At 53.7% G+C, this 113,636-nt stretch overlaps 3 protein-coding genes across 3 annotated transcripts; 1 reads left to right on the top strand and 2 right to left on the bottom strand.

Annotated features, from left to right (window-relative positions):
• Nucleotides 1-8,338: 8,338 nt before the first annotated feature.
• Nucleotides 8,339-9,684, bottom strand: ISCA2 (iron-sulfur cluster assembly 2). The gene is made up of 4 exons (XM_075712896.1): nucleotides 9,626-9,684; nucleotides 9,273-9,432; nucleotides 9,035-9,150; nucleotides 8,339-8,844 (listed from the first exon to the last, which is right to left on the bottom strand). Exons 1-4 carry the CDS (start codon nucleotides 9,682-9,684, stop codon nucleotides 8,670-8,672), a joined length of 510 nt encoding a protein of 169 aa, XP_075569011.1. The 3' UTR covers nucleotides 8,339-8,669.
• Nucleotides 9,685-14,342: 4,658 nt separating this feature from the next.
• On the top strand, nucleotides 14,343-16,284 carry NPC2 (NPC intracellular cholesterol transporter 2). The gene is made up of 4 exons (XM_075712695.1): nucleotides 14,343-14,427; nucleotides 14,518-14,625; nucleotides 14,875-15,047; nucleotides 15,684-16,284. Exons 1-4 carry the CDS (start codon nucleotides 14,343-14,345, stop codon nucleotides 15,768-15,770), a joined length of 453 nt encoding a protein of 150 aa, XP_075568810.1. The 3' UTR covers nucleotides 15,771-16,284.
• Nucleotides 16,285-17,847: 1,563 nt separating this feature from the next.
• Nucleotides 17,848-90,164, bottom strand: LTBP2 (latent transforming growth factor beta binding protein 2). Its single transcript, XM_075712855.1, has 35 exons — nucleotides 89,704-90,164; nucleotides 81,270-81,340; nucleotides 75,195-75,438; nucleotides 56,274-56,455; nucleotides 54,809-54,979; nucleotides 53,012-53,212; nucleotides 52,370-52,638; nucleotides 50,673-50,775; nucleotides 42,645-42,719; nucleotides 38,495-38,617; nucleotides 37,860-38,024; nucleotides 36,795-37,025; nucleotides 36,211-36,233; nucleotides 34,732-34,771; nucleotides 34,222-34,317; nucleotides 33,030-33,155; nucleotides 32,722-32,850; nucleotides 32,191-32,310; nucleotides 31,122-31,241; nucleotides 30,790-30,912; nucleotides 30,466-30,591; nucleotides 28,006-28,128; nucleotides 27,567-27,692; nucleotides 27,347-27,469; nucleotides 26,986-27,117; nucleotides 25,658-25,783; nucleotides 24,733-24,876; nucleotides 24,267-24,458; nucleotides 24,064-24,144; nucleotides 23,324-23,452; nucleotides 22,962-23,102; nucleotides 22,552-22,719; nucleotides 21,743-22,018; nucleotides 21,364-21,513; nucleotides 17,848-18,014 (listed from the first exon to the last, which is right to left on the bottom strand). Exons 1-35 carry the CDS (start codon nucleotides 90,162-90,164, stop codon nucleotides 17,848-17,850), a joined length of 5,277 nt encoding a protein of 1,758 aa, XP_075568970.1.
• Between the last annotated feature and the right edge of the window lie 23,472 nt (nucleotides 90,165-113,636).

A 113,636-nucleotide genomic window follows, 5' to 3' on the forward strand; every position in this document is an offset into this window, starting at 1 on the left:
TTGCCAGAGCCGGGGTTTAGTTAGACTCCTATAATTAACGACTGCGGCTCTCCTAAGAAAGATCCCAGCTGCTTTGCTCTGCAGCCTGCACTATCAATTTTTCTCTCACGCAACCGACACGCACCAAAACTCATTCCTGTGAGGAAGGGAACGAGTATGTATAAATCAAATGCATCTGGAAAAGATGAGCAGGAGGGGAGGGGAAAAGGGAACACAGACTCCAAAGCAAGCAACACAAATCAGCATCCCTGGTACGATGCGATCAGGTTCCCCTGAGCCACAAGAATCTTGTACAGTCAAACGTAGCAAGCCCTTCACACCAGAGCATTAGGTGAGGAGCTCAGGCAGTGAGTGAGACCTCTCTGTGCCCAGCGTAGCATGTGCTGTGCAAGGTGTGCCCTCATTTTGTTTTGAGATAAACAACTCTCTCAATAAGCTGTCCTTCTGCTGAACTACTTTGTGTTTGGACCAGCCCTAGGGGGGCTAGGACCCCCTTTTTCCCCTCCAAGCCCCAGTCTTTAGGAAGACCTCCCAACCTGATGCTTCTAGTGGTCTCATCTGCCCTGTAAAATTATCACACTCAGCATGGATCAAGAGGACACCAACCCACAATGCTCAGCATATTGTAGAAGAGGGCATCCTCAAGCAGCAGAATTCTGTTCCTCAACTCCTTACAACGGGAGCCTTTACTCATTTGGAGAACTAGCCCACACTCCTAAGCATGTAACACATTGACTGAGGCTTTCTGTGCACCCTTGCTTTTCAGATCTGCTGCCTTTTCTCCCAGCCAGCAGGGCCCAGTCCTTGAAAAACAGGTAATTTTCCAGTCCTTTGGCAGATCTGTTTTTCACCTCTGAAACTTTGGCACTTTCCATTTGTTGAGAGTCCTTCCCCGCAGGCTGTCGCCATCCAAAGGTCAGCCACGCAGAGCAGAGTGGGTCAGTGGCTTCATGGATCTGGCACCCCCATGGCTGTATCTCGGGGGGACGGCCACCCAGGGGGCATGGCCACGGGCACGTACTCTGCTCAGCCCCTGCATCCCTTTGGTCTGGCTGCCCACTCCCTGTTCCTCCGTCCTGTTTGCTTTTCTCTACATGACCTACACCCTATCTCTTCACCGATTTTTGTCTTCTCAGCGGCTCCCAGGTCTCACCAGGTTCTTTTGCCACTTACTATACCTGGACAGCTGTAAGCGCCCTCCCGCCTTCTGGCAGCCACATCCATCCACAAACCTGTGCTTCTGCAGCTGTGCTGGGGGAGGCTCAGCGCATACCTCCTGTTGCCTTCCGTCCCTGAGCATCTCTCTGGGCTATTCCCCTTTCTCCCACACCAGCCCATTTTGTCTTCACTCTCTCACAGTGCTAGAGCACCATTTGATTTGCAAACACAATTTTCTCCCATATAATTCAGCTCTGCCCTGTGAATTGGCTCTTCACTGATATGTTTTTGCTTAGCCCGAAGAGGATTAAGTAACTTCTTTCACCACAGCAGTCCTATTTCTGGCCTGCGCCTGTTATCTGGGAACATAGGACAGCGGCAGCAGGGGGAAGTGTTTTATTAAGAGGCAGAGGGATCTGCCATACAGTCCCACTGCTTCCCTGCTCCCCACTAAGCTCTTGCAGGCACTGGTAGATAAAGTTCTGCTAACAATAGCATCGCCCCGTTATTTCTGCCTTTGTCACCAAAGGCAGCTACTGAATTCTCTTTTCCAAACGCTATTAGCTCTCCTCTGAAAAGTTTCTGTATTTAACACGAATCTTCCAGGTCTGAAGTTTGTGGCAAGTATGAGTGGGTAGACAGGGAGGCGAGGGGAAGCCTGCCACGCAGCCTGCTGGACACACTGGCCAGAGCACGGCCACCCTTGCCTAGACGCAGCTCAAGATGCCGGCAAGGAGAATTGACCCCCTGTACCTAGGAGAGGTTGAACGAGGGGTTGTGTCGCTCCCTTGGCCAATGCCTGCTCAGCCGCTACGGACATGAGGGGAAGAGCCTAAAGCCACCCCGGCTGTGCAGCTCTGCGAGCCATGGCAGCAGGGCTATGACTGAGCCTGCAGGCAACCCCTCCTTATGGTTCTAGCCTATGGCACAAGCCTGCCAGCCCGCAGCGGTCCTCAGCAGAAGGATCCCAGGCTGTCCCTGCTCTCAGGCTGTATGCGGGGCACTCTGCTCCCCACAGCAGCTGAAGGGCAGCCACCACTTCACAGATGGAGCACATACAGCAAACCTTCCTCTGTACCATCCACCATGGCACCTCACAGAGCCAAGCTGGTGCCGTCTAGCACCAGGAGCACATCCTCTGGCAAACTTCTGCCCATGCAAACCATGCAGAGTTTGTCCCAGTGCTCAGCACCTCAGCAGCGAGGACCCCACATCTCAGGGACCGTTCTCAGTGTCTTCCAAGTGATAGCTCCCAACAAAACCCTGGCAGTGTGTCCAGGCGGTAATTCTTCCAGGGCAAAATCTTGCAAGTTCAGCAATGTACGGCACTCTGGTCTTTGTTCTCCCCTTGATGAGACAACACAAACCCGGGCTGACTGTGACAGCTCTTTGTCATGTGCAATCAGTGCTGTGGTAGACTGCAGCAAGTAAAAGAGTTGTGCTTGAGCAGCACCTGCCTCACCTGTTCTGAAGACCACATCTGCCTCCATGCTAACTCCTGAGCAGACAGACCTTTATTGTCCTCTGCTTCACCACCTGTGAAATGCTAGTGGGGCAGATGTGGAAGGAGAGCTCTACCACATCCTGTCCATGGGTGATTCTATTGCATCAGGCTAGAACAGTACAAGACGCAAGCTTTTTCCCTCAGTAACCAAGATTAGACCGTGAATAAGAGGAATTAGCTAAAGGTCAAGCCAGCTAGAACAAGAATAATGAACACGGGCTTAAGGAACAGCTGTGTGCAATTGCTCGAAGTACAGCAGATTCTGTCCTTTTTTTGACTCAGTGGCTGGGGGAAGCAGAGATGTTAGCAGTGGCCAAGAGCACTTCTGGCCAGGGGGCTGCAAGACCCATCATACAGCAAACACCTGGTTTCTCTGCCCTGCATCCCCCGAGTCACACATTAAATAGATAAGCATCGCCTTTGATCCCTAACTCTCTGATGGGCACGACCTCCTGGAGCAGTCCGTGCTGCCCCCTTGCAAGAAGGTCCCTCACTCCTGAGGTTAATGTGACTTGCCCTGGTGCCTCTGGTCCCAGCAGACAAAGGCTTCTCCTTGGAGTCTTAGACCCCATAATTAACCCTTGGCCCTTTGGACCAAAAGGAGCTGGGACACATTGACCTTTGGAACCCGTTGGAAAGTTCAATTAACTTCAAGGGCCTTTTCTGGGAGCGTTAGTTGAGGAAACAAATAGCTCAGAGAAGTGCTGGAACATTGTCATCAAATTGTTCTGAATGTCTCTATTTTTAGAAGGGTGAAGGAGAGAAGGGGCTGAAGACAATACCTCGGAGTCCCAGCGCACAGGATGGCAGCAGTAGTCACGGGCCTCTCTCAGCCCCAAGCCTGAGCCAGAGGAGGAAAGGGGGGGGTGGTGATGGTGGTGGTAGCATCTTTCTTTTCCTTTTTTTTTTTTTTTTTTTTAGATTTCATTTTTTTTAAGAGATGAAGTTCCATTTTCACCACCCCACCCCCATGGTCAGAAAATGAGACCCACAGATAGAGCTGAAGATAATGGCAGGTTGCCATGGAAATGTGCATTTAGTCTCACTGTTTCCATGGCAACTGAAAGACATACCATTCTGTTCCTCTGAAGGATGCCAAAGGTAAATGAGCACTGATTAAAACAGGGGCACAAACTTGGGCTCTAATCAACCACAAAGACTAGGGCCATAAACTCTTACTGCTCAAGCAGGAAATACTAAGAGCCATACAAGTGCTGGGAAGGCCAGAGGCAGGAAGCACTGCACGCAAACTGCTCCCCACAGGGCGAGGAATCACAGCCTTGGAGTAATGGCCCATCTCACTGTCATGAACAGCTTTGCTTCTGTCCATGGCTGGATGCTAAACCCACCCCAAGTCCATGATCTACTCAGCTGTTTCCTGGGCAGATACCTGCCAGTTGCAGCCTAATCCTGGAAACCACACTGAGCAAACATATTCCTCAGAACCCAGCAAGATCCAAACTGCACCATTAATCTTACACTTAGCACCTAATGGTGTTTAAGGATTCATCCTCTTAAAAAAAAATTAGCAACAAAAAGATTACCCAAATAGAAGAGTTTGATACAATACAGGTGGCTGTAATTTATTCTCACCAATACTCTGTCTCCTTGAGTTGCAGTTCTTTTTCCAGGCTGGTGGACAGTCATATTGAACCCACAGTTACGTGAGGTTATCCCTTTCCCTGCTGCGTCTCTCCAGCAGCTACAGCCCATTCCAGAGGAGCATGCTGAATGCTGGGTGAGCACTTCAGCTGGTGTGCATGAAAACAGGCAAAGAGAACAAACCATCAAAATGGTGCACATCCTATCACACCCTCTGCAAATGAACCCGACTGCTGTGTTTGCTAGTGGAGAGAGCATGCAGTTCGGTCCTCAAGCATGTCCTGTAGCAGCTCATCCTGGAAATACAGCATGCTTGCTCTGAATTCAATAAACTTCTCTGGCCAGTCCCAGCTATGGGTGCGAATAGTGAGGTTTATACCACTCTTTTTTTACTTCCAGCTGCCAGTGGATGTTCAAAACGCTTGCAAGGCTGGAGACAGTCTGGATATAAAAGCAATAAAAGCAGTTGTCTTCACAGTGTGGGGCACAGATGAGAGAAGCCTTCTTTCATGCACTTCTGCCTCCTGTTATTGCCTCCTCCATCATTCAGTGATTCCTCCCCCAGGTGCTGGATTCAGGCAAGGCCTAAGGCAGCAGGAAATTATACTGCTGTGTGGGGGCAGCAGAAGCCCCAGTGGGTGTCATCCAGGGGGTACTGGTTCTTCACCCCTAGCTGTCTTCCTGACTCACCCAACAGCTCTGTACCGACATAGAATTTCACAAGGAAGAGGACTGAGCTTAGCGAAATTCTGCAGATGAAAATTTGGGGGTGAGAAGGCCAGTTGTTCCCCTAACATCCACCCTAGGCTAGCCCTCGGTCTTATAGGAGCCACTCACCCCCAAATGCTCTTTGTAGCAAATAATTCCACACAGAAGCCCACCAAGGTGAGTGTGGTATTCCCATGCATATCCCTAACCCATGAGAAAAGGGGCATGACAAAATTATGCCATTTCTCTACCACTGCCTGGCCTGAAGCTTGGAAGAGGGACCCACAGTTAATACGCAACGGTAGATGCCCAATTTGAAGAACAGAGCCAGAGTCACAGGCTAAGGATGTGCTGGTTGTCTACTAACAAGTCCCCGCAGAACTCCAACAAGCCCACAAAGTGAGAATTTCTATTCCATCCTCTTCTACACGCCTGTCAGTGACACTGATGATTGTGGCCTTTTCCCTTGAAGTTTCATCCTAACACAGGTTTCCATAAATATCTTTCTTGATCATTCATTCCTTGTCAGGTGGGTGAACTGAGAGAATCCTCCTTCTTCATGTGGGAGCAGAGAAAGATTTTCCACTGCAGTTTCTCATTTGCAATGAAGCAAAGGCAGCACCTCCAGCTCCGTACTCCAGCTTTTTCTCGGTGGTTCAGTGCAAGTGCTCCCATCTATCCCCACACTGTAGGCATCTCACAGGTGTGCCTTGGCAGTCCCTCACAGCCCAGGCAGAACCGAATCCCCTGTCTAATCCTCTGTACCCTTCTCTTGGGTGGTCTTGCCCCACAGCCTACTGTGTGGTGCCATCTTTGCCCCCTAAGGCTATTCAGCGTACAAACCTTGACAGGTTGGGTGTTTCCTTCCACAGGAGCCAGGACCTAGCCTGCTCTGCCTACACAGCCAAAATTCATCAAGGTCACCCTCACCTCCCTCCACTAACATGACCCCCTTTGCTGACTTCCTAGACATGGACAGAAGTTTTCAGTTTCTGAGGTACTGACAGACTTTTTCAAGAGTCAGGAGGACTCTGGAGGTGGGTGACAGCCCTTTGCACCCATTCCCTGTTGGGAGCTGGAAGACTAGTAGCTTTGGCCAGTAGATTATAGCTACCCCCAGGAAGCAGGACTAGGAGGCCAAGAGCAATGTGTTGTACAGCTGCAACCTCTCCAGCTCCTGGCAGTTTCTCTGATCTAGAGACCACACTACTGCAATACCAGATGAACTCAGCTCCAGCCTGTCTCCAAAACAGGCAGCTGCAGAGAAACTTTTGCTCTTGCCTAGGTCCTGCATGAAGCAGATCTAACCTTAGCCCAGACAGAAGTTGAAATGCCTGTACATGTCCAGCGCAGCAACTCCCAAGGAGTAAGGGGTCCACCTAGTGCAGTTAGAGCAGTACTGCCAGAACAGCAAGCAAAGCAAGCCACACATGCAAGCTTCCCCTGCAAGCCCAGCAACGCTGCTGGTGACACCAGTGGGGACCCAAAGCCTCATCCTCTGTACAGTCCCTGGACTTTGGAGGAGGCAAATTCTCTGAAAGGGGTGGCACTCCACATGGACAGCACTTGCTTGATTTACTTCATCACTGCAGAGTGAGTGAAGGCAGGTGGAACCTGGCTTGGCTGAACAGACATGGCCTATTTACATTTACTAAAAACAGTAACCCAAGATGAAGGCTGCATGCTTACAGGTGCTGAAGGCAGGCTTTAATTCAGGAAAAAAGCTTTGGCAGCTGCTGGTTTGCTACCTCCCCAGCACTGCTGCTACACTTTCATTTCCCATAAAAGATCCCAAGAGAGACTTCACCAAGGTCAGACTGTGTGAAATGGATCAAGAATGGATCTGTACTTCCTCATTCAGAAAGCAATTCCTCCCGCCAACTTTCATTGCTCAGTTATCCCAGCTGAAAGAAACTGAGTTTATTTAATGTCTTCTACCTACACAAGCTTTTAGGTCTTATGCTTTTCAAAGGCAGTTCTGGCTGACATCACATTCAAGACCTAGGAGCATAAGGGTAGGGCCAAAACATCCTGCAGGGGTTTTGATAAGTCTTCTAATCACATCCTTTTACTTCCTTTTACAAAACGGTACAGTGCTACATCCAGCTTCCTCTGATAGCAACATAACTAGGAAGAACTTGTTGATTGCGGCAAATGGAAAGGGCTAAACCAAAAGAGCTGCTGCTCCAAATCCTGTCCATATTCCTCACGTGACAAAGTCAGAGCAGATCACATATGAACTCCAGTAACAGCTACGGATGAAACTGAAACTACCTGGCTATCAACTCTCTGAGTGCTCGAAATCAATAGGCAAATCAGTGCTGCACGTATGCACCACTGATTAGTTTAGAAAGGCATCTGGGAAGCTTAACAACAAAAATGCCTGTGGCACAGAGTCTTAAAAAGCTCACGGTTTGCCACAAGCAGTTTCCTTGAGACCAAAGTCATGCAGTGCTCCCACACTCACATGAAAGACTTGACTCTTAGACAATTTGGTTATGATCAGATAAAACACAAGAGAGGGAACAAAAATAGCTTCCCCATCTCTCCTTTCACCCAGAAGCAGGTGAATCACTTTGATTTAAAAGACATCTAGTGAAAGAAAAAATACAGAAAACAACTAATCAAAAGGATGTTATTCGGGAAACTTTTGGATTTCCCATTCCATGTGAGTTTCAGAAAGGAAAGGAGCCATTTCATTCTTTCATCAAACCAGGCATAAGTTAGACAGAAATTCAACAGTGAAGCAAGCTATGGAAAAGATTCTCAGACAACTAAGTCAAAAGGACTTGAAGTCCCTTATGTAGTACTCCAGATCCTCCTCTGCCTATGTCACCTGAACTTCCCCTCCTGCTGGCAAGGGAAGGCAGCAGACACACTATGAAACCTGAGAGTCTGTATGACCTGAAATTCCAAGCCTGGTTTAGGAACAGCCTGAAATAGTACTGGGGGACAGAGGGCTGTATATTTTATTTTTATATATATACAAGCCTTTTCTTTTTTTTAAATAAAATAAATAAGCTATTAATCCTTCCTACCTAATTTTTTTTTAGCTTTACTCTGAACAAGTAAAAACTTTCATCCCAGGGACCGACAGCAACACCACTGTAGGTTCCTGGGCCCAAGAGAAGCCTGGTGGGTTAAGAGAACAGCAAAGTATCTAGAAAAGCCCGCTGTGAGTTGAGGATTGGAGAGCCAGCAACACTGGGAGGTGTATGGGAGAGAGACTCTGAGTGCCATTCAGCTGGGATACAAGGAATAAGCAACAGTAGCCTGAAAGAACTGATTCTACCCATGTGGGAACACATGAGCAACACCAATCAACCTCAAAGACTTTTTTTTAGTAAGAGCTTTCAATAAACACACACACATATACAGCCATCTCTTGCAGAGACAAGCAGTTAAGTGGTTCCACATTCAGAACAGGGTAGGAGAGTCAGCACCACCAGGGCGATGGTTCACAAGGCACTGGAGACGCTCTCGTGTGCGTGCTCATGGCTACTTCATGTTTCTGAAGGGAAGGCCAACAAGTCTTCAAGACAGGCTCAGTGCAGACGCACACTGCTGGAATCATGTGTAACAGCTGTGTTACAGGGTAAGGGAGGCGAGAGGGAGCAGCCGGGAAAAAAACGAGCAAAAACCCTCTGAAAACTGCCAGGAAGTGTCTGCAGACAGTGTCCATCCATGGGAAGTCCAGTCAGAATTTGACAGAGAAGGAAGTCCCACATGAGCAACCCTTCTCTGCCTGGGGGTTGCTCACCACCTGGAAGGAGCTGCGAATCAGCTCCTGGCTGAAGTCCACCATGGAACCTTTCACGAAGGCCAGGCTGTCCACATCCACGACCACACGGGCACCACCTTGTTCAAACACCCTGCAGAAAAGCAGCATGTTTAACCATTAACTGTGCTGCAGACCCGATAGAGAAGCACAGCCTGAGCACTTTTCTTATCTCACAGGCTTCTTCCCTTCAATTCAAGATACTGTCATGTCACGCACACCCTTCTTGTTACCTTTGCAAAGAACAGTCACACCCGACCACCCTTACACCCCTTCGTCCTTGCCTGTCATCAGGATTAACAACTGTGTCCAAGGAAAACTTGTACTGGAATCCAGAGCAGCCACCTCCTTCCACCTGCAGCCTGAGAAACTCCGAGCCTTCCGTGATCTCCAGCAGCCTCTACAAAGAAAAAAAGGAAAGAGGATTAAAAGACCTGCTGAACAAACTGGTGAACACTCAAACACCTCCCCTACGTGCCTAGGGCAGGCCAGGCAGTTTGGAATCCCTCCCAGGCTCCCTACCTTCACACAGCTCTCGCTGAGGAAGACCTGTCCCTCGCTGGGGTCGCTGTTCCTCGGGCCCGGCTGGGAGGACGACATCCACTGCAGCGGGCGGCCAACCGCACAAGCAGGACCCAGCGGGGGCCTCGGCCGTCCTCGGCACAGCGGAGCGGGACACCAGCTGCGTCAGGGAGAGGGGAGGAAAGGGGAAGCCTCAGAGGGGTCCCCACCGAGGGCAGCCGGCCCGACCCCGCGCTGGGCGGCGCGCTCGGCCCCCACCCCCGCAGCCGCCACCACCCTCTGACACAGAGACACTCAACGCCCCCGACGGGCAAAGGGGACAGAGCGGGCCCGCCACCGCCGCGGAGCGGTACCTCATCCAGCCTCCCAACACCAGCCTCCACCAAGGCCTCAGCGCCCCCGGCGCCGCCATGTTGCCCCCAGCGCCCCGCCTCCACCCGCCCATTGGCTGCCCGCCGCCGCGGCTTCCGGCGAGAGCCGCCATGGCGCCCGCCGAGGCGGAAGTGCGGAACCGGTGGGGGTTGCTAGGCAACACGCTGCCCGCCCCACCGGGCCGCGGCGGCGGCGGCACCTCCACTGTGCGGGCCGGGCGGCGCGGTGTAGCCCCGGAGGCAGCCTCCCTCCGCGGGCACAGCTCGGCTGATGGCTCGGTAAAGCCAGCAAAGGTGCTGGAGCTTTGCACGAAGGCACGAAGCTGCCGTTCGTCCTTGGGAGTGTTTGCTTCCACAAGCAGCGACGCTCGTGGGAGGGAAATAAACAGCAATAAAACAATAAAAAGGAATAATCTAAATAGCGCGGTGCTCTCTAGCAGAGCGTGTTTGCCCTGGAATTAGCTGTGAGGGTTGTTTATTCTGAGCCATACCTAGAGACCCGGAGAGGAATGAAAACGGTGTTGCAGGGGGAGTTAGGCAAGCAGAGGAGCAAACACAGGGCCTGGGCTGGAGGGGATTTTAGGGTTTTTCCCTGATCTTGGCATTTCTGGTTTGCTTTCCTTTATCAGGCAGGGGCTCTGCTCAGAAATCCCTGCAGAGGCTGGTTTTCCTTCAGCTGGGTGCTTGTGGCCCTGGCACCGTGCACCCGTGCTCAGCCTCCCTTGTGCCCCCTGCCATTCCTCCCCTCTGCTCCTTGCTTCCCTCCTGCTGGAGCGGGGCCCCACGGCACCCGGCAGGCCCGGGGGCCTCCCCTGCAGCCTCCCCTGAGGCACATTGCCCTCCATGGTTTCACCACCTCCTGATCATCTGGCATGTGACAGCGGTCTGGCCGGTCGCTCACAGATGGCGCCCGCAGTTAGAAGAGTCTGTCTCTTTCTTCCTCGTGTTTCTGGGGGAGGAATCTTGTTCCTCGCCCTGGGCCAGGCTTGTGGAGAGTCACACAGTGGGATGACAGAGGAAAAACAGTCATCCCAGAAGGAGGGGGTGATTGAACGTCAGGGGACCTCGGGACCCTGTGATGGTTTGCTTTCTCACCATTCCACTCCAAGCAAGGCGGTGCTTTTGCAACCATGTGCTTTTGCTTGTTAGTCCCACCTTGAGCATGTAAATAAAGACTGGTTTGAGCTGTTTGCTTTTGCTTGCTCCTGCGTTAACTCCAACGATGTTAGGATAAAGCCAGGAAAGTATCATGGGCAGGGTCCCAGGGTAATGCAGGTACCTGCAATGGTTGATGAATCCTCAATCAGGCATAACAGAACACTTAAGGTTTTAAAAAAACATATTGGGGTGTTCCTCCAGTTATTATCAATGTGGTGTCACAAAAGCAGACAACTCTGGAGGAGGAAATCAAGAGCTCCTGGGAGAAAAGGCGAGGGATCATCACGCCTGCTTTCCATACCGCGCTGGCTTTCCTCCTCTTTCCTGCAGGCTGTATTAGACCGATCCCACTGCACTTCCCCATGTTGTGACTGCATTCACTGTGAACACCTTTTGGAGGATGGATGTAGCCCCCCGAAACAGACACTCTTACTTTCTAATTGACTTCATTTTTACCAGTGTTAAATGTCAGAAGTGTGACAAGTACCTTCAAGGCACTTTGGGATGCTGCTCAGATGGTTACTGCAGACTGAAAGAATGAGAGAGAAGCCAGCTGGCCTCACTCAGAGTTAATTGAATGTAATTAATAATCCACTACACTGAGGAGTGACTCAGGTGCTGGGGGCAAGTTTTTTGAGTGGCTAAGAGAGGTGGGTGGAACTAAGGAGAACAGCTACTGCTTTGTGCCTCTTTCTTATCACTGGCTGTTTTTTCCTTCTACAAGCTATATGGTATGGTGGTATTTTTCTGTCACCCAGAGTTAGGGTCTAGGTTTTCTTCCTTCCTGGGTTGTGATTGTGTTGATATCTTGTTCCTGATAGGTTAATCTAATTTGTTTTTAGGTTTGGTTGTGTTTTGTTTTCCCCTTCCTTTTCTGGTCTGTGGTATCTGGGTTTGGGGATTTCCTTTTGCTCTCTTTAAGCATACTGTGTTGAAAAGATTTGTCTGTGAGTTGAATTCTCTAGATATTTTGCTCTATTCTCCTCTGCAATGTGTATGCCTAAATCATCTTCTATCGGTTTTGGTGGAAAACTGAGCTTGTTTCAGCAATTCAGAAACTGGTGATAATAAAATCTCTGGCGTGACGTTGAACACGAGAGCGGCTTGCGATGAATTTCAATGTGAATTCTGATGATCTGTAGCAAGAGGAGCATGTTCTGGCTGAAAGAACAGTAAAATTGATTAGTCTCTGTATGTGGATTTTCCCGAGAACCTGACTTCTGTATTCAGTGCTGCTGTAGTGCCTGCAGGTACATCTGTTTACTGAGCTGCAAGTGCAATGCTGTCAGAGGGATTTGGATTCATTGGGTGTAGCTAGCTCATAAAGTGGAACCGTAGATTTCTTCTTCATGTAATAGAGTTGGTTGGATTACAGAAATGAAGAACTCAAGTATCAGTCTTGCTAGAAAGGATTTATCTGTTGGCTTTCTTAGCCTTTTTTCCTGGTGTTTCTGCACCTTAACACAAGCTCCCCGTGATGTCAGTAATCTAGGAGCTCTACCCACCTGTCTGCCTGCAAAATAATGAGCCTAGCCTAAAGTTGCATTGATTATTTCTGAAGTATTTTGGTGAAATGGTGCACTCCAATGTGACCTGGAGGCCCACATCTTGTATCAGATGTCAAAAGGGGCATTTGCCTAAAACCAAGGTCTGTCAGGCTGATGATGGTTGTGCTGCCCTGGGGATTTCAAGCTTTAGTGCTGTTATTGCAAAACTGGCATAATGGTAATGCGTGTTACCAGCTAACAACCTTGGGCAGAAGGTTTCTGCTTCTTTCTTGTGTAAAGGCCTTGGCTGTAGTTTTACAAACTTAGGCTTATTAGGCTTTTTATTAATCCAGTGCCGGGGGGGATAGATGTGTGTTAACTCTGATCCTCGATTCAACAATTTTTAGATCAAAGCCTTTGAAATACGTGTAGCCTTGTATGTATGTAGTCGCCACTGTTGCACAAAAAGGTCTGCAAAGCAAAGGCATCTGGAGAGCCATTTCACAGGGAGGTATCCTGATTTAATGCATTGCAGAATTTGCTCCCAAGCATGACACTGCTTATCCTGTGAATGTGCAACTGTAGTTTATGGTGTTGCTCTGACCTGACCACACTTCTGTTCCCAGGGGTCAGATAAGCAGCTTTGTTTATCGTCTGTAAGACTTGAAGGATGGGAAGCAAAGCCTTTCTAAGGGCACAAGTTCCCACACGCAAGGAAAAGACTTTGTGTGGGTTGGTTATGAAGAGTGCTAGGTGGGCTTAAGTATATGGCTTAGTTTCAGCAGGGTCTTTTGGGTGTTTTTATTTTGATAGGGCTGCCGTACGCACCCTGGTCTGCTTGCTTGAGGCCTCTGCAAACTGAATCTTAATTCAGAATCTTAAAAAAAAATGAAAGCCCCACTCTGCTTTCTGAAGGAAGGGATCCGCTTTTTTCTGAAGACCTAAAGTGCTCAGCAGAGAGATGCACAAGAGCAAGTCCTGCTAACACCTCCGGGGTTTCTGGTGTGACACCCTTCGTGGAAAGCCTGAGCAAAGCGTGGGGGTTTCGCTTCTGAATCACTTGGCAGCGCAGCTGAAACTGAGTAGGCAGACACCTTACTGGGACAGAGGTCTGGAGGGGGGAAGCTGTGTCAGCTCTGCCGCGTTCCTACCAAATCAGCGCTCATGTGCCTTTATCTGTCTTCTGTTCTGAGGTGACCCCGCTAAGGGTAACACTTGCTGCCACGTGAAATTGATGAGCGGCTGGAAACTTTAGCTTTTGCTGAAGCATCTTAAAACATCCTCAGGTTTGTCTCGGCATCCACAGCACAAAGCTGGGAGTCTCCGGCATTTCACAAGTTTGAGAAGCGGGACTAACTTTTATGTGCTGTGAAAGGCAGCAACCACACCAATTACTTAGTGGATGTAACTCTTGGCACTCGGGTTACACAGCTTTCGACATACAAAACATCGGGTGTAGAACAAGTGACGAATAAGGCTACAGGCCAGCCTACCACGCTAGCTTCTTGATTTTTTTTTTTTTTTTTCCTCCCCCCTTTCAGTAGAGGCTGTGAAAGAGCTTGCCAGCCAGCCCATCGCGCTGGCCGTCCGTGGGCAAGTGCGCCAGCTGCTGCTGCCCTTTAGCGCTGAATGCACCAGCGTAGCCCAGGAGCGGGGATTTCCAGCACCAGCGCTGTCGGAGCGTGTGTCTGTCCGTCCGTCCGTCTGTCCCAGCACTGTGGCTTCAGCACAGCGCTCCGCCTCCCCCGCTGTCCTGCCCTCCCCGTACCGGAGGAGTCACGGCGGTGCACCCGCTGCCCCCCTGCTGCCGCCGCTCCCCTCCCCTCCCCTCCCTGCGTGGGGAGGACGGGGCTGCGCCGCTCGGCCCCGGGGCGGGCAGGGGAGCGCGGTCCGGCCCCCGCCGCCCCCGCCGAGCCCCCCCGGCCCGGCCCCGCGGGCGGGGCGCGGCCCGGCCCAGCTGACCGGCGGGCGGGGCCGCCGCCCTCATGTGACGCCGCCGGGAAGCTGCTGCTGCCGCCGCCGCCGTTCCCGCTCCCGCTCCTGCCGCCGCCGCCATGGTGCCATCCCCGCTCGCCCTGCTCCTGGCGCTGGGCGCCGCCGCCACCGCCCTGGCCGAGCCCCTCCGCTTCGTCGACTGCGGTGAGGGGCTCGGGGCGGCGGGAGGCAGCGGGGGGGGGGGGCAGGCGGGGAAGGCCCGGTGAGCCCGGCGAGCCCGGCTCTTCCTTGCAGGTTCCACAGACGGCGTCATCCAAGAGGTGAACGTGAGCCCCTGCCCCACGCAGCCCTGCCAGCTCCACAAGGGAACATCCTACAGCATCAACGTCACCTTCGCCAGCAGTAAGCATCGCCCCCCCCCAGCCCGGGTGCCGGGGGTGGGTGGGGGGAGGTGATCCCCTCAGTGTCCCGCTGCTTGGAGGGGAAGGGTGGCTGGAGAGGGGTCCGGGTGGGAAGAAGTGGCCGGGGAGGAAGAGCGTCGCTTAGCTGTGTTCTCGCAGCTTCTAGGCTATGTCGAGGGCGGGGGGGGGTGTCAGGTGGAAACCTGTTCCCTGCTCCGGTGCCATGCTCGTGCTTCTCCGTGTTCTGCAGAGATCGAGAGTCAGGGCAGCAAAGCAAAGGTGTACGGCGAGATGCTGCATGTAGATATACCCTTTCCCATTCCTGAGCCTGATGGATGCAAGTCCGGGATCCAGTGCCCAATTCAGAAGGGCCGTTCCTACAGCTACCTGAATAAACTCCCTGTGAAGAGCGAGTACCCCAGTGTAAGTAAGCAGGCAGCTGGTCCGCTCCTCAGCGCTACGGTCCTTCCTGGGACAGTCCCACCATCTGCCTTTAAGGAAGGATACCTTCTCCTGTGGTGGTGGGGAAGAGGTTAGAAGACTCCTCAGACTATCTGGTAGTGCTTCTGCTGTATGACTCTGTCTCAAGTTCCCACTTTGGGACAGACCCAGCAGAAGAAGCAGCCTGGCTGCAGCCCCTGAGAAGTGGCTTGAGCTGCCCAAGTATCTGCCTGTTCTGTACTAAGCTCATACATAGCCTCCCTGCAGAGCCTGCTGCATTCTGCCAAATGCTCCCAAACTGGGGCTGCTTGGCTCCAGGGTGCAGTTCAGCTGAGAGGTTGCAGCGTGTTTCCACTCTCTGAGTAAGCAGAGTGGGGATCCAAGTGCAATGTGTGGCTGTCTCACGTGCCACGCAGCAGAACCCTCCACCCATGTAAGGTACTCGAGGAGCCACCGCATGAGCGTGGCCCACCCACTGCAGTGGGGGTAATACCCCAGCTCAGTCCTCTTTGCGCAGAGCTCCCAGGACCTCCTTGCTCCGCACAAGTAACAACTCCCCTGTGTCCTTGCCTTGCACTTTCCTGAATGCTTTCATTTCCCTCTACTCTTCTCTTTCAGATTAAACTGATTGTGAAGTGGGAGCTGGTGGATGACCAGGACCAGATGTTGTTCTGCTGGAAGATACCAGTTCAGATCACCAGCTGAGGAGCCCTGCCATTCGTAGGGCTTGGGGAGGGGAAAAACAGAAGACAACACAGGCCAAATTCTTTTATATAATAAGCATTTCTTACTGCTTCCTTCAGAGCTCTGCAGCCTCTGAGCAGCCAGTACTGTGTTCCTGCAAGGTCAGCCATGGGTAGAGGGCTTTTACCCCATTTAGAGCCCCCTGGGGCGTTCTCACAGCAGCTCAAGCGGGAGCAGTGGCTGCTGCAGGAGTGACTGAGCATTGTCCTCTGGCCTTTGGCTGGTGTCTGAGCTGCTACCTGGTAACCCTTCAGTGCCTCTTCTAGAATGCTGGCTGCATCTGTCCTCCTGTGCTTCTTCTGCCATCCCCGGGATGCCCCTGGGAGACCTGCATTTGCCATCCATGCAGCTGAAGGAGAGGGAAGGAGAGGAGGCTTTCCCCAAGCTGGCAGCCTGCTCTGTCTTGTGCCCCTGTTTGAGCCAGCAGGACTGCAGCTGGGAAAACTTCCTTTTTGTGGATGCAAAGCCAAATGGCGTTCAGGGATGATTCTTTTTCTAACCAATGGTTTGCACTACTACTAACCTGGAGCTCCTGGGAGCTCCTGAACCTCTTTTTATAACTTTCCTTTTAATAAAGGCTAGACAAAATCTGCTTGTGTTGTCCTCTGTGAGTGAAGAGGAGCAGGAGGAAAAACAGGGTGGCTGGGCATCTTCTGGTTGGGGCTGTGCTGGTCTTACTTCTCAGCTGAAGGCACGGATGGAGGTGGTATACTGGCCTGAGTGTGGGTGAACTGCGAACAGCCAGGCATCTCTGCTGATGGCTGCCAGGGTGTCCAGCTGGCAATGTCTGGTGGTGCTCTGGCCTTGCTGGTCCTGTGCTGGCCTGAAATTGTGTCATGGGCTCCCTGAGGAGGTGGTGGTGTAGAACATGGCCTTTGTTGCTGCAGCATAGGTAAAGGCCTTTCTAGTGAGGACTCTGGGGCTGGAAAAGCAGCTCCCAGACCTGTCCAAGTGCTCTTGCCAACTGCAGAAACTTACGTGCTCTCATGCTTAAACTGCAGCCCCCTCGTGTGTGAGCAGCCACAACCGCTGTGCTGTCTGCGGGGGCTGGATTTGGCTCCTGCGGCTGGCACTGGGCTGGGGCGATAAGCACGTATTTGGCCTGGCAAGGGTCTCTGCTCTGGCTCAGGAGAAGGAGGAGGCTGGGTGCCAGCATGAGAGAGGTAAGAATTGGCTTATGAGAGTGGGGTGGTCTTGCCAGGCTGGACCCACAGGGAGGACGTGGCTTTGGTACCCCTTGGCAGAGGCAAGACAAGCACAGTTCTGACCAGCCCCAGTGTCTTGAGCCACAGGGGCCCAAAATAAATGTTTTATTTAACAACATAAGAGAAGTTTCCAGCAGACTCGGTTAAAAAAAAAAAAAAGTCACCAACAACTTTACAAAAAGGAAGCTGGACCTGCTCCCTTGTCCCCCTGCCCAGCCAGTGCAGGGCATGAAGGCAAAGTGCGGGGCTAAGGGATGCGCCTGGGCTGGCTGCAGGGAGGGCTGGCCCTGGGGCCCCTCCAGCCTCTCCACCATGCCCCCCAAGGGTTAGGCAGCAGCTTTAGAAGGCTGGTGTTGACATCCCCCCCCCCCCCCCCCGCCCCATCTCAAAGCTCTGGCCTGGGGGCTGGATGCTTCACAAGGAGCGGGGCCAGCACTTGCGGTGTGGGTGAGGCTTGTTGCTAGGTCAGTGCAGCAGTGGTAGGGAGATGAACCCCCTTTTCGGCAAGGTGAGGTGGGGAGGCTGGGGCTGCGTGGCAGGGGAAGGTGTCTCGTGAGCCTTCTCAGCATGGGGCGATGCGACAGGTGCTGGGGGCCGGGGTGGGCTCTGCTGCGGCAGGAGCAGGGGCTGGCAGCGTGGAAGGGTGTGCAGAGGCTGGGAGCTCAGCCCTGGCCCGTAGAGAGAGGTGGCAGGGAAGTTGTGCGCTTCAGAGGGGAAGGAGCGAAGAGCCTCGAAGCACCCACAGCCCCGGGGGGCCTTTCTCTGTGCTCCCAGGTCCCAGGTGCCCGAGTCGTGTGCCGGAGGGGAGCACCTTCACCCCTGCTCCCCTAGAGCTACGCTGCCGCTGGGCTCTGGACTGTCTGGGGCACGCAGTGGTGGGGCTGGGCCAGGGCCACGTAGCCGGGCAAGCAGTGGCAGCGGTAGGAGCCCTCCGTGTTCTCGCAGGTGCCGCCCTGGCACAGGGGCTCAGAGCCGCCCACCTCCTCGCACTCATTGATGTCTGCAGGGAGGAGAAGGACAGGAGTGAGCTGGTGGCACAGCAAGCACTTCCAGCCCACAGCCAGCATCTCCTTGTGCCCCTGCCACCCCCCCAGCTGTCCCCCACAGGTGCCCCATGCCCCCCCTGCCATACCCAGCACTTCCAGGATGCCCACTGCAATCCCGCCAGCCTCCCACACCCCTCAGCACATCCGCAGAGCTCCCTCAGTCCCCAAGGGTGACATCCCCAGTGTTTGGCATCCCCCAGCACAGGAGGGTGCCCCCCCAGCAATGCACACCCGATAAGGGCCCCCCATGCTCTGCAGCTGGTGACATCCCCAGGTTAGCAGCTTCCTGCTAGTAAGTTGTGCTGGCGTAAGATCTGGGAGAAAGGCTGCCTCCAGCCTTGGAAAACACCCTTTCCTGATCTGACAAGGCCGATGGTAGCCCTGAGAGGCCGATTATCACCTCCAGGACCAGAACACAGAGGGACCTCACTCTATACAAACAAGGGCTTGTTTTATCAACCTGCAAACTGTGCCAAAGGGCTCAGTCGGCCAGCTCACCGCTGGGCTAGAATGTGTACGCAAGCCCTACAGCAGTTGCCCCGCTGCGACGGGTCTGCTCTGCTAAATGCACTTCCCTGCCTGAGCTACCCCAACTTGTGGTGGGGCCACCAGCTGGGAAGAGCATCCCTCTGCACCCCAGAGCCCTTGTTTGCACCCACAGGACCTCCAGAGCCCAAATCATCACCTGCCAAAGCAGGTCCAAGCCCTCTGACCACAAACTCCAGCCTCACCCCCCGCAGATCAGCAGGGAGCGGGAGTGGGGAGCAGCTGGTAGGTTCAGCTGGCCACCCAAGGGAGAGAGAAAGCCCCAGCAGTGACCGATGGACCCCAGGAGAACTGAAGAGCTCTGCCACCCCGGGGACCTCGGGTTATCCCTGGCAAAGGTGGAGGGGGCCATCTGGCAAAGAAAGGGAAGTGCAACCCCAGGGAGGGAGGCTGGAAGCAAAACTTCCAGGTGCAGTGGGAGGAAGCACAGCAGTCACGGGAGGGAGGAGGAGGAGAGGGGTAATGTGAGATGAGAGAGCTTGGGGAACAAGGCAGCCTTCGTACACAGCCAAAGCAATGACTGAATGGGCACTGCGGTCTTGGGCTAAACCTCAGGACCAGAACAGCGCCATAGATGGGATAGGCTTGCGCAGAAGCCCACGGAGGGGACGTTAGGCAGCACATCAAGGGAAATGTGCTCTGCAGCCTTGGGAAGTGGGCGGAGACAGCCTTGCTGGGTGCTTCAGGGAAAGGTAAAAGGGGGGAACAACAGGTAGGCTGGGCTGGCTGTGGACCACCAAATAGAGAGGGGAAGTAAAACAAGGCTACTTTAGCCCAGAGGCACCCGAAAACCAGAAGCAGTAGGTTTGTACTAGCAGTGCACACGAAGCTCTGGAGCCTGCCCGCTCAGGCAAAGCGGGGAGGCAGGCAGCCCCTCCTGCAGGGCGAGGGCAAGTTATCCCCATAGGGAGGCGAGAGGGGAAGCACTGCAGCAGCCGCAGGAGTACTCTAAAGGCCTGAAATCAGCAAGGTAAAAAACACAGGGATGACTAAGCACCACGTAGGAGAACCAAAAGGAAAAAAAAACGAGACAGGCTTCAGTGTAAAATCAGTGCTAGTTAGTCCAGGACATGAAAAGCAACAAGCAAAGGCTCCATAAATATGTTAGCAGGAAACAATGGGGAATGTCGGTCTGGTCCTTATCGGCGAAGGAAACAAAAGCCAGCCAAGCTGGCTGGAGCAGCTAATGCGGGCTTTGTTCCAGCCATCATAAAAATGCTCGTGGTCACCAGACAGGGTGCAGACCATGTTTGAATTGTTTAAATGAGGGTGCAGGAGCACAGGGAGGGAAAGGCCATACTGTGATGGAGAGGTTCGACAATCGGATAAAGCTGTTACATCCATATTGCTAAAGGCTTGCTGCAACTCATCTTCACATGCTTAATGCTCCTGCAGTCCCTGAAAAGTTGGCCGTTCTCTCTGACATGGTGGATAAAGGAGGTCTCGGAGACCCGAGGAAGGATAAACCTGGTATCTTCAGAAACAGAGATGGGAGAATCCAGACTTACAGACTGCTCACCCCCATTCCCTTAAGCAGATCAGGTTTGTGAGTGATTAGGTCACGACCCTCCAAAGGATATCAGGGTCATTAAATAGTTGGTGCAGATCTGTTAAGGCCTGATTACGTTAAGCCCATCTGGTTCCCTTTGCTGACTTGATAACTGGTATGTCAGATAAGGGAGAAGCGGTGGATATGATGTGCCTTGGCGATGGCTAGGATTTCAACACGCTCTCACATGACAACTCAAGCAGACTGAGAAAATATGGTCTACGTGAAACCGTGGCAATTGCATGAGAGGCTGCAAAGCTGCACTCCAAAGATAATTAGCAATACCTGGCTGTTACAATAAAAGCCATTTAAAGCATAGCTTGCAGAGGTCTGTTCCTGACCCCTACTCTGTTCAATATTGTCATTAAGGTGGACAAAGGAAGAATCCCCATGATTATGAAATGTATGTGTGTGTGATGCCAGCACTCGGGGGGGAGGGGGGGGGCAGGGAGAGGGATCAAACTCATTCTGACCAAGAAGAGAAGCGATCCAAAATCAACCAGACAAATTCACTGAAGGTAAGTGCAAAGCACTGTGGCCAAGGAAAGGGAAACAAAGTGCACAAATGCAGAACGGGGAGTAACAGCTCAGGCAGCCATTCTGCTCAGCAGCATTTGGGGAGGCAGAGACCATAGGTTCTGCAGGAAGAAGCTGCATGATTGTGTTGTGCAATAAGGATGCTGGGAGCTGGAGTTAAGTGCTGTGCCTAAGGAAAAAGAGGGTCTTCATCCGCCCTGTTGAGCGCCCGGGGCCTCAGCTGGCTGGGGGAGCTGCGCTGTGAAAAGGATGGAGACATGGCACAGGGGTGCAGAGGAGATGCAGAGAGAGGCTTTAGAGACCGTGTCTCATAGGGCAGGGTGGAAAGTGAGGAATTTCACCAGGGCAGTGGTGAACATAGAGGAAAGTAAGCAGGGATAGAGTAACAGCGGCTGGTGATGTACGAGAGTGTTATGCGACGAAGGGAGCGATCAGCTGCTCCCTGAGGTGCCCTGATTCAGCTGCCAGCAGAGAGCGGCCGGCTGAACCTCCAGGCCCGTCCTCCCAGCCCTGCGGGAGGGAGGCACCAGCTCTCGGGGGCTCCCCCGGCAGCTGTCCCGGCCAGCACCGCCAGAGAGCGGCAGCCGCCCTGGGATGCCGGGGCCGGGCTGCCCGCACAGCCCCGGCGGCAGCTCCCGGCAGCTCCCGGCCTGGCCCCGGCAGCCACTCACCCACGCAAGCCATGCGGGTCATGTCCAGCTGGAAGCCATCAAAGCAGTCGCAGGTGTAGCCCTCCCGGACGCGCACACAGCGCCCGTTCTCGCAGCCATTGAGGATCCCGCACTCCTCAGCCTGCAGCCCCTCGAAGCCCTCGTAGAGGCCTGGAAAGCAGCAAGACGGTGTCAGAGCGGGGTGACCCTCTGCCCGGCCACGGAGGGGACGTCGGGCACGTGGCGAGATGGTGCTGGTGGGGCCAGGACCAACTCAGAGCAGCCAGGAGCAGAGCTTGCTCCAAGCCTGGAGCATCCCAGCTGGGGTGGGAGCTGCCAGGCAGTCCCCATGGACACAGGCTGGGTGGGAAGGCACCTCTCTGTGTCTCCCAGTACTCACCAGTTTGGCTAGGCAGGTAGCGGGGCGGGGACCGCCCTGGGCCATGGTGGAGAGGGCTGCCACGAAACTCGCTGTTGGGTTCCCTCCGAGGGAAACCAGCATCGGGGTTTCCATACTCAGACTCCAGATAGTTGTAGTAGGGGCCCATATCTGGGCTGGGAAGGCCATAGTGGGGGTCTTCCAAGCCCGGTCCATACTCATACCTAGGTCTTTCTCGGAGCTCAGCCCCTCTCTCACTGTCTTCGCTGGCCCCGTTACACAGGAAAGCAAAATCAGCTGAAGTGGTGAGAGAAAAGGAAGGGTCAGTGCAGCCTGGCTCAAGAAAGGTAGGTCTGCTATGGCCAGAGAGGGTGCGTCCACACCAGGCCAGCTGAGGCAGGCCTGCATTCAATGGCCTCCAAAACTGCAGCTCTGTAGTTTGCTGACGGCACCCCATCTTCAAGAAGACCAGCTCCTGTCCAGGGCCAGCAAGTCCTTGAGCAGTGAGAACCCCAGTTCCCAGTGTGCTCCCATCCCGGGGTGCCACTGCCTCACCTCTCCTAAGCTAACCAGGAGCAGCAGATGCACAGAGCACTCCCCTCAGACATGTCTGACTCATTGCAAACCAGTTTCAGGTACATCCTACCCACTGGTGCAGCTCAGTCCTGGAGAAGTGGGGGGTTGACCCACTCCTTGGGCTGGCTTTGGCCATGCAGACAAGAGGAGCCCTCTCTGCAGCCGTACGCAGCCAACCCTGCCCAGTCGACCAGCAGCAGCCCAGCCCATCCCCACCTCTGCCAGGGGATGCTTGCCCAAGCCACCCTGCTCACCGGAGGACCTGTCAGGACAGAGCGCGCAGTTCTGGCCCCAGGCTTCGCCGAGCCGGCAGCAACACTCAGTGTACGTGGTCTGCTCGCCGTGCAGCAGGTCTTGGCAGATGTAGTCGGCGACAGTCTGCCAGCAGACATCCAGGTGGATTTCATACTCCTCCAAGGCATCTGTGAGTGCCACGAGCAAAGGATGCCATAAAAATCATCCAGAACAGTGCCATCCCCCATTGTCCCAAGAGGGATAACCATGTGCCCCAGCTCCTGCCCCCCTGCCCTGGCTGCACGCTGTGCTGGCACTGGCACCCCTCAGCATGGCATCGAGCCCCCACCCGCTGCTCCCTCCTGGGAGAGCCAGCTGTGGGGTGAGATGTGTGGGGCGAAGGTGTGCTGCGGCAGGGGCTCGGGCTCACCTGCCCTGATGGAGAGGTTCACACACCGGTTGCCGGTGGCATCCAACACGAGAGGGAGGCTGCAGAAGCAGTGGTAGGAGCCGTCTGTGTTCAGACACTCGCCATTGATGCAGTACACTTCGTTCTGACACTCGTCCTGGTCTGCCCACACACAAGGACAGAGCAATGTTTCAGGCTGGCAGACACTGGCAATGTGACCCCTTCCCTGCCACCTCCTCTTTCATTCCCCGGGAGGGTCCCAGAAAGCCGGTCACCCAGAGCTGGCCCTGTAGCACGGGCAGCAGGGACAACTCTGGGTGCAGCAGCACAGGTGTCCCTCTGCACACGGTGGGGGCCCCCGCTGCGCTTTGAGGCCATCTTACCAACACACTCAAGCCTGCTGGAGTCATAGAAGTAGCCTGTACGGCAGAAGCACTTGTAGCCTGGCACTGTGTTCAAACACTGTCCGTTGCGGCAGAACTCATTGCCAAATATCTCACACTCGTCCATGTCTGAGAGGGATGGAGGGAGGGAGAGAGCGTCTCAGGGAGTAGAGCCGTAGAAGCAGGGCGGGCTGGGTGCTGTGCCCGCAGAAAGCCGGCATGGTACCTTGGCCTGGATTACTGTCAGGTCCCTGAGTGAGCCCCCCACCTCTCCCACCAGCCACATGCCTGGGAGCACCCACAGGCAGAGCAGGAAGAGGGATGATGGGGAACAGGATACTTTCACAAATAGGAAATTCATGTGTGTTTCTGGAAGGTCAAGAACACAACCCCCTGAAGGTGAAGTGCCAAAGACTGACCCAGTTGGCCACCAGGAGATCTATCAATAACTGGAAGGGTTGTGTCATACTGGACCCCACTCCTGGTTCGAAATGGGCATGGGGGATTTGCACTGAGAAGAGTCACTGCCAGCAGTGAGGCAGGACTGGAGGAAGGGGCACTTCCAGCTCGGTGATACTGGCAATCTGGGATTTCTCTGGATAGAGGAAAGCAGCAGCAGGATGTTAGCATCCTCCACCACAGCCCTGGGGAAGATATTCCTGTGGATGCATCTCCATGCAGGGCTTTGCACAGCACCCTCTCTCTTCCTTGGAAGAAATGAGAGAAATCAGTGGTAGTACCTGTGAAAGAGACTTTTCCTGAGAGCGGATCTTCCTGGGGAACATAGCCCTTCCCAAGGGGGCAGATCTCTCGGTATTCCACTGGCCAGGAGGCAGATGCCAAGGGGAGATGGGAAGAAAAGAAACGGCTCGTTAGTGCAACCAAGGTGGAGCTGGCAGACAGAGCACTGGCCTTGCCTGGTGTGGTGGGGCCACAGTCCTACCTGTGCCCGGGATGGGGCAGGGGTAGGTCTCACAGTTGTCACCCCAGGCTGCCCCCACAGTACAACAGCACTCCTCCTTGGTGATATTCTTGGCCAGGACGCTGTCACACAGGCGAACGTCGCTGATGTGATAGTAGCACTGCTTGCGCTCTGCACTGTCAGAGAGGTGGGCTGCGTGTGTCTCAGGGCCCTCTAGAAGACAGCAGAGCAGGGACGGGATGGGGTCCTTGGCACCCCAACACGGCATCCCACACCTAGGAGGTCCCAGAGCACATCCATCACCAGCAGCATGGCCTTCCCAGGTCCCCACTTTCAGGCTCCTCAGCTCTCCCCAAATGAAAGCTTGCCCATGCCTGTGTGGGCTTGTACATCCCTGGCAGCCCCTCAGCTTCATCTCACCCCAGCCAGGGCTACCACGCTCCTGCTCTAGCTGCCACCCATGCTTCTGTCATAGCTGCCTACTCACCCATGGCTGCTCGGGGCTGGCACTGCCCTGCCTCTGTGTCGTACTCCTCGTGGTCGCTGGGGCAGAGGCAGAGGAAGGATCCCTCCACATTCTCACAGAGCGCAGTCCCGCACACGGCGACCATCAGCTCACACTCATTCACATCTGCAAAGCAAGGGGCAGCGGTGGCAGCTGGAGCCCTGCCTCTGCACGGGCAGCCTGTGCATGGTCTGCAGCATGGGGTCACCCTTCAGCAGGGAGATGGAAGCTGCTACGGACAAGCTGAGAGCTCTGTTCACACCATGGCTCAACACAAGTCTGGCAAGAGCTTCCTGCCCTGCTCTCAGTAGATTCAAGGAGCCTGAACTCCAGCTTGCAGTGAGTCACTGGATCACGGGATCATCCAGGTTTGAAGGGACTGCTGGAGGTCTCTAGTCCAACCCCTGCTCAAAGCAGGGTCAGTTATGGGATCCCACCAGGATGCTCAGGGCATTGTCTTGTTAGGTCTTTAAAACCTCCAAGGATGGTGACTGCACAGCCATCTTGGGCATCTGTTCCACTGCCTGCCTGTCTTCATGGTGAAAACATTTTTCCTTATATTACACCCTGCTTGTTCTCTCTGGGCACCCATTGAAGTACCTCTCTAATACCTTCAGTGCCTCCAGCCCCCAAGCACCTCCTTTCCACCTGCACAGAGAAGGGCTCCATGTTCACTGGGAGCCGCTCGCTTTTTCATAGAGCCCAGCTCCTTTGCAGTCCCAAGGATCTGCTGTGCTAAGGGGAGGGGTTTTGCCTCCATGAGCTGCCCTGTCCATTTCTGGGATTCTCCATGAGCGGGTGCAGTCGCCATCCATACCCCAGGAGCCGTCACATAGTGGGGACACTAGGCTGGCATCTGCCAATGGCTCTCCCTCACTGACTGGCAGAGCGATCGTGGGAGACTCACCGACGCAGTAGTGCCCAGAAGGCGAGCTCTCATAGCCACGGTCACAGAGGCAGCGGAAGGAACCATCTGAGTTCTCGCAGAAGCCGTGGCTCCCGCACAGTGTCTCGTTGGCGCACTCATCTATGTCTGCAGCAGAGCAGAGAGCAGGAATTGCCCCAGACCCCACCTCTCCCAATGGACCACCCCCCACCCAGGCCCTTCTGCTCTGACCCCAAGACCTGGGGATGAGGCAGGCATTCCCTTGATGTGAGGGACTAGGTCTTGCTGCCCCACTCACTCCCCTGCTAAGATTGTGTTAAGAGAAGCTGCCTGCAACATCCAGAGCTGCAGAGAGGCCACATGGATAGAGCGACAGGAGCAGGGTGGGAATGGGAAATGGATAGGAAGCATGGGAAGTGGCTGGCAGGGCCAACTGAGGGTAGCGCAGGTCCTTGCAGAGGTGTAAAGGGACACAGACCCTACAGGCTCACGTCAGCAGGAGATACAAGGGTACAGCTGAAGTGTATGGGGCAAGTGCAGACAGATCTAGGATGATGCCCTCCTGCCCCATTCTTCTTGATCTGTTCCTTCTTCAACTGCTACAGTGCCAGGGAAGTATCTCTGCCTTGCCCCAGCCTGGTGGGGTTGGACAGTCACAACTGTGTCCTCTGCCTATGGAGGGCAGGTTTACAGACCTGCTGGCTGCATCCCACTCCCCTCCTACCACTGCACAGGGCAGATTTCCCTGGAGCAGGCAGAGCAGCCACGTGCCCACAGCCCACTACTCCCAAAGCTGGGAGCAGCTCCACATCCTAAGTCAGTCCTGGCGCAGCCCTCAGCCCAGCAGCTGGCAGCAGCTCCTCCTTGCTGCAGCCTTCCCTGAGCTGGGGGGAGCCTCAAAAACTGCAGAAACTCCTTTGCTCTTTCCTCTTTGCTGGAGCCTGAACTCCAAACCCAGACTCCCCAACCTAGCACATAGCAGCCTTTCCCCTCACCCAGCCCTGCCAGGCAGGTGACTGGCACAGGCAGCAGCCCCAGGAAGCACAGCTTACAGGGAGCTGTGGTCCAGCCCCAAGCCTGGAATGGCTGTAACCTGCCCAGGACTCTCCCCCAGCGGAAAGCAGCACAATGCGGTGTCTGTTCCAGATGCCAGGAAGAGAGAAGTCTAGACACAAGCAGGCAGCTCAGCCAAGAAAACAAACTCTCAGCATTATCTGCCTCTCCACCAGCCACACGCTTCCTCCTTCTCCTCATTCTCCTTCTTCTCCCCCGTGCCACTTGCAGAGATGTCCCACAGCCACCCTGTCCCTGCCAGGAGGAAGGACAGGGACACCCGGGGTTGTACTCACCAATGCAGTCACCCAAGGGGGTCCAGTGGAAGCCAGGCTGGCAGCCCATGATACAGCGGTAGGAGCCCAGGCTGTTCTGGCACCGCCACGTGCCACAGATGGCATCCCCATACTCTTTACACTCATCCACGTCTGCAGGGAGGAGGGCAAGGAGATGAGGATGGTCAGATGGGGACCCTGCTTGCTCACTGCAGCACCTTGGTCAAGTTCAGTTGGCCAGAGGCCCTGAGCCATTGCTAGTCCTCCTTACAAGTCACCAGCAACTTTGGGTGCTGGGAGCAGAACTGCCCTCCCCCCTGCACTGGCTGCATCCATCCCCCCGAATCCCAGGGGGCTGATCTCCCCAGTGATGAGCTCTCACCCACGCAGTCATCAATCTCCTGGGAGTGTTTGAACCCATTTTCGCACAGACACCTGTAGGAGCCTTCTGTGTTCAGGCACTGGCCTTGCGAGCACCGGGACTTGTCTGCGCATTCATCCACATCTGCAAAATCAGGCCGAAATCATCAACCTGGATCTCACAGCAGGGGAGGGAGCAAAGGGCAGGACCCAAGGTACATCCCTGCCATCCTCCAGCTCACCTTGGCAGCTGACTCCGCCAGCCGTGTTTGAGAAGCCAGGAGCACAAATGCAGAAGTAGGATCCGTGACTGTTGAGACACTCACCATTGGGGCTGCAGATCTCGCTGTTCAGGCACTCGTTCACATCTGCAGAGGGAGCAGAGTCAGGGCCATACACCCAGCTCTGGGGGACATCCTTCACCTAAGCCACATGGATTCCCTCTCCCCGGTCTCTCACAGGCAGCCCTTGCAGGGCTCCTGGCCCCTGGTTTTCTTGTCATAGAGACAGAGATCTTCCCTGTCCATGGTGACCCTGCATGTGGCTACAACCTTATGGATGTGCCATGCATGGTGGCACCATCTGCCTTGCCACTGGCATGGTCCCTTCTGAGAAACAAGGAGGATCTATAGGGAGGCTGTATGGCCTGGACGCAGAGGGCTGCAGGGATGGGGTTCGTACCTTCACACACAGTGCCGTTGATGAGCTCAAAGCCAGCCCGGCAGTGGCACTCGTAGGAGCCCAGGGTGTTCCTGCACTCTCCCCCCAGGCACTGAACAGCAGGGTCCTCACACTCATCCATATCTGCCAAGCAGAAGGGCACAGCACAGAGTGAGGCCCCAGCTCTTGCCACCACTGGAGATGATCCCCATCCAGAGAAGCCATCACCCAGCTGTTGGCCTGCAAGGTGGGTTTGAGCTGCCCTCCCAGACCATCCCGACACAGTGAGATGAGGGCAGGCACTCCCTGTTACTGGGGTGCGAGGAGTCAGCCCAGACCCTTCACTCCCCTCCCTCATAGGGACCAGGATAAACTGGATCACAGCACCAAGTCAGTGGTGCCCAGTGACAGGACCAGAGGCAATGGGCACGAACTGAAACACAGGAGGTCCCATCTGAACATCAAGAAACACTTTTTTACTGTGAGGGTTACTGAGCACTGGCGCAGATTGCCCAAAGAGGTTGTGGAGTCTCCCTCCCTGGAGATATTCAAAAGCCATCTGGACATGGTCCTGGGCAACCAGCTCTAGGTGGCCCTGCTTGAGCAGGGGGGATGGACAAGATGATCTCCAGAGACAAATGCTCTCTTCAGCCAACGGCACAAGAGCAAACATCAGGAAGTAACCCAGCACCGGCCATACCTTCTGCAGCTCTGCTTTCCTACCTGCCAGGCTTGCCTACAATGTCCTTCTCTTGGCAAAGCTGGCCAGGGGCCTACATCAGCTCTTACCCAGCTGCAGAGCTCCTCACAAACCCTCTCCCACCCAACTCCCCCAGGCCTTGCTGGCACTCTGAGGGTTTTGCTCCCAGCACAGGAGGGAGGGGTGCCTTCCCTCTAACAGAGGGCTGCAACATGCCAGCAGACTGCCGTTGCCTGGCCCATGAGGTAGGGGGAAGCATTGGAGGACGCTGCTAATCAGAATGATGGGCTGGTGTGCAGGCAGCAGAAGACACACTGGTGGAGAAGGTCCTGCTGTACTCTCCTCCCCTGCCAAGAGTTAAAGCCCTGAGACTGGCAGCTCCTGAGGGCAAGGCAGGGACCTTCTCTTCCCCTTCACAGGGCACTGAGCACACCACAGGCATAGACAAGCATTGAGCATTGCTCTCTATTGCCTTGGGGCAGGATTCCCAGCTGTTCAGTCTCAAAAGGTTACAAGTAGCAATATTCTTGAATCCTTCTGGAGATGAACCATAACCTAGTTTATTTATCACAAAACCCTTATCATTTTTCAGATATGAAACCCAGATCCACAGACAAGGCCACCAGCCAGGGCAGGGAAGAACATACCATCCTGCCATTGGGTCAGTGTGACCCAAACAGTATCGAACACTGATAAGGTGCCCTAGTGACATGGCTAGGGCAAGGTGGCCAAGAAGGGGCTCACATGGAGTCTTGGGAAAGGGGGAGGGCAGACCGAAGGGATCAAACCATGGTTCTTCCATTGCACCCAAAAATCAGATGGAAAATAAGCTCATTTCACGATGGCTTTTTCAGACACCAAAACAGAGGAGAAGAGAGGGAGGAAAGCCTCCCTCTCCTCCCCCATTGGAGGCCCCCATGCAGGGGGGTCTTCCGAGAGTCACATCAAAGGCAAGATCTTCTGTTTGCCAGCTATGTGCAGGCTGCAGAGCTCTGCAGTGCTCCAGAAAGAAATTTGCAGCACATGGCCAATCTTTAAACAAATACCTTTGCCAGCTCTGCTCCCTCCCTTCCCTTGCCCCAAACAGGGAATTTGCATCAAGCCATCTCAAGCCCAGGACATCCCCTGGGGACAGCCACCGGGAGGGAGTTTTCCTGCCTGCGCTGGGGCGGTCAGGCTCTAAGGCTGGGACAGGCCCTCCTCATGTCTGAGCAAAGCAACCAACACAGATCCATGCCAGTGTTAACTCTCTGCCATGCATACCTGGCACAGCAGAGCCCTTGAACTCTTTCCTTTTTAAACACGTCCAAGTTACATTAGGGGCTGGGGAAAAAAGATGAACCCTGAGTGCCCACAGTCTCCACTGGCTGTGGACCCAAGGTTTCTCCCTCTGTTGAGGACCTACATTTGGGGCACACGCTTCCAGGCACACGGTTCTGAACTGAACCACACACAACTCCTCTCTGTCCATGTTTCCAGGCCTCCTGTACTCCTCTGGCCTTTGTCAGCATCCCCCAGGTCACCATTAGTCCAGGAGTCTAATCAATGAGTCCTTGCCCCCCATCCCTTTCCTGGGTGAGGAAGATCACCTTCCTGCTGCTCTAGGTGACATCTGCTTGCAGCCCCCCCACCTCTGCTATCTGCTGATCAGAGAGCTAAGGAGCTGGAGAAGGATCTTCAGGCTAGGTAAGTCCCCAGCCCCTACCAATAACACAGCTATTGCAATGTGTCTTCCCTCATTCCCTCCAACGCCTGCTCTTCTGTCCCTGGGAAAGGGATACCTTCACATGTGCTGCTATCTCTGGACACAGCGTAGCCAGCGTCACAAGCCATGCAGGAGTAGGAGCCCTCGGTGTTGAGGCAGAGTCCGGAGGGACAGGAAGCCTGGGCAGTGCACTCATCGATGTCTGCATAAGCACACAAAGGAGAGTGGGATGAGTGAGAAGGGTGCGGAGGAACCATGACCAGGGGCAGATGTGTTGAGGGAACCAGCCAAGATGGTGGCCAGGACTCGGGCAGAGCCAAGTGCTCAGGAAGAGCCCAGAGAAACCTCGGGACTGGGTGTGTGACACTTCAGAGGGTCTGGACTCACAGCTCCCCTGTACCTTGGCAGCTCTTCCCATCAGGTGCCACCTCATAGCCCCGGTAGCAGGAACAGCGGAAGGAGCCATCCAGATTGACACAGCGCCCGTGAGCACAGGTCCCCTCCGCAAGACACTCGTCCACATCTGTGTGACACAGCAGAGAGCAGTGTGGAATGGAAGGGTGCTCAGGGTCATCCCTGCCACCCAAAATTGCAAGGGCACTGTACCCTGGCCACGCAGGCTGGCTGCCCGCGGGAGGAGCATGCTGCCCGTGCCGCTGCTCCTTTTGAGGTTGCAGGGAGCACTGCTGCAGGGGCCGAGGGTGCCGCCCAGAGACAGCCCACATTCCTCACCAACACATCTCCCGTTCCTGGGCCGGTAGCCATCCCCACAGCTGACACACTTGTAGGAGCCTAGCGTATTGACACACTTCCCATGGGGGCAAGGGCTGGGATCCACGCACTCGTTGATATCTGCCAAGAAACACATTCCTTTCAGGCTCCCAAAGGTGAACACTGCAACTTTCTCCAGGATGTCCCCTCCAGCTGGATCCTCAGAGTCCCCCCTCCAGGGGACAGCAATGCCCAAAAGGAGGTGAGACAAGTTTGCCAGGGCTTGGGAAATACTCCTTATAGTCCCACTTACCACTCAGGAGCCTACACCCACACCTGAGGGCTCACATAATCCAGCAGCGAAACCCGCTGCCGCAGGATGTTGCCAAGGCCAGAAATGTGCATGGGCAGAGAAAGGGATCAGAGAACATCTGTGCAGGGCTGTTTCATCAGGGACTTTCATAACTATGATTAGGATGCAGCCTCCAGCTCAGGAAGTCCTTAAGGCAAGTGCTTTCTGGAGGCCGTGCAGGGGGAGCGGCATTCTGTGCGTGCCCTGCTTCCCGTACCGCCTCCTAAAATAGTCTCCCAGTGTTGGAGACAAGCCACTGAGAAAGGGGGATCTTTGATCAGGCACATTGCATGTTCACAAGGTTGAATGCTCGCAAGGGCCCAGGCTGTGCCACGTGAGTGGGATGCTGTGGGGACAGGTGGCCTGAGTCTCTGCAGCCTGCTCTCCCTGCAGCCCACTTGCCAGCACGAGGATCCGGTGACAGAGTCAAACTAGCACGAAAACGCATGGGCATCTCCTCCCAGAATGGGAAGCCGATACAGGCTGATCATGGGGGGATCTCCCTGGGGAGGTGGGAGAGTATCTCAGGAGAACTGCCCTCTCCCAGCCCAGGAAAACCTGTTCCTCCTGCAGGCAGAGGAGAGGACAGGCAGCCCTCAGGGGGGGCACAGGGCAGACAAACATGGGGGGGTCCTTCTTCCCTTCCAGGAGGAGACAGGTAGTGGTGAGGAAAGAAGGTGTTCAGCCCTGCACAGGGTGGGTTGGAGGGGCATGGGAACAGGGCGCAGCAAGCTTCACCTTCACACTGTCCTCTGGGGCCCATGGCAAAGCCCTTCTTGCACTCGCAGCGGTAGGAGCCGGGGGTGTTGATGCATCGCTGTCCTCTGCAGGTAGAGGGCTGCTCACATTCGTCGCGATCTGGCAACAGACAGGGAGACAGTCCTAAAGTCTTCCCCCTCCAGCGTGGGGAAGGCTGGGTGCAGGAGAGGAGCTGCCTCACCTGCAGCAGGCTCTGCCCAGGGCACCCGTGCTGGGGCTCTCCTCCATCCCCCATCTGTCCTAGCACCCCCCTTGCCATGAAGCAGTGATCAGGGCTGGCATCACAGGCTCCTGCCCAGATCATCATGGGCAAGGTCCTGTCCCTGAGCAAGCAGAAGAGGATGATCCCCATGGATCAGGCTGTCCGTGGGCAGGCTTGCGGGGAGGACATGTGGGCAGGTGTGCATGTGCACTGTGTGCGTGTGTGTACGTGCATGAGACGGCGTGAGGGTGGGAGACTGGGAAGACCCTGGGGAGGTGGCAGCCCTGTGCCAGGCAGGCACCACTTACCCTCACAGCTCTGCTTGCCCTCCGAGAGAGCCAGCATGTACCCAGAGTAGCAGAGGCACAAATAGGAGCCCACGCTGTTGATGCAGCGACCTTTTCCAGCACAAGGATCTTTCAGGCACTCATCTTCATCTGTGCCCAGGCAAGGGGCAAGGAAGAAAGACAGGCAGTCACCACCTGCAGCTGCCTGCCAGCCCCCTGCCAGCCCTGTGCGTAGGGGCTCAGCAGAGCTGCCAGAAAACCTTCCCCCAGGAGCCTGAAGGACCAAACGGTCCATCGAGACGCAGCAGGCAGAGAAGGTGCCAACCTACCGATGCAGCGGAGGCGGCTGGGGTCCAACGTGTAGCCGGGGTGGCACAAGCAGCTGTACCCCTCTGGGGTGAGCACACAAGCGCCAGCTCCGCAGGAGAGGGGAGAAGAAGCACAGCCGCTGACCCCTGGGAGGAGAGAACACAGGGTTGGGGGCAGCACTGAAAGGGTGCATGGAGTCTAGCATCTGCCTTCTGTCCCCAGCACCACGCCGGGGAGGCTGCTTTTCCCCTTCTTGGAAATGGTGAGCCTGCTCCTCTACGTCTTCACGCATCTTGCAGTTGTAGGGCTGCAGGGAGGACACAGCAGACCCTGCCACCTCCTCCGGCCTGAGCCCAGCTTGGATGCCCCAGGCCCCTGCGCCGTTCACCTGTGCCCCAGCCCCACAAAAGGATGGCGAGGAACCCTACCAGCCCCATGCCCTGGAGGAGGGCTGGCAGCAGAGCCTGGCACCTGTGAGGGGGCTCTTTTTGGGGTGACAGCAGGGCTCCCCCCGCCCACTGCCCTGCTAAGCGGGGCGCAGGCGGCAGTGGGGGGCCACAGGGCACTGCACACCCCGGCACTGAGCCGGCTGTGGGAGGGGGCAGCCCAACCCCAAACAAAAGGCTATTGAGGAAGACGCATTCCTCAGCAAGGTGCCTCCGCCAGGCCTGCTCCCCAAGGTGCTCCAGCCCCCGGCGGAGGGCAGGGGCCGCGCTCCCAGACACTTGAGCAACCCTGGAACAAGAGGGCCCTTGTTTCCGGCGCAGTAAACAAGCCGCCCCGGGAGCCACATGCCTCCCCTCGCGCTCCCCCTTCCCGATGAGTCAGCTCGCGCCGCGGCGGAACGAGGCCAAAGCCACCGCAGCGGGCGCGTGATCCCCATCGCCCGGCAGCCGCTGCTGCACCGGGCGAGTGAGCTGCAGGCGGGGAAGGGCCCAGAAAGCCAAACATTTCGCTCCCTGTACGGAACCGCTCTCGTGCCTCCCTCCCCACGGCCGGCTGGTTTTCCCAGGCTGGCAGCAGTCGGGACCAGCAGGGACAACACCCCAGGGTGGTAGGGCAGGGACTTTTCCTTGGGAAGGCAAGGGGGGCATGTGGGAAGACAAGCAGGCTGGGGAAGGGAGAGAGACCCTGGGCAGAGCTCAGGGCATAATTTTCCCATAGTGCGAGGCAGAGAGAGGAGGGAAATCCCCGAGAGCAGTGGACACACACCCGAGCCCTGTGCTGGCATCTGTGTTGGAGCAGCAGCATCCCAGGTGGTGGTTGGGCCAGGCTGGGGAGGACCACGCCAGGATTCCTCTTCCTCTGCTGAGGAAGAAGATAGGTAAGGTCCAGTGCCTGATCCCAGGCAGAGGCGCCTGCCCAAGGTTTACCTGTGCTGGGTGTCCCTGCATCCACAGCCCCGAGAAAGCACATGGGAAGGGGCTGCAGGGTGGATGCAGCAACCTCATCATCTTGTTATTTAACACATCATCCCATCCTCCACCTCGCTGGAAATCCACCACCTCCCTGCATCCCTACAGCCCCACATCCACCCCTCCCCGGTGTGGCAGGGCTCTCCTGTGCCACCCTGCAGCCAGCCCAGCTGGGAGCCCGTCCTGCCCAGCTCCAGGCAGTGCTGTACAGAGGAGGCACCTCCCAACCTCTCCGCTCTCCTCCCTCCTCGTTGCCCCTGCCCTCTTCCCCACGACTGCCCTGCTCTTCCGCCAGCCGGGTGCTCACCTCTGCGTGCGGCAGGCTCTGCGGTGGCATCAGCAGCACCCTGAGGGACAGAAACATAGGACTGCCTCTATCAGTGTGCATGTAGCTGGGATGCAGCATCCCTGAGACATTTTCCCATGCACCTCCTGGCTCCTTTTGCTCCCCAAGACAGCATCCTGTGAGGAGAAGCTGCCGTGCCTGGGTACAGCTGGCAGGGCCACTCTGTCCTGAGCACATCGTCCTGAGCACAACACAGCTCCTGGCTGTGCCCGGGGGCTGCCTACAGAGGGGCCATGCCAGCATGCCGTGCAGGTGAGACCCAGGGCACTGCTACCTGGCAGGCATCTCCACAAGGTGGCTGGGAAGGGCATCCGGGCACGTTAAATACTGCCACTGTCACCGGCGGCTCTGGAGGGCTGAGGACAGCCACTGCTTTGACCTGCCTCGAGTGCTACCTACTAGAAGGGTGCTTGGTGCTAGACACTCTTTCTCAGCATCCCCTCCTGGCAAACCCATGGCTGCCAAAGGAGATTTTCGAGCACAGCCTGGGTCTCTGCTCTGAGGATCTTTCTGCAATGGGTGAAGAAAACAGCTCTGCTTCAAATTTGGAAGCTTTCGTTCAAATTTCTGCCCTGTCTTGAGATTTCTCATGTGTCCTTGGGAAAGCCACTTCATGTCTACGAACCAGTGATGATGGCAGTGCTGTCCCCTCTCTCAGAGAAGCTGCAAGTATGTTCTGAGGGCTGGGCTGCTATAACAAGGGGGCACAGAGATGCTCAGGAGAGATATGGCCCAACTTCTACTGGCAGCAGGGATCAAGAGACACGTATTTTTCAAGTAAGACTCAATAAAGAAACCCAGCCCCAGGAGAGCCTGGCAGAGAATCAGTCCCCAGGCTGCTCCCATCAGACAGGGTGGATTCACACAGCCAGTGTGGGAGACCCCTGCCCCGACTGCTCCAGTGGAGTTTCTGCTGCACCCACAACAGCACGGGGAGACCTACCTGTGAGCTGGGCTTGAACACAACACCAGGCTCCGTGAGAGGAGCACTCCCTAAGCTGACTGCAGCAGTTCCCCTTCCCCTGCTGCCCATCAGCCCTACAGCCAGGCCAGGCTGACAGCAGGGAGTGAGCACTCACACCTCAGCCAGCTCCAGCCTCAGCCTGGGCTGCTACCCCAGTTCCAGCAAATGCCAGCTGGAGCTAACGCTGACCATGACCTAGTGCAGCAGAGCCCTCAGCTCCTGTTGGTTTGAGCTAATGGCCTCTTACCAAGGGCTGAGCAGGCACATGGCACAGTGCCTTCAGCCACGGCAACTCAGCCAGGATGATAGGGTTTGCAGTTCGTATGCTGTTGCCTCTGCAGCAGCTACTTGCTCTCTTTAGTGCGCTCTCTGACCGCATTGTACACCTCCCTGTCACCTATCTGTATGACATCCCCCTTCCTGCCCATCAAGCTACCACAGATGCACCCAGATGTAGCAAGACAAACCGTACTCACGTGCGCAGCAGGAGAAAGTTCACCTGGAAAGTGAAATAGTGCGTGGTGAGTAGAGACAAGGCAGGCAGGCATCTTCCTCAAACCCTGGCTGCCCTATCTTCACCCCACCTCTAAGACGCTGCTGCTCAGTCCCTCACGCTCCTCTGCAGGAGCTTGTTCCCAAAGCCAACACACATGGACTCCTCTCCTGGCACTGCGCAGACCCCAGGAGCTTCCGCTCCAGCAGGTGCTGGCACAAGCAGTTGGTCACACTTCCCTCCAGCTGGGCTGGACAAAAGCCAAGGACTGCAGTGCCAGGGCTGCCACGCAGACCCGAGGTCCCAGTGGAGGCAGCCTGGCCAGCCAGCACCAACTGCAAAGATGCAGTCGCAGGAGCCTGAAACACTCAACCTCCTCTCCAAAGGCTTGAAGACGTGGTATCTCATGCCCCAGGAACACTAGTAGGGCTGAAGAACACCTTGCATATTCATATAGATGTGGAAAGCTAGAATTCCATCCACAGGGGGCATGGCAGGACCTGGGAATTTGCCCACCCTTGCTAGGGGCCCAGATGGACCAGCTTGAAGCAGGAGACCCCACACTACCCTCTCCTGCCAAGGTGCCAGGGTGGGGGAATGACTCCAGGATGCTCCCACGCAGGCTGTCTTGCAGTTGCTGTCTTCTTGCTGCCCAGTCCAATGTCCAGTTGCTGCTCTCCCCTTGCTCTTCCAAGCTGAGGGGCAGCTCTTCTGCCTCTGCCTTCCTCATCGACAGGCGGATATCAGAGCTGGAGTAGGTGTAGCCATGTCCTGCTGGGCAAATCTCCTTGAAGGCTTCTGTGAGGAAAAATCAAATCAAAGCTTTAGAGGGCAGAGGTTGGAAGGAAGAGGCTGGTGCGGGGATCACATGGCTTACTGCACCCAGACATGATGGTGGGACAAGTGGAAGAAAGGAGTGAAGATGGACAGGCAGGTATGTGAATGCAGGTACCCATTTCTCCCATCCTATCATTTTCTGCAGATTTCTAAGGGTTAAATCCTTATAGAAACACATCTGGGCTGTAGTTGGTGGATGTTTTGAGCAGAAGGATTCTGCTCATAGGGCATGGTGGGTTTCTAATAGGCACTGGCTGGTACCCCCAGACACCAAAAACTAAATGCCTCCCGTGGGTCAGTACTGCTAGGAAGGGATGATGCCACAGGAAGGTCCAAGCTGAGCAAGGGAGCAGATAAAAGTGAACCCCTGTTACCTTGGCACTGAGCACTTTGCACATCACTCAAGGTGCTCTGCACAAACCACCTGAAGATTTTCCCCAGCCCTGAGGATTTCAGTGCTTTCCCCTCCACCCTTCCCCATGCTGAGATATGCCAAACTCATCCTCACCTGGCTTTCATCCAGCAGAAAATGTACGAGAGACAAAAGGGCTGTCGAGCAAAGCCAGGCACAGACATGGCTGTGCCTTCCCTCTGGTACAGTGGTTTCCCATCAGTGATTTCTCTATCTTCCCAGTATTATCCAGGTCTGTTTCCTGGGCTGCTGTACCCATCTCACAGGCCAGCATTTGCACAGCTCAGCTCTGGGGACTGCAGCCATCTGCGTGGCAGCAAGTTCAGGCAAGCCCAAACCCCGGTCTAACCAGAGCAGGCAAAGACGAAGCGGGCACATCTCACCTGAGCCGGGCATGGGGCATTCCTCGCAGTTCTTCCCCCAGCCCTTGCCGACACGGCTGCAGCAGCAGATCTGCTGGGTGATGTGGTGGGAGAGGGGGAAGGAGCACACACCTCCGGCTGCCGAGCGGTAACACAGCCCCTGCTCCATTGACACTGCTTTGTCCGCTGAAACACAACGGCAGGGCCAGTGCCGGAGGTCAAGCTCTATGCTCTCCAAAGAGAGAACGGAGGACACTTGGTCTCTCCACCTCGAGCATTTCTCTGCCCATGCCTCCCAGCCTGTCCCAAAGGCTGCCCCATCCTCTCCCCAGAACACCCCCCAGCCTTCAGCCATTGGGCCATCCCCCCAGCAGCAACAGCCCCAAGCAAATCCAGCTACTGTGGGAGGAGTGTGTCCTCTGGTGCCGCACCGCAGGCACACCCCCTCCAGGCTCTGCAGGGGCCATGAGATGTCCGTGGAGAAGAGCAATGCATGAAGGGAGCCTGAGGCATGGGGACCCCATCCTGCACACAAGCGCAGGACAGCCTAACTCAACCGCACTTGCAAGAGATACGAAGCATGTTGCAGTCTCCACTCAGCCATGGGGTACTGCTCAGGCACCTTCCCACACTGAGGTGTTCCTTGGAGCACTTACAGATGCAATGGCTACGGGACGGGTCCAGCATGGTGCCAGGCTTGCAAGTGCAGCGGAAGCTGCCACGGGTGTTCATACACTCAGCATCTTTGCACAGGCCCTGCATCAAGCACTCGTTGATATCTGTGGACAGGAGAGAGCCTGGTGAGATGTGAGGAAGCTGAGGGTGAACTGAATCTCCTACCCAGTGCCTCCCATTCAGGCGCTGCAGACTGAGGGGGTCTTAGCCGGGCTGGCGTCCGAGGCAGCCTCTGCACCAAGCGGCGCAGTGGGGACCTCCGTGGCGACAGCAGTCCCATATCTGTGGTGCAGAGCTCACTCGCTGCAGCTGCAGGGATGGCTCGTGAATGACTGCTCTGCTTCGCGGTCCTTGTGGAAAACAGATGTGGCCCCTACAGTAAGCCGCCCCGATAGGCTCACTCTTACAGCCATCACGGTGGTTGTTTGCAAGCCTGGACTGGTCAGTCCTGTCCTTTCACCTGATCCCTGGTCCTGCTCATATGGAGCCATCATCCACAGAGGATCCTTGTTGCGAAACTCAGTGCCAGCACGCAGGGAGGGCAGTGACTGATCCCTCTGGAGGCAGAGGGATGGTGGGCCAGGCTGTGGCTCACTGCTGTAGTGTATTCTTGTAGGAACAGGTTGAGCAAGTAGGAAGTCACCAAGCTCAAGCCCTGCCTCAAGCTCTGCCCCTGCCCCTGACTCAGTATGCATCAGATGCAGTCTTCAGTAAGGGAGCTGGGCTTATCCCAGGGAAACACCATCAGGCTCCCCCATTTGGCCTGCAGTAAAGCCTTTCCTACAGCACCACATGGGAATGTATGAGCCAAGCCAGAGAAGACAGGGATTGGTAAAAAGGTGCATAAGGGGGAGCTGAGGGCAGCTTTCATGGTGGAGTGAGGACGAAGCCCTCCTCATGGATTGATATAACTTTATATCTTCACTAAAGAGTTTGGCCCAGAAAAGTCAGCATAGTGATGAAACATGCTGGGTCAGGACACACAAGCAGTGCTGGAAGAGCTGCATGGGAGCATGGAGCAGCAGGAGTGGGATGAACCTCAGCACCACCCCAGGACAAATCACAGGAACATTTACACAAGCTAAGAGGTGGAGCAGGCAGTAGGAGGGACCTGAGCACACTCGCTGCTCACAGAACAGCTGCAAGCTGCCAGGACCAAGAAATACCAATGTGATGCTAGGCAGCACAAACGGTTTCCAAAGACACAGGGCAGTCCCAACGCCAGGGTACAGGGCCCTGGTGAGACCTCAGGTGCCCTGAGAGGTCCCAGCAGTGCTCCAGAGAATGTCTCAAGGTGGAAGGGGTGCAGAGGCAGGCTGCTGGGACACTCGGAAGAATGGAGATACTGGAAGAGCCTGACTGAGAGCAACTAGGCTCAAGAACGGCTTTCCCAGCACTACTTTAATCCTGAGAGCTGAAGCATCGCTGCTTGGTGGAAGTGGGTGTGTCAGACAGCCAGCTATAACAGCTAGAGTTCAGACTTAATGACCTGAGAGCTCCTCCCCAGTCCTGTGCTTTTAAACTCTCCCATTCACCCCACTGGCTGCCCCATATGTGGTTGAGACACACAGGGGCCATCAAGACCAGGCCATGATGTTCAGTCAATTGGAAGTAGCAACGCTACAGGGATGTGCAGCAGGCCAGGGAGGAGTAGGGTTTGGCTGCATAATGTAATGGTTTCCTGCTCCATACCAAGCACAGGACAGTTCATGAGAACAACCAGTGGCCAGACCCCAAATGTGCTGGGAACCCCACTCAGAGAAGAGGCTTGGGCTCTCTGGAGAAGCCGTGGGGCTCATCCCTATCACTCCCCAGCACAGTCGGAGCACCGCGTCATTCCAACACACCAACTGGACAAAGTGTTTGGCCTCCACATAAGCGAACGGATTGAAGGGATTAGAGAAATGAGAGCACAAAACAAACAAGCACCAAGAGCTGGACTTTATGAGCTTAATTTAAAACAGGGCCACGTCCCAGCCTCAGTACAACCCCCTCTATTCCACTGGCAGCAGAGGACCCACCCACAGTGGAAATCCCCACAGGGAACAGAAGCAGGCAGGCGCACTCGGGGCCACACACTCCTACCCCCTGCACCATGCCAGGGACGGGGCTAGCCCACAAGAAGAGGCCTCAGGGACCATAAACCGAGATCCATACGCTGTCTCAGCTGCTGCTTCCCACCCCACACAAGCCTGCTGGTGCTCCCCAGAAAGAGCCACGCAGGGTCAGGCAGCCTGTGGTGGAAAGGTGCAGGTTGGTTTACCCTAGTGCTTGGTGAGCAGAAAGGTCCTGAGTGAGCAACAGACAGCGAGGATATACGGACACCAGGGATATACTGACACCAAGGTGCCAGTGTGTGTCCTGTGCCATGACCCCTGTGCATGCACACCTCCCTACCACTGGCTCCAGGCACTGCAGCCTGCAGCCTCCAAGACAAGCTTTGCCTCATGTCTAGCAACACATTATCCCTTCCAGTGCCATCCTTCTTGCTGGTTCCAGCAACACTGGGAGGCTTCCTGACTGGGTCTGCCAGGCACTCTCAACTCAGACTCATTGCAGCCTTGTTCCTGGTCAATGGGATGCAGGAAGGAAAGGAAGGGAGATCTTGCAGAGATAAGCCATTTGTTCCTCTGGAGAAGGCACCAAAGATGACCCTTTCTGTCCATACAGAACAGAGAAAAGTGGGCTCTTGCCACGGCCCCCCTCCAGTCACTCATCTGCGCTTTGATAGCCTGCAAAGCCAGAGCTCAGCTTCTTCCCAGCTCAGCTGCTCTCCTACAGCCAATGACCTCAGGAACCATCAGCTGCTGTCCAGCCCCTTGGCTCCCCTCCTACCAGGGCTGGCAAGAGAAGGCCCCATGTAGTCTCTCCCACAGTCTATCAGCCAAACTGATCACTTTGGACCCTAAGTGAGGTGCTGGGCTTCCTGACACACATCCTGCTGCAACAGCAGAGATGGGAAAAGAACTCATGGCAGCAGACTGTCTGCAGAACAGTACTTCTCCAGCCCGGCTTACGAAGGAGCATGCAGAGGCACAAATCTCTGGTTCACGTGCAAAAACATCTTCCTAGCCAACTCCACATTGACATCTCCCTCTGCTCCTCAGAGTGCTGAGCCTCTCCCTGCTCCAGAGGGGACACAAATGCAGAGCAGGTGCCGCAGGTCTCTGCTCGCTGACATGAGTCCCTCAGCCACTCTGCGCCTCCGACTCCTACCTGATGTCTGGAGTAGCTCCTCATACCCACAGCGCTACCTGTGGCCACATAAGGGATGAGATATGAGCACCGAGGAGAATAGAAGCTGTTGCCTCGTTGAAAGTTCTCCCTGAGGACAACGTGGGGAGGTTGAATCATTAATTAAGTAAGCATGGTGGAAAGTCCCAGCTAAAAGAGATGAGTCACTGGATTGCTAGCCCTGAGTTTGTTTGCATGGCCAGGGCCCAGGCCCCCTGCTGCATCTTTGAGATGACACCTCTCAGCTTATCATGAATCATGAGAAGGGAACCGTAAAATTCCACTTCAGTCAGAGCACGGAAAACCACAAGGCCTGTGGGCCAAACGATGCCGAATAAACATGAACCAGAGAGAAAAGTGGAGTGATGGTGCCTTCCTCATACAGAGCTGAGGGACCGCAGGAGCGAGAAATGGATAGACCCCAGCAGCATGGGGCAGGCAGGGCAGCCTGGCAGCATGGGCAAGCGACATGCTTGGAACAGAAGGATTTGCTTTTACGGCACTCTCCCACTTGAAAATGAACAACTGAACAAGCCAACAACCTTCCCAAATGTTTTCAGACAAAAGAATTTCTGTTGCTTCAGATGAAGTGAGAAATGTTTTTACACTCACACGTAGCAGAGCAGCAACATAGGTCCTTACTGTGTCAGTAAGAGTTAGTAGGTGAGTTTTCTTGTGCTGGCCCAACTATGTACCGACTATGCTTATCAGCTGAGTCATGTAACAGCATTACCTGTTTTTTTTTCATGCTTGATGAAAGCACAGGGATTTTTATAAGTCACGTTCTTTGTAGATCTGTATCAGGGAGTTACGTAACTGTATTTTACTTGTGTAGATAATTACAGCTCTGACAGTGGATGTGGGAAGGAGAGAGAGAGATGAAAGCAGCATCCTTACCTTGGCAGTGGCTCCGGTTCAGCCTCTTGTATCCTTGGGGACACTCCACCTGCCCATTCTCAATCACAGGATGTGCTGGGAAGAAAGCAAACAGTGTGGGATGCCAGCAGTAGAGTCGGCCACCAGCATCTTACCTTCTTTCTGCCCTCCTTGCGGAAGGGAAAGGGTCCCTCGGTCTGCCTTGGTTGGGCCTCTAATGACTCCCAGGGCAGAGGCAAAGATGGAAGCCGCCACATTTCCCTAAGCGGTGTCTTCTGCTGCTTGGCAGGTGCCAAAATGGTGACCCAGAGGTGCTGCCAGTGCTTCATATCTATCACTGTGTCACCTTGGCTCCTCCTAGACCAGCTTGGATAGCCAGGTGGCACATGACAAGGGGGATCAGAGTGAAAGGAATGACAGTGGCCCTTGACAAGATGCTGAAATAACAGCCCAGGGCCTGTTTATTACATTTTCCTCCTTTTTTACTGCATGTGATTTCCTGCCTTGATCACTCTCATCAAAGAAAATTTCAAATCACTGCTTGAAATAGTTTTGTGGGTTTCAAAATGGCCTATAACCCGTACAATTAAACCTCTCCAAATTTTTTAAAGGCATGTAAAATGTGGCCCATAAATTCCAAGGAGGTCAAATTTAGGCACCATGTTTTGGAGCAAGGGAAAGGGAATTCGGAATGTGATGGGCTGGGATGTGAGTAAGCATGGGGTGGGGTAGGAAGAAGGGTGTTTTGCCTAAGGATGGGATTTTCCCAGGGTGGAGTTTCTTTTTAATTTTCTGGACCGTACGCTTGGAAACAAGAAGTGCGTTTAACAGCTAAGTGACTGTCCAGCCGTATTCCCACCACTCGAATTCCTGCTGCCTGGCATCAGTAGCTCACACCCTGGGGTCATACATGGAAAACCCTCCATGGCAATAGCTGTATCGAGGATCTGGAAGATTGCTAACGCATTGCAACTTTCAAGAATGAAGGACAGATTGAGACCATCCTTGCGGCAGTCAGAAAGAGCCTGCAAAGGTTAAGAACACAAACAATGTGCTGCGGGCAGAGAACAGGCTCTTTGTCCTGGACACTTTGACCCTATAATGCAGTTTAAAGCCATTCTAGGACACTTCTTGAAAGGCAAGAGTTAGGCACCAGCCTCCTAGGGTAAGGCGCTTGAGAAATAAAAGACTGGAGAACAAGCAGCCATTCACCAGCTTGTACCAGGAAGGAGAATAGAAAGCCTGGTTTCCCCAGGTGTATTAAATGAAGCTACAAGGTTTTCCAGGTGCAGAGAGATCCTCAGTGGCTGGATGAATGACGAAGACAAAAAACCTATTCACGCCCTTCAACAGTTCAGTCATGAATTGTAAGCAGGAGGTGCTTACAAATATCGGGATGTTAGGGGTGAGGGGGTTGCTGGTGATATGGGGAATAGCTGGGTACATTTCCAACCTTCTGGGAAGGGAACAACAACCTCTGGCTCATGGGCTCCACGTTCAGTGCCCCGGTGGGATTCTAGGTCCTCCCGCACTACAGCCTGTGGGCTCGGGGCAGCCAACAGGCATTAACTGTGCTTGGAAGCATCTGTCAGCTTCAGCACGATGTGATAACAGATGCTCAAATGAAGCAGCATTGTTATGTGTGAGCCCTCCAACAGGGAGCCAAGCATGCTGGAGATCAAACAGCGATGACATGTGTCAGAGCCCCGCTCCCTCTCTGAAAAGCCTTTGCAGAGAAACAGATCCTGCAGCATCCCTCCGCCAGATGCTGCTGGGGAGAGGGCAAGGCAGAAAATACCAGTGATGGTGGATGAGCACGCAGGTCTCGTGACACCTCAGCACTCATACGGCTCCAGTCTGCAGAAACCTGCGGCTTGCTACTGCAGCAAATCACTTGTGAGGCTGCGGACAAATGTCTTAATTTTGCAAAGACACTCACATTCCCTGGAAAGAATAACTGTAATGTAATGTGAGCAGATCTCTCTGTACCAAGGGGAACCAAGACAGTTTCTGAAGTACTGGATGGAGGCTGCTCTCTTTCTGCCAGGACCTGGCCACAAGGGAAGACAGCATGTGGCTGCAGGAGGATGTAAGCTATTAACTCTCAGCTTTGTACTTGGTTACTCGAGCAGAGGACCATTTCCTTCCATGAGCTCTGATGTTGCCGAACTACAGCAGAGATGGCCAAAACCCCCTGAAAAAGCAGCCTAGGACACCTGAGTTTCCTGCAAAGGGGATCAGTATCCACCCCTCTCCCATGCAGCTGGGAGGCTGTTCCTCTGGAACCCAGCAAAGGGCAACGCCTGGGAGAAAGCTGATCTGATGATCAGAGATGGCAGAAATCTGTCAGCACCCACAGCCAGAGGGGACCCGGCCTCCTGTGTCTGTCTGTCTGTCTGTCTACACTCTCTCCAGGAAGGGCTGCTCCCAGAGCCTGAGGCTGGGGACAGAGCAGCTGAGCTGCATCTGTCAGGCAGAGGGATTTCAGGCTTGCTGAGGGTGTGATTTTGGAGCCTCACTGGCCGGCACTTCAGCCCCACAGGTGCTGCACTGAAGCGAGGTGCTCACCAGGTACCTGCACACCAGGACTGCCCCTCGGCTCTCCTCATCACTCTCTCCAGCTCTGCTTCAACCCACTGCTCAGTGCTGCTTTCTGCAAGCTCTGCAGGCACCGGGCATCCCTGGTGGGGCTGGGCTCTCACAGGGGAGCATGCGTGCAGTAAGCTCACACATCCAGAAAGGAGGAGGTGAGCACAAAGCAGCCACAGCACAGGACTCCCACCAGCACCTTTGTCCCCAGCTAGAACAATACTTAAGCACAGCAGAATGAGAAGGGAAATGAACGCACAGAAATCAGGCAGAGGGATTCTGCAGCCTAGCAGGATGATCTTTCAGCAGCAAAGCACACTTCAGAAGTTGTCCATTGCTTCACAGGAGAAGAGGCTTTACCCATCCATTGCTTCACAGGAGAAGAGGCTTTACCCACATACCCTGGCTCCCCAAACACTTTCTGAAGCTGGGATGAAGCAGCTTAGGCTGATGGTGAAGTGGAAAGAAACCACTTCTAGTGGTGGTAGCCACAAGGGCCTGAGCAAGGCAAGGTTTGTAGGGTGGGATTATATCACTCTGTTAAAAGGGGAAGAGGAAGCCTGTGGTCAGATGAGAAGTGAAGAAATGCTTGGCTGCTGAAAGCTAGCCCATTTCTTTCAACTCTTTCCATTTATCATACACAAGGCATTATCGCTCTGAGAAACCAGCCCTTCTTTACTGTCTCTGACAGACTCCCTGTGGCACATGGTGTAGCAGTGGTAGAATCAGCCCCCTCCATAGGCTCCTTCCCGTATTTTTAGGGGTTTTTTTCCCTGTATCCTCCCTGATCTGATCTGAACAAGAGCAGACCAGGGGGCTGATTTTCAAGGGGCTTCCTGTGGCTGTTTCAATGCCTGCAAGCACAGCGCAGGGGAGCTTGCAGCTTGTGGAGCTGCTCAGCGTTTCTGATGACGACGGCTCCATGGGTGAGCTGCCACCCCTCTCGCGGTGGGAGGTCTGTTTGGGGAGCGCTGCAGACGCCAAACCAGACATTACAAGATCCAACTTTCCAGTGAAATTCAGACTTTTCTCTAGGACAAAAAACTTGAAAAAACACGGGGAGTGGGAATAAAAACAAAACAATAGCCTTCAAAGACTTGTTTCTTAATGCAGTTAAAACCCATAGGCAGGAGGAGAGAAAGCAGCCCAGGAAGATCTGCAGTGAGCACAACTGGTGGGTGTGCAGCCCAGCACACTCTCAGGCTGACCGCAGCCTGAAAAAAGGGACAGCAGGCAGTGAAAAACCAGGACCTGGAAGATGCAAGTTTGCTGCTGCAGCCAGAAAGTCCTGCAAACCCCTGCAGAAAGGTGAGACTTGTAGCTCCTGCACAGTACAGAAGAGGGTGTCCATCACTGGTATGGGCTTCTTCTGGAGCGCTGCTGGTCACAGAGCTGTGTGGTCTCAGCGACAGCGAGGAGGTAGGAGGGCTGCGACCCCCCCGGGCAGACTGCCTCGCCCTGCCTTCAGAAAAAACTCTGCTACCAGTTTCCTTTATCCCCGCACGCCTGAGGAGGGCCAAGGCTTCAGGGAAAACAGTTTCCAAATCCACACCTGCCCTGGGTCTATGTTGTCCTGCAGCTTGGGTCTTGTTGGTTTTAGTTTCCACGGACCATCTCTTGACCTTGTTCCAGGATGTTCTTCTCCACAGACCACTGTATACCCCAAAATAGTACATGGTCTGGCAGGTAAGCAGGAGTAGCTCTGCCGAGCAGTGTGCCTGCTACTAGCCCCACATCCTGAGCTTGCCATGGGACAGGACATTGCTTCAGTGCAGCTTCCTCACCAGCACTGCTCAAATACCCTGCCGGTCCTTGGGCTTCCTACCAGCCATGTCCAAGTGTCTCTACATCAGCTACTTCCTCAGCCTCTGATTCCGTTCTGCCTCTGTCAGTCTTCTCTGAGTTTTACCTTTCAGCTCCCATATCCTCCTACCTCTGTGTTCCAGCTTTTCCGTGTGTGCTCCAGCACCTCCTCCAAGTACTAAAGACCCAGGAGGGTCATTGGATGTCTCCATCTGATTTATCCTATCTTGCACCGCAGCAGACTTCATCCAGCCATCTCCAGCCGGAGCTGAAGGACTGCAGCTGCCTGACAGCACACGGGTGTCCTGCCACTCTCCAGGGCCCTGCCTCTGGCTTATCTCTTTCTTTCACAGGCTGGGTGACAGCCTTTGCCCCAACAGCTCATGGAGCAAGGTCCCGGCTCTCTCCTTTCTCCCAAGGCTGTCTCTGACGTATCCTGGGGATCCCACCTTCAGTTCTCACTTACATGAGCAACAGCAAACTCACAGCGACTTCTCCTAACAGCCTGCTTGAATACCCATCTCTCTGCCCACTTCTCTGAAGGGGCCTAACAATATACACCCTCCCAGCAGCAAACCAGACAGCCAAAAGCCTGAGCAGAGCCTAAGGAAACCTCTGAGACTAATGTAACACCCGCTACAGAGAGTCCTGGCCACGTCAACCCCACGTCTACCTTAATTCTGAACTCAGCTTTTAACATAGTCTCCTCAGGATGCAGGCAAAACATTCAAGTGCCTTGGCTTTTCTGATGTTGGGCAGAACACAAAAAATAGTGGGGATTGGTCACGGCAGGTTCGCTCGGACAGATGCCCGCCTCCGATTCTTCTTCTTCTCTGATGTCTTTCCGCACACAAACACGTACCAAACATGAAAGCTGCAGTCGACGGAGACATCCGGACATATCCAGACTCTACTAACAATCAGTGTCTCGGGCAGACAGTCAATCCAAACAAGTTCTCCATTTGTCTAGCTCTTGCCTGGCTGCACTTCTGTACATTTGTAAGTGTTTACACTGAACTAGCTTCTGCCATTTCTGTCTCTGGTTGCTGGAATTAAATTCCCAGTGCTGTCAAGTCTGCTCTGGTGCACGCCTCCCCAGGACACATGAGCGCAAGGAGAAGTTCTCTCCGAAGACCACAGTGCCAAGAAGAAAGCTGGAAACATCCGCTGGACACATTATCTCTGTGCACGAGACACCAGGTCACTGAACTACAGCCCAGTGACTCTGAGTGAGCACAACACAGACCAGCAAGACCAGGACACAGAAGGGATTTGAGTGTGGGATGTGGTCTACAGGCAGGAATGATGCAGAGCAATGCCTTCACACTGGACAGGCATGGACCTGGGAGCCCTGGCAGAGGAGGCACGGGGCAATGAGAGGTCACAGTGCTCGGTGGTTCTGTTAGAGCACTAAGATCATGGAGAAAGAACTGCTTCCCTGGCTCCACTCTGGGGTGAGATCTCTTGTCTGCAAAGACAGCATGCCAGAGAAAAGCATGCCAGCCACCTGGGCTTCTCACTTCACAACAGCCGGGCTCTCTCAGGCTGCCTCCATTGAGTGTCTGCCTTACAGCGCCCTTCACTTGCACTGTGTGGTCTCCTGCATGTGGGGCTGGTTACCGGGCAGTCAGTCAGAGGTAGCCAAAGGCAGAAAATACTTGCATACGATTAAAAAAGATGAAAATGGCCCCTTCAGCTAGCCTGAATTCCTGCCAAAATCAACAAGCGCCATTTGGTCTCCCAGGGGGAACTTTATCACCCAAAGCCAGAGGGACTGAGAATGGGATTTTCTTGTGGCACAGGAAGAGAGAAGACCCACAGGGATACATTTTTCTTATCCTCATGGGATTAATCTGAAAAAAAAGCCAGGCAAGCATCTATCCACTCAGTGAAGACCAGCAGTGGCAACCTCCCTTGAGTTTCAGCTGCTGCTGGGACACAGGGCATGTGCTGAGCTGTGGAAGTGGGACCTGCTGGCAGCTAGGAGGCATTTTTCAAGTGCATTTGCTGTACTGGCTGGCTGACTGCAAGGAGCACATGGGGGTATTTCGTGCCTGTTTTCATGTCTTGGAAGCCTGTGATTAGAGACACATTTTGAAGCCTGGAGATCTAAGTCCAGCAGAGCAATCACTGCTGCAGCTCTGGCCACTGAGTGATATCTGCCATCCTGGCACGGAGAAAGAGAAAGGAGGTGCAGAGATTTTGCAGCCATCTGCAGCCTAACCGAAGTGTTAAGTGCCCCCCCCTGCTTCCTAATGGGGGGATCACAGAGAGACAGGGTGAGTAACGGGGAGACTGCCGTGAGATGGAGAGGAGAAAGCCATGACTGGGGATGTGAAAGTTAGGGACAAAGAGGAGGTGGCTGAGGACTATGTGGGGCATTTCCTTGTTTGTGCTGAACCTGGAAGACCCTGTGGGTCACCCACATACCGCATGTGCCCAAGGGTCCCTTGGGACTGGCACATGGACGAGGGCAGGCAAGCAGCAGCATGGCTCAGGGCCACAGCAGAGCCATGCAGAGCAGGAAGATGACAGCAATCAGAGCTCCCCAGATTTGCGCTGGGTTCCAGGATGCTGACAAACTCGTCTGTGATTGTGAGGAATTTGGCTCCAGCCAGCCCTACCCCTGGCTGTGGTGGAACCGAATCGAGGGAGGACGAGATGCAAACAGCTCTTGGGAGCATGCATGCGAACGAGCGGGACAGCCTCTGGGCAGAGCTAGGAGGCACCAACACCACACTTGCTTGCACAAAACCTGGCACCTTGGACACCTCCACTCTCTGCAGGTGTCAAAGTCTCCTGGACCATGGGGTCTGTTTACTTTAGTCCTTCAATCCAGTGAAGGCATGTGAATGAGCAGCCAGGCAGTGATGAAAGGGGGCAGGCAGGCAGGCAGGCATGCCTGTGTTGCACTGGACGTGTACCTTGCCCTGCAGTGGACCTGGTCAGCACTGGCTGCCCAGGGGGCTGCCTCCCTCCAGCCAGGAGTCCTACAGCACAGCCTCTCCACCACAACGCGGGAGGGGGGCTGCGGCGCAAGGGGCCGTGCCCATCACGGAGCACCCTGAGCGAAGCAGCCGAGGAATCCCCATCTCCCACTGGATCATCCCATTCAGCTCCCAAGCGCAGCAGAAACAGGGCTGGACGCCCATGCCCCTGGAACGGACCCCGTGTGCACTCCTGCCAATTGTTTGATGTAGTGTTATTTCCAGAGCCCCTGCCAAGCCCATGTCGGGCCCAGAGCAAGCCCGTAACTCTATAGGGCCGAGTCTGCAGCCTCCTCCACCGATCTAGGACTGCACCTCCTAAAAAAGTGGCCACTCTTTTCCTGTTTCTCCCTCTGAACGGGGCTGGCATGGCGGGAACCACTGGCTGCACCAGGGTTTCGCAGGGGCGGTTTTGGGGAGAAAGCACTGAACCTGGGGCCAGCACCCAAACCAGAGCACTCCTCAGGGCAGCAGCGGAGCAGGCATGGCCCTGTGTGCTGCCCTGGACACGCTGCCCATCCCCAAGGGCCTTGGGCAAAGGAGAGCCCCATGGCAGGGGACCCATGGCTCTGCTCCATGCCTCCTTGGCCGTGCAAAGCAGCCCGACCATTTTTGCTTGCCGAGGGTGCAGGCTGTTCCTCACGCCGTCCCCTGTGGCGGCAGCACTCACCTGGCCGGGGGGGGCAGGCCAGGCACCGGTCCACACCCCAGAATAGCCCCACGCTGCCGCAGCAGTCCTCCAGCTTGGTCAGCCCTGGCAGGGGGTTGGTGCACTGCGGAGAGAGGACCAGAGGATCAGGCTCCTGCGGGACGGGGAGGGGACGCGTGCCCGTCCGCTGTGGCTGGCTGGCACAGTGGCGACAGAGCCGGCACGTGGGACAACGGTTTGGGGTCAGATGCTGGCACAGCCCTCCTGGCACAGCTCCCCACCGGGACCGGGGATGCGGTTTAAGACAGTAAACAGTTGTGCAGACAGAAAAACACGAGACTCCCTCGACTGCACCCCTCGGAGGGGAAGGGGACATCAAACGGAGCAGGAGATGAACCAGAGATGATATCACCAGGCAAAGCCCTCAGTTCAGCCCCGTGCCTGGATGATTAGCCAGCGAAATGGGTGCACCACTCCAGCCCGGCGGGGAGCTTGCGGTCAGGCACTTTCCTCTGCTTAATGAGTCTCTCTTTCCCGCCCCCCCCCCCCCCCCACCTCCCCGCCACGGCAAGGCCCTCTGGATTACAGGCTTCCCCATTAGAGCGGAGCCGCCACGGCCCACAGGCCGGAGCTGGCCCCCGTCCAGGCGCGCGTGGCCGCCTGCCCAGCGCTCACATACCGATCGGCTCGGCTGCGGCTGAGCGGGGAGAGGCAAGCGCTCTGCACCGGGCTCCTCGCCCTCTCCCGGGCACAGCATCACCCCGGCTGGGTGAGGTGTGAGCACAGCAAGGGTACCCCCCGCCACCCCCCTGAGTGGCTCCCGCAGCCTCTCTGGGCATCCACGAGCATCTCCGTGCATCATCGTTTGTTCCCAGGCGCAGAGACCTGCTGTCTCCCCACGGAGGAGCCAGGCTTTTCCAGCCCCAAGGTCTGATCTTATTTATTTTTGCACTAGGGAATGGCTGAGAATGCATCCCGCTAGGAACAATTCTGATGGGAGCGACTGAAGTATGGGATGGGAACGGGGAGCAGCCCCCCAGAAAAGGCTGGGGAGCAGTGGGGAGGGGGCCGAGTCCCAGGCTGCCCAGCCGGGGGTTTTCGCTGAGCGTGAGCTGCGCCAGGGGAGCTCACAGGTGTTCCTGTGGGTGCCAAAAACCTCCAATGCTTTTCCAGTGACGCAAGAGAAACATATGGGGAAAGACAAAATAAGAAGTTACGATGACTGTGGGACAGGGGTGAGAAAGCCCCTCACGTGCGTTTGCTTCCCAAGCCCCGACCGAGCTGCCCGGGAAGGCATCGTTCCATGGAAATCAGACTGTCATTTATCGTCTGAGAGGGAAAGGAATTTTCCTATGTTTTATACGTTTCCTACAATAATCACAGAGCGTGGCTGTAAATGTTGCTATAAATAGGGCACCCTTTTTAAACGAGACTGTGTGTGAAAGCCATCAAGTCTGGGTTGTGCTGCCCCAGGGCACAGCCTGCTTAGGGCAAGGCAGCGAGGTCTCCCTGTTGGGCCAAAACAAGGGATTTTCTTCCCAAGTACTAACACACTGCTGCCCGTGCCCATGGCACCTGGGTGATGCCCACGCTGATGCTGAAGAGCTTCATGCAATGAAAAGCCACCCTCCCTGCCCCATAAGCCAATGCATCCGTACCCCAGAACAAGAAACGTATCTCCACACACACGCTCCAACGCTTGATGGGTGACCCCTTACCTGCCCATGGAGAGCCTCCCGAAAGCACCTCCCCAGCAGCTCCGGGGCTCTCTGCTGCTGCTGGCCGCTCTCTGTGGCAATGCTGTTGCCGTTCCCGTGGGTGTAGGTGTACCAGGGCACAGCAGCCAGCTGAGGCACCAGGACCGCCTCCACGCTGTTCTCCTCCGACACCTCTGCGTCACCCCGCACCCTGGCCACCTGGTGAATCTGCACAGTGGCTTCTGGAGGGTGGTTGATGTGGACGTTCACCAGGGAAGGGTTTAGGGAAGCTGGAAGATGAGTTTATACCACAGTTGTGACAATCTGGCAACAATTTGGCACCCAAAGAGCTTCTTGTCATCAACAAAGTCACAGGGGAGGAGAGGTAGACTGACCTCACCAGGAAATCTAGAGGAAGATTGCATCTAAGAGAAAACACTTTGCTGGCCCAAAACCAGGACAAACCTACCAAAAACTTTCCCCGGCAACCCGAGCCCTTCAGAAGCTAAGGGCACCACTTTTCTAACAACCTGGCCTGAAAAGGCAAGCATAAGCAGGTAGTGGCCTCCTCACACCTGTTAATGAAGCTCTGAGGAGCACCCAAGTAGGAGGACTCAGAAGTATGAGGGAGATATGGGGTCTGGAGGCCCCAGCCATACTTACCCAGCTGGTTGGACAAGGGCAGGGTGTAGGTGGAGTGCTTCATGGAGCCGCTGGCCGGGGTCTTTGGGGCTCTCCCTCCTTGCTTCTTTTCCAGAGAGGGAGCTGGCAGGTGGCAAAACTTCCCCGTGGAGTTGGAGGGGCACCAGCACTCATCCCGGCCCACGCACCGCCCTCCATTCAGGCAGGGGATCTGGCAGAAGTCTGCAAGGCAAAGAGAAGTCTGCTTAGCAGAGAAACTGAGCCACTGCCTCTAGCCAAGTGGTGGCTGGGGGAGGCCAGGCAGCTGGATCTGGGCCAGCACTAGCCCCGTACTGCCCAAGGAGGAGACCCAGCACTGGGCTGGGGTCAGCACTTGCAGCCTGGAGGCAGCCCAGGGTCCCTGCTGCACACCACCATCCAGCAGGCAGCAGGTGGAGAAGCCAGGGTCCTCCCTGAGCTCTGTTCAGGGTTGGAGTCATGCGTTGAAGATGATGAGCCCTCCCTTGGGCTCTGGGGCTATGGCCAGCCTGAGGCACCCATGCCCTATGGTGCAACCCCCCAGGGCCAAGGTGGTGTTGCTGGCACAGCAGGACGCCTTGGAGTGGGGCAGGAGCTACAGCAGCCACATGCAGCTGAGTCAGCACAATTCCTTCTCTTCTGCATTGCCCCCTCCCCATTTGGCAGGGTTTTTACTCCCAGCCCAGAAGGGAGCTCAATGGGGATGGGAGAGGCAGAAGGAGAGAACGGGCAGAGAGCCACGTCCTCAGAGCCTGTCTGCTGGCCAGCCCTGGCCCTGCCAGCAGCTCAAGTGGGAGAAGCTTGGAGTGGGACAAAAGAATCGGGAGCAATTCGTCTGCACAGGCTCGGAAAAAGCATCCACAGATGAAACTGAATTCATGCCTTTTCTGGCCTCATCAGATGCTTGGAGCAACCCAGAGCGTCTCAGTGTGAGCAACACTCGGGCAAGGCACGGGACTTCCTGACAGATCATCCTGACTCATTTCAGCGTAGATGAGACGCTGCTGCTACACATCCCAGGATGGCTTGTTAGGTTCATCCCACCCTGCTCCAAGTTCATTTGCTCAACCCCCAGCAACCAGTTTTGGGGGGACGAGACACATCTTTGGACTGGGATCTAGGGAGAAATTCCCATGAACCCTGTATCAGTTGGTGTCCACAACAGCCAGACTTTGCACTCTCTCAGTGTTAGAAGAACTTGAGAGTTAGAGGCTTTCAGAGGATGAGTCCCACCAGCTCCTGCGGGCTGCTCCCACCAACTGGCTCCAAGAGGATGTGCCCAACCCACAGCTGGGTACCCCAGTGACCTGACAAGCAATCCCAGAAGCTCTGAAAGGCGAGCAGAGGTTTCAGCAGCCCTGTTTATAGGAACAGCTTGCAACCTGCAGCCAGCTCTTCTGGCTGCCACGTGAGTGAAAGGAGAGAACAGGAGGAAATTAGGTGATGAAAGTCAGCCCCAAGACTGGATGCCAACGAAAGCAGTGAGCTGCCTCTGAGAAGGAGGGGGTGGCGAGGCTTGGCTGCAGGCCTGACTCAAACACAGGCGTCCCCCCTACCTGGGGTGGAATGGAAACAGAAGTTGCTTGCCCAGGAAAAAGAGCAATGAGGCAAGGTCTGCCTTCCTCCCCGAGAGACAGAGATGGAATAAGCCCCAAAGACCCCAGGAGACATCTTCCGCGGCACTGGGAGAGGCCACCTCCTCCCATCCCTACAGCCCTCAGCCTGTAGAGGCAGGAAAGGCAGAAGGAGGAGAGTGGGAGAGCAGGCAAGAAGATGGGCTGGGGGCCTTGGGATGCTCACAGATGCGGAAGCCGGACTTGGGATCGTGGTTGTGCCCCCCTTGGCTATAGAGAGTGGTGGTGTCTCCTTTCTCGCAGCTGTTGTAGCAGCGCCCGCTCCGGCATGTCTGTTTGCAGATGGTGGGTGTGAAGACGATTTTTATCTTCCTAATCTTCTCTGTCAGGTTGGCCCCTATGAAAGAAAAAGACAGTGCTAAGTGGAAACAGCATCTCCAGGACAGAGGGCTGGTAATGTGCAGCTCAAGCTCCAAAGCATTCCCAGAGCAAGGAGGGGTCTGTGTCTCTCCCCAGGGCAGTGTCTCTTCTTGCCCCTTGCTCACTCCAGCCTGTCCTCTGCTCCAACATCAGTAAGGGTTTGTCAACACATGAAAAATGGCCAGCAGCATGCTCTGCCTGCCCCTTTCTAGCGGCATAACTCCCTGTGAGGGGACACACATGCACTAACTCCGGTATAAAGAGTTTTTTTCTGCTTTAGACTCTTTCTCAAGCCATGTCAGTAGCTGGGAGACTGGCTGCCCTTAAACCACTGGAATACTTCCCGCATGAACAGCCATGCTGGTAGCCATCAAAGAGAGCATCAGAGCTTGAGAAAACCAATGTCTCCCTGTAAGCATCCCCTGACATCCTCCAGTTACCTGCGGACCCCTCCTGGTCTCTCACCACCGTCACATTAGATACGGAGGGAAATGGCACTCAGAGCTCTTGGGGGCTTGCGGAAAATGGACAACAGGCAGAACTACTGTGTAACCATGATCCAGCAGGCTCAATACCATAGCCATCCATCTCTGCTCGGCAAGAGAGCTGTTTCTGCGGGTGCCTCCTTTGGTGTGCTCACCCCCGACTCTCCCTATTTCAATCCCCACTTTCAGATTACAGCTTCAGTCAGGCTCATGGCCCTAATGATAAGGGCTGAGGTGCCACATGGTGCCTCCTTGGGGAAGCACGGTTTCAGGGGGAGCCAAGCTGCAGAAGACAACTTGCATCTGTCCTAGCTGGGGAGCTGCTGAGGCTCTGCCTCAGCAACCGCACGTCCCAGCAGCCTGGCCTGATCCCTGCTCATGTCAGAAGGCACCAAGGGGGCAGCCAAAGCTGGTTGCACAATCTGACCTCAAGGGCTGCTCAGACTGAGGAGGAAGTTGGGAGACACCATTCCTACAGACTGAGGCAATTGCCCTTCAGGGCAGCAGTCCTGGGGTGATGTTCAACACCTCTGTGAGGCATCTGTCACATCCCCCTGGCTCCTCTCCCTGCTGTCAGCATTTTGCTCCCCTGATATATCCTTCTTTGGTAGGGACTCTTTCTTCACCAAGCCCAGCAATGCCCATGCTGGCCTTCCCTTTCCATCCCACCCAAGAAGCACATTCCTGGGAGTCCAGGGTTTCTTGGGGATCTCCAGTCACACCATTACTATTCCCCAGGACACCCCAACAAGAAGCCCCAAAAGAGTGCAGCCCTGGAGGCCTTACCCCTTGCAGACAAGGTGTGCTCCTGGGAAACCACGTGTGGCCCAGAGCTGCTCTGCTCATGTCCGTTCCCATTGGGGAGTGCATTAGAGGTGAGTTGGCCATTGCTGGCTGGGTAGCGTCGGACAGTCCGTGATGGCCCTGTGTGCTGGGGGGAGACAGGAGAGCCAATTCTGCTCTGAGTCCTGTGGAAGAGAAAAATGAACCGATACTCCTCACAAGTAACTGTGCTGACCCACAGTGCCTGTCCACCAGGATGCCCTGCAGCAACCTTCACTGCCCAGCTGCCTGAGCCACCACGTGAACACAGAGCTCAGCCTGCCTCAGCAGCGTCCCACTCCTCACCTGCTTTCAGTCATCACGATGGCACCATTTCACTCTAGGGACTGTGCCCCACACCCTGAGGCTGGCAGGGCAATAGTCCTCACCAAGACACCCTCCCTGTACCATCACATCAGGCTGCCCCACCACAGGGACGCCCTGGCTGCCTTGCAGCACCTCTGTCTGCCCATCACGCTCAAGGGCTGCTCCTTGCCCCACCACATCCCTCCCCCAGAAAACACAAGGAGCTCCAAATCAGTTCATTCTTACAGTGGGAGCTTTCTCAGGACCTGTCTTCCCAGCCCCAAACGAGCACTGAAAAAACAGCAAGGCAGCCAGAAGAGAAGCCAGGCCAAGCAAATAAACAAAACTTGGCCCACGAGAGTCACAAACAAGAGAATATGACCAAGAACTCACTCTGGTAAGTGCAGTTACAACTTCTTGCAGTAATTGCATTTATGGCTTTTGGTGTTTTCTGGGGACTAAGCATGGAGCAACCAGCTCACAAGGTCACACTTCTTACACTTTGCAATAAAGCCATGTAGACCACTAGGCAGAGCTCTTTGCATTTGACCGACATAACAGCACATCTTGCTCTACTGCACTTGCTCCCATTCCTTTTTACTGACTGGCAGCACTAAGCCTCCAAGTGGTTGCTCTGTGCTTACCACCAAATGTCTCCCTCACTCTCACCTGCACCACCTGCAAGGAAAAAGGCTTTAGTACCAACCAAAATAGGTTGGCTGCCCATAGGCCCCTTGAATTTCTTTTAAAGTTCACGCCTTGGATTCCTCTGCAATCGAACTTAAGCACCAACAGGTCTTCTGCATACCCTGTCCGACACCTCCATCTCTGACCAAATGGCTGGGGCAAACTAGCTCTGTCCCACCAAAGTGCCCAGAGAGGTCCATCCCACTTTATGGTTGTCACCATCCCACTTTATGGTTGTCACCATTTTCCCTGTCACAGTCGGCACAGGGGAGGTGTTTCTAAACCCAACAGGACTGGATGATCCAACGAGAGTTGGCTGCCAGCAGCTCTCGCTCACTGACATTTCTGGCTTAGATAGCTTGGAATAATACTAAGATTTGGGGAGATGGAAAGGGAGCTAATGCTGCGCTGGTATTCAAATAGGTCAAGTGCGATACACAAGGTAGCTGTCAGCCAGCAAGCCCAAAATCAGCCTTGAACAATGGAATGGAAAAAGGTGACGAACAGGTCAATTAATTGGGAACTAAAGGAAAGGAATATAGAATTGAGGTCAAGTCAATGGGGTCTATGGAGAACCACTCTTGTCAAAGGAGTCCATTTTCATAATTTGCTAGAATTACATACATGCACACCGACAGGCTGAGAGCCCATGCTATTCTGATAAAAAAATAAACAGGGCAATACGATGTCAATCAGGCACATGTGAAACAAATAACAAACTGGCTGTGTGACAGAACACAAGAAGCAGTTGTCGCTGGGGAGGGAATTAGATGGGTTCCAGGGTGATCAGTACGAGGCCTGGCACAGTTCAAGGATTTCATCTGGAAATAAATATTTTTATTTCGAAATAAACATACGATCAACATTGATAATGTGTGCTGCTGACACAAAAATTTGCAGTGTGGTGTATCGTGATGAGAATAGAGCAATCACACAGAGCAGTTTGGATCACTGTGGAGGGCAAACCCATCCAAGCAATATGGGATTTTAATAGAGCCAAATGCAGAATTACACTTCTAGGAAGAAGGAATGCAGGCAGCAGCTGCAGATAGAAGGAGATGATCCTGGAAACCAGCAATTCTGAAAAGATTTCAGGGGTAATGACAAGCAATTAAATATGAACTGTCAGTTCAATGCCCTGACACTGGGGCAGTGAAACACTGCAGGAACAGGGAGGTATTTTTTCCTCCCCATACATCCTCATCACAGCAGGGAGTATGTATGCTAAAATATCACATCTAGTTCTGATGTGAAATATGTCACATATTCTAAGGGATGTTGAAAAACTGAAGAGGATACAAGAAAAAACATGACAGAAGTAATTTGAGGGCTGGTGAAAATGCCTTTCCGTAAGAAACCTGAAGTATTCAATCTCTTCAATTTAGCAAAAAGAAGATGAAGATGTGCTCTGATTACAGGGCACACGTTTCTCCACCGGAACAAAACGCCAGGTGTAAAGAGCCTTGTAATCTAACCAAGAAAGGCAAACCATGAAACAACATCTGCAAATCGAAGCCAAATGATTCCCTACTAGAAATCACGCTCACACGCAGCAGTATAGCTGTTTGCCTTCTGCAAAAAACGCCACAGTAGTGGATTCCCCAACTCCCAATTCACTTCAGGAGAGGAAAGTGTGCTGCTAGTAGATGAGATATCACTGGAACGGCACAAATATAACTAAATAAAGATGCATAATCGGTGCTGTCCTGGAGGTGATTTTAGATTATCTGCTGATCTATTGACCATTTCTGGCCTTGAGCTGTAGGAATCCAAGAATGAACGGTTTTATCCCAGAGACAGAAGTCCCCGGTCTAGATACTCATTACCTAATTGTTTCTAAAGCCGGAAAACCTTGAAAATGAGTGGCTGAGCTGCTGGGAGGAGGCATGAACAGGGGTCCTGAGAAGCAGCAGCGCTGCTGGGCAGACACCCAGCTTTGCAGGCTGAAGGTTCATATGCTGTTTGGAGTGGAGTCTGGCTACAGGTCATTCAGGGATGGAGACAGAGCAAGTGGGATTGGTCGAAGAGCACAGATGGATAACAAAGCTATTATTGCTGATAAAAATATTTGTTGTCCTGTTAAAATCAAGATCTAAACTGAGATGAGGACAGCAAACAGTGCTTGTTCTTCAATAATCAGCAAGGCTAACCAGAATAATTGCAGAGAAGTGAACTCTGCATTTCAGAAATTTCAGTCCTACCTCAGTCCCTACCAGCCTCTTTCAGAAGCTCTCCTGAGCTTCTGCAGAGTACCACCTACCCCTGATGGCCACGGGGGCCAGGCATGACCTGCATGACATTTCTGAGCTAATAATCCAGCCCTGCTGCCAGCAAAGGAACTTCTGGTGCCTGCTACCTACTGCTTTGTTACCTAGTATGCTACTGCTGGTTTTGTTAGTGACAAAGGAGAAGTTGTGTGGAGCTCTAGGGAGACTAGGTGAGAGCTACCAAGCCCTGGAAGCTCAGGCACATTTGTTCTCTGATCTCTGCTGAGAGACCCCAAGCATAGTCCTATGGGCGAATGTGGCTGGGGTTCCAAGGTCTTTTACTGCATAGATGGAAGCACCCCAAGGAAAAGAGGTGAGAGTTCCCCAGCCTAGCAGCGCTGACTGTCCTAGTGCTGGTCACTTGAGTGCAACTTCAGCCCTGAGTTTTGAAGAATCGCTGGGTGAAGGTGACCGGTGGCATAAGACAGGGAAATATCAGCTCTTGTGCTTGAAAATACTCACTCCATATCTATCCTTGAGGAAGGGAGCATGCTACATGCAAGTAGCAGGGCTTGGCTGGGCACTACCCATTGCCTGCCTGAAGGAATTCCACCCCCTGGCTTTACGGACAGCTCCTGTCATTCCCAGGATCATCTGATTTTGTTAAAAAAAAAAAAAACCAAACCAAAAAAACCAACATACGAAGGGCTTTAAATAAAGTAATCATTAGCATTTCAGTTACAATGAAAAGTGGATTATATGCGCTTACTGTGAGGGGCGGTGCCAACTTCACAAAGGAAAAATGGAGGAGGAACATTACTTCATGGCTTGCAACACTTGAGGAAAAGCCATCCTACTGGGATCCTGTTGGCAAAGCATTCCAGTGTGTGTCACAGAAGGGGGAGGCAGATTTGCTTTGAATTAATTTGTTTATTTGGTTCTATTCTAGGCAGATGAGCTCTGGGATTTGTAGACTTGAGTTGAGTAACACCATCCTACCCCGGGCCACAGAAATCAATGGCAAAGGGCGTCTTTCCATCTCAGTTTGTCAGTCTCAATCCATCCCCAAGTCACGCCAAGCGGCTGGCTCATGGTCAGGGAATTCAAAACAGAGTTTCTCCCCTCCAAATCTTCAGAGTTAGTCCATGCTGGGCAGACAGGGACTGGCTTGCTTGAAAGATCTCAGGGAATGGACCTGAGCTCATCAAATCAGTACAGACCTGGCTAGAAGGCATTAGCAACCCCTAACTATCTGGTGGATCTTAATATCTATATGGCTGGAGCTTGTCCACTTCCCAGGGATCTGCATTGCCATAAGTTCTCTCCTGGGTGTGGCTGTCCTAAGGGTAAGAGTGAGGATGGAAACAGATGGGGCAGCTCCAGATCAGCAAAGTGGGCAGCTTGCGCTACCACTTTCCATGCATCCACCTGCTCAGGTTGAGAGGTTGAGACCTCAAGGACTACATTCTGGGAGATTTAAAGTCCCAGGGCTTCACATTCATTCAGTCTTACAGCCTCCCTCCGTGCAGTATTACTCACTTCCACTCTTCCAGCCAGGCACGTGGCCAGCACAGATCTCTACAAAGAGGCAGTGGTCTCTTCCTTTATAGGCGACCGCCTGCCAAGCAGCTGGTTTCCCTGCTCTTCATCCGTCACAGCTGCTGACAGCTTTCTCGGTGTCAGGCACAGCCTGTGGGGCAGAAACAGCATGCAGACTCCTGGGACACCTCTCCTTCTGGGATGTCCTGGGGCACCCACCTCTGCGGTGGCTGGCTAACAGCAGCAGCGGTCCAGGGGAAACACGGGCCAAAGAGGGAAGGTAGAGGGAGCCAGCATTCTCCTTCCAGGAGCATGGATGTGCATGCTCCTGCTGATCTCTAACAGGCTGACAGCTGAAAGGTCACTGGCTGAGAGACCTCAATCACCAGCACGTGGGAAGTTTCACTCCTATAGGTATTAGGTGCTAATCAAATAAAAATTAAAAGAGATTCATTATGGGAGGGACCTGTGCAGACAGAGTGACCTGCATCTACAACAGTTCAAAACTGCCCAGCCAGTACTTGTAGCTGCCCTCTTCTGAGGTGTGGGTCAAGAACCTGGATTCCCCATAAGTCCCTGAGGACACATGCCAGAAGTCAGGAGAACCAAGGGAGAGCTGGTCCCTTACATTCTAGTGCTACACATCCCTACGGGATCCAAATGATACCTGTATGACTTCCAGCAAGGGAACTGCACACCTACCATGGCACCTTCGTCTGTGTATAAACACTTTATTTTTAACTAGGTTTTGTTGCCGGTTACACTCTGCTCTGTATTTACTTCAGAGACAGCAGGCTAGAGAAGGTGCAAAACTGTTGTACTCCCTGGATACGATGGCTCTCCTGCCCAGTCCCAGAAGAACCTGCAAGGTGCCTGTTCCCTGCCCAGAGGAGGTGAGTGGTATCTCTCACCCTGCTGAGGACAGCAAGCAGAAGACCAGGCTGGCAGGCTCATGGCAACCACACAGATGGACATGAGGACTGCTGTTTTCTGAATCAACCACAGGCTTTTTTAAAAGCCTGCAATTTCAAGACCAGGTACACAGGATCACAATAACCAAGTCTAAATCACCGAGACCACAGGGTCCAGAAAACAATACTGTTTTTCTAACCTACTGTATATAGAAAGCATTTTTCAAATCTCCGATCACTTTTGATGATCATGGTTCTCTGGGTAAGCAAAAGCCACAGTGAATCCAGGTGGGTATATAGCTGTGGCTTCTCTTAGTGACCTAAGGCCAGGCATCCTCCTTGGGGCTGGAGGCAAAGGTGGCAAACTCTTCAAAGCACTTCCCTCTCCCCAGCAGCAACACCTCAGTCTTTCCTGGATTTAGCTTCTATCGGCTGCTCTTCATCCAACTGTTGACTTTGGCCAGATCGCTAGCGAGCTGGGAAATGGTGTTTTTTGCGTTCGCGTAAAGAAAATGCAGAGCCAAGTGCCACAGGAGTATTACTGGTTTTTCATCCAGCCTGCCTCGCCCTCTCCCCAGCCAAAGCCTGACTGACCATAGCAGGGTGGATGGCCTGAAGCACTGTGGAGAGAGTGAACCCTGGACAGTGCGGTCAGCAGGGAGGGGTGCTAACTCCAGACAAAGCAAGGGCTGGCCAGATGAGGATTGGAAAGTCACTCTTCCAGCTGGAAACACATGTGCACCCTGCTGAGCATCAGGGAGAGATGATGGAGACCATGGAGACCATAGAGACCGAAGGAGCAATTCCCAGGAGGGCAACAACAGAGTGGGACAGCACTGGCAAAACCAAAACTTAAGATGAGACCCTCAGAGAAGCAGCCATCTTCCCAGAGTCCAGGAACCCCCATCCCAGGGTCCGAGCTCAACAAGCTCCATCTCTCCAACTACAACCAGCCTGCTGCCTGGGATGAGACTGCTGCCTCCAGCCACCCGGAGGGGCAGCGTGCTGGAGCAGGGTCCCATGGAGGGGAGCTGCTGCACAACTGGGAAGTCCACCCCAGCTCCTCCAGCCTGCAGCCTGCACACACTGCTCCAAGGCGAGAAGGCTCAGCCAGGACGGGGGCTGACTCATGCTCAGTGCCTGATAACCTGCCAGGGCAACAAGCAGGTTCTCCCCTGGTTTTTAAACGCCGAACAATATACTCGGTGTCTGTCTTGTCCGTCCGCCTGTCCCTTTGGCTAGATGCCCTCCCTGCTTGGGGCCACAGGGACCAAAATCAGTGATTCACTTCCCCCTTTGTAATGCTCAGCAGTTGCTGATTTTCCACTAAAGCATCGCAGAAGAATGGGCAGCCTCAACACCACTGTCTGTGTCTACAGGGGGAGAGAGAGACAGCCAGCCTTGGAAAGCAGCAAATTGACCGCAGACCAGAAACTTCCCCTTTCTTGGACTCCGAACAGGTTCCTCAGCAGGCAGACGGGATTCATGGCTCAGGCTCCAGGCCCCGGAGCACAGGGGAGGCATTGCTTAGAGAGCACTCAAGTTTATTATCAATTAGCTCACAAACATGCTGACAAGGAAGACAGCTCTGTTAGGACTCAGGGAGGAGGGGGGAAACCACACCATACAAGGCACCTGACTTCGAGCCCACCCACATTATGTCCATAAATCCTGGCTCAGTTTACTATCCCCATGAGCAGCAGAGATAGTTCTGAAACCTACCTGCTTCAGCCTTCCCACTGTCCATCCTGTGGCAGCCTTCAGCCCTGGTAAATGAGGGAGACACTGAAGCCCGAAGCCCCCTGCTCCCCAGGGTTTGCTGGAAGGCAAAGGAAGTTCTCCTGGCCAGGAGAAGCAGCCACCAGCCTCCCCCAGGCAGGAGACCTTCCCAGCTGAGACAAGCAGGACCTGTGTACCATGAAGGCCACAGGAATGACCATCCGGGTGCCTTTGTGCCCGATTCACAGTCACCTGCAGCCAGATCTCGTGCCAGATGGCACACCCGACACAGACACCCAGACTGTCACAGGGACATCAAGGCAAGTGGCAACCCTATTGCTTACCACAACAGATCTCAGCTGCCAAGGTTTCTCCTCACATGTTCACCTGCTACCTCATAGTGTCACAGGCACAGCTCACACACAGTAAGGTCATCAGGCAAGCAGGGAGTCATCCAAATCCACACTCCCCTGCGAGACCTCGAGAGCTCCTGTGGGCAGAGGTGTCACTGACAACACCCTTTGCTTTGGGCACAAAGAGCACTGCCAAAGCAGGGCTGCACAGGCAGAACAAGGGTCAGGGTCCCTGCCCCACACACACACTCAATGCTGCTGGCACATGCCCAGGAGTCGCGTCAGTCCAGCACCCAGATGCCACCACTATCCCTCACCATGGCTAGCAAGAGGCTGTCGCAGAGTCCGCATGGCTCTCGTTTTGGTATCTCTCCTGCGCCATCTTGCAGTAGCAATTCCAGATCCCTGCTCCGCTTGACATATGCGCCGGTGGCTGGCCAAGATTTCTCTGGATCTCTCACTACAAACTGCAGCAACAGATGTGCAAGACCATGGGACAGCAAAGGCACCAGGTGTCTGCCCCATGCCACCAAGCTCAGTCCCTCCACCACCACCACGCTGGCATCTTCCTTCCTCTGGCCCCCAAAGCAGTGTCAGTGCTGTAGGGCCACCTGAGCTGGCTCCCAGCCCGCCATGTAGTGCATGAGAACAAAGAGGGAGAAGGAGATGTGCTGTGAACGCTATTTTTATCTGCTCAGGAGTTGCCAGACACGTTAAGTGAATCTCTGTAAGCACACAGACAGCAAACAGGTTCTCTTTAACCAGTCTCTGGGGGTCTAATTTGCTCTTTAGCCAAAGTGGCTGCTCACATGTCTCCGCACAGCTCTCTGCTGACATTAAATGCCCTTCCCTTGCCACACGTGCCACCTGCCACTCTGTGAGTGCTCTTCTTTGCTCTTGTGTATTAGGGAGTGAGCAACTGACTCCCTGGAAGCAGTCCAGCTCTCCAAGCATGGGAACAGCACCTGCCTGGCACAGCGAGGCTGCAGAAACATACCCTGCACAAGGGCACGGCACTGGGCTATCACCAGGAGCAGCAGATCATGCTCCTGGTTGCATCCATGACTTTAGTGCTGACCCATGAAGTGGCCAGAACCATGATTTCCAAATGCCAAGTGTGATGAAGAGCTGTTTGCAACCTGCCTGTCTCCAGAGCTGAAGTGCGGGCCAATGCCTCCCAGAAAAATCAAAATGCAGCTTGCAACCGCTCTGAGCTTCAAGTGGAGCCAGCAGAGGAACCAGGCCAGGTTACTCGATTACAAATGCCACATCTGGGCCAAACCTTGCACGCTCCGTAGACTAAACCAGGGATTTAGAGGGAGAGGGAAGCCAGGCGAGCTACCATCCCTCTGGCAGAGCTGCCCAGGCTGGCCTGCGGCATGTGCAAGCGGCAGGCAAGACGGGCGGCTGTGCAGCCCTCCTCTTCCCAGCTCGGCCACACACTCCTTTGGGACGAAGCAGTGAGAAAGCTGCTCTAGTTGGCTCCGCTGCCTGCAAGAAGGGGCTGGTGTTCAGCAGTACAATCAATGGGCATGGCACTGCTGCCAGACGCAGTTGCACAGCCGCTCTCATGCCTTGGTGAGAAGAGACCTATCCAGAGGTGTCCTAACAAGTGCCATCACATGAAGGTCTCCATCAGTGCCACCATCTTACTGCAGACATCACCCCACGGCCACAGCTTTTGCACCATTACAAAACTGGGTGTAAGATGCTGGCACAGTTGGAGAGCTGGGTTGTCCGCCATGCAACGTGACCATTCCAGAGGGTTCAGCCACCACCACTGGCCATGACAGTGCCTCCATTGCCCCTCTCCTCCTCCCTGTGTCCCCCAGTACAGCGAGCAGCAGGGTCCTGCCTGGCAGGGGAAGGACCTGTATTTAGGGCAGAGGCATGCAAGAGATGAGGACAACATATCAACCTGCCCTTGTGCCCACAAGCATACCAAGATCCCCAGCCCAAAGGGCCCTCTGTCTCCACAAGACACAACAGCTGCAAGTTGAGGACCCAGCCCCCGTCTAATGAAACCTGCTGCAGAGGCGTTTGCCAGAGAAAAGCTCATCGCTGGCCGTGGGGAGGTCACTTGTCTCCCCCGTATAGCAGGGAGAAAACAAGCACTCTTGAGTTTCATTTCCATCTTGTTGACTAGCAACACTCACCCCCTCCACCAGGCTGCCAACTTCAAAGCCCTGAGAAAACACTTTAGCCTATTCATCCTTGCGCCCACACACACCCTGGGGAGTGGGGGGAGCCAGCTGCCTGCTCCCCACTTTACACAGGACACGGAGAGGGTGGGCAAAGCCTCTCTCCGCCCAGGCATGCGAGCGGGGTGAAGAGCTTGTGGCTGCACACACACACAGAGGGCATGAGAGCAACAGGGTGGAGAGGAGATGTGTATAGTCCTCTTATCTGGAGAAGGGGAGGCTCTTCATCTACAGCAGCCGGTGTTGGGAAGTCTCCCACTCACCCTGGGAACACTGGATCTAAGACATGTTTTAATCTAAAATAATGGTTGAACACCTGGCAGGACATCTGGCGTTTGGATCTACTAGCTTGATGTAGTTAGGTCTCCTCACATCTCTCCATCCCCTGCCACACACAGGATTCCCTCACCTGCAGCACTCCAGCCGTGAAGCTGTGTTGGGATGTGACACTTTGCTGCCCACTCTCAAAGTCTCAGCCCTGACAGGGATCGGGGAACGAGCATCCCAGTGATTTTATTCTGTACTGTTCTGCATTGGCTCCATCCCTCCAGTTGCTCAGTAGCCAGAAGACTAGAGCCTGGCTGGGGACCAGGAGCGCTCCTGGCCATGTACGCATGATGCCTGGTGGCAAAGCCAGTGCTTCCAGGGATACTGTGACCACAAATCTGCTCTCACACCTCTCCCATGTGGCCTTCGATATCCACACCAAGGACCAGCAGGGAGGAGCAGGTCTCATGGCATCCCTGGTGGGAACGGCTCCGGAGCAGGCAGAATGGCTGCGCCTGCCTTGGCAGTGCCTGGGCTCCAGCTCCTCAGCAGAGCAGCTCCAAAGCAATGGAGAAGGCAGAGCTCCAGTGTCGTTATCAACCTGTCATTACATCCCTGGAAGAGTTTGGCACTTTGCTGTTGTAGAAAGCTTCATAGCTGAAAAAATAACACAGCCACCCTGCCAAGGCTACAGGCAACCTAATACACCCTGTCTGCCCACTCCAGATAGCCTCAGCCTCTGAGTATGCTCCCCATCCTCCAAGGCCAGCGTTTGGCTCAGTTTTGCAGATGTGGGTCTGTTAACCATTCCCCTCGGCTCCCTCCCTCCTTTTGTAGTTCTCAGAATTCCTTCCAATTTGTCAAGATCTTTTCTGGCAATGAAGAATACCTTGACTCAGTGCAGGACCCCAGGGTGCACAGGAAAAAAGTCCATGCAACTTGGGTCTTTTGCCTCCAAAGTCCTAAGCACTGCTGGTCTCTCGTATGCAGCCACACTGCATTACTCTCTGCTGCCTAATTTGCTGTTCACTCCTACTCTGCAAAATCTCAGCCTCTCCTTCTTCCAGATTTCTTCCTCCCATGGAGGATTTTTTTCCTTCAGTTGTAACAGATAATATTTTTTCAGCCTGAATCTCTTCTTAGTTCCTGCCTATATGTTTAGTTTCTGCATGTCCCTGAAGAGAGCCTCCATGCAAGTGAGACAAAAATGGGTTGGTGCGGAGAGCTGGGTACCAATCCCATCTAGCACCAGGCACTCAGGGCAGCACTTCTCAGGGTGCTTCTGAAGAAAGGAGAGGAGAACAAGCATATTTTATATAGAGACCTCTACATCTCCATTTCAGCAACAACTTATACCAAATCAGCTTCAATTCATCCCTTGTGTCCTGCCAGGACTTGGTGATTTATGGAAAACACTCAAAACCAAAGAGAACAGCTTTGATTTTGCTTAAGTACCAGCTTAAACCAAATAAGGCAGCAGACGATCAGGTATGAGAAACTGCAGCATAATCCATATGCGCAAGGGAGCTGAAAGCAAGCTGGACAACAATCCTAATTCAGGCATTAGGGAAAAACTCTCCAGCATTTGATCATGCGGCCTTAGCGCTCTTCTAACATCTTTCTTTTCTACACAACTGCTATATAAATTGTATTGTCATAAATGTCCCAAATGATAAATGTATAGTATATAAAATAGGCTATAAACTGGATTTTCTGTACTACCTCACCTACCACATGTACAATGCATTTGCCCTGCACCCTGCTCTCCTGCATGTAGTCTCAGACTAAGCTGACAGTAGCAGCATTTTTCTTCCAGTTAGAAGGAAAAGTGCATTTGAACGTTTTCTCCCAAAGCCTAGAGGCTGAATTAAGCTATAGGAATGGCTCCCAAGGAGGTGCAGAAGAACCAGGCCTAATGTAAAGACCATATTTGGAGTTTAAAAGAAGCCTGAAAAGCCAGCTATCCTCCTGCTGCTCTGAAGCATATGCAACCCCCTAGAAAGTAAATACATAAAACACATAAACCAGAATGGTGCTGACAGCTTTAAAACACTAGAAAGCAGAGCAACTGTATCTGGTGCCACACTAGAGAAGGTATGTCATGTACTTTAAAAATAGAAGTATTTTTATATAAGAAAAATGACATTTACGCTCCTCTTGGGTAGCTTGAGTTTTTCCTTTAGGCTTCCCAGCCAGCTTGCCAAGGGCTTTCAACTATGTCAAAGCAGGAGAGGGGCCGAGATCTGGAGCTTATGGAGATTGGATTGCCCTGAGTGGAATCTCTTTTCACATATTCTCACATGCACTGACACTGGCTTTTTAGTTTCAATTTTTTAACAAGGTTTCAGATATCTACTAAAGTTGGCTCTGGATCATGGAACGTAAATGCCTGGCCACCTTGTGAAAACTATATTGCCAAAGGAAAGCACCTTAGAAAGATGCAATTAGGGCTTATCTGCACTGGGAAAATATGCATAAACATGCTGCAGTGGCAGAAGGCAAGGTTGGCACCAGTGTTTTACCCCAGGAATTCAAGGTCATACGCTATGGATCTCCGGGGCTGGTCCCATCCCAAGCAAAGTAGGAAACCTGCCACAGCCCATGCCATGGGAATGCACTTACACAGAAGGGCTTCTCAGCCAGGGTCAGCTTTTATTTTCTCTGCTATTTGGGCATTAATAAACTGTAACCCTCGGAAGTATAAAGTAAGTGACAGTCATAAGTGAGCAGAAGAGTAGGAGGTGTGATCAGTAGGTGTGTGGCTAGTACAGACCTCCTCCTAGCACTATAAATATTGTGGACAAACAGTCCTGGACACCCAAGCAGCAATCCAAGTAAGGCAGTAAGAAAGCTCCCCTTTTCCTTATAAACATGGAAAGTTCAAAGCTGGCAAGACAGGAGACTCCAGATCCTGCTTCAACAATTAAGACAAATCTGTCTCTGTTTGGACCAGCACCTTTAAAAAGCAAGTGATCTTGCCATGAACTTTGATTTTATCTGCTAGTCTTCAATGACAACAAGCTAATCAAGCTGATTTTGCCAAGCCACAGTTCCCAATATCATGTTTCGAGTGGCCACCCCAGGGTGCAGAGCTTTATGTCCACCCACGGGCTCCGCTCTCCTCTGCCAAGGACCATGCTAGACATTTGACTGCCACCAGAATGGGAGCTGGTTTCAGCCAATTTGCAAAAGGGGGGAAATATACTTTCTTCATCCAGCAACCTCCACCACACACCCAAGATCCTGCCTTCTGCTCGCTCCCTGTTGTTGTCATCCTTCGCTTCCAGGAGAGAGAATAGAGATTTTGGCAGACCCTCCCTGCTGGCATCAGGTTCCCAGTGTCCTCAGGCCAGGAGCGCTTGCCACAACTCCTCAAGGGCTGCATATAGCCCTTCCTCTCCTGAGGAAGGGAGGAGATGTCTCCTCCAGGGTGCTGGAGAGGAGGCTCTGAGATCAGGAGTCAGTGGGGTGGGCATGTCACAACTCAGCCGTCTCCCTTTTCCATCCTGAAAACACCAGGCAACTCCCAGCAACTGCCTTGCCTAAACAGAGCCCTCTCAGAGGAAGCTCCCTGCCCTCAAGAGCTTAGCCGCATTAAGCTGTCTGCACAGTGTCTCAGTGTCTCACCTTATACCACAGCTATGTCCTCTTCCCTTGCCGGGGTTGCTGGGAAAATGCTTTGCAGATCCCAGTCATCTCTTCTTTGCTGTGAAGAGGAAGGATGCCTTGCTTTCCAGGCAGCCCTTGTCCAGCACTCACATCCCACCTGGGCAGCACGGCTCTCTTGTGTAGATGCTGGTTACAGATTTATGCCTGGCGCTCCCGCAGGAGGGACCTTCTCAGGTGGCAGCGGCCAGACCCTCCTCACACACTGCCCGCAGTCAGACACAGCTGGCCATCCATCCTGATGGTGAGGGGCAGGGGCGCGAGCCCTTTCCACTCCCTTCTAAATAAACACGGATTCTGCTGATACTCCAGCCTTAGGAAAACAAAGCTGTTTCCATTTAGCTCAGCTTCTGGGCTGAGGTGCAGCTCCACCCGCACAATCATCCGTCGGGGCTTTGCTTCTCCGGGCAGAGATTCAGGCTGAGATCAAGAAGAGGGAGTATTTGCAGCTAGTCCATGCCGGGAGGGCCTCTAACACCCCCAGGATTTTGCTCTCCAGAGCACTACTTGTTCCAAGCAGCACAGTGTCAGGGCCTCCCAGCTTCTGCAGCAGCTAATAAGTCCCCACAGGCTCCCTGGAATGGCCAGCTCTAAACCTCCACTGAGCCATGGCCTGCTGAAGGGACTTGGGAAGTGGTACTCATTGCTCAGCCTGTATTTTCAGGGATGAAAGCTTGAGCATCACCAGCTCTGGTGTCAGCAAAGTAAACCCAGAGCTGCCCTTCTCCTAGCCATGTCTTCCCCTGGGCAAGTGCTGAGCTCAGATAAGGCTGGGTACATCTTCTTCTTTAGTCCCAGGAAGAAGGGATAACATGCACTGTATGGGCAAGCCAAGGATGCAGTGATTCTTCCCCAGTACCCTGCTGATGGCTATGTGTAGCGTGGCAGCACTGACACCTGTGCTTAGCACAATACTCGGGCTGATGTCCACGTCCCCATCTTCCCAGGACTGCCAGCATGCCCAGAAATGGATCTCAGCTACACTGGGAATGCCCACAGATTCATTTGCTAACCTTCACATCTGCCAGGTGCAAATATAAACCAACCAGTACAACCAGTTGCGTATGACTGGTACGACCCTGTTGGTCAAGGAGCTGGTACTTCTCACCAAGGCTGAGGGCAGAAGACTGCTAGTAATTTATCTCCTGTACAGAAGACTGATAGTAATTTATCTCCTGCTGTCACAGCCATGCTTCCTGGGCTCTCCTGGCAGGGAAGCCGCAGAAGGCATCACTGCTTCTGCTTCCAGGCATGAACCCTGGAGAGCCTGAGCACATCTGTCAGGGCCATGAAAACAGGCAGCTGCTTCATCATGCTTTTCACCAAGGCTTTATAGGCTCCTCCAGACTCCCAAAGACTTCCTACCTCCACAGCAGGCTACTCTCCGCAGTGAAGTGGCAGTTGTCATAAGCAGCAAGTCCAACTAGCTGAGGGTAAAAAAAATCATTTTAAAGCAGCCCCACCACTCAGGCAAGTGGGGACTATTTTGGTCTAGGCAGTTCCTGAATAACCTAGGAGGCTGCTCTCCTAACGCTCTCTGAAGACTCACTTCAGAGCACACTGAAATCAAAATCAACACCATCTCTGCTTAGCGAGCAGGTCTCTGGGGAGGATTCACGGGTTTTTTTGCATGCTTATAAGGCAACTAATACAGCATTGTTCTAGTGCATGACTTCAGAGCTTCTGATTGCTACCTCCGTACAAACAAACACAAATAAAGCCAATATACACACAAATAAACTAAAGAAGAAAGCAAATTCACTCATGTGAGGGATGATGTCTTGTCCTGGCAGAGCAAGATGAGGCTTAGAGGTCTATAAGCTCCCACTCTTGCACAACTCCTCCCTGTTAGCAATGCGAATGTGCAGAGAGGCTGGGGACTAGTTGGTTGTCCTGGATCTCACAGTCTTCTCACAACCACTGACCTGGAACCACCAGCATCCTCTGTCCACTGACAAACCCAAGAGCTTCTTCTACCTCTTCCTTATCAACAAATCAGACGAGCAAGCCAGCTGATGTGGGAGTATGGTGGGCTCACTAGAAAAGTCAGCATCCCACCAGCACAACCCATCCTTATCCAGGAGGAGACCAATGACTGGAAAACCCAAGCTGTTCCTCTCAGACTTGACAGTGAACTGAACTCCAGTGAAGCTGACCCTGAGTTTGCAGTGCCTAAGAACCAATCTTCATACTTGCAAATATGAGCAAGATCTACCCAGTTCTGTGAAGGCCAATATGCTTCTTGCTTTTGCTGCAGCAGCCCAATTGTATGGAGAAAGCCTGGCGCAGAAGCACAGAAATTACTTTAGAAATTACACAGAAATAGATTATGTTGTAACTGCAAGAAGCAGACACCAAGTTCAGACAAGTCTGAGAGCATGGTTTCATGAGACAAATGACCAACCTAATAAGTGGCTTCCACCAAAAGGGTGCTAGCCTTGCAATCCTGTCCAATCCCTCTGGTCCTCATATAATCATTCAATAAGTCAATTTAGCCCACTGAAGTGGCAGAAAATTGTCCCTAATTTTGCTGTGTTAGTTTTTTGTTGAGCCAACTTACCCAGGGGCCAGATGAGCACCAACACCAGTACAAGGGAAGCAGTGGGAGGCCACAGCCAGGTGCAACAGCAGCAGGAGCGAGCCTTTGGCTGCAGACTCTCATTCTTACAGGCTCCACAGCTAGCCCAGAAATCGGCAGGCTAAAGGGGACACTCAAAAATATTTGGGAAACAACCCATCTAACTGCAGCAAGACATTTAGGTCATGCCAGTTGTCTGCCATGTTATATGGTCCACAGACAAAACCCAAACAACTGAATTGTACGGGAAGATGCCCAGGAGCTGAAGTGAGGTGTTTCAATGCAGACCAATGCCAGGGTGCAGGCAGCCCCACACCTGCCTGCACAGCACCGCTACGCATCGCCCAGGCAGGAAAGGCACAGCACAGAACGGCTCCAGAAGGCAGTCAGTGGTGGCCATGTCCCGGGGTCCTACCTGTGGCCGTCGCAAAGGACAAATGTCAAATACTCGTGCCAAATCTTGTGGGATAAGGCGACGTCCTATGGCCTCCGTGGGGAGGGAATTAGGAAAGGCACAGCATGGTCCTTAATGGAGTCCTGTTTCCTTGGGACAGCGCCAGAGGATTTAAGGTACGGCAGGCAGCTGGGCATTCAGCAATCCCAGCTCAGCAATCGCTAGACGCTCTGTCTGACTGTGTGGACAGGAATGCTCTGCCAGTGCCTGCACAGCCCCCCGTCCTCTGCGCAGAGCCTGAGGTCATGTTCCTTACTGGGAAAGCCTTCAACAGGTGCTGTATCTCCAAGGGCACTGCTCTCCCTCCCCTCCAGTCCTTGCACACACAGCGGTGGCACGGAGGGGTAGGAGGAGGTCATCACTGGGAGGAAACTTGTCAGCAATGACCAGGATTGCAGGCACGTGTGAGGGCTGCATGCTCACTCGGGCACCGAGCCTCTCTTGGAGCAGCGATGACAGGGGCTTGGCCACCTCTCCCTGCCAGCATCACCTCTGCCTTGCCTGAATTTGGTTCCCATCAGATAGTCTTTCATTTAGGCACCAAGGTATGCTGGCTTCAGTGAACTACTTCATGTCAGTCAATTCCTTGTCAGTCATTTGAGCCCCTCCAAAACTGTAGATGGCCGAGAGTAAGTGTCTAGAAATGTCTCCAGCCCATGCATTGCCTCTGCTTCAGAAGAGACAGAAAGGCAACAGCTACTCTAAGTGCAACAAACACTTAAATACAACCTCCAGAAATACAGAAAAACAAAGGCTGACCTGCCCTCTCCTTGGACAGCTCTAAGTGACACTGACAGAGAAAGTCAAAACAGCTCAGAGAAGAAAAGGAGAAACTGAAGTTACCTCCTGGTTAGGCACCTCTAATTTGCTGTAATGTCTTCTTGACTACGACTGAGGGACTTCTGCTGGAAGCTACGTGCAAATTCTCTGCTGTGGTGGCTACCAACAAAACCAGTCATTCTGGCCCAGCAACTGGGTGAGCAGCAGCAGGAACATCATGGGCCTTTAGGGGTGGTGCAGTCTAACACTTTGCTCCAGTGTCCCTGGACTCTTACAGAAAAGTGGAGGCGATTGTTTAAAAAAACCAAACATGTGGGTTGTTGTATAGCAAGCAGGCACCATTCCCACCTCTCCACCCCCACCGAGCTGCCAGCACTGCAGAGGTGCTTGTCAGGGAAAGGCACCTTTCCTGCCTTTACTGCCTCCTTCAGCAGAAAACCCACAGCTCCAGAGGGACTTCTCAAAACACAAAGTGTGGAGGAGTTGCAGCTTGGGTAGAAGAGCACCTCAGCACTGACCTGAGGCAAGTGGGCTGAAGCCGTAAGCTCTTCCTCACCCAAAAGGACCAGACAATGCCACAGCTGTCATTCTGAGCTTAACACACTCCTCACAGAGTCTCTCCTACACGGACCTCTGTGAGCTCCAACAGCTGCATCTTTGCTTCCATACCCAATATACAGGTGCTTGCCTGGGTACCAAAATGACCCACACCACAGCAGGGTGACACAAAAATATGGAACAAATGGCTCAGGAACAGCTAGAGTCTGCCAGGAGACATCTCAGAGTATCACCACTTTGCTCGTACCAGCATTTAATAGCACACCTCATATCTATGTGCCCTCCCACGGATACTACCTAGACATATTGCTCTAAGCACATCCTCTTGGGAAAGGGAATTAAGCCCCACTCCTCCGTCCACCCTGCTGCTACCACTAACGCTGCTCATCAACCGGACAAGGGCAAACTGCTGAGCTTCACGGTCCTCCTAGCCTGTCCCATTCCTGTGTGCGCCTGGGGACCGTGACATAGTGCTGGGGCCAAACCAAGTCCCTTGGAGGGACAGCAGGGCCTGAACCCCTTCCATCAGCTCCCACAACCCGGGCAGGAGCCCCACCGGGAGCCGAGCTGCCCGGTCTCACGACACAGAGGCCGTGGCCCGACCGAACGTGGCCTGTGGGTTTGGGGGAGCATCCTGCTGGGAACCCGGTTTGACTTACACAGCCGGGACGTGCCGCGGGATGGGCGCCTGAGCCCCTCGCAGGGAGGCATCCCGCCCTGCCGTGCTGGTCCTCCTCCGGAGGGAGCTTGCGGGGGGCTGAAAGGCGGCGGCAGCACCGGGCGGGTAGTATTCCTGCTCGGGAACAACTTCTTCGCACCGGGAGCCCTGGAAGCCTGAGCGACAGGTACAGACCTGGGGACGGCTGCAGGAGCCCTTGTTCTGGCACGGTGGGTCACAGACAGCTGGGGAGACACAGAAAGGTGGTTAGTGGACACAGGGCTCCCAGCAGCGTGCTCAGCCCCACAGAGGTGGCACCCAGCTGGGGCAGCACAACCGGGGCGGCCCCATCTCTTCTCTGCAGGCAGGTGGCCTGCAAAGTCTCAGTGTTACTGCTGCTGTGGGTCCCTAATGCAAGGTCACTGCTATCAGAGACTTGTTTCTGTTCCCACTTTTTCTCACTGGTCTCTGCAGAGCTCTTCTCCAGCAATACTCACTTCAGAAAGCTCAGAAATGAGCAGCATGGTCTGCAGAGAGCACACAGCCTCCAGCACTGCCCATAGTTCTCTGAGGAGGAGTAGGACCTCAGTCCCAGAGCAAGGGGAGGCAACGATTGCCAGATGAGGAGACAGATGACCATGCACTATCACAACCTCTTGGGAGTAGTCTGCATGTTACCTTCCTGCTTCAGTCCATTTTAGGGTCTGATTTGCATAGTCTCCCCGGCTGTCCCCTCCAGATCTTTCCAGCTCTCCCTCCGCAACCAATTTTGGAGTCACTGCACTCAAATTCCTCTGCAGCTACGGGGACTTTCAGTTAATTAACTTCATGCCCAAATCACCCTATGAGTCTCTGTGTGTTCCTAATTACAGCACATCACCTTCAGTTTGCACCCCAGGAGGAAAGTGCTATTAATTATATGCTGGACCCTAACACTTCCCAAGTCAGCAGATGCCAAATTGGGTTTCTAGCCCAGCCAGCAAGAGCCAGAAAACCACAGCTTGCACAGGTGGGACCGGGCTTGTTGTTCTGAGCAAGAATAATTGAAAAGGCACTGGAAAAAAGTGTCCTCTTTCAAAGAAGGAAAGGGCCAGCTGGCTGAAGGGTAATGAAGACTCATCAGACAACACAAGGTGGACATTAACCTCCAGCCACATGGGAACCCTGTGGATGGGTTGAAACATGCAGCCACCGCTGCTGCTGAGGGTCCCTTCCTCCAGCCTGCCCCAGGGAGGCTGCAGGAGCATGTGACATCCCACCACCTTCACACGCAGCTGCTGGGGTTTCATAAGCACATCCCTCCCTCTCTGGCTGTGCTCTCCATCCCCATGAGATCCAAGCACGCCTGCGAGAAATGCTGCTTCTGGGCAGCAAACATACAGAGACCTCTGGCCTCGTGTGCTATCCACACGTCATCCCGCTGTTGCCAAGTGAGGGAAGTCCTTGTACAGGCTCTGAGGTCCTTTCACAGCAGCATAGCCCCCACAACCCTTCCCTCACCCCAAAACTGGACTGACATCAGCTTTTCCTAACTAGATCAGGGATATGTTGGCTGGAATCCTTCATTTGACCTTTATTACCATGTTAACACTCAGGAAGAGAGGAAGATCTCAAGGAAAGGGAGAACCCAAGTCACGTAGGGCTGTATAGGTTAAAGCCAGAGGTTTTGATGAAATCTCCCACTAAAATAAATCAGCCACCACTGCAGACTCTGGAACAGAGACAGGGTCCTAGTCAGGCAGGAATTAACCGTCTCTGGGAAGTCTGGCACTCCAAAAGTTGATGTAATTTATAATATAAAACTCAGCTGTGATTTAAATAGGCTGCCAGTCCCTAGCGTTATCTCCCAACAAATGCCTGTTTTAACAAACGCCACCAGACCAGGAAGCCTGCCATTGAAAACAACCGCTTCACGTGCTGAAATACTGCAGAGCCGCGACGCCAGGACCTGGGATCACAGTGGTTCTCACAACCTCTCCCACTAACAAAGTTCATAGTCATGTTAGACTGTGTCCTTCAGCAGGAAAGCAGCGATAAGCGACCAGGCACTCTAAAAAGCTCTAAGGCAGCTGATACAGAGAAGAGGAAGAAGGGAATGGGATTAGTCTTCTGGTCTTTTCATGCAGGATGGGTGGGCAGCTGCCCTAGCTGAAATATTCCAGCTCTAGGGTTAATCCCCTTCCCGGCTGCCTGCAGACTCAGGAAGAACTTGAAAGAGCTTTAAAAAGTCACTGGTTTTCACTCAGTCCAGCTATGCAATGTAGGAAGAGCAAATCATTCAGCAGAAGCACTGCCAATGCCAAGTGTGTAAAATCATGAGTCAGGCCCCCAAAACCGCAACATTGACAGAAGAAACAAGACGGTTAAAAATATATATATATATATTTGGAATCTTTCTCTTTGCTTTCTGGTTTCTGAGCCCAGGAGTTACTCTGAGATGCCTCTCTGCAGCTCTGGGGGCTATAAACAGTTTCTGTTAAGATGACAGCCACTCATTTCTTCTCACTGTAGTCTCATGTAATCACCTGCTCCAGGAGCTGGGTCTTTAGGGAAAGCAAAAAGAGTAATCTCAAAACTCTTAATAAAAGGATGAGATTTGGAGCACTGCTGAAGTATCATTAGTAGCAATGCTAGTTTGTTCAAGAGCATCTAGCAGTGCCCTCACAGATGAAGTCTGGTGCTGTCTGGTCTTCAGTGCATGAGGTAAGTTCTCCCTGCAAGGTCACACTGCAGGGATGACTGCGGCATGACTCTGACCATCCACCTAGGCCAGGCAGGCAGGACCATCAGAGGGGAAGGTCACCAAGACCAACCTCCCATTGCTTTGCAGGCACACCTGGTCCAGGACTGAGCCACGACATTGCAAGGTGACATTCAGTTACTGCTCTGCACGTGTTCTAGGTCTAGGAGAGTGGTGTAGATCTTCACTGTAAGCAGCTCCTGCTCAGTCCCATTTAAAAGTGGGGGAACCTGTCCACCCAGCTAGGCATCCACAGGAAAACTGGGAATATGCTGAAGGACTTGTACCACTCGGGTGATTTAGTCCACTTTCTCATGGAAAAGTTTGCTTATTGATGCAGACCAATATGTAATCTCAGTTCTAACTTAAAACTCTGACTGTGTTAGCAAAGGCAGAAGGGACGAACAATTTAACACAAGTGAGAGAAATCTGTGCAGGCTGACAGGCAAGGAGATCAACATCAATGCAGGAATAACAGAGAGGGAAAACAGAACTTCAATGAAAACCAGTCTGGGCTAAAAAAACCCTACAGTCACTGTACAGAAGAGAGACAAAAGGAGAGAGCATGTGAATGTCATCTCCATGTTGCAGATGTGGAAAAGCCCCAGGTGCTAATGCAACTGTCTGAAGACACACTGTGAGACCACAGCAGAGACAGCAACTCATCCTGGAATCCCTGTGCCTTCACCCAGTATCTTAACCACAAGACCATCTGTACGAGATTAGAAAGTGCATGAATTTATTTAGTCCTTCCCAACACGCTGATTAAAACTGTTTCTTTCAAGCTTTAAAATATCCATGTCAGGAAAAAAGCTCACCCTGCATTACCAGCCCAGCCCAGCCCTGGCTGCTATCTTGGGAAGCAGCAGAGAACCATAGTAAATAATGCTGATGGCAGTGGAGGTTGGTGAACTAACGTTGGGAGGCCGAGCAAGAGGATTCCCCTGCACTGAAGCAGAGGGGAGGGATGATGGGCTAATAGGCAGCAGCTAAATTATTGACAAGTGCACACTGCAGCCCCTGAAATAGGGGCAGTGTGAGAGAGCTCCTGGCCAGCTTGTGCGTACAGGTTTCTTCTCCACCGAACCCAGGACGTAAAGCCCTGAGCCTCACCCCAGGATGAAGTTAAACAGGCAGGAGGTTGCATGAACTCCTCGGGCTCAAGTTCAGATGTAGCTCATTATCCCTAACGTCCCCTCCCGTGGGAAGACCTCTGGAGCCCCACAGGATGCCTGTATGCAGTTCAGTGTGGTGACCCGGCAGCGTGTAGGTAGAAAGCAAGCCCATTGCAAGCGGGTGAGATCTTCCTCCTAAACTCCCTTAGCTCACTTCCACTTTCCCAGGAAACATCGGTGTCCTGAAGAGAGAGATTTCTCTTTTTCATCTTCCCAGTCATTGACTCTCTGAAAACTCCCCAAGTCCTCACTCCACTTTGGTCCTCAAAGCTGGAACAAACCTAAAGGCTAGAGAAACCTGCTCACAGCTTGAGTTCATCATATGCAGAGGTGCTGCAAGAGGAAAGTCCCTGGAAAAGCATGGGTGGAGAAGGAAAAAATCACCATGCTTGGTAGATGATAGGGAGTAGACGAAGGCAACGATTTGGCCTATCCTATCTCCTGCACCCAGGCGCAGACCCATCAAAAACAAGGTCCTGCCCACGACCCGAATGCCAGCTTCTTCCCTGCTTCATCATGCTAAGAGGTTCCCTCTGGCTGCATTTCTAACTTCCCTGATATGCCCCATATCAAAGATCACAGGATCAGACGTTAAACAGTATTACAGTGCAGAAACTAACTGGGACGGGCTGTCCAGCTTGCCTTGGCAGCCTTAAAAACAGCCGAACGTCCCCGGCAGCTTGAACTCCAGCAGAAAAGCCTGGTGAGGGAGGTAGCTGGGAACGAAATTATGTTTACACATCACTGGTCTCCACCTACGACCTGCCTAAGATTTACCATCCCCGGTGGGGGGACATTGTCAGGCCTGATCATGTTGACAGTGTCCTTTTAATGAATCCTTGGGAACAAGCGCCCAGCACCTGAGCAATCGCTAGACAGCCTGCGTGGCTGCGAGCCCAGTTCTACTGCTCCTATGAAAATCCCTAATGAGAGAAAGATGCTGCCATCGCTGGCCCCGTGCTCTGTTTACAGACACTGTCTGGCAGCACAGCACGGTCTCTACCGTTTGGCTTCTGTCGGCGGAGGGGAGAGGGAGGAGGGAGGTGAGTCAGCCCTTGGCCCCTTGCTCCCAAACAGCGGATCGCTAATGCAATTATCTCAGCGCGGCCGAAGCGCCGTGAGATCCCGCGGCAAACAAAGCTGAGCCTCTTTCCCCGCTAAACATCTGGGCAGCTGCTGCCACTCGAGTGAAGGCAGATGCTCTCGGCTATTCTGGGCAGGGCGTTCCCATCCAGAAAGCCTGCCTGGTGCCTGTGTGCTCTCTGAGCTGCCCAGGCACTGCGGGCAGCCCCTCGCCTCCCTGGGACCGGGCAGGTGCACGGGGCAGGCAGTCCCCTGGGAAAGCCCACGGGTGGGCTGGGTGGTGTAATCCTGTTTAGGACAGGGATCACGGCAGGGGCTGGGCTGTGGTTGCGGAGCTGTTGGGGATGGAGACAACAGTGCAGCTGCCTCTGGCGTGCATCGCACTGGTGCCTGCCCAAACCCCTTCCCGTCCAGTGCTGTGTCGGGGAGCCCAAAATGATCTCAGCCCGAGATAAGAGCCCTTATTAAACCCTCTGTGCGCAGGCAGGAGGGCCCTGGCCGGGCAGTTTCCGCACTGCAGGAGCGCCCTGCAGCTGCCCCGCCATTCTACACATCCCCCTCGCTGCACCATGCTCCAGCCCCACCCGTCCCAGCCATTGTGCCAGCTCCATTAATTGCTTTCCTTAATAGCACTCAGATAATTTGCAGCCCTGGTTTCCCCCTCAGCATCAGCAACGCTTGCCAACGTGAGCACCGCCCCGGTCTACCGGTTCCCACCTGCTGGGACTTTCACAGACCTGCCTTTTACTCTAAGCAGATCAATGAGAGCCCAGGGCTCAAAACTCACCCGTAAATGTGCCATTGAAATACCCTGCCCTAACAAGACCCGCTCGGGATGGACACTAATAATGATAATAAGGCCATAATTATTCAGCACGCTCAGACTTTGCCAGCAGGCAGTGAGAGCTGACCCACAGCCTGGCAGCCCCTGGGGAGGCTGTGGGGCTGCCTCCAAGGACCCCGCAGTCCATCTCCTACCCTGGCACAGCACAGGGGACATGTCGGGGTCACAGCAGTACTCAAGTGCTTTTTAGGGGTGCATTGCAAGACCTGTGCTGGCTGGGACTGTCATACTCACGTTTGATGCAGTGGTTTGTGCTGGGAGCCGTGGTCCATCCTGGGCAACACTGTCTGCCGCAGACATTTGGCCTAAGCAGAAAGACAAAGCAGCGCGGTTAGGAGAAGGGAAGCCGAGGTCTCTCTGCAGCCAGCACCTCTGAGTCACCCGTAAAATTATTTCCTGCAGCATCTGATATTTCCTTCCAGATGGACCAGCAGCTGAGATCAAAACCAATGGGACAAGGGCTGAGTTGTTTAAGTGCTTGGAAAAGAAACCCCCAAGGGCTATGTGAATGCTGCAGTGTGAGCGATCCCTCAGGGAGTATCTCCCTTTTGAACTGGCATTATGCTGGGTTCCTGGCATAGTGCTCAGAGGAACCATTTTCCTCATGAGAGCAACTGGAGGCCAGTGGCCTGTGATCATTAAAGATCTCGTGGCACTTCATGATATCGGGGTGTAAATAGGGCCTGATTCCAACTTTGATCATAGCGTCTCGCCTCCGCAAGTGTTCCGAGCTGCTTCGTCCGAAGACAACACTTCATTCTCCGCCTAACTGCTGCCGCCAGTTGCTGTTCATTGCTCAACCCCACCCCGGGAGGGACAGCACGCCAGCAGCCGCATCGGACGCTCCCCAGCTTGCTCTCCCTTTGCAAGCACCCCAGTCCCGCATTCGTTATCTGCCTCTGGCGCAGCAACCCCAGGAGCTGGGGACTCTCCAGTGCTATGAAATTTGTGCCTGCTTGACTTGCACGCTGCTAGACTAACTCCAGGATGCTTACATCATTTCCATGGTGGTTAATTCCAGCACTTTGCTGCAACAACTTTTTGACTGCCTTTGCATAAACGATGTCCTCCCCACCTCTCCCTTATTATGTGTTTTCAGGTAGTGATCACTGCCAACATACAGCTATACAGAGATAGCGCTGTGCCTCCAAGAGGTGCTCCGCAATGCCCAAGCAGGCAGCTAATCCTGCTTCCTCTGGTTGCATCTCATATTTACACATCTATAATGAGAAGGTATAACAAGTTGCAGGTTGCTCTCCAAGTGTATTTACTCATCATGGAGGGAAGGTTTTGGGAATATGTAACTTTTACATGTCTAGGTAGATGGGAGAGTACAGTCATCAAAAGATAAAAAGTTAGAAATAGGCAGCATGAAAGCTCTGGAAAGCCTCTGGAAACAAAGTGGGGAGCATGGTTTATTTCTAACGCTGGACAAGGCAGTCAGAGCTGTTGACAGAATTTACAGAAACCACGGAAACATGCACATTTGTCTTCTGGACTGATTTTCATGTGATCACAGCAGGGTCAGAAGATGATTCTGCTCTGAATTGGCATCCTCATGACTCCTGCATCCACATGGCATGAGATGAGACTCCAGAAGTGCCAGAGCTCAAGCTGTGGGGCTCCCATTTTAGGAGAGCCAAAGACGGTGGGTAGCAGGTGTGCCAAGGATTTTTCTGATATTCATGAATGAAGCTGCCTGTAGAGATACAATCGCTCCATGTGGGAAGGGGATGTGGTCTGAGAAGCCACATCATTTGTAAAGCGTTATCCAGCCCTTCAGGATCAACATTTTGTTAACCTGGGTAGATTTTTACACAGAGAAAGCAGTTAAATTCCCTTGGTGTGACTTCCTGCAAACAGAACAAGCCAAAGTAATTCTTGCATTCACTCACATCTGCTCTGGCTGGGCTAGATGACCGTTTTTCAGCTTTTTGTCTGTCAACCCAAAGAGATCTATGGGTCTCTTCTTCAAGACATCCCCAGAAAGTATTCAAGGAAAGCAAACGCTCCTTTACTTACTGCATAAGAGCCCACAAAAGGCCTTAAACTTTTTAAAGATGTCCAGATCAATAGAGAGAGAAAACCACTGAGCTCCAGCAGGTCTTTAGGTAATTAAGGTCTGCTGAGGGATTCCACTCCAAGCAGCAGCATAAGCATCTCTGCTTAGACTCTCACAGCTCCCATTCTTCCCTCAGCACAGCTGAAACCCACCTTGCAAGTCACACTCAGCCAGTCTGTTCAAAGAGCAAAGCCCTTGCCCTTTCCCACCTCAACTTACTGACATAATCAGAGGTTGCTTCTTGTAGGCAAAATAACTGCCTTCTTCAGAGAAGCTGTTTTAGCCTTGAATCACACTATTAGTTCTTCATGGGATTAAAGTTCAAGTTTTACCTGCATCTCTCACAGGCATGCTGGAGGGACCATGTTGCTAGCTGCTCTCAATGCCAACAGCGAGCCAGAGGTTGTAGGAAGAAATGTATGAGACTAAACCAGACAGGGGCCCAAGCCTGAGCAGACAAGATCACTCCTGAACGCATGAAACACCTGTTGGGCTCAGCACAAACCTCTCGTAATGGAGTCACTCTGTGTCACTGCCAACTCCAGACACGAGTTGCCAACTCCAGGTGAAGGGAGATGCTAGCACCAGGGCGATGCTCCTCAAGGGAGGACAGCCCGGCATGTGCAGAGGGGAGCAGCCTGGCAAGGATGCCCTCGGAGGCAGGGGCAGAGGGAGTAGCTGGGTGGGAATGTCCCTTCCTTCCATAATCTCCTGGATGAGAGGATGGGCAGAGATGGAGGCAGGGAGAACCTCCAGGACTGGAAGTGAGCACTTGGGAGGAGCAACATGTAGGTAGTACCGGAGGGCAGAGAGGGGACCACAACTATTTCCCAATGAAGGCCCAGTGAGCAGGGCCTCACATAGCACGGGGTGTCAGGTGAGCAAGGGCATCAGCAGTGGCAAAATAGCTATGGGGGCTTTACCACATGGGACCCAGTCCTGAGCACGTCTGGTTCTACTTAAAGCCTTTAGTTGACATTTGCATGGCTTGAATGCCATGTGGTTTTCACTGCCTTACAAAGAATTCAGAATGAATCCCGGGAGGTTTAAGGAGCACGGCATGTTTACAGCATGGAGGGATGGTGCTCAAGAGAGTGGCAGACCCCAGCTGCGTTTGAACTGCTGCACGTGCCATCGCGAACACTTTGGGCAAAGGCATGGCTCAGGCGTGAGCCACCTGCAGGGCACATCCAGTCCCGGCTGTGCCCATCCAGTGCTGCTTCTGGAGAGCAAAACAAGTGGCAGGGTCCCTCCAGATCTGGTGTCATCGTCCTGGAGGTGGCTGCTGGGGAGCCTCCTGCATACACCGAGCAGGCCCCTGATCCCCCCCCATCGCACAGGGGACAGGGGCTTCCAAGGCAGCAGGCAGAGCTGCCCGGCAAGGGGACCTGCTGGGTGCCATGATGCACCAAGCCCCTGGCAGACCCAACAATGACATGAGACAAAGCCACGCTCATAACTTTGAAGCACTCAGCTGCCACACAAGGCTGAGCACCCAGGCTGCCTCCTGCTTACCTACCCCTTTAAATTGGCAGCAGGGAGAGGGGAGCAGGACTCTTGCACTCATCCTGGAGAGTCTGAGGTGCAGAGGGACCAGAGGATGGGTGGGCACGTGGCGGGGTCAGCAGCTTTCCCAGGTGGAAACCAGCTCAACAGAGGCCCATATCAGAGCAGAACAGAAGACATGTCCTCATGCAGGTCTCCCAAGCTGAAGTCCCACTGAACACTCACACTAGGGTCACACTGCACGGGGATGCCAAAACAAGCCTTGGGCAAACCATCTGTCTTCCCTATCTGTCTCCTTACCAGTGGGATAGGTTAATTAACATATTTACCTCCCCAAGGGCCAGGTCAGCTAGCACACATCTTTCCTAGGAAATGAAACATTGCTGGGGACGTTCCTAGGCACTAGGACTTGATTGCCTGCAACACTGGACTGCTACAGGACTCATGGGCCACTTAGCACCTTCCGAAATAGTTCCCAGCCCAGCTCAGACAAGAGCAGACAGAGACCATTTCCAATAGCCAGTTTCCCTTTTTTGGAGAGAAAGGGGATTGAATAGTTCAGACAGCTGACTAGCCACAGTGCCAGAGACTAGCTCACTAGTGCAGATGTGGGCCTTCGAGTTTGCCTTTCTGGCAAAATGCAGTGTGAGGCACTGGAGCCACATCTCAGCCCCTGCCTCAAGTGCCAGGTACGCCCTGAGGTCTCCAAACAGCACAGGCAGCAGTAAGCAACTGCAAACCAAGCTTACTCCTCACTCCACAGCTAGCATGCACCATCCGTGTCCAGGTATAGTCCCCAGCACATTGTGAGAGCTTGGTGCACAGGAGGTGTCAGCTGCTACTCATTGGCCTGCTCCTTTTCTGGGACAGGCATCTCCCTGACACCCCTCACAGAGCTGAAGCCAGTGCCATGAAGCCTCCCTACATCCAGAAATACCATTCATGGCCCTGACTGGATGCACCAGCACAACCTGCAACTTGGGGAAAGGAGCTGCAGCAAGCCAGTCCTTCATCACCAGCTTTGGTGCAGCAGCCAGAGGCCACTGTCAGGATCAGCCCCCCCACCCCGTGCAAAGTGGTACCCAGGATGATACAAGCCTGCAAGATCTCGCAGTGTTATATGAAACCAGAGCCAAGCAACTGTAACAAGCACTAGGGGGAACGAAAAGAAGAAAACAGTAGTAAGATCACGGCTTCACATAGTATCAGCATGTGCACAGCCTCAGCGATGATCACATACTGTTTCTGAAGCATTCAGTAGAACTAATTTTTTCACCATTTATTTTAACAGCGATCTATGCATCATCTTTCAACTTCATGCAGCACTCTGTGCTGCCAGATACGCTGACTCCATTCAGGTCATTTACAGCATCCTTGCAGAAGGCCAGGGGGACCATTAGATCATCAGGTCTGCCTTTGTACTGCAGGACAGTGAACTTCATCCAACTGCATATGAAATATTTGCAGTCAGACCCAATGAAGAACATTAGCAAAAGGCTGCTGGCATCGATGAGCCACTGAAAATCCTCTGCCAAGTCCACATCAGCATTAACTGCCTCCATTCCTGAGCAGTCCTATACACACACTGCTCCAAGAACCTGTATCCCACAAAGCCTGGGTAAAGCAGGACTATATAGCCACAGATGGTGCCTACAACACCAATTAAACAAGAACCGGGGTGCAGAATGAACAAAAAGAAAGTGGGAGGGAGAAGGAGAGAGTGTGGGACTCCCAGCCTGTTACCTGGGGAGCCTCATATGCCCCTGAAAATTGTCCAGGCAGGTACCAGAAGTGGAGGCTTCCCCAGACTACTCCCCCATTACCCACCTTCCTCTGATTTTGTGTACATCACCTGAGAGTCGTCACTGGGACCCACCCTCCCAGGCACAGGGCAGAGGAACGAGGAGGGTCACATTACGGGGGACACAAATTAGGGATACATCCAGCACACAAGTACAGCCGTAGCTGGCATCCATCAGGGCTGAGGAGCTCCCTACCCCACGACACTCAAGAGGAAAATCTTTCCACAGACCAGAAGCTGCATCGATGGACATATAAACACTTGAAACATCAGACTGAACACACTGGACTGGGAAGTCACCTGCTCCACGGCACTGGGTAGAAATAGCTCATCTGCAGCAGCAGGGAACTGGTGTGGGTCTGCAAACCAGGTGGGGGGGCTGGGGAAACAGGCAGGCTAAGCAGAGCACAGCAAAGCAGAGATGCTTTGGGGGATGGATTGTTTTCCTTGCTCAGTGTTAGGAGACAGTAATTTTCTGCAATATTTGCTGTGGTGTCAAAAGTCACCTCAAAATGAGCCACCAGGAGAAAATACTAAAGCCCAGCTCTTGCAAGACTTGTGGTTGAACACACTCATGGAAGGGTATGAGCAAGTCCCACCTGCAACAAAGTCAGACATGAGCAAGGTGGCAGACACATCCAAACAGTCCTCCCAAAAACCCTCAATTCGGGGTATGCTGCTATCAAACAAAGCCAGAAAATAATTATCCAGAAAAGGATGTAGTGCTAATAAACGGGTTTTTCAACAACAGGACTGTGTGAGGCCCCCGGAGGTACCAGCAGAGAATTCTGACTGGGGAATCAGGAAAGGCAACCCACACAGGAGTTGAGATTTTAAGCCAAAGTAACTGTATAAATAAATAGTACCAGGGTTTAATGCAGCCTGCAAAGCTACCCGAGTAAGGGAAAATGAAGGTTGTCATACTAAAGAGTAGTAGGAGTTCAGCGTAAATAGAAGAACAGAAAATATCCCACCTGGCAAAAAAATGAAACATCATGAAATGAAGTTTTTTAGGGGCCCTGAGTTTCCTGGATGGAAATGTGTCCAGTGCAGCAAGGGACATAAGAAGATGGATGAGGTGGAAGGACGGAGTCTCACCGAATGGCTGGAGGCAGCAGCAGCAGCTAGCTTTCCATGAGGAGTAACGCCATGTGGTTACTCACGGACAATTATTTCTGCTAGGCTTTCTCATAAGCTCCGAAGACAGTAGGTCATAGAGAAGTTTAAAAAGTGCCGATTTGGACTCCAGAAGAGATGGAAAGCTACTGACGACAAGCCATTATATGCACGTTCCAGAGTTCAAGTTCTTGGGGATCAGAGCAAGCCTCATATCCCCAGCTTTCATCTTCCAAGGCAGAGCAGAGGCAGAGAGCGCAGCACAGCCTGCACGGGGAACACAGCACCAAGGCACAGCTCTTCCTCTAAGCTTGGAGGCAACAGCATTCTCCGATACCCCAGGAAGCCAAATCTAGCTGGTAACAGGTCAACAGAGCCTAAGTGCTGGACCAACCATCCCCATTTACATCCTTGATTAAGGGATGAAAGAAAGCTACTTGCAAAGAGGTTCAGCACTCTTCCGAACACAGTGTGAACCTTGGGGCTGCCCGCCCGCTCCTGATAGCGGTGCGAGGCAGCTGTTGTCACTGGAGGCAGCTGCAGCCTGAAAACCTGGAGACTATTCAGGGTAGTCATTGAAAAGAAACAGGCTCAAAATGACTCCAATCCAATTGAACTGCCACACGATCCCAAAGCAATGCTGACAACACTCCAACTGCAGAAAGGGTAAAATCCTCCTGAGCCCAAAAAAGCCCAAACCTGACTGAGCAGGACTGGATCTTCCCAAGACTTTCCCTCTGGGTGGCTGACAAGCCCGGGCTGAAGGACTGGGTAATCCAAAATCTGCTCAAGACCTACCTGCCATTGACTAGCCACTAGTGGTAAATACTTTGCTTATCAAACATAACGGGAAGAAGAACAAGTTTGGGTTTACTGCTTCTGCGGATTTGTTGTAGGAAACTACACAGAGGGGACACCTCCGTCTTTAAACGTTGCAGGAAGGCAAGTATGGGAGAGACAAACCTCAGGGATTAAACTGCCTTTTGTATTCTAGTGAAGCTCCCCACCTGATGTTGGCAGAAAAAGTTTCTGCCCCATCTCAGAGGGCAGTAAGCCCAGAGCCTGACCTCTGTGTCCCCCCGGCACAGAGAGCAGGCACGTGCTGCCACACGGGTCGGTCAAACTGCCTGCACGACAGCTTCGGTAGCCCTTCCCAGCTGGCAGAGGAGCTCATCACGAGGGGCATCAGCCACGGGGCAGCAGAGAGGGAACCGCAGAGGAGGGGGCCCGGGGCCGAAGGGCACGTCAGCGCTGCGCCAGGCGTCCCGCTCGCAGGCTCCCCTCGCAGCGGAGCAGCTGGCCTTGCCATATGATCTCTCCCCTCCACCTCCACAGGGCTGTAGCCAGAGACTGGAGCTGGAAGCGGCCCTGCCAGGCAAGTCATAGGAAGCCTCCCCCGGCTGAGCCAGCTGAAGCCATGGGAAGCTGCCGCGCGGAGCGCTTACAAGGGGCCCATTATGGGAGGAAGGAGCCAAGAGGCCAGGTACCTGTAGCAAGAGGGGCAGCCGCCAGACTCCGTCCTGCAGAGCCAAGCGAGCTCCAGCCTCTCCCGCCACCCAGGTACCACGGCCATGCCGCCTCTCCCGCCCTGGCAGCCCCCCACCCCACACGCTGTCTGGGATGGCCGTAGGCATCCCCGGAGAGCGGCAGGTGAACGCTCCCGGCCTGCCGCAGCCCCGATGCGTCAGCAGAAGGCCACCACATCCAGCGCGCTCGTGAAACACGGAGCCCCACGCGACAGGCAGCTGGCAGCACGGCGTCCAGCCTGCCTCACGCTCGCGCTCGCACACATGTGCGTGCACACACGTGCGCTCGCACGCACGCCGAGGGATCGCGTGGGCGAGAGCAGCGCAATCGCCCGCCGCACGTGCGGGACAGACGCCCGGCACGAGAGCGAGCACCGAGCGGGCTCCGGTTCTGCTCCGGGGCCCGGGCCCGGTGGCGGGGCCAGCCGAGGGGCAGCACGGCCCAAGTCCTCCCCCCCGCGCGTCACCCCCATCACTGCCCCGGGCACGGGCAGCGGGGCGTCCCGCAGGGGATGGAAGGCGGGGATGCACCGGGATGCAGCACACGAGGGGCTCCGGACGGGACCCGGCCCCTCTGCCTGCCGCTTCCCCGGCGCCGGGACCCCCGGGGCTCACGCCACGCACCCCCAGCAAGGTCCCCCCGGCCGCAGCACTTACCCCGCCATCCTCCCTCTGCCGCTCGGCTCCTTCGCCCGGGGCACGACCCGGGCTTTCAGCCCGCCGCCCTGCCGCTGGCGGGAGGGGTCCAGCCTGTTCCTCTGCCCGGGGCCGGGGCCCGGACCGGGCCCGGCGTCGCCCGCCCGGCCCCGGGGCGCGGGCAGCCCGCCGTCGGGAGGCTGCCTCCGGCCGTCGCCGCCGCTCGGGCTCCCCGCGGCAGCCGCGGAGCCGCGGTCCACGTGGAGGGCGGCGGGGAGGGGCCGTGCCGGCGGGGGGGCTCCGGGCGCCGGGGACAGGCTGTGCGCCGTGCCCGCCGCCCCCAGGGCAGCCCCCCGGCCCCGCGGCCGCGCCGCCCCCCCGCTCCCCGGCTCCAGCCGGGCCGCGGAGTCCGGCCGGCAGCCGGCGAAGCCCAGGAGGACGGCAAAGGTGAGCGGGAGCAGGCTGGCGGCGGCGCCCCGCATGGTGCCGGCCGGCGGCGGGGGCAGACGGGCGGCGCGGAGCGCTCAGACCCCGGCTGGCATCCTCCGGCGGGCGCCGGGCAGCGGGGACCGCCGGCTCTCCGCCCTCCGCTCACCGCCCCATCCCGCTCCGGGGCTCCGCCGGGACCTGCCGCCCACCGGGGCCGGGGGCGCGGGCAGCAGGGCTGAGGCAGGGGCGCGGGCTGCCGAGCGGCCCCCGCGGGAGGAGGAGGAGGAGAAGGAGAAGGAGGAGGAGGAGGAGGAGGAAGGCGGCCGGCCCCGCTCGCCGGGCTGCCAGCGAGCTCCCGCGCTCCGCGAGCAGCTCCGAGCACCTTCCCGCCTGCCTCTGGCACTGGCAGCGCCTGGAGGGGATGGAGGGTTTTATTTTTGGAAACCTCCCCCTTTTGTGTCTTTTTGATGCTGACATCCCCCCTCTCCAGAGGACACGGCTCGGCCCCCCTCTTAGGAGAGGAGACATTCCAGCAACACCCACTTTGGCAAAGGGAAACAAACTACAACAGAGAAGCCTTAACCCCTGCCTGGCCGGGGAGACCCGTCCGCCGCCTGCCCGGGAGCCGGCGTGCAGCCCCGGAGCCCTCCCGGCCCGCAGCGAGCCGCCGGCTCCCGCCGCAGATGGAAGCGCTGGGGGAAGGCGGAGCAGCCCGGGTGCGGGGTGCACGGAGCAGGAGACGCGGATGCCGGAGGAATACACCGCCGCCCCCCCAGCAGCTGGGGACTTCTGGAGCTGCATCGGCAGCATCAGCCCTCTTGCTGCTCTTGATCACATCTCCCGGGAGAAAGGCATGGCAAGGGGAAGAGCCTTATTTGCCATCCCACCCTGGCTACAGAGCTCTCAGATCCCCTCAAACCCAGCTCAGGGCTTTATACTCTTACTTCTATAGGTCCAGGCTAGAAAAGGACCCACCTAAAACCTCCCGGTCTTTCAGCTAAGAGGGGTCTTCCAGGAGACATATCCCACCAGCTTGGAGTAGATGTCCATCCTTCCCCCCATCTGTCTCTGCGTGGGCACCTGGAGGTCGGGGGATGACTTGAAATGGCAGTGTTATATGCACCGAGAAAGACTGAAGAAAGAGGAGGAGGAGGGAGAAGGGGGGGACAGAAATCGCCTTTCGGCCACACACGTCAGCTTGGCCTTGTCCTCTGCCACATCTCTGCTGCTCTCTGCTGCACTTGGCCATCTCAGACAGGGAGCAAATCCTCCCAGAGGAGTGCAGGCTCACTCCCAGCCCAACAACACAGTATATTTGGGGTGGGCTCATTCTGGCCCACAGCAGCGGCTGTGAACTTGGTGGGTGGCTAAAGACCTCTCACTGCATCTCTGCGTGCAAGGAGGCAGAGGAGGGCACTGCAGGTGCTCACGGGAAGGAGATGCTCACTGGTGCACATCTCTGCAGTGGGTCCTGTGGCCAGTAACACCTATCAACCCAGTTTCATCATGCCAAGCTCAGGCGGATGAAAGGTGTACCTCATACGGCATCCCGACCCTTAGCACAGCGGCTGGATGCCCACGAGAGAACATGAGATACTCTGCGTGGGCACAGAGCAATCCTTTGGGTATACCCTCATGCCTTCCAACAGCCCGTGGGGTATGGGCTCCTTCAGCCAGTTGCTGCAGCTCGGCCACTGCGTTTGAAAGCAAATTGTCATATCAGTCCGTGAATTTATCTAATCTGTTTTGTCCCTTTTGATGTGTGAGGTGGCTGCCACATAGAGCACAGGCTCTTCTCCTGTGCCCACCGCTCCCCCAGCTCCTTAAGGACCCCGTCCCACTGACACTCCTCTCCTTCCAGCCTCTCCTGCTGCAGGTGCCACCTCCCCTGGCCCTCACCGAGCCATCTCCTTCCCAAAAGCTTCATGGCAGAGGGGTCCAGCTCCCCAGTGCCTCCTCTCTGGCCTCCAGCAGTTGCACTCCTAACACTTCTCCTGTTTGAAACCAGTGGCTCCAGCTCTGTTCTTCCCACTGCCCCTTGCCTTTTAGACCCTCTCAGACCACAGACGTCCCCTCTCTGGGATGGGAGCACCGCTGCCTGCCCTCTGGGGCTCAGAGGAGCCAGGAAAATAGCAGAAGTACAGGGAATGAATCCTCCCAAAAGCACATTGGGTCTGACCCCAGCACATCCCCTCCAGCCAGGGCCCTGCAAGCGAGAGAGAGGGAAGGTAACTTGGCAGGTGAGCAGTGAGTGGATTCGGGCTTTGACCTTGGTGCTGGCAGCTGGCTTACAGGGCAGCAGCATCAGAGGAAATACCAGCGGGTGCTTTGGCACTTCCTGGGATGCCATCAGTTTGCCCGCCTGCCCCGCCAGGGCAGAGCCACCACTTGGGCTGGAACTGGCGTGGGCCTGGATGCTGTGAGCAGTACCCGATAACAGCCATGGCTCGTTTCTTTGTTCTGAGGAAGAGGAATGTCCTTTCCATCCTCACCTAATTACTTTCTTATGCAGCAGTGGAAAGAATTCTTGTGCCTAAACCTGACACGAGAAAATTATCAACGCCATAAACAAAGCCATAAACAAAGCAGCTGAGAGCCCCGGCAGTGCTCAAAGCTAGAGCTGGCAACCCCAGAGCAGGCTCAGTCAGGGTGCAAGTGGATTCCTCCTCCCTGGAGGCACTGGGTCACCTTGGGGAAGGAGGAGACTTGTGGCATCCCCAGGGGACCGCACGCACCTCCACATGAGCCCGCACTCGGGGCCCTAATGCCAGTGGTGCTGCTGGAGCCTGTGCCTCCCCAACAGGGCCAGGGAACGAGAGGTGCAAACCCAACAAAGCCATTGACTGCCCTCCAGTAACTCTTGCAGTCACCCCTAGCTGCAGTGGAGCCCAGCCGAGGGAGCTGGCATGCCTTCTCAAACCAGCTTCACTCTGTGTTTACACTAACCCCCCTAGACCTGGACACCGAGCTCCTTCCAGCCTCACACATGCAAACACTCATTTGCTTCTGCAGGGATATGTCAGTGCTGGCGCCGTTTGATCCCAAGTGAGTGCTACGGACAGGGACCCCCGACCCCGCCACCCTGGGGCTGCCCAGCACAGGGGATGCAGGCACAGGCTCAGGTACCTGGGGAGGGGAGAGGCTGCATCCCCGGTGCAGGTGGGCAACGCGCAGGTGCTCAGGCATGGGCTTGCTGCCTCCCAGCCTCATGGCTCATTTCATATTCAGCCATCCCTGAAAATGATCCCATTGAAAATGGGGAAGCGCAGGGGTCTTGTAGTGCAGGTTTGGGCATCAGCGTCCCGCTCAGCAGGGGCTCAGCAGGCAAACATGAAATACCTCCTTCCTCAGGAACTCATGCAGGCAGATTTTGGATGGCTGGGCTGCTCAACACCGAGATCAAACCTGCACCCGGGAAGAGAGATCGACAGCGGAGAGAGGATGGGGCAGCAAGCCAGTGAGCAGGGTTCGATAGCCCAGCCCCTGGCAGCAGGGAGCACAGGGCTCCTCGGGGGGAGGGAGCTGCAGGTGAGCAGCTCAAAGTGCTCTTTGGTGCCTTCACTTCCCCTTAATATACCACACGAGCTTCTAGGCAGCAGGGATGGCACCAGAGGAGAGGTTGAGGGCAGACACAGCTGTAGCACCTCTCCAAGTCCACCCTTTCCGGGGCCAGGGCGCCAAGGTGAGTAAGGCAGACCTGGGAGCCAGCACAGAAAGCAAGGGGCTCATCAGACCCTGCAGAGGAGAGGAGCAAGGGTGGACTGTGCTGACAGCATGGCCCTTCTCACTGCCACCGCTATGGCAGAGGAGGAGTGCTTAGGCAGCTGAGGATCTAAGCCATGGGGCCAGAGGCAGAGGGGTCAAGGTGGGCTGTGTCCTGGAGAGATGAGTGCAAATCAGGTCTCCTTGAGGGAGAAGGGGCTCTTCAGGACTGCACTGATGGGCATCCCTCTGCACCAGGACCCCTCATGCCCTCATTTCCCCACCCACTGTATCTGCACCACCTCTGCACTAACCCCTCGGGGGGTAACACCTGGGGGCCATGCTTCCAGGGCCAGTTGGCCCCCAGATGTGGCTCCTGGCACTGTATCCCTTAGATGAATTAGCCCCTTTTCTTCCTCTTCAGAAGGGTTCGCAACCCACATGTGCTTCTTCCTCCACTGTGAGCAGCCCCCTAACGCGCTGCAGATGGGACACATTCCACGGATTCAGGAGCTGCCTGCAGCTCCCGCAGAGGAAGAAGGAGCACTCCCCCACTCAGGGCTGAAGGGCAGGGGAAGGCTGGCCAGCCCCACTGGCTTAAAAATCAGGGCACAGAGCCAGCCTTTTCGAGGCAGAAGTCACAGCTTCTCTGAAAAGAGCCATCTCACACTATGAGGGAGGATACAGCAGCCCTGGGGAGCTGGATGGAGAAACAACTTCGAGGCAGCAGTGCAGGGAGACCTCTGGAGAGGACCTCTGTAACCATGAGCATCAGAGAGGCAGGAAAAGCAGCTTCTGAATTTGCAAACACAGCCAGCAAATCCTCCATGGACACCATTCTCACCCCTTGCCTTTGCCGTGGGATACACACAGCTCAGCACACTTGTGCTTACAGCACCCAGGGAAGGAGACGTTCCAGCCAGACACACAGCCTGGCCCTCCAGCCACCTCCACCCACTCTTGGTGCGTCCCTCAGAGCCCTGGGGTACATCCCGGCCTCTCCTTGTGAGGAGGCTGCCAGCAGGCAGCTGAGAGCCATGGAAGCGATGGTTTCTTGTCAGAAAACAGAAGAGAAACTGTCCAGCAGCTCCCAGTCAAAAGCCAAGGTTTGCTGATTTTATTGTTCCTTCTGCTTTCATTTAACCAGGACCATCTCTGAGATGGAGGAGGGAGGCACAGACCAGCCTAGTAGGTGTCCTGCAACTGGACTCCTTGGTCATGCTGCTGTCTAAACATATGTCCATGCATTACCAAGGGCTGAGACCACACGCTGGAAAAGAGGTTACAAGAAGAGATGAAAACATGCTGCTAGGAAGAAGAAACCTGGAGAGCAGGACCAGATGGCAGAACCCAAGGGATGGGAGTGCAGAGTGAGGCAGAGAGGTTGCTGTGGGCTACTGCTGCAAAAGGCTCTGGTGGGGCTGGCTGCAGAGCACAGCTGGTTCCTCATTTATCCATCACACTATTTCAAGCCCCTTCAGCAACTCTTCAGGAGAAAAAAAAAAAAACCCTCAGCTAGAATGTGACCCATGCAGAGCTACAGCAGCTCAGGGGAATGTGTCCATTTATAATTAATGAAGTCCTGTTTGCAATGATCTGACTGCAATCTCCCCTCTCCCCAGGAGGCTGGTCTGGCCTCTCTGCTTCTTCGATACCTGCGGCTAGAACTGCAACGTGGTGTGGAGAGGGGCCTGGAAACCAGGAAAGCCTGAGCTTCCCCAAGGAGCACAGAGGCTGCCCTCACCAGGAAACCCATTCCATCACGTGTTCCCTGCAGGAGCAAGCCTGCTCAGGACATCAACCTGACGGGGGGCTTCAACCGGAGCGCTCATTAGTCAGCTGTCCTCACTAAGGGAGGAAAGGAAGAAGGAAGCAGAACCTCTTGCCATTTTTAAGGGCTGTGACCCACAAAGAGGGAATGCTCCCCACGTGGTCAGGGCACTGTTGAGAGGAGTGTGGAAAGGGCCCCGATAGTGTGAATTTCCATAACCTTCTCCTCCCCTTTTCACTGGGGTCTTAACGCCAGGAGCCTTTTCCTGAGGCGGCCATTGAACATCACCTTGTCACAGACTGGAAGGGAACAGGGAAGCAGGAGCAACAGCTTGAGGATACACAAGGAGCACGGGGTGCTCTCCTCAGTGGGAAGTCTCCCTTCCTGGTGTCTGGTACCACTCCTCAGGCAGCACTTCCCAAGGAGCCCACAACCTGGAAAAGAGAAAAGATAGAGATCCAAGCAAGATGACCCAACAGCAAAGACAGAAGAAACCAGGCAATCCCCAGACTGTGCTGAAGAAGCTCTTCCTGAGAAATTCCTCCCACACTGAACTTCTCTCAAAAGCACCGCGTTTCCTTTGCATTATCTTAAACAACAAAAAGACCAGAAAACCCAAACCTGAATCAAACTTTGAATTCTACTGAGTGTTTAGGATTAAAGTAATTTCATTCCTGCTTCTGATTCCAAAGCGATCTTCCTAAAAAGCAATGACTCTTATTTCCTTCAAGTTGCTGTTCCTTCCTTAAGACCCTCACCGTGGCTGCCCAGGGCATGGGGAACTTGGGCTGGAAGTCCTTCAGCCCATCAGCTTTGCACATCAGAGGAAAACTGATGATGGCCGTGATCCTGAAATGGTAATGATCAGTGGGGCTGACGTGACATCTGTATTTTAGTTTGGTTACTCTGCCATCCTGAAATTGCAGGCCTGCTCCCCATCACAGGATTTTAGGTGCTTTCCTACCATTCTGGGCGCTGGAATGGCTGCATGAGCAGTGATCTCAGCTCATTACAATGCAGTGATTTCAAGTGGATGTTTAATAACTTATTAATAAGTGAATCTTAGGGAACTGCAAAAAGTGGCAATTACTAGGTGGTGTGTGTTAGAGCTAAAGGAGTCAGTCATCAAGCAATAGACTAGTTCATTGACACTTTACAGTCCCATTGGGTAATTATTGGGATTAGGCTGAGTACCCAGTTTCCCAGCTATGACTTCATAGGCTGGGAATCCAGCTCTCCAGTGACATCACAGCTCCAGAAGTCTCCCTTACCAGTTGCCACACTGACTCTACTGTCACTCACTCTACACATAGGTGTGGCACACCCAGAGCCTTAAATAAGAACAAGAACAAGAGCTTAGAAAGGAAATAAATGCAGGGTAAAGGCAGAGAAGATGAGCAAAGCCCCTTTCCATGCCACATCGCATCAGGTCATCATCTTCTGAGAAGAGCAAGGGGCTTGGAGTGGGGAAGCATCCACTTCCCACCCAGACAGGGGCCACGCCAGGTGTGGAACAAAAAGAAGGCAGCTGGCACCACGGACATGGGAGAAACCCTCTCCTTCCTCCCTCCCGGAGCCTGGCTGTGTGCATCCCTGAGCCAAGGGATGTCCTGGAGGGTGGCATGGCTGAAGGACATGGAGAGGTCCCAATGCCCCTGGGGAACATCCCCACAGCAGCATCAGGCCAGAACCACCTGCTCCAGAGCTGTGTGAACCAGGCTGATCTACAGGCAACTCCTGCTGCAGATGAGCAGAGGTGCGGAGCAGGAAAGGTACTTGCAGAAGCCAGGAGTGCAATCTGTGAGCAGATGAAAATGAACCAATGGCACCAGCTTGCCTTATGCCCACCAGAAGGGACAACGGGATAAGGGGGACAAGCCTTCAAGGCTCCTGGCTGGGCACAGAGCATGGCCAAGGCCACCCCAGGTGCAGGAGAAAGTGCTGTCTGTGGGGGCCCCTCTCAATGCTTTGGTCTCTTGTTCTATGAGGGGACGGGACTGAAACAGCCCTTGGCTGTCCTCAGCACTGCCCCTGGCCTGAGTTACCCCTGCCTTGCTGCCCACTTTCACCAAAGGCAGCGGCCCCTATAGCATGTGCTGCCTACCTTGCTGCTCTCAGTCAGGCTCTGCTTTCCTGCAAGCTTGGCCATCTCTGAGGGGGCTCTGGAGGGTATGAACATCACTGTCAAAGTCTTTAGGCTACACAAATCACCCAACAGCACCAGTGGAGCTAAAATGCTATGTGAGAGCAGGTTTGGGGGGTGGGGATAGGCCAGCAGTGCAGGTCTCACCTCTCAGCCTGCAGGCACCATGAGTAGCTAAGGCAGTGTGGTATCAGCAGCCTGAGCCCTGCCTCATCCCTGCCATCCACAGGCTTCCTGCCAGCCTGCACCCAGGGCTGGCTGTGCCCCCTACACCAGAGGGCTGGTGCCCTCTCTGGCAGGCCACTGCTGCCACCCATCCTCCCCACTGGGACTGTGCTTCTCCCCAGCGCAGCTTTTGGGAGCCAGATCCAGGCCCAGCAGCAGGACACCTTCCCCAGCCCAGGGGGGATGCCTGCTTTTCAGGCCAAAGGCACACAAGACGTTTGGCCCAAGGAAGCAGCTGCCCCATTTCAGTTCCCCTGGCAATGCCGGTGGGGAGGTGCTGTGACCTGCCGTGCCTCCCAGACCACAGAGCTGCTGGAGAGGTTGAGGCAAACCACAGAAAACACCACAGAGGCTGTTGGCCAGTTCTAGCCCTATGCTTCCTCACCAGGACAGATCCGTCCAAGGCTGACGCATCCCACGGATGCATCCAGGTTGCCCATACAACCAGGGCAGCCTCTCCTGAGACAGCTCTGGTGCTGCTAAGCAGAGGCTGGGGGGTTGAAGGATATTCTGGCATGCTCCTTTCTTCCCTCACAGTCTGACTCCAGGTTGCCATGAACTACGGCTGACCTACACCTCACCTGTCCCTGCCCCGGTATCCATATCCTATATGGCACCAGCCCCTTGGCCCCTGCTCAGCTCAAGCCTCCAGCTGGCTTTGGGGCCACTGCTAGAAACATTATAGCACACCTGTTCTTCAGATGAGGGTTTACAGCCAAGGCTAGCACATCTGGATTGTAAAATAGACATTTGGAAGTTTATCAACATGTTTCCAAACAGTCTGGGTATGGCAGAGACTCTGTCTCAATGCTTTAGTGGAGGAAGCAGCTGGGCTGGAAGGATGGTTCGGTGCCCTTCTCACACCCCGTGCAGGCTGGGCCGAGCCCCACACACACACATGCACACACCAGAAACTGAACTGCCTGTTCCTGACACTAGTGGTCCAGGAAGCCGTGTCAGCAAGGCTTTTGGAGGGAAACAGGGAAGTGAAATCCAGTGCCCTTCCCACCCCAGAACCCGCTGACACAGCTGCACCGAGCCTCACTTCAGCCAAACATCTCCCAGAAACACTGCCTGCTCAGAAAATTGGTTGGGAATCTGCACCATATGCGCTGGGGGGGAGAACTGACTCCATCAGCCCAGTCCTGTGCAAAGCTCAGCCGCCAACAGCCTCCAGGGCTTTCGCTCTCAGCAAAGAGATCAGCAGCAGCATCAAGCTGCCACTAATGGGTTTGTCAGCACCAAGCAGATCTAAAGGAGGAACGTGGCCCACTGCCCTGAGTTGTTTCACGTGCACAGCCCCTCTCATCATATTAGTTTCTCAGATGTGCAGCTCTCATGCCCGTGCTAACAACGGACCTCCCACGCAAGCGTTAGTAACATACTCTGATTTTGGTCTCCTCCCAGTCATCCCTTGCCAACAGAAACACAGCTGATACTTCATGGTGTGAGTGACACAGAAGCAAGAGACACAGAAGACCTGTAAAGCTGATGGAGCAGGGGGTAGCTCTGCCCCCAGCGTGCAGGAGAGCTTTGGTAACATGGTGGTGGTTACTTCTCACAAGATCTTCAGATGGCCTAGCTCTAAGTTCACAGCAGCTGATTAACAATCCTTCCCCTGGTTTGTATCTAGCAAAGCGATTCTAGGTACAAATGTGCTCTCCAAAACCGCTCCTCCCCTCATTCTCACCCTGCAGTAGCATGGCTGGCAGCTGGCAGGGTCTCCTCTCATCTTCCATGTTGCCGGTCCACCTGCAGGTGAAGGCAACATTCCTGTCCTGCAGTACCGACTGCCATGCTATGCTCTCATCACCCCTGAAGGAGAGACCACTCTGCTAACCCAGTGGCTGAGCACTGTACAAATATCTACAGGAACTGGCAAAGGTGGCACAAAAGGAGACACTTCTTTCAAGCTGGATCAGTCTCTTCACTTCTCTGCAATGCAGTTGACCATACATGCGTTTATACCCATTTTACAGCCCTTTGCAGGCTTGGGCGGACCTGGATTCATTCATCAGCTCCACCCAAGTGAATCTCTTCCCTCTCTAACCCACGTGCTCGCAGTAATACTGAACTATCCTTTTAGAGGCACTAATTCAAAGTGGTTCCAAGCTCAGAGCACTTCAGTGCAGGAGGCTGGGGAGGGACAAGGGTGTGAAGGTCAGGGGTAACACCAAAACTTCAAATACTCTACCTGCAGCGATGGAGATGCAAATGCATTTCTATAGCACTTTGCACTCAGCCAGATTCTTCATCCTTATGTATCTGTCTCAAAAGCCTGGTGCTGGGGCTGCAGAGCTCCCAAAAAATCCTGGAAATAAGAGCAACCTGACTTAGGTGAACGCATGGAAGAGCATCAGCATAGAAAGACCTGACAACTTCTAAACAGCCCATGACAACACAGGGCACTGCCCCTCAGTGCCGATGCTGGGGCCTGAGTTCAGTCCTGGCTCTGATGCAGGCTGCTTCTGTGATCTCAGATGAACCATCTAGCTTCAGCCCTCAGGTACAAAGTGGAAAAGAGATCACCCCACACACCCGCTCTGTGTTTGCCCATATCCTTGCTGGGCCCTCTGGCATCAGAGTGAGCCACATTACATAGAACAAAGGGCATAATGTAGGAGAAAATGTCTGAATTAATGTGAGAGCTATATGCATGCCACCACTTAAGGAAAACAAGCAGGTTTAGCTGCACCTACCACTGAGCACATATAACGTTGCATTAAGTCCATGCTAGGGCCAAGTTTGTTACTGAGTACTTCTGCCATGGGACCTGGAGAATCTGCAAAGGTGCTAGCAGCGATTCAGGATGAGAGGCACTGCTAGACATGACAGGAGAACAGGCTGGAAAATGAGAGAAAGGGGATTCAAAACATCAGTTGGATCTTAGCAAGCCAATTCCCGCCTTGCATCTGGATGTGCCAGTGGGCCCATCTGCCCAGACCATCCCAGACGGAGGCAACGTAGCTTTGCATTTCTCAGTAAATTGAGCTGGTCACCTCTAAGCTTCCAGGGTCACTGGGTCTGCTGTCTCTTCCTCCCTCCTGGAGCATAAATCTGACCCCCACCCCAGGCCCTTCCTCCCTGAGGCAGGCAGGTCTTGCTCATGACGGCCAGTGCTTTGTTCAGCGGCTGAGCCAACACTTCCTCCCGAGGGAGAGCGTAACTCTGCAGAGGCAAAGGTCAAGTGTGCTCTTCCCAAAGCCCAGGATTTGCCTTTGCCACTTAATCCAGGCTGAGATCTCACAGCCAACATAAAATTTCTCCTGAGGCTGGGAGCACAGCCTTTGTGGGCAGAGAAATAAGCACGCCTGGGGCACAGGTACAAGGGGAGAGACTGAATATCTGCCCTTCACCACAAGCCTTCAGGGCACCAACAAGGAGCGGCGAAGGGCCCCATCACTCTGGTTTCGCAGTGGAGGTGAGGAGGAAACAGGCTCCTACTGTCCTCGCCTCAGCCAGCCATGAGCCTCCCAGCCATGGCCAAGCAAGCAGGTGGTGCTGGCAGTGGAGAGCATCTCCTGGTGCTCTCCCACACAATTACAAACTGCTCGAGGTGGGATGTGACCTCTGGAGATGGTCCCATCCAGCCCCCTACTCAGGCCAGGATGCTCAGGGCTGCGTCTGGTTGGGTTTTTTATCCCCTCCGAGGATGTAGGCTTCGCAGCCTCCCTGGGCAGCCTGCTCCAGCGTCATTTACTCTGATCTGACCTCTAACACAGGTGGCCATCGGACAACTTTGCTGCAATGGGTTTGGTCACTACCAGAGGAGCTGAGACATGACACCCATGGACCTGCACCATGCTCTTGGCTGCACCTCCTGGCTCCAGTCCCCAAGGGGCTCACTCAATCCCCAAGTTACAGGGCCATGTTCAAGAGGCTAAGTGCAGAGCAAAATGGCAGTGTCCCCCTCACTCGCACTGACCATGCAAACACAGAGATAGCAGATCCAGCCCTTGTCGTTTCCCTCCATTTCTTGCTTTCTGTTCAAAGCAACTGAAGAAGCAGGGAGGGGCGGGGCAGGGGACATCATTTGTCAGGAAGACTTTCTTCTTTCAGATTCGATCACCTCTGAGATTGATGAGGATTAACCCTCCGGCCCCTCCGTAAACACCAGACTCCCCCACAGCCATCCCCCCTGCCAGCCCCGTAGTCAGCACAGATCCACGAGGATCCCAGGCCCACAAGCCTGTTTTCACAGATCTGTGCCATTTTACCTCCCAGTGCTTTTCTGGTTCTCATTATCTCTGTGGAGCTGATGACACTTAGACATTTCATCTCCCCGGAGGCTTATTCTGGCACTTTAAGCTTGATTTATGCAACACAGTCGTGGCCGTCCTGATCATCCAGGCGCACCTCTGGCTTGTTAACACCCTGGCTGGCTGAGGACCCTTCCCCTCCTGCTAGCAGATCCAAACCAGGCTGAACCTCTGCACCCACCTTGGCAGCTTTCTCCTCCTATCCCTTTCCCTCTCATTCATTGCTGGTCATTAATCACAGCAGCCTCTTTCCATGGGGGACCTGCCTCCACAGACCCGGACCTGCCCCTGCAGCTGCCAGGCGAAATCCCAGGGGCAGGCACTGAGCAAGGGCAAACCCAATTAGCAGTTGTCGGGTAATGTTACCAATAACCTTAGCCTGGTCATTAACCCCAGCTGCTCGGAGGGCATCACCAGCTCGGGGTTCCTCCCCAGCCCAGCAGGATGCTTCTGGCAGGGGAAGCAGCCTCTTCCCCGGCCTCATGTCTTCTGCTCTTGTTAGAAACCAGTTCAGAAACACAACAGGCTAGGATCTAAACAGCTCTTAACACTTATCACTGCCTGTCCCCAGAGGCAAATCCAAATCCAAAGTACGGCTACAACACATGTATATCTGTTCACAGCACCTCATTGGAGGAATTAAAGAGTCACAATGATACCGTACTCAAGACACGATGACAACTGCTTCCATCAAGCCAAACAAGACCGAGGCCAAGGCTGGTCCAGCCTACTAAATGGTGCTAGAGCTTCAGGCTGGGCATGGTACCAAACATTACAGTGGAGCCCCTCTACGTGGCCCCTACACATCTTTGCATTTGCAGGCCTGGCGACCTTTCCAAGCTTCTCTCCACCATCCTGCTATTCCTTTTCAGGCTGTTTCTTGCTCCTTGTCCACACTGCCTGCACAAGCTATTTTGCAGGGAAGGGTCGTCTCTCATGAGCTGTCTGCTTCGTACCTGATGCAAGGGGGCGGGGGGGGGGGGGGGGGGGGAACTGCCTCTGCAAGGCAAACCTTGCACCTCTGTGTTGTACTTGGATGCATCTGTCTCGCTTGTGTTATGGGAAGGGCCTGTCCTCTGTCCAAGTCAACAACTGCTGTCACCTGGAGAGGAAAGGCAACAGCACTGAACACCATAACCTGCATACCCTGCACATTCCCTCTGAGACCTTTGCAGCGCTCACATCCAGCCAGGCCTGCCGGGAAGGAGGATCGAACGAGGGCAGCTGGACAGGAGCCCTGCAAGCCAGCCAGGCCTCCACATACTGGCCACAGAATTTGCTTCTGAAGCCACTAACAAATGAGGTGAAGGAAAAGTCTGGAACGGGGACCAAGTCTGGTCATGGTTTGAGTCCTGACTCCAGAGCAGCTGGTGCAGCCTGGCGGGTGATACACAACTCAGCTGTCCCGAACACCCTTGCTGAGCTGAAACTTCCTCCAGCATGGGCCAAACGCACCCTTCCACCTCCTTGAATTCCAGCAGTCTGGTAAAATTAGAGGTAAGGAAAGGACCCTCTGCTGCCCTCCCACAGCAGACTTTATGCATCCAGGGTGAAAGAGGGGGTGGAGTCAAGAGAGCAGCTGCCCAAAGTGGCTTGCAGTGATTCACCACAACTGAACACCCCCCCACTCAAACTTACAGGCTCCAAGACCCCATCAACATGTCGTCTAGAGCACAAGCATTCCTCAGCTTTTGCCATGCTATGAGGTCCTCTCATAACATGGGTGCCACTTCCTACTCTGCTTGTGGAGCTGGGGCAGGCTCTCTTCCAGCTGGATGCCATCCAAAGCCTCCACCAAGGTCCAGAGAAGGGAGCAGGAGGTGCTTGGAGGGATGGGAGAAAGGACACAGAGGCCAAGGCTCAGGGGTTAGGTGGCACTTCAAGGACCCAACACCTGTGGGTGTTGGGGTGAGAGGTACCATGGGGTCAGACCTTTCTATTGCTACAGCTTCGGAGATTTCCCTCTTTCCATCTGCCTTCCCACCATCTGCTGAGGCGACTGCAGGGGAGAGCAGGTTTGCAAGGGTCACTCTTGGGCCAAAGCAGATGGAAAGGACCTGCTGTGAGCATTTTACTAGAGATGGGCCAGACAGCTGCAACATGCCCCCTGGCTCCCCAGCCCTGCCGACAGCTCACTGGATCATCCGGCACACGGAGAGTACCAGGGCCATAGGAGCTGGCTCACAACCGCACACACTACCCCGGAGGCTCGCTTGCAATGACGAAGGGTCTACAGCTGGACAAAGGAGTAAATTAAGAAGCTGTTTAAGTCCTTCATCAGTGGCCTGAAGAAACAGATGCTGCCAGGAGCTGGTGGTCTCTCCCCCTCCTGGCAACCATCTTTCTGGTCAGAGGTGGTTTTTCACAGCGCTCCCTGAGGTGGAGAACCAGCAGCACCTCTGTTTGCTACAGAGCTCCGGGGCCTTCTCCTCCCCCGGCGCCTTTGAACCCGCTCCAGACGTCTCAGCCCTGCAGGCCTCCAAACCTGGCCTGCTGCGGACCTAATTAACTCCCTTGTTCATTTATGGTCTTTTGTCACTAAAGCAAGTAATTGGTGGACAGAGGCAACAGATCCTCATGTGTGCTCACATGGAATCGACTGCTCCCTTTGGTCTGCTGGTGAAGCCCTCTCCTGCTCGCCAAGGGTGCCCGCAGTCCCCCTCTGCGGCCAACCTCTCCAGGATCTGCTAAGGAGAGCACACCACCTCCCTGTCTCCAGCACGCTCCCTCAGTACCTTTGCAGCCATCAGAAAATACCAGAGTCTTCTCAGGGCATGACACCGTTGAATTCAAGCAAAAATTTTGTCCGGACAGTGGACCGCACTCTAACCCCATCTCCCTTGCTAGCACTGAGGCACCCCTCGGGGTTTCTCATCACTCCCTTTTGTTCACACGTTTGCTCACGCATGCTCAGAAGCCTCCAGCTCAGGGGGCAGGCACAGACACCAGGCCTGGCAATGATGCCGCCACACTAGTTTCTCCCCCTGTTCGTACCCGCTCAGGTTTGCACACAGCCGGATGGATTTAAGAGGAACATGACCCCACTGCTCCTTTACCCACCAGCTCCCCATGTTCTCTTTTACCCCTGGCACCACAAGGATGGAGAGCGGCAGGGCCCTTTCACAGGGGGATGCCTGGGCAGGATTATCTCAGGACTCCTGGACCAAACAGGCAGCTCCTCAGCCTTTGGAAACATCCCTTGCCTTTGTTCCTTGGCCTTCTAGGATTGGGGGAAGGGATCCCAATGAACATGTTTGTGCTGTTCTTCTTAATAGGGTGTTGTGTAACACAGAGGGAAGTGACTACACCGGGGACCCCAGCTGAGAACAGAGACTTTAATCCTGCTGCCCAGGGAAAACTTGGAAAAAATACCTACATCTGTTCTGTTGCATTAGGCTCATGGCTCAGAGGCTGACAGCTGACCCTGGCTGCTCATGATGCCAAGGTACGGCCCCTGCCAAACAGTGCCAGGGTAAAGTACCATGACTGATTTAGAAAGGCAAAAGGCAGACAGGGAAAACTGGGGAGGGAGCTCTCCCTGTGCAGGTTCCTGGAGAAGGGAAAGGCCAAGCCAGACTGCATCAGGGCACTTTGTCTTTGCCACTGCCACATTGGCAAACAGAGCGGAGAAGGAGCGATAGTGCAAGAGAACAGGGCAGGGGATGAGATGCAGGGAGAGGGATGAAGGTCAGGAGGCAGAGAAGAAGCCACAGCTGCATCCACCTCTCCATGGGCTCACCAAGGATGGGCTTCAGGAGACAACCCTCCTCCTCATCGAACCTGCACTAGGCTGTGGCCATGGAGGAAAAAAGGTGCTCTTGTATCTACAAGCAGGGTTGATGGCTCAAGAAGGGTACGGGGCAGATGTTGGCATCTCAGAGCAGCGTGCGTGCTCTCTGCTGTGAGTCTGCCAGCTCTAGGACGTGTAAGAACACAGGTGTGGGGCTCCCTGACCCAGCACCACAGCACAGCTCCCTTCCAGGATCAGGCTTTGTCATCACCTCACATCCATCCAACAGCTCAGAGAAGAGTATAAAGGAAATTAGCTACCCAGGGAACAGAACAACACTACCAAAATTTGGCTAATAGCAGACACCTAGATGCTCTGGAAACATGTCAAAGACTTCTCACCATATTTGGCAAGGCTCTACATTGATACACCCACTGGGAACATGGTAGGTACTGCACTGGGACCACAGGGCACGAGGGAGAGCCCCTTCTCTGTGCAGCCCCTCTTACAGGCACAGCAGGATGCTGAGGGCAGCCCTCCCCTAGATGGGAGAGGGTTTCTGGAAAGCCATTAACATCCAGGTCTGTGAAGGATCTGCCTGTTCCTTATTCAAGTATTAAATTGGCTCAACCCTAATTAGCATGACATCTATGACAGGATTAAAGCAGATTCTGCCTTCCTCTTCCTGCCTAGGGCTACCAGCTGCCAAGCACTCCTCCAGGTCAGCATCCTGCACAGGACAGTGGCTAGCTTCAAGAGAAACAGAAAGCAAGCTCCTTTCTAACTCCTGTCCATCAGAGGCATGCTTTGGCCCTGAAGCAGGAAGGTCTGTTTGCTTTAAATCTTATTTAACCATGGATGTTTTCATTATCCACATCCATGTCACACTCTTTTATCCGCCCTTAGGAGGACAGGGAGGAAAGCTCTTGCTTTCCTCAGCCCATCTGTGGAGCAGACAGCTTTGATTAGCCACGTGCCTGTTGCCTTTCAATCCCTGCTGGCTGCCGCTTTGACCTTGTTTGACAAGACAAAAGGATCAGGAGGAGCTGTGTGTTTCCTCTGTACCCTTCAGCCTTTTATGAACTTCTGCTTCAACACCACAACCTTGTATTGGATTCCGGTCCTCTATCTCTCTCCACAGACTACTTCTTCACACAATCCTAAACCTCCAGCGCTGAACTGAGCACTTGAGGAGCAAGGATCCTGCTGAGAAACACAGCCAGAGAGATGCCTACAGATCTGTAAGCATTTCTGCACTAGAATCTGAAGATGCCTCTTGGATCCAACCCCACCAGTCCCACAAGTCTTTACTATCCTCCCTCTGCTGTTGCTGTTTGACCTGGTGCCTTTCCCTCCGCTCCTTACACTGCCTGGGAGCAGATCCGTCAAGGTCAGAGCCTGAGCCTGCATGGCAGCACCAACACCTCACTAATGTGTTTGGTATGCGGCTCCTTTGAAACTCTGCCACCTTGCACTTAAATTGCAGCTCAGCCCTGCTCAGGAGGAACCGGAGGGGCTGAGGCACAGCAGAGCCAACTCCTAGAAAGATGTTCCCAGAGCACCTTCCAAAGCCACTTCCAACAAGGCACTGTCACCTCTAACTGCAAAGTGCGAGGTCAGCTGGGCCAAGCCAGCTCTACCCAAAAACATCCCGATGCAGAGAGTGTCCAAGGCAGGCACTGCCTGTGCAGGGACCGCTTCAGGACAGTTGCCCGCTGAGGGTGGTAACAGGGTCCTTTTTGCCTCCTGTCCCTGGAGCTGCTATACTGCTCCAGTCACCTACTGCAACTCATCCAAACTCATGTCAACTTCCACTCCCCCAGGCTCTCTGGAAAGGCTAGTGGTGCCTGCAGATAATAAAACCAGTCCATTTAGTTATAATGAGCCCTAAAAAGAGAATATCAGCTCTCTCTGTGCATAAGCTCAATTCTGCTTTCCTGGTCCATGCATTAAAAATCCCTCTCCCCTGGCAAACCGATGACTAATCTGTGCCTCAAAGCCTGAGGGAATACTTCTAATCTGGTTAGCATTACTGCTGTTGTTTATTCATATTAAGCACATTATTCTTACTAAGCTATTTGTCCTGAGTCTCCTGAGAGAGAGTGCTGCAGGTTAACCATACATATGTAAATCCAACTTCCTTTCATGCATTTTAATTGTGATGCCTGATGGAAAACAAAAGGGCAAGGGGGAGCAGTGCAACAGGGACTTGTGCCCAACCAGGGGATGCTTCCTAGACGCTCACTTCTCACACGCTCCAGTTTGGGGGTTAGAAGCACAGCAAGAGAATCTGCCAGCCAACTCGTTTGCTAGACTAAGAGGCCTGCTGAACAACAAAAAAAACCCAAACCAAACCCAGACACCAGTAACCTGCAGGGTTTCAAGAGAGCTGCAGTTGGCCACTCTTAAGCCTGACCAGCTGAAGTTGACTATCCGCCCCCTCTGGTGGCCAACCAGCTATAGGCACCTTCTGCCGGCAGAATTGGGCTGCCTCATTGCTACCTGCCCCTGCGCCCAGGCACCTTGAGCACCCCTGAGCCCGGGGCAACATGGCTAGGCTCAGAGGACTGTCGGGCAGCGGACTTACAGAATCGTTTAGGTTGGAAAAGACCTTTAAGATCATCCAGTCCAACCATTAACCTAACACTACCAAGTTCAGCACTAAACCAATTAAGGGTAGAGTAATAATTAATTTCATGTTTCCTGGCGTGGTGGATGGATTATTTTTTAATGAAGGTAAAACTAGGAATCCTTAAGGTTGGAAAGGACCTCTAAGATCATCAGTCCAACCATCAACCCAACACCACCACTTCAGAGCACAGAGCTGAGTCAGAGAGCGTGGCAGACCTGGCACCAGGGCAGATGTCATGAAAGTCTTCTAAAAAGGAAAAGATTACCAGAACAGCCAGTATCTGCCCAGTCTGTCCAACTTGACAGCCTTAGGGCTATCTAAAACTAGGCCCTTGGTTTTTAATAGCAATGCTGTGTAGCACTAGGAACACCCATCTTGAAACAGGGCCCCATTGTGCAAGGATCTATACAGCACCTGGACACAGAGAGACTGTCTGCTCTTTGGGATGGGGAACGAGATGGAGAGAAAGGACAGAAGATGAATAGGATGAGAGCAAGCAGAAGGAAACAAGACAACACTGGTCAGCATAAGAGATAGCGGCCCAGTGAGCTGCTCTCAATGGGTAAGAACATGCAGCAGAAAGACAACAGTTCAATGTCTTACTAGAAGACACCAAGGCAACATTTTTGTACTATAATTTTTAGTTTCAACAGTGACTACAATTGCTAGCAGTGTATTGCGTCTTGTTCCCCATATGAAAGGGCCTAGAAGAGGGAAGGCTGCATACCACTGCTGACTGCTGTAGTCATAGACAAGGGAGAAGGGGCTGCCAGTTGTCCCTAAGTAGGAGTCCAAGTCTGTTCCACACCAGCAAGAGGTCTCCACAAATCTGAGCTAGTCTCTAAACAGCAAATCACTTCCCCAGACAAATCTGAACCCCCCCAGAGCTGGTTCCATCATCTTCCCAGAGGACTGCAGAGACTTGTATTTCCCTGCGCTTCTTTACCCACTGCCCTAAGCGGCACTATCATCTTGAGACAACCTCACACTTCAGCTACTGAAGCACAAGAGAGGCCCAAGCAGCTGTTCCTTCTGGTAAGAGACGAGATTTCTATGATTACTCAGAAAATTGCATCAGTTTACAGCCCATCAGAATTATGTTAGCATAAATCCCTAAAATAAGGGGTGGGTATGGGCCAACACACTTCTTGCAGCTTATCAGAGAATTGCCTCAAGAGGGAGAGAAGAATTTAGTTTTGGCCACAGCAGAGTCACTCCCCGAAAACCCACCCAAACTCAGTCTGGCCTTCACGTGCCTCACAGAAAACTCTGGAGCAGCCTTAGGCCAATTCCAGTTTCTCCATCCCTCATGTGGTGCAAGAGCTCCGCTTCCTTCGTCTGTATTCATTGCAGCTTTATACCAAGGCTGAGAGGCTTGGCTCTCAGCCTCACTCCCCACCTCCAACCCTGTGTGCAATTGCCCACGCCTCAACACACTTTGTAGCACGCCATCCCTGCAGAAGGGTAGCTGGAAAAGACTGATCGGGAATTTTGGGTGAACTTCAGCTGCAGCTGTTTCGTTTTACTGCAAAAAAAGTTATAGCAAATTATGTCTAAAAATGAACACATTCATGCAGTAACACCTCCCTCCTACAGTCAAGTTTCATGCTCTGGAGAACAGAGATTAGGGTTTCTCACGCATTCAATAAAAAAAACAAACAAGGAAAGAGTTTAAGAGGAAGATTCTAAAATCTGAGATTCTGCACCATAGGGTTGAAGCCAAGACAGTCTGAGGTTCTGGTGGACTTTGCTGTTTCCCGTAAGTGTTTTCCTTTTATAGTTCCCATAATCACATGTTCAAACTCTTTCTGCTGTCATGTGCCAGGTCAGTCAGACACAGCATGGTGGCAGAACAGCCAAAACCATACAAAACATAGTAATTCACTATGGGAACCAGGAGTTACAGCCCAGTCCAACTGACCAACTCAGCCATAACACTATGAAAGCAAGAAGAAATCTTATCCAAATCAAGCATCATTTCCCCATTTTCTCTTTCAGGTATCTGAAGGAATTCTTTCTCTGTAGTTCTGCAATTGAGGCAAACAGAAAGCTGAGCAGAGGAACTGAATGCACAAAAATCTAGTTTCCCAAGCAGCACATCCTGACACATCTCGGGTCAAGTGGCGGTGTATGGAATCAAGGATCCTAAGACATCAGGCAAATCCTTGCTATTGCTGGAGACACAAGCTGGGGCATGTAGGATTCCAGCATGAAGTGCCTGGGCATGATTTTTCTCCCAGCCCCAAGTCCATGCCAGATGCCAGGATAAATGGAGGCTGCTGAGTCAGCAACAGGTCACTGTCACCACTCCCTCTTCAAGACATCACAAGAAACTGGTGATCAGGACAGACAATGTGGGCAGCCAGATGATATCATGCATCCTGCAAAGAGAGGCAGAAACTTTAGAACCTACTTCATGCTAAAGTTATCCAGCAAGCTGAGCTCTCTCCTTCACACCCAAACACGATAGTGTTTCTGAAAACTCCAGCCTCAACTTGGCCCCCTTCCCATGAGTAATACCGGTCATGGCATGTAAAGACATGTCCACATGGTTTGCTGTGTATCATTTTGCTCATGCCAGGTTTGCAAAGTCACCCACCTTTTAGCGCCCTGACCCCAACTCCAGCAGCTCTAGACTCACAACCCCTGCGATTTCCAGGGGACACTGGAACTTCAGTTTCGGGATTCTTCATAATGCTCACCACTGCTTTATCTAACCTCTGTCTTCTCTGAGTCCAGCACAAGACAACTGTGTTCCCACAAGGAGCTTCTAAATATGACCCAGCACAATGCTACAGAGGCAATTGCCAAGACTCACATACACTGCTTACTCTCTTCTTTAGCTAGTGCTCATGGCTTGAAAGCCAGAATGAAGGCTAGATGCTGGTTTCATAATATGAGAACATCTGCCTAGTTATATCATGGAACACATGCAGCTAGCCAATGCTATGCTGGCTGAAGATGGGCTAAATCTTTGTACAGCTCAGGAAACACGGTTTTCGTCGTTTTACAGGCAGCGATGCTAATGGACACAGAATCATGTTGCAAAATCTTCTCAAGTTTTAAAGTTATGATTTTAATCCTCAAGCTAAAAAAAAAAAAAAAAAAAAAGTCCAAGGAAAAACAGTGATAAATTGAATGCTTTTTGTGAGAGCTGGGGAACAGCTCAAGCTCAAGAGAATCACAGAAATTGGATATTGCCCCTGAAGGCAACAAGCTGTCAACTTATAATTACTCTGTTGTTTGTTAGCAGACACTTTGCAGGTACATTGCTTCCACCCTGGAGTCTGAAACCATTTTGTACAACTTAGAGGTGCAAGGGACTCAAATACCCCCTCTTCTGGCTTCATCTAACCCTCTTGACAGTACAGTGAAGCACAAGCAGTACAAATACCTGCATCTCAAAGCGTCAGGTAATACACAGCAACATGAAAAAGTAATTGCACCAATTGCACTACTGATTTCCATAAAAGAGTTCTTAAAATACTTTCTGGCATTACCAGCTACTTTAGCCCATTTTCCAGCCTACTGCAGAGAGACCTTACAGTAGCCTGTGAGCCCCAGTCCAGAGTCCTGCCTCCTCCCAGAAGCTCACAGGTCCTGGTTCAGCCAGGTATCCCGAAAGGCTGCAGGTGGAGAACCGTCCTCTCCCCCCTGCAGCAGACCTCAGCAAGACACCCGAAGACCTGGAGACAGCCCTCATCCATAGACAGCACCAACCAGTTTGATTCCCTCTGTATAGACCCGAAAGAACACTGAGCTGAGAAGGCAGCATTTTTAAAATATTTTATTTATTATACAAACTATTTACAAAATCAGCTACTACAACCACAGGCTTCCAAATTCTGGCTGAACTCTGCCAGAAACTCATCAGAGGGAACTAGAATTTGACCTGTATCATCCACAGCTCCTGGTTTCTAAAAATATGCAACATGGCCTGCAGGTGCAGGCTGAAGCCAGGCCCTCTGCACCTCAAAGCAGCTTCAGGAAACATGGAACCTGTCCTAAAGATTTCTACAGAAGGGCCTCTATTAAGTGGGAATAAATAAAGGGTAAAAAGAAAAGTAACGAGCCTCTGCCAGAAATAACATACAGTATAGGCGACCAAAGCACATCCCCATTGCCAGTGTTAAGGGCAGCATAAAAAGTGACTGCACTGAGAAAGGGTATAAAGCTAGAGACAAGTTTAGAAACATTGTGATGGATCTCAGAAACTTGGGACCAGCTAGGAGCCTGTGGAAACAATGGGGATGGGTTTAGTTGACTAAGAGCACCCATCACAGTTCTGACTGCACTTGCGTTAAGAAGAAAGTCCTTGGCATCTGCACAGCTGCAGGGATGCATGAGGTGCTGGGTGCAATGCAATGAGAAGCATTTAGGAGCTCTTTCCAGCAGAGGAAGAGCTGCCCAATGACCAACGACTTTGTCCTCAGAATAAAAAAGCCCAGCTCAAGAGAAGAAGGGAGAAGATTCCTGAGGAAGATGTCACTGGCAGAGTTGGCCCATAGCTACAAGGCTGGAAACATCCTCACCAGGTGAGACTGCAAGACAAGGCTGCAACGTGGGAACAGCACCAAGCTACACCTCCCAACAAACAGGAGTTAAGCCGAGCACTGCCACCTCTCAGTCCCTGGAGAAAGCAGTGAAGCAGTGGCATGGAGAACACAGGAGCTGTAACCCTACTGACCATGGAAGCCACCTCCAGTGTAAATAAAACAGTACCATACTCTCCACCCAAAGGAGGTCAGGACCTTGCAGAATGGAGCCTGCGCTAAAAAAAGGGAGAACAGCCACTACTAAAATGATCTGTCAGAGCACAACAGTGGCAACTCTCAAGCTGGCAGCCTCCTAGCACCTTGGTGCCAGTGAGGGAATGAATTCACAAGGCAAAGAAATCCCCCTGAGTAGTCTCAATGCTCAGCTGGCTGCTTTTTGGCACCAAAATGGCTTATTTTTTTCTGTACAGAAGTAACACACTCAGCCTGAGAATGGCTAAGATGCTGTCTTAAAAACATTTTCTAGATATAGAATGTTTCCCCCAAATTCCCAGTCAGTTCAACTAA

This window comes from Pelecanus crispus, chromosome 6, assembly GCF_030463565.1.
Source record: "Pelecanus crispus isolate bPelCri1 chromosome 6, bPelCri1.pri, whole genome shotgun sequence".
NCBI lineage: Eukaryota > Metazoa > Chordata > Aves > Pelecaniformes > Pelecanidae > Pelecanus > Pelecanus crispus.

What these genes read in the sequence shown, in the direction of transcription:
- ISCA2 (XM_075712896.1), bottom strand. Translation starts at nt 9,684, where the DNA reads ATGGCGGCGCCGGGGGCGCTGAGGCCTTGGTGGAGGCTGGTGTTGGGA. An exon ending in GTGTTGGGAGGCTGGATGAG is followed by an intron (nt 9,433 to 9,625) that starts GTACCGCTCCGC and finishes TCCCTGACGCAG; the next exon opens with CTGGTGTCCCGCTCCGCTGT. An exon ending in TCAGCGAGAGCTGTGTGAAG is followed by an intron (nt 9,151 to 9,272) that starts GTAGGGAGCCTG and finishes TTTTCTTTGTAG; the next exon opens with AGGCTGCTGGAGATCACGGA.
- NPC2 (XM_075712695.1), top strand. Translation starts at nt 14,343, where the DNA reads ATGGTGCCATCCCCGCTCGCCCTGCTCCTGGCGCTGGGCGCCGCCGCC. An exon ending in CAACGTCACCTTCGCCAGCA is followed by an intron (nt 14,626 to 14,874) that starts GTAAGCATCGCC and finishes CGTGTTCTGCAG; the next exon opens with AGATCGAGAGTCAGGGCAGC. An exon ending in TGAAGAGCGAGTACCCCAGT is followed by an intron (nt 15,048 to 15,683) that starts GTAAGTAAGCAG and finishes CTTCTCTTTCAG; the next exon opens with ATTAAACTGATTGTGAAGTG.
- LTBP2 (XM_075712855.1), bottom strand. Translation starts at nt 90,164, where the DNA reads ATGCGGGGCGCCGCCGCCAGCCTGCTCCCGCTCACCTTTGCCGTCCTC. An exon ending in GCCCTTGTCCAACCAGCTGG is followed by an intron (nt 52,639 to 53,011) that starts GTAAGTATGGCT and finishes CTCATCTTCCAG; the next exon opens with CTTCCCTAAACCCTTCCCTG. An exon ending in GATGCCAGCACAGGGCTCGG is followed by an intron (nt 33,156 to 34,221) that starts GTGTGTGTCCAC and finishes CTCTCCTCCCAG; the next exon opens with GGGTCAGCGGCTGTGCTTCT.